General features: G+C 42.6%; 3 protein-coding genes across 3 annotated transcripts; 1 reads left to right on the top strand and 2 right to left on the bottom strand.

The window, feature by feature from the left end:
- Window positions 1-41,996: 41,996 nt before the first annotated feature.
- On the top strand, window positions 41,997-69,998 carry vgf (VGF nerve growth factor inducible). The gene is made up of 6 exons (XM_038995300.1): window positions 41,997-42,472; window positions 42,556-42,881; window positions 43,438-43,882; window positions 44,163-44,413; window positions 67,798-68,291; window positions 68,367-69,998. Exons 1-6 carry the CDS (start codon window positions 41,997-41,999, stop codon window positions 69,996-69,998), a joined length of 3,624 nt encoding a protein of 1,207 aa, XP_038851228.1.
- Window positions 69,999-82,809: 12,811 nt separating this feature from the next.
- ap1s1 (adaptor related protein complex 1 subunit sigma 1) lies at window positions 82,810-101,694 on the bottom strand. The gene is made up of 5 exons (XM_038995540.1): window positions 101,526-101,694; window positions 90,570-90,748; window positions 87,103-87,211; window positions 83,484-83,621; window positions 82,810-82,956 (listed from the first exon to the last, which is right to left on the bottom strand). The coding sequence occupies exons 1-5, from the start codon at window positions 101,526-101,528 to the stop codon at window positions 82,909-82,911; spliced, it is 477 nt and encodes a 158-aa protein (XP_038851468.1). The 5' UTR covers window positions 101,529-101,694; the 3' UTR covers window positions 82,810-82,908.
- A 701-nt stretch (window positions 101,695-102,395) lies between these two features.
- On the bottom strand, window positions 102,396-110,068 carry LOC120049289 (plasminogen activator inhibitor 1-like). Its single transcript, XM_038995539.1, has 8 exons — window positions 109,928-110,068; window positions 108,189-108,427; window positions 105,380-105,604; window positions 104,925-105,119; window positions 104,264-104,563; window positions 103,848-103,934; window positions 103,510-103,593; window positions 102,396-103,230 (listed from the first exon to the last, which is right to left on the bottom strand). The coding sequence occupies exons 2-8, from the start codon at window positions 108,424-108,426 to the stop codon at window positions 103,193-103,195; spliced, it is 1,167 nt and encodes a 388-aa protein (XP_038851467.1). The 5' UTR covers window position 108,427; window positions 109,928-110,068; the 3' UTR covers window positions 102,396-103,192.
- Between the last annotated feature and the right edge of the window lie 34,111 nt (window positions 110,069-144,179).

Genomic DNA, 144,179 nt, shown 5'->3' with positions numbered 1-144,179 from the left:
CATGAATCATTAATATCAAAGTTAACAAAATGCAAACAAGAAAACCAATACACCTTCAACAGGTAACTAATAATGTATGTGTACGTGTTTATGTTTATGTTCCACGTCTCTGTGATTGTGTTGAGGGGCCACTTGCCCATTTTTGGCCCAGTACCATCATGATGACTCACCTTGTCTTGCCCATATAATGCTTCATAGCATTTCCTCCTCTCCCTCTTTCCCTCTCTCTCTACCCTCCCCCCTCTCTTTCTCCCTCTCTCTTTCTCCCTCACTCTTTTTCTCTCTCTTTTTCTCTCTCACTCTATCTCTCTCTTTATCTCAATCTCTCTGTCTGTCTTACCCTCTCATTCGCATTCGCTTTCTCTCCCTCTCCCCTCCCCCTCTCCCCCCCCCCCCCCCGCTCCATCCATTTCAGATTGAAATTGGCTTAGCTGGAGCTATTGCAGTTGTTAGTGCATATCGTCAGCAAGACGTGGTCAAAGACATGTGGAAGGAAACAGTCTGTCCCGTCTGAAGACACACACTCACTCACTCCCAGTGTCAGTAGCAGAGACTGTTTCATCGTTTTTCTCCCAGCATCGTATTTTCTCTTTCGTTCAACATCACTCGTAGTCGTGCAAATCTTCCTCTGTCTCCGTCTGGACTGTTTCGCAGTCCAGTGAGCAAATCGGCGGACTGAAGTCATGAAACTTCACTGTGGGAAAAGAGCAAGAGAGAGGAAAGTGAGAGGGAGAGAGAGAGAGAAAAAAAGAGGGGGCGAAGGAAAGAGAGAGTGATATAGAAAAATACAGGGAAGAGCGTGTGGACGAGAGATGAGAAATCTGGACACACTTTCTTTGTCATGTCGTTTCTGGGAGTGGGAGGTAACGGCCCATTCCCAGAGGGTACGTCTGGATGTCATGCTCATGTGTTTGTTTGATAAAAAAATTCAGAAAAATCGAATAAAAACTTAAATACACAAAAAGGAAAGAGAAGAGAGAGAGGTTTAATGTGGGGATCTCTAGAGCCAGGTGAGGGAGTGGCCCTTTATAGCACTCAGTGAATGTGAGAAATAAAACGAGAGAAACATATATCTCTTGTGCTACACACACACGCCTACACACGCGCACACTCTCTCACTCTCCTTCTCTTTCCCTCTCGCTCTCTCTCTCTCTCTCTCTCGCTCTCTCTCTCTCTCTCTCTCTTTCTCTCTGGAAAGGAAACTGTTTAATAATCTGGGCTTCTCAGAGGACTGCTTACTGGTTGGTGAGCTACAATTAGAGGTTGACCGATTATGACTTTTCAACGCAGATACCGATACCGATTAATGGAGGACCAAAAAAAGGCCGATACTGATTGAATCAGCCGATTTTTTTCTGTATCTGTCTATGCATTTCAGAGTGGTTACATTTCTACAGCCCTATCCCTCAGTTTTTTACCGAAACCGGGCAGGCATACCCTTTGTTATTGTATCAACTGCTAAGTGCCCCTTTAATTTAATTTGATTCTATTCCAGACCAAACCCATCCCTGAACATTACCATCCCTGAACATTACGCTCGACAGACGATGCGGACCTCTTTCTCCAACTCCAACTCCTGATTGCGCCCCTCCTTCCACCTCTCTATCCCTCCATCCCATCTCTTCCACCTTTTCTCTAACTCCTGATTGCACCCCATCCCCTCTCCATCCCTCCGTCCGCCCCTCCCAACCCTGCCGCCCACACAGTGTGCAATGGGGGGTGAAGGTGCGTGGGAGAGACAGATGGGGACCAGAAGCTCCATCGGATCAAACAAAGCAGTAAATCACCTGCCTGCCGCAATAATAATGCCACTGCTCAAACATTAGCTGGATAGGTGAATTCAACCGGACACACAGCTGCGCATGAGTGTGCGCACACAGACAGCCAGACACACAGAGACAACACACACACATGGAGATACAGAGGGACGCAGGCGCTCACATAGACACAGTGTACACAAATGTATGCAAAGTGAGCAGCGAAAAGGAGAAGTACTCAAGGTCATTTTGATTTTGTTCACATTTAATAATCCATTTTCTATCTAAATATGTGTCTGGGAAGTCAATAGTGTGTTTGAGAGTGTGTGTGAATGTGTGAGTGCACGCTCTCTCTCTCTCTCTCTCTCTCTCTCTGAATGCATTTATCTCTTTTCTGAATTACACTTCACCTTTCATTCATCACTGCCACCACACTGGTCTCTCTCTCGCTCTCCCTGTCCTCTTTCTATCTCTCTCCTTTCCCTCCCTCTCTCTTCCCCTCCCCCCGTCACACCCTGATGAGCACTTTTCTAATACAATCTCTCTCCTTCCTCTCCCACATATCTGCAGTCACCTTTCCCTTTCCTTCCCATCCCTCCAATTGTGTGCGTGCGTATGTACGTGTGTGTTTACATTCACAAACCATACATCAGCCCTCCGATCAAGTGGAAAACGTGAAGCAAGATTTTTCTCAATGAAACTGAACATCGGTGATGCATGATAGAGGCAAGAGAGGGAGAAGAGAGAGAGAATGAAAGAGAGAGAGAAAGAGTGAGAGAGAAAGACAGGACATAGATAAATATATAGTATAGAGAAAAAAGAGAGAGGAAGAAAGAGAATGAAAGAGGGAAGAACGAGAAAGATAGTGTGCAGTGAGAGAGGAAGAAAGAGGGACAAGAGAAAAATGTATTACATGAGAGAGAAATTGAGATCTCGCACAACTGCAGTGTTCTGACCATTTTCCTCCTACTTAACCTGTGTTCCCATTCCTCTCCTTTTAACTGTACCAACACACACACACACACACACAACCACACACACTGGTTGGTTCTAATTCCTCTCATTTTAACTTTACCAACAGGAAGCAGCAAGGGGAACAACCTTATAAGGTCATACAGTCACTATGCGTCATCCACATCGGTCATCTCCATGGTTACTGGCCATCCATCAACCGTGACCATTCCATTTAGGATCTGGATGTAAACAGACAGAGGTCAACACCACTTTTACCCCCTCATCCGTTCACCTCTTCACCGCTCACCTCTTTCTTCTTTCTCCATCACTCCCTCTGCTATTGCAACCACCTCACTTGATCTCTCTTTGTCTTAAATAAGCAGTTAAGAGAAAAGGAAGAAAAGGTAAAGAAAGAAAATAAATTCTCCAAGAGAATCCAACGAGGATTTAGCTTTCCCAAAGAGAATCTTGGAAGCATTCCAAGTTCCAAAATAGAATCTTACAAAGATTCGGGAATTCCAAAAGAGAATCAGATGAGTTCCAAAATAGAGTCATTGCCTGAAGGACAAACCAGATAGTGCTGTCCAGATGGCAGCGAGAGGGAGAGATCAAGAGAGGGAGGGAGGGAGTGTAAGTTAATATGTATGTAGAGAGCTGCGTTAGCTCTAATAAAGAGAAAGACCCTTCAGGGTGTATTGGTGGCACTCTGCCCAGCACTGTTAGAGAAGCCTTATGTAAGACAGGAGAGGACGCGCACACACACACACACACACACACACACACACACACACACACACACACACACACACACACACACACACACACACACACACACACACACACACACACACACACACACACACACACACACACACACACACACACACACACACACACACACACACACACACACACACACACACGTTTCATTTTCTAACAACCTATTACTCTGGATGACACGTCAATAGATATCCTGTGTAAAGAGCTCTGGTGTGTTTCAGCTAATCACAAATATAATGGTTAGATGTAAACTCAGCAAGAAAAGGAACGTCCCTTTTTCAGGACCCTGTCTTTCAAAGATAATTCGTAAAAATCTAAATAACTTCACAGATCTTCATTGTAAAGGGTTTAAACACAGACACTAACAGCTTACAGACGGTAGGCAATTAAGGTCACAGTTATGAAAACTTAGGACACTAAAGAGGCCTTTCTACTGACTCTGAAAAACACCAAAAGAAATATGCCCAGTGTCCCTGCTCATCTGCGTGAACGTGCCTCAGGCATGCTGCAAGGAGGCATGAGGACTGCAGATGTGGCCAGGGCAATACATTGCAATGTCCGTACTGTGAGACGCCTAAGACAGCGCTACAGGGAGATAGGACGGACAGCTGATTGTCCTCGCAGTGGCAGACCACGTGTAACAACACCTGCACAGGATCGGTACATCTGAACATCATTCCTGCGGGACAGGTACAGGATGGCAACAACAACTGCCCGAGTTACACCAGGAATGCACAATCCCTCCATCAGTGCTCAGACTGTCCGTAATAGCTTGTAGGCCTGTTGTAAGGCAGGTCCTCACCAGACATCACCGGTCCCTACGTCGCCTATGGGCACAAACCCACCGTCGCTGGACCAGACAGGATTGGCAGAAAGTGCTCTTCACTGACGAGTCGCGGTTTTGTCTCACCAGGGGTGATGGTCGGATTCGCGTTTATTGTCGAAGGAATGAGCGTTACACCGAGGCCTGTACTCTGGAGCGGGATCGATTTGGAGGTGGAGGGTCCGTCATGGTCTGGGGCGGTGTGTCACAGCATCATTGGACTGAGCTTGTTGTCATTTCAGGCAATCTCAACGCTGCGCGTTACAGGGAAGACATCCTCCTCCCTCATGTGGTACCCTTCCTGTAGGCTCATCCTGACATGACCCTCCAGCATGACAATGCCACCAGCCATACTGCTCGTTCTGTGCGTGATTTCCTGCAAGACAGGAATGTCAGTGTTCTGCCAGGGCCAAGCGAAGAGCATGGATCTCAATCCCATTGAGCACGTCTGGGACCTGTTGGATCAGAGGGTGAGGGCCATTCCCCCCAGAAATGTCCAGGAACTCTTGGTGGAACAGTGGGGTAACATCTCACAGCAAGAACAGGCAAATCTGGTGTAGTCCATGAGGAGGAGATGCACTGCAGTACTTAATGCAGCTGGTAGCCACACCAGATACTGACTGTTACTTTTGATTTTGACCCCCCCCCCCCCCCCCCCCCCCCTTTGTTCAGGGACACATTATTCAATTTCTGTTAGTCACATGTCTGTGGAACTTGTTCAGTTTATGTCTCAGTTGTTGAATCTTGTCATGTTCATACAAATATTTACACAGTTTGCTGAAAATAAACGCAGTTGACAGTGAGAGGACGTTTCTTTTTTTGCTGAGTTTATGTATTTCAGACGCCTTTTAATGCTTTACAATATTAGCATTTGATTGTATAAGAGGCCAAGGTAGAGTTAACAAATACTAAGTGCACACTGCACTCTTTCAGTATTTTGATGGCATGGTCATATTCACTCAATTACCCCCTCTTCCCACTCTCTCATACACACGCAGACAAACAGACACACACAAAAATTCACACACACTTACCCCAGCCCTCAAACGTCTTCTCTCCCAAGCACCCCCCCCCCCCCCCCCCCCCCAAAACACCCACACCCACACACACGCAGCCCCCCCCCCCCACCCTCCAAAACACACATAGAAACACACTCTTCCTGTTGTAACCTTTCCGTGGATCAGCGGCTTGGCTCTGCGTTGATAAGGATGGATGCGTCCCAAAATGGTACCCTATTCCCTATGTAGCACACTACTTTTGACAAGGGCCCATAGTGTTCTAGTCAAAAGTAGTGCACTATGTAGGTACCAGTGTGTCATTTGGGACACACTCAGTATGACTCATGCCGGTACATTAAACACTCTGAGAGGCTTCCAAATGGCTCTGCTCCCCTGGGGGCTGCCTAAACACACACACGCACATGCACACGCACGCACACACACACATGCACACACACAAAAACATGTGCTCTCAGTCTCATGTCCATGTTTTTTTTTTAAATGGACATGTCGAACTCCAAATGTGTTTGGTTACTTCTCTGTATCATTCCAAGGTTAAGTTTAGGCGGTAACTCTAAATTATTCAGGCATTAACTCTGAATGGTTACATTAAGGGTTAAGGTTTGGGATAGGCTTAAAACAAAAATACACGATACAAAAGTATGTGGATTCGGCTATTTCAGCCACACCCATTGCTGACGGGTGTATAAAATCGAGCATACATCCATGCAATCTCCTTAGACAAACATTGGCAGTAGAATGGCCTTACTGAAGAGCTCAGTGACTTTCAACTTGGCACCGTTATAGGATGCCACCTTACCAACAAGTCAGTTCGTCCTGCTAGCGCTGTCCCGGTCAACTGTAAGTGCTGTTATTGTGAAGTGTAAACGTCTACGAGCAATGAGCCGCGACACAGAACGGGACCGCCAAGTGTTGAAGCATGTAGCGTGTAAAATCGTCTGTCCTTGGTTGCAACACTCACTACCGAGTTCCAAACTGCCTCTGTAAGCATTGTCAGAACAAGAAAATGTTCGTCGGGAGCTTCATGAAATGGGTTTCCATGGCCGAGCAGCCGCACACAAGCCTAAGATCACCATGCGCCATGCCAAGCGTCGGCTGGAGTGGTATAAAGCTTGCCGCCATTGGACTCTGGAGCAGTGGAAACGCGTTCTCTGGAGTGATGAATCATGCTTCGCCATCTGGGTTTGACGTATGCCAGGAGAACACTACCTGCCCCAATGCATAGTGCCAACGGTGACTTTTGGCGGAGAAGGAATAATGGTCTGGGGCTGTTTTTCATGGTTCGAGCTAGGCCCCTTAGTTCCAGTGAAGGGAAATCTTAACTCTACAGCATACAATGACATTCTAGGTGATTCTGTGCTTCCAAATTTGTGGCAACAATTTGGGGAAGGCCCTTTCCTGTTTCAGCATGACAATGCCCCCGTGCACAAAGTGAGGTCCATACAGAAATGGTTTGTCGAGATCGGTGTGGAAGAACTTTACTGGCCTGGAAACAGAGCCCTGACCTCAACCCCATCGAACACCTTTGGGATGAATTGGATAGCTGACTGCGAGCCAGGCCTAATTGCCCAACATCCGTGTCCGACCTCACTAATGCTCGAGGGTGAATGCAAGCAAGTCCCTGCAGCAATGTTCCAACATCTAGTGGAAAGCCTTCCCAGAACAGTGGAGGCTGTTATAGGGGGGAATGAACTCAATATTAATGCCCATGATTTTAGAATGAGATGTTCGACGAGCAGGTATCCACATTTTATATATATACTACATGACCAAAAGTATCTATCTACAACACCCAAGCAAAAGTTAATCCTACTTGAAGGTAACCGGTTTCCACGTCATCTCCCGACGTCCTCAGACATGGATGGACGTTGTATACTGACTTGTATAATGGGTGACCTGCCTGCGCGTGCGCGCACACACACACACACACACACACACACACACACACACACACACACACACACACACACACACACACACACACACACACACACACACACACAGGAAGGAAGGAAAGAAAGGGGCCTATTACTGTGGTTGATGTAGGCCTAATCATCAGTAGCAGGTTCATTAACACCCCAATCAGTCTAGAAAGCCCAGAAGCTAATTGATTATCATCCCTGCAATGTTGAATTAGTCACTCAGTTTAGAACAACCGGAATGTAACTGACTAGGCTACTCTGTTTTTAATTTGTCTACTGAGTAATTAAAGTTAAATCAAAGTTTGTCAGTTGTTTCCAGACAGCAAAAGTGGTCTAGAGGAGTCCACGTCCCAGGCCATTTGTTGAGTGGTTTCTGAAGATTTCTCTGAATAGGCGTCAATGAATAGGAATCATAGGCACTATCTACTTCCTCATTTTTACATGGTAAATATATCTTATCCTTTTCTCTTTGCCCCTGATATAAAGCACCCCCCTCGAGGAAGTGTGTACAGGCTACCTACATTCCCGTAATTAGAAAAATAACTTTCCCACAACGGAAAATAGAAAAATAGGCCTAACTTTCTGTAATTTAAAAATATATATATAAGGAGACCCTAGAATGTTGTTTTGGTTAAGGAGAATCATGTCCTGCTAGAATAAGGAAAGTTCTTAGGCTACTGTAACTTTAACTCCAGAACTTGTTGAAATGGCACGACTCTTGTTCTGTGTTGTTGTGGGGGAGGCGTAGGCTTAACTAAATAACCATTACTTCTTCAGGCTGAGTGAGGGAACCCGCAATCAACATCTAGAAGACAGTGTGCGTGGGTGGCAGCTCTGACTCTCCCCGTCATCTCATCTGAAAAACGATATCCCTCCCACAGGCTGTTGTCATACGGATGCACACTGCCCCGCGATTATAAATTGATTTATTTAAAACAGAGGCCGATAACCTCGCCTCGAGCGGGGCTCGGATGGGATGGCATTTGAAATGTCATTGTGCACGAGAGAGATGGATCAAGCCAGGAAGGGGACACCGGCTGCTCGAGCGAATCCCGCCTCATTAACTTTGCGAACCCATGCCTCCGCTTGACAATGCTTCGCTCCAAAAGACTGGCTGCTGTGTGGGTGTAGGCGTGAACCTATTCAAGTAAGTAAATACATTAAAAAATTATTATAATAATACAGATGTATTAGCTAGCTAACTGGCTACAGCAGGCCACTGTGTGTGAGCTGCTAGCTATCTAGCTAGCCAACTTTATATATATATTTCTAAGTTAAATATCATCAGCTAGCTAACTTCATATTAGCTTGTTATCTTGATGTAAGCCTATTTATAATTATAAATTAAAAACACATGCTCCAAATGCCTTTGTAGATAACAGCAATGGACGCACGTTGTCACATGCGCCAAATACAACAAGTGTAGACCTTACCGTGAAATGCTTACTTACAAGCCCTTAACCAACAGTGCAGTTCAAGAAGAGTTAAGAAAATATTTACAAAATAAACTTAAGTAAAAAATTATAAAAAGTAACACAATAACATAACAATAACAAATCAAATCAAATGTATTTATACAGCCCTTCTTACATCAGCTGATATCTCAAAGTGCTGTACAGAAACCCAGCCTAAAACCCAAAACAGCAAGCAATGCAGGTGTAGAAGCACGGTGGCTAGGAAAAACTCCCTAGAAAGGCCAAAACCTAAGAAGAAACCTAGAGAGGAACCAGGCTATGAGGGGTGGCCAGTCCTCTTCTGGCTGTGCCGGGTGGAGATTATAACAGAACATGGCCAAGATGTTCAAATGTTCATAAATGACCAGCGTGGTCAAATAATAATAATCCCAGTAGTTGTCGAGGGTGCAACAAGTCAGCACCTCAGGAGTAAATGTCAGTTGGCTTTTCATAGCCGATCATTAAGAGTATCTCTACTGCTCCTGCTGTCTCTAGAGAGTTGAAAACAGCGCAACAGCTTTTTCAAACATTTTAGAGAGGAATGGAAGATTCAATATAGGCCGATATTTTTATTTATTTTCTGGGTCAAGGTTTGGCTTTTTCAAGAGAGGCTTTATTACTGCCACTTTCAGTGAGTTTGGTACACATCCGGTGGATGTAACATAGGAGGGCTAAGCACAGGAAGCAGCTCTTTCAGTAGTTTAGTTGGAATAGGGTCCAGTATGCAGCTTGAAGGTTTAGAGGCCATGATTATTTTCATCATTGTGTCAAGAGATATAGTACTAAAACACTTGAGTGTCTCTCTTGAACCTAGGTCCTGGCAGAGTTGTGCAGACTCAGGACAACTGAGCTTTGGAGGAATACGCAGATTTAAAGAGGAGTCCGTAATTTGCTTTCTAATGATCATGATCTTTTCCTCAAAGAAGTTCATGAATTTATTACTGCTGAAGTGAAAGCCATCCTCTCTTGGGGAATGCTGCTTTTTAGTTAGCTTTGCGACAGTATCAAAAATACATTTCGGATTGTTCTTATTCTCGTCAATTAAGTTGGAAAAATAGGATGATCGAGCAGCAGTGAGGGTTCTTCGATACTGCACGGTACTGTCTTTCCAAGCTAGTTGGAAGACTTCCAGTTTGGTGTGGCGCCATTTCCATTCCAATTTTCTGGAAGCTTGCTTCGGAGCTCGGGTATTTTCTGTATACCAGGGAGCTAGTTTCTTATGACAAATGTTTTTAGGGGTGCAACTGCATCTAGGGTATTGCGCAAGGTTAAATTGAGTTCCTCAGTTAGGTGGTTAACTGATTTTTGTCCTCTGACGTCCTTGGGTAGGCAGAGGGAGTCTGGAAGGGCATCAAGGAATCTTTGGGTTGTCTGAGAATTTATAGCACAACTTTTGATGCTCCTTGGTTGGGGTCTGATCAGATTATTTAAACATAAACATTAAGATCCACAACATTTATTCTATGGGACAAAACTAGGTCCAGAGTATGACTGTGACAGTGAGTAGGTCCAGAGACATGTTGGACAAAACCCACTGAGTCGATGATGGCTCCGAAAGCCTTTTGGAGTGGGTCTGTGGAATTTTCCATGTGAATACTAAAATCACCAAAAATTTGAATATTATCTGCTATGACTACAAGGTCCGATAGGAATTCAGGGAACTCAGTGAGGAACGCTGTATATGGCCCAGGAGGCCTGTAAACAGTAGCTATAAAAAGTGATTGAGTAGGCTGCATAGACTTCATGACTAGAAGCTCAAAAGACGAAAACATATATTTTTTTTTTGTAAATTGAAATTTGCTATCGTAAATGTTAGCAACACCTCCGCCTTTGCGGGATGCACGGGGGATATGGTCACAAGTGTAACCAGGAGGTGAGGCCTCATTTAACCCAGTAAATTCATCAGGCTAAGCCATGTTTCAGTCAGGCCAATCACATCAAGATTATGATCAGTGATTAGTTCATTGACTATAACTGCCTTTGAAGTGAGGGATCTAACATTAAGTAGCCCTATTTTGAGATGTGAGGTATCACAATCTCTTTCAATAATGGCAGGAATGGAGGAGGTCTTTATTCTAGTGAGATTGCTAAGGCGAACACTGCCATGTTTAGTTTTGCCCAACCTAGGTCGAGGCACAGACACGGTCTCAATGGGGATAGCTGAGCTGACTACACTGACTGTGCTAGTGGCAGACTCCACTAACAGCCTGCTGCCTGGCCTGCACCCTATTTCATTGTGGAGCTAGAGGAGTTAGAGCCATGTCTATGTTGGTAGATAAGATGAGAGCACCCCTCCAGCTAGGATGGAGTCCGTCACTCCTCAACAGGCCAGGCTTGGTCCTGTTTGTGGGTGAGTCCCAGAAAGAGGGCCAATTATCTACAAATTCTATCTTTTGGGAGGGGCAGAAAACAGTTTTCAACCAGCGATTGAGTTGTGAGACTCTGCTGTAGAGCTCATCACTCCCCCTAACTGGGAGGGGGCCAGAGACAATTACTCGATGCCGACACATCTTTCTAGCTGATTTACAGACTGAAGCTATGTTGCGCTTGGTGACCTCTGACTGTTTCATTCTAACATCGTTGGTGCCGACGTGGAAAACAATATCTCTATACTCTCTACACTCGCCAGTTTTAGCTTTAGCCAGCACCATCTTCAGATTAGCCTTAATGTCGGTAGCCCTGCCCCCTGGTAAAAAGTGTATGATCGCTGGATGATTCGTTTTAAGTCTAATACTGCGGGTAATGGAGTCGCCAATGACTAGGGTTTTCAATTTGTAAGAGCTAATGGTGGGAGCCTTCGGCTCAGCCTCAGACCCCATAACGGGAGGAGTAGAGACCAGAGAAGGCTCGGCCTCAAACTCTGACTCGCTGCTTAATGGGGAGAACCGGTTGAAAGTTTCTGTCGGCTGAATGAGCGACACCGGTTGAGCATTCCTACAGCATTTCCCTCCAGAAGCCATGAGAAAGTTGTCCGGCTGCGGGGACTGTGCGAGGAGATTTATACTACTATCTGTACTTACTGGTGGCACAGACGCTGATTCATCCTTTCCTACACTGAAATTACCCTTGCTTAACGATTGCGTCTGAAGCTGGGCTTGCAGCACAGCTATCCTCGCCGTAAGGTGATCGTTCTCCTGTATATTATGAGTACATTTACTGCAATTAGAAGGCATCATGTTAATGTTACTACTTATCTTCGGCTGTTGGAAGTCCTGACGAACCATGTCCAGATAACGCGTCCGGAGTGAAAAAGTTGAATGAAAAAAAGTTGAGTGAGGGAAAAACTAAAAATATAAACGGTAATTAAAAAGTAAAAACCGTAAAGTTGTCAGGTATCAAAGTAAGGTTGGCAACAAAACGCACAGCAACACCTAAACAAATCTGCAAGTTGTGACCGGAAATGACGGACAAGGCTTTATGCAGGGGGTACCGGTACCAAGTCAGTGTGCAGGGGTACAGGTTAGATGTAATTTGTACATGTAGGTAGGGGTGAAGTGACTATGCATAGATAATAAACAGCGAGTAGCAGCAGTGTACAAAACAAATGGAGGGGAGGGGGCCAATGTAATAGTCCGTGGCCATTTGATTAATTGTTTAGCAGTCTTATGGCTTGGGTGTAGAAGCTGTTAAGGAGCCTTTTGGTCCTATACTTGGCGCTCCGGTACAGGGAAAACAGTCTATGACTTGGGTGACTGATGTCTCTGACAATTTTATGGGCTTTCCTCTGACACCGCCTATTATATAGGTCCTAGATTGCAGGAAGCTTGGCCCCAGTGATGTACTGGGAGAGAGAGGAAAACTATGAAGACAGAGAGATAATATCAACATAATAGTTAGGGCTGTCTAATTGTAATATAATGATGCCTGTTTCTTGGTGATGTTGTCTGTTCTCCAATATAGAGAGCTGTGAAAGCCTGTCTGCAAATGAAGAGGTCCCAATGAATGTCCCGAGAGACTGCTGGCACATCCGTGTATGCCATGGGTTGAATGTGTACTTATGTTCGCAAATGTATACAACAATATAGTTAAAAGTCACACACAATGTAGGCTACAAACCTATTACAACTGGAGCAGGACAACCCTGCTCCTGGAGGTATGCATGCTGGGTGTGCAGGCTTCTGTTCCAGCCCATCACTAATACGCCTGATTTAACCAAACTAATTGATAATAATGTGTATTATTGCTGGGCTGGAATAGAAGTCTGTTCACCCAGTAGATCAAGGAGTGGAGCAAGGTTGTCTAACTCTGATATGGACTTTTTTTTGTTCAACTGAAATTATGCTTTAGTAATAATAGCCAACTGACTAAGACGTCTAATATTTACAAACGAGCAAGCTTATTTGTACATTTAGAAAGTATATGTTGATTCGTTCAATGTTGATTCATTGAAGTGAAGCGTTTAAACATTTTCTTTGTTAACTTAAAACTATTATTCAAGATGAACTAGTGTCAATGTTTAAAAAAAATCACAGATCACAATTCTACAATAAAAAGGGGTGAAGGGGATCTGTCTCTAATTTGTCTGCTTTCTCAAATGAACGTTGCCCTTTTGTCCAGTTGTGGGCTCTCCAATCGGTTTTATTTCATTGTCACTCTGTCTTAGGATATCCATGTGAACCCATTTTGCAGTTTATCATAATGGCATGTATCACTAATGCAGCCATATACCTACAGTATGACTGGCCTTATGGGCATGTAAAATGTGCCACTTGTCATTGTTCATCAGAAGCAGAGAATAGCTCAATTTAAAATGATAACAGTAGAAAACTTATGAGGCTAACCCTAAGTCAAATATTCTACATGATTCTTCTGACTTATGAAACTGTTTACTGCAAATGCAAACCTTGTATTATAGGTACAGTACTGTACATTAAAATAAGGAGCTGACAATTTGTAGGCTAATTCAAATGTCAAAAAGGAAATAATGGGGTATGGGGAGTTTTGTAATTCTACCTCGTTTATTTGCCGAGAATGATTTTAGAATACAGAGACAAAATCAGGAGGTCAGGGGCATGGAGGAGGATTGCGGAGGTTGTTGGTGTTGATGGTAGGTGACGAGAGATTTTTACAACGAAACACAATTTATTTTACCCAAAGTACCCATTCATGTGCATTTTACATAGGTCTATGTATTTTACAGGGAATTCGCTATAATATAATAAAAGAGCCATAAGCTTTAATATATGGAAATCATAATGTTAAAACTTCTTGTCAATAGGGGGGCGCTGTTTTCACTTTGGAAAAAATCGTGCCCAATTTAAACGGCCTCGTACTCTGTTCTAGATCATACAATATGCATATTATTATTACTATTGGATAGAAAACACTCTGAAGTTTCTAAAACTGTTTGAATTATATCTGTGAGTAAAACAGAACTCATTTGGCAGCAAACTTCCATTCAGGAAGTGAAAAATCTGAAAACGAGGCTCTGTGTCAGGGCCTGCCTATTCAACTGGCTTTTATTTATCGATCTGTATGCACTTCATACGCCTTCCACTAGATGTCAACAGGCAGTGGAAGGTGGAATGGGGTGTCTAGCTTGATCTGAGGCCGAACAAGAGCTTTTGGAGTGACAGGTCCGGTATTTACTTTGTCTTCGACGGCGCGCGAGGGACCTCGACATTGTCTTCTGAAAAGCGTTCGGTATACACGGCGAATATCTCCGGCTCTGATTTTATTTGATACATATGATAATAACATCATAAAGTAGGTTTTTTCAACCGAGTTTTATCAGTTTATTCAATGTTTATTGGGACTTTTGGAGTTTTCCGTTCTTTGCGCCAAGAGAGGATGGAAATGTTAGCAACCTTGGCTAGCATTGTGGCGCAAATTCGACAGAAGAAATGGACATTCTAAAACCAAACAACGATTTATTCTGGAAATAGGACTCCTTGCACAACATTCTGATGGAAGCTCAGCAAAAGTAAGACACAATTTATGATGTTATTTCGTATTTCTGTGGAATATGTTCACTCCAACAGGGGGTAGAATATGTGAGCGCTGTCTCACAATAATGCTTTTTGTATGTTGTAGTAAAGTTATTTTAAAGTTATCTAACACAGCGGTTGCATTAAGAACCAGTGTATCTTTCATTTGCCATACAACAAGTATTTTTATGTAACGTTTATGATGAGTTCTTTGGTCAGATTAGGTGAGTGTCCAAAATATCTCCGGACATTCTGGGGAAATGTTGCTACGTATTCACAATGTATAACCACGATTTGCAGCTCTAAATATGCACATTTTCGAACAAAACATAAATGTATTGTATAACATGATGTTATAAGACTGTCATCTGATGAAGTTGTCCAAAGGTTAGTGATTCATTTTATATCTATTGCTGTTTTTTGCGAAAGCTACCTTTGCGGTGAATAAATGCGTTTGTGTGTTTGGCTATTGTGGTAAGCTAATATAATTCTATATTGTGTTTTCGCTGTAAAACACTTAAAAAAATTGAAATATTGGCTGGATTCACAAGATGTTTATCTTTCATTTGCTGTACACCATGTATTTTTCATAAATGTTTTATGATGAGTATTTATGTATTTCACGTTGCTCTCTGTAATTATTCTGGCTGCTTTGGTGCTATTTTTGATGGTGGCTGCAATGTAAAACTATGATTTATACCTCAAATATGCACATTTTTGAACAAAACATAAATGTATTGTATAACATGTTATAAGACTGTCATCTGATGAAGTTGTTTCTTGGTTAGTGACTAATTTTATCTCTATTTTGTCGGTTTTGTGAAAGCTACCTATGCGGTGGAAACATGGTGAAAATATGCGGTTGTGTGTTTGGCTATTGTGGTTAGCTAATAGAAATACATATTGTGTTTTCGCTGTAAAACATTTAAACGATTTTTAAACGCTGTAAAAAATCGGAAATGATGGCTGGATTCACAAGATGTTTATCTTTCATTTGCTGTATTGGACTTGTGATTTCATGAAAATTATATTATATGATATCCCTGTCCCGTTAGGCTAGGCTATGCTAGTCAGCTTTTTTGATGAGGAGGATCCCGGATCCGGGAGGGTGATGAAGTAGAGGTTTTAAGATATCATAATCCAATTGGTAGTGTAAAGGACAACACACTGCTTGTATCTCGAGTACCACTTCCTCACGATTTAGCCCATACCTGGGGCGAATTCGGGACCTCTGCCTTGCTAGCACACGTGACCTCCCTCCTGAAGTGTCTTACTAGTCTGTGCCACACGAAAAGCTAGCTATTCGCTGGCGCAAGTGGGGACACTTCAAGCTGAGGAGTAAGTTTCACACATTCCCATGTGCTACAGTAGCTTATTACATGGGACATTCATACTTAGTGTTTCATTTACAATGTTATAATGTCTATTACAAGTGAATTCTATCCTTTGGTGGGCAAATGTCACAATAATGTTGTCAACACATTCACAAATGGTGACTTTGAACACAGTTTTGAAGCTTAGGTTTAGGTTGATTTAGGTTCATACCGTAGCTAGCAGCACAAGCAAACATAGTTGTGCAAATCTCTCTTCCCCCACCATCAACACCAACAATCTCTTCAATACTCCTCCATGCCATTGACCTTCTGATTTTGTGTCTATATTCTAGCAAAGCAACCACATAAAAAGTTCCTTCAGAATGCATGGTGAAAACATTAATTACACTTTGCATGGTGTATCAGCTAACTCAGTTGCCGGAGAGGAAGGAAACCACTCAGGGATTTCACCATGAGGCCAATGGTGACTTTAAAACAGTTCCAGAGATTAATGGCTGTGATGGTAGTTACTCCACAATACTAACCTAAATGACAGAGTGAAAAGAAGTAGGCCTGTACAGAATAAAAAATATTCCAAAACATGCATCCTGTTTGCAATAAGGCACTAAAGTAAAACTGCCAAAAATGTGTCAAAGAAATTAACTTTATGTCCTGAATACAACCTGTTATGTTTCGGGCAAATCCAACACAACACATCACTGAGTACCACTTGTCATATTTTCAAGCATGATGGTGGCTGAATCATGTTATATGTATGCTTGTCATTGGCAAAGACTAGGGAGTTATTTTTTAGGATAAACCGACAAATCCTAGAGGAAAATCTTCTTTCCAACAGACACTGGGAGACAAATTCACCGTTCAGCAGGACAATAAGCTGAAAACACAAGGCCAAATATACACTGGAGTTGCTTACCAAGACAACATTGAATGTTCCTGTGTGGATTAGTTACAGTTTTGACTTAAATCGTCTTGAAAATCTATGGCAAGACTTGAAAATAGCTATCTAGCAATGATCAACAACCAACTTGACAGACCTTGAAGAACTCTAAAAAGAATAATGTGCAAATATTGCACAATCCAGGTGTGCAAAGCTTTTACAGACCCAGAAAGACTCACAGCTGTAATTGCTGCCAAAGGTGATTCTAATATGTATTGACTCAGGAGGTTGAACACTTATGTAATGTAGATATATTAGTGTTTTAATTTTCATAGATATTTTACCGATAAAAAATTATTCCACTTTCACCTCACAGAATATTTTGTATAGATCATTGAAAAAATAACAATTAATACATTTTATTCCCACCTTCTAACACAAGAAACTGTGAAACATTTATTTCTGAAGGCACTGTAAAACCAGACAGAGCGATAATTGGCTTTCCTCCATCTTTTGGGGTTTTGGTTGCCCGGAACAAATGACAGGTGGATCCATGTTTCACGAATGAAGAATTTCAAGCAAACATCTGCTCCTCACTTCATTGCTTAATCGGCAGCGGTGGCCGCATGACATTTGCATAAAGTTGAGCAGAGCTGAACTTTTCTCGTTGCTCACCTTCCCACAATCCCCTGCCAATTTCTCCACGTGCCCCCATTGAAAATGAATGGGGGCGGTACTCCTCCTGCCGAGGCGACGCTGCGCCTGGTGAACACAGCAATGATCCATCTCCACCTTCGCCCCCGGATGTGCAGAGCAATGGCAGCAGCAGCGTGAGCCTGGCTTTCGCTTTGTTAAATAGGCTACCTGCCGCATAGTATTCTCTGCTCTGCTAACTGCCGACCCACGCGCCATATATTAGGACCTCTGATATTAGAGAGCCGTTTGAAGTTCGAGGCTCGAGCAATCAAGCCAACACAAAGCACTGGCGCGAGGATGACAAATTTACTGTTCAGAGCAGAAAGGACGTGAACTGAACCCAAACCATTTAGAACAATATAAACTGACAACAAAATGCATACATAGGCCTACTGATGTCTCTGTGTTATCTATTATCCTAAAGAAATCAAATATTCAGCACCCTGGATAGTGACCACATGACACTGGACTTTAGGCCTAGTCCTACTTCTGTTTTCCAGACTGTTTAGTTCAGCCTGGCAGAAATGTTGAAAAAGGCAGTAGGCGGTTCCAGGTATCTAATTGGTTATATCGCAATCATATGGTACCACTACACACACGTCTCCCACACATGTACCTACTAGCTAGCTAACTGTGGGCAAATAGTTTTGACCCTCTACAATTATTTGCTAATGCAAACTAGCGCTGTAGCTAGTCACAGTTATGGCAAAACAAAGTTTACTCACACGCTTTGTAAAAAGCCATAGATGGAGGATGAAGACAACACCATCGGCCGAGCCCAATCTGGCAGAGTCAGCCCATGAGGAGGCTAGCATGTCATCCCATGAGGAGGTTAGCATGGCGACTGCTTCTACCTCTACAGCCCAGCTAGTTCCCCATCGCCCAGCCCCGCCTCGTGATGGTGAGGTCATCACAAGTCCACCTGTAGATTTGTCTGCAGTTGATGAACCACCCACACAACCAAAAATGTGAGTGTTCCCCACTACAGTGACCAATGAAAAATTGCTGTTTTTCTCAGGGAAGTGGTATGGACAGTTTTACAGGTTGGAATACAGTTTGAAAAGTTTTCTGTAAAATATGTAGACATAAGACATTTCTAGAGACCACTATGGAAGGATCATTTGTTAGAGACGGATATAAGGATTGGAAGCACCTTCGTGAAGCATGCTTCAAGCACCAGGCTAGCAAACCCCACTCTTTTTCACTGGATACATTTTAAGGCTACAGTGCAAGCCATCACAATCAAAGCCGGGGTAATGTTTTAAATAAACTTAACTGCAAATCCATGGACTATTCAATTATAGAGAGGAATCGTGATCACATCAAAGTGGCTCTGGAAATTGTTATGCTATGCGCTAAACAGGACATAGATGTCACATGTGCTCCCTCTCCGGCCTCTAGGTCACCAGGCTGCTCGTTATGGCGCACACCTGTCACCATCGTTACGCGCATCAGCGCATTATGACACACTGGACTCCTTGATTACCTGCCCTACATATGTCACTCCCTTTGGTTCCTTCCCTAGGCGTTATTGTTTCTGTTTCAGTTTCCTGTCTGTGCGTTGTTCGTGTTTCTTTTTTTGTATTATGTTTAATTTATTTATTAAAACACTCACTCCCTGAACTTGCTTCCCGACTCTCAGCGCACATCACTACAATAGCACTATGTGGACATCGGAAGAGAAAAGGCCATTAATAAGGGCAACTTATTGGTAATTTTTTTATTCATATCCAAGTATAATCCAAAAATTCAAAATCGTCTAGAGTAGCTGCCCAAAAACGCTAGACTCATGCACACCCGGTTCCAGGAGGATCAATATCGAATAATTAGAGCAGCAGCTGCCTGTCTGCCAGGGTCTAGTACTTTTGCACTGTCGTGTCTTTGACTATCATTAACGTGATTGACTGTTATTTTATAAAATAATTACATACCACGTTAAATTATTACGCGATTAAATTACTCATGTAACAATTAATTAACTTCTCTAGGGTAGGGGGCAGCATTCGGAATTTTGTATGAAATGCATGCCCAAATTAAACTGCCTGCTTCTCGGGCCCGGAAGATATGATCTGCATATAACTGGTAGATTTGGATAGAAAACACTCTAAAGTTTCCAAAACTGTTAAAATAGTGTCTGTGAGTATAACAGAACTGATTTGGCAGGCAAAAACCTGAGAAAAATACATTCAGGAAGTAGTTTTTTTTGTTGGTTTTGTAGTTTTCTATTCAATGCCATTACAGTATCCATTGACTTAGGACTCAAATTGCAGTTTCTATGCCTTCCACTAGATGTCAACAGTCTTTAGAAATTGTTTCAGGCTTGTATTCTGAAAAATGAGGAAGTAAGAGCAGTCTGAATGAGTGGACCCTAAAGTGTCACAGAGCTTTTTCATGCGCGAGACCGAGAGAGTGTGTTTCTTTTTTTTTTCTTTTTTTTTAAATAAATTTTATCCCATTTTCTCCCCAATTTTCGTGGTATCCAATCGCTAGTAATTACTACCTTGTCTCATCGCTACAACTCCCGTACGGGCTCGGGAGAGACGAAGGTCGAAAGCCATGCGTCCTCCGAAGCACAACCCAACCAGCCGTACTGCTTCTTAACACAGCGCGCCTCCAACCCGGAAGCCAGCCGCACCAATGTGTCGGAGGAAACACCGTGTACCTGGCCCCCTTGGTTGGCGCGCACTGCGCCCGGCCCGCCACAGGAGTCGCTGGAGCGCGATGAGACAAGGATATCCCTACCGGCCAAACCCTCCCTAACCCGGACGACGCTATGCCAATTGTGCGTCGCCCCACGGACCTCCCGGTCGCGGCCGGCTGCGACAGAGCCTGGGCGCGAACCCAGAGACTCTGGTGGCGCAGTTAGCACTGCGATGCAGTGCCCTAGACCACTGCGCCACCCGGGAGGCCCCCGAGAGAGTGTGTTTCTTGTTAACCTTTTAAATTGACGACGTTATTGTCCTGCTGAAATATTATCGATTATTTAGGCTAAAAACAACCTGAGGATTGAATATAAACATCGTTTGACATGTTTCTATGAACTTTACGGATACAATTTGTCTTCCTGTTTTGACTGCGTTTGAGCCTGTGGATTACTGAAGAAAACACGCGAACAAAACGGAGGTTTTTGGATATAAAGAGACTTTATCAAACAAAAGGAATATTTATTGAGTAAATGAATGTCTGCTGAGTGCAACCATATGAAGATCATCAAAGGTACCCGATTAATTTTATCTCTATTTCTGACTTGTGTAACTGTTCTACTTGGCTGGTTACTGTTTGTAATGATTTGTCTAGTGGGCTATGTTCTCAAATAATCGTAAGGTATGCTTTCGCCGTAAAGCATTTTTAAAATCTGACACTGTGGTTGGATTCACAAGAAGTTAATCTTTAAACCTATGTAAAATATGTTTTGTTTTCTGAATCTTTATGAGTATTTCTGTATTTGAATTTGGCGCCCAGCAGTTTCACTGGCTGTTGAAGAGGTGGGACGCTAACGTCTCACGTACCCAAGAGAGGTTTTAAGTAGTAATCTGGGGCACCACAGAAAAAGTTATTTAACGAGTTACTATCTCCTGACTAAACTCTAAAGATATAAACATCTCTTACATCAGTCACAGTCAATTCATTAATTCTTATTTACCTTCTATCAGTCTGCGATATACAATGAATCTGCGATATACAAATTGGCTTAATTATTTATTTACTAACTAACTAAATAAACACACAAACAGAATAGCTTACACATTGATTACTACATAATGCAATGAAAAGTCCCTAGTGGACTAAACCCGATATGACAGGTTGGTTGACAATGGAAAGGGGTTGGGACAGATAAAGAGTGGGAAAGACAGAATGGACCCACTACATACAGTACATACAGCTGAGAACTATGCTCATGGAAATGGCAATACTTTGCACATGAACAGCCGCTCATTCAAAAGAATTGCAATGTACATATTTACGTGTGTATATCTTTGTTGTCTCTCCATTGAAATCACTCGATCTGTGTGGGGAGTAATTCGACAGAAAGTCTCTGGTTTGTCCACCAGAGATCAAAGTATTTTGTAGTTGTAGCTGTTTAAGCTCTGTTATAATGGATACGTCAGATTTACTAATGGTCGCTTAATAGGGAAATGTTCTTTAGAATGGATCTTTCAGAGTACCACCCGGTGGTTCTCGGTCGCATTTACCAGACTAAAGTACTTAAACAGCTGCAGACTGAATGTTCCTGTGTAGTCTTCATCTTCTTTCAACTCACGCTGTCGGTCTCGCTGGCCTATAGAGATTTTCTTCTGGGTACAGCTAAGACCACCTTCCACACCAGTAGCAACCTGGCATGTTTCGGTCGAATAGATTTTAACCATTCGTGACGTCCGGTTCACACCGTCCTCCTGCTTGGTCTAATGTTAATTTCGTCACAAGTCCTATTTAAGCACTCTGAGAAAAAGGGCGTTCCCTCGTTTTGTCATAATGTATGTGCTGAGCGTGGGCATGGCCACCAACTTGGTTAAGACTTCATATGAAAAACAATTCTCTCATTTAAAAGGCTAACATCACATTACATCTTCTCACAAATAGTTTCATATTTAATCATATAAGTTCCCCAACATTTGGATGTGAATCTGATCACTGGTAAATATACACATTCAGAGATACAGTTATGTTGTTCTACTGTCCTTAGTTACATCACAAATTAGTAATGAATTCGACATGATTGTTCTTTAAGTACCCACGGACCCTTCCAACTGTTTGGAATACAGAAATATTGTTTCATTTTTCAACCTTTTGATGTTACCATACTGCAACGTCTCTCTCTGTGGTAACAAAGAGATGTAGCTTCCATTTCTGAAAGAGTGGGAGAGAGAGTTTGCCTGCAGGTATTTACAACCTTCATAAAACTGTGGTGGGAGAGAGCGAGAGCAAGAGAGGGGGGTTAATCTGGTGCATATGATCCTCACCCAAAAGGTCAAGTCATGAATGACAGCACTGAAAGAATCACTCCTTGCCCCATGTGTTCACTATATCTCTGCTAAATTAACCGTGTTTATTCAACAACTACATCAGAAAGTGGGGAGAGGTCAGGAATTTCCATCCCTTATTTAAGCTTTTGACGGCTGCAGCCCTGGCATTTTCCCTAACATCAATAGACGGGACCATCATCAGGGACCATCATCACCCTTCATCACCCACTAGGGACCATCATCACCCTTCCTATGACTTCATGTACTGTTAAGAGACTCTTCTCCACTACAGGCCTTATCAAAACATTGATCAAATCTTGCATGTTGACTGCACGTCTCAAAAATGTTGCCCTGTTGTCCTTTGAACGGGAACTCAAGGATGAAATAATCTCCATCTTCAACATCATGCCTAGGCATCTACGATGTGTGCTGTAAAATGTGAATCACACAAGAACGGTAAGCCTGAATACTGTTATTTATGATTTAACCTAATGTTTTCATGCCTGCCTTGATAGGCCAGGGCTGTATGTGTTTGATTCAAGTGAGCTACTGTATTCATACCCACCATGATATTGGGCTATGTACTCTATGAAGATTTTCTGTTTTCATGCCTGAATGCCTATACAGTAGCGTTTGCTTATTCAAAGTGAGCTAGTCATTTCATACCAGCCGTACAGGCCTAAAGTGTTTGTATTGTACGGTGTGTGGCTGTTAACATACAGTTGAATTCGGAAGTTTACATACACTTAGGTTGGAGTCATTAAAACTCGTTTTTTAACCAATCCACACATTTCTTGTTAACAAACTATTGTTTTGGCAAGTTGATTAGGACATCTACTTTGTACATGACACAAGTAATTTATCCAACAATTGTTTACAGACAGATTATTTCACTTATCATTCACTGTATCACAATTCCAGTGGGTCACAAGTTTACAGACACTAAGTTGACTGTGCCTATAAACGGCTTGGAAAATTCCAGAAAATGATGTCATGGCTTTAGAAGCTTCTGATAGGCTAATTGACATCATTTGAGTCAATTGGAGAAGTACTTGTGGATGTATTTCAAGGCCTACCTTCAAACTCAGTGCCTCTTTGCTTGACATCATGGGAAAATCTAAAGAAATAAGCCAAGACCTCAGAAAAACAATTGTAGACCTCCACAAGTCTGGTTCATCCTTGGGAGAAATTTCCAAATGCATGATGGTACCACATTCATCTGTACAAACAATAGTACGCAAGTATAAACACCATGGGACCACGCAGCCGTCATTCAGCTCAGGAAGGAGACGCGTTCTGTCTCCTAGAGATGAAAAGTGCAAATCAATCCCAGAACAACAGCAAAGGACCTTGTGAAGATGCTGGAGGAAACAAGTACAAAAGTATTTATATCCACAGTTAAACGAGTCCTATATCGACATAACCTGAAAGGCCGCTCAGCAAGGAAGAAGCCACTGCTCCAAAACCGCCATAACAAAGGCAGATTACGGTTTGCAACTGCACATGGGGACAAAGATCGTACTTTTTGGAGAAATGTCCTCTGGTCTGATGAAACAAAAATAGAACTGTTTGGCCATGATGACCATCGGTATGTTTGGAGGAAAAAGGGGGAGGCTTGCAAGCCAAAGAACACCATCCCAACCGTGAAGCACAAGGGTGGCAGCATCATGTTGTGGGGGTGCTTTGCTGCAGGAGGGGCTGGTGCACTTCACAAAATAGATGGCATCATGAGGGAAAGGAAAATTATGTGAATATATTGAAGCAACGTCTCAAGACATCAGTCAGGAAGTTAAAGCTTGGTCGCAAATGAGTCTTCCAAATGGACAATGACCCCAAGCATACTTCCAAAGTTGTGGCAAAATGGCTTAAGGACAACAAAGTCAAGGTATTGGAGTGGACATCACAAAGCCCTGACCTCAATCCTATAGAAAATTTGTGGGCAGAACTGGAAAAGCGTGTGCGAGCAAGGAGGCCTACAAACCTGATTCAGTAACACCAGCTCTGTCAGGAGGAATGGGCCAAAATTCACCCAACTTATTGTGGGAAGCTTGTGGAAGGCTACCCGAAACGTTTGACCCAAGTTAAACAATTTAAAGGCAATGCTACCAAATACTAATTGAGTGTATGTAAACTTCTGAACCACTGGGAATGTGATGAAAGAAATGAAAGCTGTAATAAATCATTCTCTCTACTATTATTCTGACATTTCACATTTTTTAAATAATGTGGTGATCCTAACTGACCTAAGACAGGGAATGTTTACTAGGATTAAATGTCAGGAATTGTGAAAAACTGAGCTTAAATGTATTTGGCTAAGGTGTATGTAAACTTCCGACTTCAACTGTAGATGTAAACCTGACAGCTGGGAAATGTGCACTTTAAGAGATACAGTTATGTGTGTTTCCTGTCCAACATAAGATCACCAAATGAACTCGTCATAACTGTCCCTTAAGTGTCCACGGACCCTTCCCACATTCTTAAAAGTAGAGATATTGTTTAATTCTCCCATTTAGGGGATTTAGGAGTTTGGCCAAGTGAAGTCCTTTGTTCTCTCTCTGCGCTCTCTCCCTCTCTTTCTGCATGACCAGGGGGAGAGAGTCTCTGCCAGGAATTTATGACCTGAGATAAAACCTGGGTTTAGGAGAGAGAGGGGGGGGGGGGGGGGGGGGGGGGGAGCCACGATCTACACCCAGAAAGGACCACGTCATGACAACAGCCTGGAAGTGTGTTGGGTTATTGTCCTGTTGAATAACAAATGCTAGTCCCACTAAGCGCAGCAAGATATTAACAAGCAATTTAGAGCAGACCGAAATGGCTTGTGTCAACTTGATCTAGCTAACTAGCTAGCAAACATTAGCCAGCTAGCTAGGTTAGCTAAGAATATATGCAGTAATTCAATGTTGGCTAGCAATAAAGATACTTATAAATTAGTCAAAGTACCTACCCAGCAGCTGCTGAAAATATTCTTCCACTTCAAAGCTGTTTCAGGAAGATATTTACTAAAATAGTCTCACCGGACATCATGAGGTTGGCGCCTGAAACGGATCATTTTTACAGGAGGCTTCCAATTACAGTTAACAGTATTTGTCATCATTTTACTCATAATGCAGTACAATCCACAGTATTAATGCTGTAAAACACATTTATGGTATTATACTGTGCATTCTAGAGTTTTTCTGTTGAAATTACAGAAAAGTCTTACAGTGTGAGTATACAGTACATACGCAATGCCCAGTGAAAAAAAGTGGGTATACAGCGTATACCTGTGTATAACCTCAACTACATCACTGACCAACATATTTAAGTCATTCACATTGTATAATTTAACACAGAACACAATATAAATGTGACCAGAAAACAACAAATTTCCCTTAACAAAAAAGCCAGTTATTATTGGCTAGTACGTAGGCAGCGCAAGTGCGCAACTACACAACCGCTTACAACAACACTGAAAAAACAGGCAGACTGTCCGAGTCAGACAGTAAACAAACATAATGAGAGCATTGGCCGGACACCAGCTCCAGCTCGGCACTGGATTGGAATATGCACAAACAGCTTGTTCCACTATTGCACAAAGAAGCAAGGAAGTTTGTTTTTACCAATGACCTGACACTGGCTTTAAACAAAGGCTGTGTGTCCTTGTATGCTGGTGATTCAACCATATACATGTCAGCAACTACAGCTAATGAAGTCACTGAAACCCTTAACAAGGAGTTGCATTCTGTTTTGGAATGGGTGGCCAGTAATAAACTGGTCCTGAACATCTCTAAAACTAAGAGCATTGTATTTGGTACAAATCATACCATAAGTTCTAGACCTCAGCTGAATATGGTAATGAATGGTGTGTCTGTTGAACCAGTTGAGGAGACTAAATTACTTGGTGTTACCTTAGATTGTAAACTGTCATGGTCAAAACATATAGAGTCAATGGTTGTAAAGATGGGGAGAGGTCTGTCCGTAATAAAGAGATGCTCTGCTTTTTTGACACCACACTCCACAAAGCAAGTCCTGCAGGCTTTAATTTTGTGTGATCTTGATTATTGTTCAGTCATATAGTCAAGTGCTGCAAAGAAAGACCTAGTTAAGCTGCAGCTGGCCCAGAACAGAGCGGCACGTGTTGCTCTTCATTGCAATCAGAGAGCTAATTTAAATACTATGCATGCCATTCTTTCTTGGCTAAGAGTTGAGGAGAGATTGACTGCATCACTTCTTGTTTTTATAAGACACATTAATGTGTTGGAAATTCCAAATTGTTTGCATAGTCAAGTTACACCCGGCTCTTACACATATACCCGCTAACATTACTAGAGATGCCACCAGCAGCCTTTTCACAGTCCCCAAATCCAGAACAAATTCAAGAAAGCGTACAGTATCATATAGAGCCATTATTGCATGGAACTCCCTTCCATCTCATATTGCTCAAATTAACATCAAACCTGGTTTAATTTTGTATTTATTTTTTATAAATCAACACCTCATGGCACAACGCCACTCCCCTATTTGACCTAGATATTGTGTGTCTGTATTGATATGTAGGCTATGTGTGCCGTTTTTAAATTTATGTAGTGCATTTATGTAGTATATATTATGTTTTTGTCTATTAATGTTCTGTATTATGTCATGTTTCATGTTTTGTGTGGTCTCCAGGAAGAGTAGCTGCTGCTTCACAACAGCTAATGGGGATCCTAATAAAATACTAAAAATACCAACATTCTCTGACTCCTAATATTCGCATTCACAATGAGAACTGTGCATTTAATCCCTTGTCTCATGAGTTCTAAAGTTTAGCCTCTTATTTTGCTTCTCAATAGAAGAGATTTAGGGACAGGCTATGAGGTGTAGGCCAGGGCCCTGACTCAATCTAGTAGCAGTCACGACATAGATGAAAAAGCCTTACAGAAATCATGTGGCAAAGACTACAGCCTAGAAAAGTTATTCAAGAATAGTAATATTAGGGTAGAAATATGTCAATCATGATGCATGGAATTGAATGTAACCTAGGCTTTTTTTTGTAACCCATAAATCTCTAGCAAAACGCACAATACAAAGATGAATCAGCAGCGACTAGCATTCGAGCCTTCAGCTGCTGTGAAATGTAGGAACTCCTCAAGTATCCGGTTCTCATGTAACGCACCACCACTGAAATCTGTGCTTATCTGGCGCCTTAGCCTAACATATCAGCCATAAGGGCTAGGCTTATTATTTCATTCTGGATATCATGGTGAATGTATTTCACATTGCCATGATTTTAGGTCATTTAGAATAGCCTACATCCGTTTCTCATAGAATTTCCATATACCAGAAAGGCCATTTGTGAAATTCTGGGCAAAATTAGAGTATACTCACTACTCCATGCACCACAACTACACCACTGATGTCACGCCCTGGCCTTAGTTATCTTTGTTTTCTTTATTATTTTAGTTAGGTCAGGGTGTGACATGGGGGATGTTTGTGTGTTTTTTGTCTAGTCTAGGGTGTTTGTATTGTATAGGGGGTTTTGTAGAGTTCATGGGGTTGTGTTCAGTGTAGGTGTTTATGTAAGTCTATGGTTGCCTGGATTGGTTCTCAATCAGAGACAGCTGTCTATCGTTGTCTCTGATTGGGAGCCATATTTAAGGCAGCAATAGGCATTAGGTAGGTTGTGGGTAATTGTCTATGTTTGACGTTAGTAGCTTGTGTCTGCACTTTCGTTTGTTAGCTTCACGGTTGTTTTGTTTAGTTTGTATTAGTTTCGTGTTCGTTTCATCTTCTCAAATAAAAGAAGATGTATCTATATCACGCTGCGCCTTGGTCCTCTCTTTCACCTAAAGACGATCGTGACAACTGATGTCTGGCTTTTTTTTGCTGTATTTTTAAGCTGGAAAATGTTGGCCCAGTCCCTTTTACTCAGCCCCTGCCACACTGCAATTTCTGCCTACACCTCTGGCATAAACAGTTGAATTGGCTACCTAATATTTAAATGCAATATAATTTGGGGAGACACCAGTGAACACTAACAAATGTGACTCCTGAACCAATTCCTGTTCGAACGGGGAAATAGAAAAGAGACAACAACAACAAAAAAAGACTACAGCAAACATAGACTACTAGACTAAATGATCGGCAAAGGGTTAATAGCAAGGTAAATTAAGACAGAGTGGAAAGATGTGAATGTTTAGCCCTAGTTCTACTCTTTAACGTGCCCATGGTCCGCTTGCTCGGATAAAGCCTGCAGAGGTTTTTGTGAATGGAATGCGACAGAGCATGCTGCATCCAAGAAAGGAACTCCCTGGCTGAATACAGAATGACAGAATGAGCTGGAGCTGTCTAGCCTCTGTCTGGTGCCAGAATGAATAGGCTACAGCTAGAGAGATGCACTGATCAAAGGCAACTGAGAAACTATACAGACCAAACCCATTTCCACATTCATACAAAATAGTCCGTGCTTGTAAAATAAATACCCTTCTATCAATTGATTGAAAATGAAAACGAGTTAGTGGACACGCTTTTAAGCACGCATGTACAATATAAATCAGTTGCCTAGGTCTATAGGCAAATTATTTATCCCCCAAGAACTTTTTGTTTAGAACAGGTACTGTAGGTTTCCATTAACTTCTACTTGGTACTCATCCCGGATCCGGGAGCACCCTCATCAGTAAAAAAGCTGACTAGCATAGCCTAGCATAGCGCCACAAGTAAATACTAGCATCTAAATATCATGAAATCACAAGTCCAAGACACCAGATGAAAGATACACATCTTGTGAATCCAGCCATCATTTCCGATTTTTAAAATGTTTTACAGGGAAAACACAATATGTATTTCTATTAGCTAACCACGATAGCAAAAGACCCAACCGCATATTTTCACCATTTTTTTACTGCATAGGTAGCTATCACAAATTCGACCAAATAAAGATATAAATAGTCACTAACCAAGAAACAACTTCATCAGATGACAGTCTTATAACAGATTTATTGTATAGCATATGTTTTGTTCGAAAAATGTGCATATTTCAGGTGTAAATCATAGTTTTACATTGCAGCCACCATCACAAGTCTCACCAAAGCAGCTAGAATAACTACAGAAACCAACGTGAAATACCTAAATACTCATCATAAAACATTTATGAAAAATACACGGTGTACAGCAAATGAAAGACAAACATCTTGTGAATCCAGCCAAAAATGTCTGATTTTTTAAGTGTTTTACAGCGAAAACACAATATAGCATTATATTAGCTTACTACAATAGCCTACCACACAACCGCATTCATTCAAGGCACGTTAGCGATAGCGAATAAACCAGCAAAAGATATACATTTTTTCACTAACCTTCTCAAACTTCATCAGATGACAGTCCTATAACATCATATTACACAATACATATATGGTTTGTTTGAAAATGTGCATATTTAGCGCAGGGGCGAAAATCTGATATCAACCTTGGAGGGGACAATTACATTACATTTTCTCAAGAGCAATTCCTGAGGGGGACACCAAAAGTAGTGCTGTAACACATAGCATACGTTGTTATATGTTAAATGTATATTGAGGAACCATAATTCCTACAACCGGATAATTGATAGGTACAGTAGTTAACTGAAGGGTTTTCCCAACTTGTTCAAATGTTTAAATCATTATAATTCTACTAATAATAATAGTTATAGCAGTGCTCCTTACCAGTCCAGTATGTATGCAGGTATTCGTACTTACAAAGAGAATCTATGTTCAGTTCTGGGTACTGATCTAGAGACTCATCCAACTCCCCCGTGAGAAGCGCTCTTTCCAACTTTTGCAGGACGTTTAGACTGTCCTGGTCAAAACGGTCACCAAACTGAACCTCAACACCATCCAACATTTTAAAAATTTCTGCCCTATAGTGATCCACTGCTTTGCCAGCAAATCGTCTTGAGTGCGTCTCAATGGATTCAATAGAGTCAATCAATGTTGTTGCTTTCTCATACAGTGCAAGGTAGCTTTCGTCATTTCTCTTGCCCCTAAGAGATGACCGCACACACTCGACTGCAGCCTGCATACCAGAGACAGTCTTAGTTTTCTTCTGTAGTGAAATGTTTAGACATTCAAGCTCTCCAAGAACAGCAGAGGCAAGTGTGAGGCCCAACACAGTCTTGCCTTTGCTGAAGTGCTCGAATAAGCCACTGGCAGTTGAAGCTGTCTTGGATGCAGATTTTGCCATCTCCTCTAGGCTGCTTAGTACCCGCTCATACTGCCCTAGCACAGCTCTAATAGCAGTATTCCACACAGTCCACCCTGACCAGGGTGGTCAGATTTGTATCTTTGGACGTGGCAATCGATTCAAACATGCTCTTAAACTTTCCTTACTGGCCATAGAGGACACCTAACTGATGGACCCAGGAAAGGGAATTCTGGATCAGTGGGGAGGCTGAGCAGCCAGCCTGTGTAATCAGATTTACACAGTGTGCTCCACAATGGACATAGAGGGCTAACGGCTGCTGCCTCCTCACAATTGCCTGTGCACCTGTGTATTTTCCTGCCATGTTTGAGGCACCATCGTAACTCTGCCCACGTAAGCCAGACATGGGCAAATTGAGCCTCAACAACACATCAGTTGCCACTTTCGCAATGCCCTCACCTGTTGTCTCCGACACCCTGTATAGCCCAATAAACTCCTTGTGAGGGACAAGGTCATGGTCAACATAACGCAGACAGACATTCTCCTGTTCAGCACCAGAGACATCTTGAGTACCATCAACAATTAATGAAAATTGTACAATCGGAAGAGACCTAATCTCAGCTGCAATGCCTCGAATGACTGTATTGGCCATGATGTTCAGAATTTCATTCTGTGCTTTGGGGCCTGTGTACATTGTGGTACGCTCTGTTAACCACTTCAGTAAAATGGGATCATCCTCTTCTGCCCTAAGTTTCAAAAGCTGGTATAAATTCCCACTGTCATCCGTGTGGCCTCTAAAGGCTTGTCCCTGTCTTACTACATGCCGCACCGAACTAACAATTTTCATCAAGCAATGCCTTGCGTCATCCTGCTGTTTACCCCACGCGCTGGATAACTGGACACTGATTGGATTTAGCTGGTGTGCTGTTACAATTACAAAGTGGCGGTGGGTTTGGCAGTTTTGATGTGCTGTGAATTTTTCAATGGCTTTTCTCCAGTTCCTAAATCCTGCACCAATGAAGGCAGCATCTGCTCTTTGGCCAAAAGATGGCTGGCTTGAAAACCCTTGGCTACAGTGAAAACACAACACTCCTTTTATTGATGGATTATAATGTAGCCAGGGGAAATCGCGAAACCATCTCTCTTGAAACGTCAACACTCTGTTGGCAAGAGTTTGCGGTTCTATAAATTGTGGGTGTGGCTGATATGGTTTTGTGCCATCACTGTGGTAACTGGACAATGCTGTGCCACTGTCCCCTATACTGGTGCTGCTGGCAACAAGGGTGACACCTGGTCCTGCAGTGGCTGTGACACTGTCCTCTGAAGTCTCTCTCCCTGGCTCTTTCCCTTTCACCACCCTCACTGACTCACAGTCTGTCTCCTAGAAAATAAATAAGGTGTTTGCCGTACTCCTAACTACCGGTACCCAAAACTACACAATTAATCACAACAGCAATACCATTGCCGTAAACAAATCTTAGTTTAGTCACCAGTTTAAGTTGAGAGTGGGGGTATCCATGGCATTTTCCAATTATGTCCCTATTTTACAAGTAAAAAAAATGGAGAACCTTTCATAATGTTGCCAAACAAAGACTCAAGAAACTTACCTGAGACTCCCTGTCTCTGCCAATCTGTCCCTGCATATCTGTCCCCAGCTCTGCTGTCTGTGTGCCATCTGTTGCCTGCTCTGCCTAATGACATCATTGTGAAACATTTCCATTAGCATTTCACTTCTTTCTTATGAACATTTTATCAACTAGTCTTTGAGATATTAGGCTACTAGAGTTCTTACTTTGCGTTTTGGTGTACTGAAAAATACTCTGATGTCCGTCTTTTTACTTTTTTCTGCCATTTTTCTACCTGGCTGGCTGGCTGGCCTAGCTGCACACACACACATTTACACAACACATTCTGCAACCTTTTGTAATTTTAATATAGTTTGTTTCATATTGGCTGGCTTCCAACAATAGCTGAATTTGTAAAGCTAGCGAGCACCAATTCTGTTTCTATGTGTTTGCTATAATCTTTGCTACCTGGTTAAATAAAGGTGAAATAAAATAAAATTAAAAAAAGTTCAGTAGCGACAATTTAGCTTTTGCAACGAGACCATTATATATATTTAAGACAATGGTATAAGAGAGTGTAGTTCTGTTCAGTTTGGACTTCAGTTTATCGCTAACCTTATCACAGGGACTTTGAAGCACTACAGCTGCATGCTGATCTTGGAATAAACTGACGATAGCAAAGATTCCATCTTTGACGACGCCACATAAATGGAATAGGGACTAGCTAGCTTGATAGTTAATGTTTGCTTTAGTTTGCGCGCTAGCTCTGCAAATTCAGCTAGTGTGTGAACCCTGCCAACATAAAAATAAATAACATTGCTATGGACGTGCTATGGATTGACTGGATTAACCTCACGTCAGTTACGTACATGTGCCGTTCGGACAGTAGATACGAACTCTCTATTACCTTGCCAGCTAAAGAACTGGCAGTGGATCAAACCATCGTGAGGCAAAGGGCGGGGGAGGTTGCAATCTTTTGAAACTTCAAAACACGCTATTAAGTGTGTATAATCAGCACAAATGCTTTCATTGCGTATTATTAATATTATTGAAATTACATAGTTATGTTTACAGTGATATATTGGGGGGGACAAATCATATTTTTCCCAAGATGGGGGGGTCGTGTCCCCCCCGTCCCCCCTGGGATTTCCGCCTATGATTTAGCGGTACAATTCATGGTTGAACAATGTGAATACGTAGCCAAACTGCACAAAATTATCCGGATATATTTCTGACACTCACATCATCTAATCAAATAACTAATCATAAACTTCACTAAAAAATACAGGTTGGACAGCAAATGAAAGATACACTAGTTCTTAATGCAACCGCTGTGTTAGATTTTTTTTAAATAACTTTAGTACGACATACAGCTTACGTTATAGCGAGACAGCGCCCGAAATCTGGGCGGAATATATGTCTAAACATTTTCGACAGAAATACGAAATAATATCATAAATGGTTCCTACTATTTGATGAGCTTCCATCAGAATCTTGTACAAGGTGTCCTTTTTCCAGAATAATCGTTGTTCGGTTGTAGAATGTCGTCTTCATCTGTCGATTTAGCTAACAAAGCTGGCCATGCGGCACAGAAGTGTCCAACTCACCAGAACGCATAACAAAGAAAATACCGAAAATCGCAATAAACTGATATAAACTGATATAAGTCGGTTTAATAGAACTAGTTTATGATGTTTTTAACACATATATCAAATAAAATCAGAGCCGGAGATATCTAACGTCGATAACGAAAGCTTTTCAGAACGCAATCCAGGTGACCCTTTCGCGCCATGCAGAATAAAGGAAAGAGTGGTCACGTCATTCCAACAGGTCTTGTTCGGCCTCAGATAGAGCTGTACACCCCATTCCAACTCTCACTGCCTACTGACATCTAGGGGAAGGCGTATGCAGTGCATGTAGACCCATAGATTCCATGCAAATTAATAGGCTGACCCTGGAACAGAGCCCCCGATTTCAGATTTCTCACTTCCTGACAGGAAGTTTGCTGCAAAATGAGTTCTGTTTTACTCACAGATATAATTCAAACGGTTTTAGAAACTAGAGAGTGTTTTCTATCCAATAGTAATAATAATATGCATATTGTACGAGCAAGAATTGAGTACGAGGCAGTTTAATTTGGGAACGATTTTTTTACAAAGTGAAAATGGCGCCCCCCTATTGAGAAAAGGTTTTAACCCAGGATTTTTTGACAACAACAATCTTTGCGACATGTGTAATTGAAACAGCGGATAGAGGAGACATTTTCTGTCGATCGACAACATTTTTATCCATTTGAAAGGGGTGGATTTCTCTTTTGTCAAACTTTCTTTATTACGACAAATTATAATGGAAACAGTGTTTTTATAATAAATCAAATCAAACTTTATTTGTCACATGCGCTGAATACAACAAGTGTAGACCTTACCGTGAAATGCTTACTTACAAGCCCTTGTCCATTTCAAGAAGAGTTAAGAAAATATATACAAAATAAACTAGTAAAAAATTATAAAAAGTAACACAATAAAATAACAATAAAAAGGCTATGTACAGGGGGTACCGGTTCCAAGTCAATGTGTGGGGGTACAGGTTAGTCAAGGTAATTTGTACATGTAGGTAGGGGTGAAGTGAATATGCGTAGATAATAAACAGTGAGTAGCAGCAGTGTACAAAACAAATGGGGGGGGTGTCAATGTAAATAGTGCAGTGGCCATTTCATTAATTGTTCAGCAGTCTTATAGCTTGGGGGTAGAAGCTGTTAAGGAGCCTTTTGGTCCTAGACTTGGCGCTACGGTACAGCTTTTCGTGCGGTAGCAGAGAAAACAGTCTATGACTTGGGTGACTGGAGTCTGTGACAATTTTTTGTGCTTTCCTCTGACACTGACTATTATATAGGTCCTGGATGGCAGGAAGCTTGGCCCCAGTGATGTACTGGGCCTACGCAGTACCCTCTGTAGCGCCTTACGGTCAGATGCCGAGCAGTTGCCATACCAAACAGTGATGCAACCGGTCAGGATGCTCTCGATGGTGCAGCTGTAGAACTTTTTGAGGATCTGGGGACCCATGCCAAATATTTTCAGTCTCCTGAGGAGGAAAAGGTGTTGTCGTGCCCTCTTCACTACTGTCTTGGTGTGTTTGGACCATGATAGTTCGTTGCTGATGTGGACACCAAGGAACTTGAAACTCTCGACCCATTCCACTACAGCCCCGTCAATGTTAATGGCCCGCCTTTTCCTGTAGTCCACGATCAGCTCCTTTGTCTTGCTCACATTGAGGGAGAGGCTGTTGTCCTGGCATCACACTGCCAGGTCTCTGACCTACCTATAGGCTGTCTCATCAGGAGTACAGGAGGAGACTAAGTACACACCCCTGAGGGGCCCCAGTGTTGAGGATCAGCATGGCAGACGTGTTGTTGCCTACCCTTACCACCTGGGGGCGGCCCGTCAGGAAGTCCAGGATCCAGTTGCAAAGGGAGGTGTTTAGTCCCAGGGTCCTTAGCTTAGTGATGAGCTTCATGGGCACTATGGTGTTGAATGCTCAGCTGTAATCAATGAACAGCATTCTCACAAAAGGTGTTCCTTTTGTCCAGGTGGGAAAAGCCGTGTGGAGTACGATCTGTGGATCTGTTGGGGAGGTATGCAAATTGGAGTGGGTCTAGGATATCTGGGAGGACGCTGTTGATGTGAGCCATGACCAGCCTTTCAAAGCACTTCATGGCTACCGACGTGAGTGCTATGGGCGGTAATCATTTAGGCAGGTTACCTTCGCTTCCTTAGGCACAGGGACTATGGTGGTCTGCTTTAAACATTCAGATATGACAGACTCGGTCAGGGAGAGGTTGAAAATGTCAGTGAAGACACTTGACAGTTGGTCCGCGCATGGTTTGAGTACACGTCCTGGTAATTTGTCTGGCCCCGCGGCTTGGTGTATGTTGACCTGTTTAAAGGTCTCGCTCACATCGGCTACCGAGTGCGTTATCACACAGTCGTCCAGAACAGTTGGTGCTCTTGTGCATGGTTCAGTGTTGCTTGCCTCAAAGCGAGCATAAAAGGCATTTAGCTCGTCTGGTAGGCTCGCGTCACTGGGAAGCTCGCGTTTGGGTTTCCCTTTGTAGTCCGTAATAGTTTTCAAGCCTTGCCACATCTGACGAGCGTCAGACCCGGTCTAGTAGGATTCAATCTTAATCCTGTTTTGACGCTATGCTTCTTTGATGGTTTGTCTGAGGGCATAGCGGAATTTCTTATAAGCGTCCGAATCCTTGAAAGCGGCAGCTTTAGCCTTTAGCTTGATGTGGATGTTGCCTGTAATCCATGGCTTCTGGTTGGGCTATGTATGTACGGTCACTATGTATGTACGGTCACGAAGACGTCGTCGATGCACTTATTGATGAAGCAGATGACTGAGGTGGTATACTCCTCAATGCCATTGGATGAATCCCAGAACATATTCCAGTCTGTGCTAGCAAAACATTCCTGTATCGTTGCAATCACGTCATCTGACCACTTCCGTATTGAGCGATTCACCTGCTTTAGTTTTTGCTTGTAAGCAGGAATCAGGAGGATGTAATTATTGTCAGATCTGCCAAATGGAGGGCAGGGGAGAGCTTTGTGTGCATCTCTGTGTGTGGAGTAAAGGTGGTCTAGAGTTTTTTCCCCCCTCTGGTTGCACATGTGACATGCTGGTAGAAATTAGGTAAAACAGATTTAAGTTTGCCTGCATTAAAGTCCCCGGCCACTAGGAGCGCAGCTTCTGGATAAGCATTTTGTTGTTTGCTTACGGCCTTATTGAGTTGGTTGAGTGCGGTCTTAGTTCCAGCATCGGTTTGTGGTGGTAAATAGACGGCTACGAATAATATAGATGAGAACTCTCTTGGTAGATAGTGTGGTCTATAGCTTATCATATGGTACTCTACCTCAGGCAAGCAATACCTCAAGACTTCTTTACATTTTTAGACAAATAGACACACACCCCCACCCCTCGTCTTACCAGGCGGAGCTTCTCTGTTCTGCCGGTGCATAGAAAATCCCGCCAGCTCTATATTATCTGTGTCGTCGTTCAGCTATGACTCGGTGAAACATAAGATATTACAGTTTTTAATGTCCCATTGGTAGGATAATCTTGATCGTAGGTCATCGATTTTATTTTCCAATGATTGCACGTTGGCCTATAGAATGATGGCTGTGGGAGTTTACTTACTCGCCTACGAATTCTCAGAAGGCAGCCCGACCTCCGCCCTGTTTTTCGGGCCTGTTCTCGGGAAAGCAGAGTATCCTTGTCGGACTCGTTAAAGGAAGAAGCTTCTTCCAGTTCGAGGTGAGTAATCGCTGTTCTGATGTCCAGAAATTATTTTCGGTCATAAGAGACGGTAGCAGCAACATTATGTACAAAATAAGTTACAAAATTAGTTACAAACAATGCAAAAAAACGAACAAAGGAGCACAGTTGGTTAGGAGTATGTAAAACATAAGCCATCCTCTCCGACGCGATTTTTCCAGTTTTGAAATGATGATTGCTGAATAATTTTGAAGTTATGTGGGACACGTGATGTCATCATTTATACTGCCTTCACAAAGTATTCATACCCCTTGACTTATTCCACATTTTGTATGTGTTACAGCTTGAATTCAAAATTGACCCCCAAAAAATCCTCGCCCATCTACACACAATACCCCATAATGATAAAGTGAAAATATATTTTTAGAAATGTTAGAAAATGTATTGATATTATATACAGAAAGATCCAATCTGGGTTAGTCTCTAAGAGTTTTTCACACCTGGATCGTGCAACATTTTCCCATTATTCTTTAAAAAAAATTCAAGCTCTGTCAAATTGGTTGTTGATCATTGTTAGACAACCATTTTCATGTCTTGCCATAGATTTCCAAGTAGATTTAAGTCAAAACTGTAACTCGGCAACTCCGAAACATTCACTGTCTTCTAGGTATGCCACTCCATTCTAGATTTAGCCTTATATGTTAGGTTACTGTCCTGCTGAAAGGTGAATTCATCTCCCAGTGTCTGGTGGAAAGCCAACAACCAGGTTTACCTGTAGGATTTTGCCTGTGCTTAGCTCCATTCTGTTTATTTTTTATCCTGGAAAAACTCCAGAGTCCTTAACGATTACAAGAATAACCATAACATGATGCAGCCACCACTATGCTTGAAAATATGGAGAGTGGTACTTAGTAATGTGTTGTATTGGATTTGCCCCAAACATAACACTTTGTATTCAGAACAAAAAGCTAATTGCTTTCCCACATTTTTTTCAGTATTACTTTAGTGCCTTGTTGCAAACAGGATGCATGTATTGGAATATTTTTATTCTGTACAGCCTTCCTTCTTTTCACTCTGTCAATTAGGTTAGTATTGTGGACTAATTACAATTGTGTTGATCCATCCTCAGTTTTCTCCTATCACAGCCATTAAACTCTATAACTGTTTTAAAGTCACCATTCGCCTCATGGTGAAATCCCTGAGCAGCTTCCTTCCTCTCCGGCAACTGAGTTAGGAAGGATGCCGGTCGCGTTGTAGTGATAGGCTGTATTGATACACCATCCAAAGTGTAATTAATAACTTCACCATCCTCAAAGTGATATTCAATGTCTGCTCATACCCCCCCCCCCCCCCCCCCTCCCCCATCTACCAATAGGTGCCCTTCTTTGCGAGGCATTGGAAAACCTTTGTGGTTGAATCTGTGTTTGAAATTCACTGTTCGACTGGGGGACCTTACACATAATTGTATGTGTGGGGTACAGAGATGAGGTAGTCATTCAAAAATAATGTTAAACACTATTATTGAGTCCATGCAACTTATTATGTGACTTGATAAGCACATGTTTACTCCTGAACTTATTTATTCTTGCCATAACAAAAGGGTTGAATACTTATTGACTCAAAATTTGACATACTGAAATTCTAAATACCTACTGCTTGCAAAATAATGTTTTTCAACTATGAATATTATGTTTATTTGCAGGACAAGGATTGTCCTGACTGTCTATGCCTGAATTGCTTCGCATTGCTTTTCTGGTTGGCTGGCAAGTTTCACAATCCAATAATTTCAGATCTACAGGAGTGCAAGTTACACCATGGCACAGACCTTGGCGATATGTTGGCACATGAGAAGTATTAGAATATGGCAAATATGGAAGGGGTAATCAACGAGGGGCTATGCCTTCTATGGAAAATAACGGACAACATGGAAGTTCCGTTCCACTCCACTGAGTAGAGCTGTCCTTGTTCTTCGAATGAGAAGCATTATTTTCCAGAGAACATATACAGTCCCAAGTTGATTATCCCTTTTATACCATGGCTTTAATTCAACACATTTCCCACTAGAAATGTGTTCATTTGCCAGCAGAAATGTGTTCAACACCCACTGATGTAACTAGCAAGTTTACTAAATAGTGGTTGCCGTGGTGACTAAACAGTCTTGCTAGTTTAGCTAACCAAACCATCAATCCTAGCTTGCTATTATGAAAATCGAATTCAACAATACCAATACTGTTTTCAATTTGACTTTTGCTTTCAAAAGCAGCTCAAACAAAATGCGGAGTGCCTGGATACAGCTATTAGCCATGGTATATTGGCCATATACCACAAACCCCAGAGGTGCCTTATTGCTATTATAAACTGGCTACAAACGCAAATAGAGTAAAAATAAATGTTTATAAGGTCTTATATACCACAGCATTCAGCCAATCAGCATTCAAGGCTCAAACCACCCAGTTTATCATAGTCAGTAATTGCATTTTATCCATGCAATGTGGGAGGGCATCTAGGCTGTCGCCAATTTATCAATGCCAAATGTGTCTATCAGTGTGACGTTATTGTGTCCAACTGTTTTTAATCGACACAAGATATTTAAAATGGAAACGCATCTTAGCAGGCAATTGTCGCATACATTTTCTACGCAAACGTTCTAAATGTCGACCAAAAAAAATCACTGGGCAAGTTAATGGACACATAGCTACTGACTTCACCCAAAATGCCAGCCAGACAGAAATGACAGAGTGATGCAACACTGGCAGTTGCAGTGTTTTGTTGTCTGCGGTCGTGACAGACAGACTCTACAGCACTCCTCCCCAGCCTCCCACATCTCCGCAGCCAAGCAGAGTAATGTCCCCCCGCCTCCCCAGGGCCCCTCACTGCCCGATTAGCTAATCAATGCGGACTAAGCCTGGAAGATCTATCCCAGTTCAGTGTTTGTGGGCTTCTCTCCAGCACCAACCGGATACAGATGGAGAATCCGTGGGTGCAGATTATGGCAGCATCTCTATATACTGATCCATGGAGCTGACAATGCAAAAAGTAAAGCTGAAATTGGTAGGCCTTAGTCAAAAGACTTCCAACAAAATATCATGATAATATAGCCTACATTTACTAGCTAAATAATAGGCTAATAATAATGCATATGCTCTTTGTAATTTATAGAGTGAGTATAGTGGACAAGAAGCTTGACATCATGTGCCTAACTGAACTCTACTCAGCCCTAAATGAGGCCTGCCCACCTGGTTACACATACATGGAAAAAGACTACAGCACTGGCCGTGGTGATGGCTTAGCCATCATACACCAAGCTGAACTGAAAATGTCCCCACTTGCCGTAAAATCCCAAACCCTCTTACTCCATGACCGTGGTTCTAGTTTATCGGCCTCCTAAACCTAACCCATCCTTCAAAACCTTACCCATCCTTTATCCCTAAAATCGCTGATCTGCTCACATCACTCTGCTCCACCTCAACCAACATTGTAATTCTAGGAGATTTCAATATCCCTGTTGACTCTCCTTCATGTCACTCTGCTGCTGTGTTTCTGAGTTTGATTGACTGTCTTGACCTGAATCAAGTTGTTGATGCCCCCACGCACACCCATGGGCACATACCTGACCTGGTCATCACTGACTCCACCCAATCAATGACCTTGGTGTGTCTGACCACAAGGTTGTCACACTGGACTTGACATTTCTTCCCCCTCTAACCAAGTCAAAGCATTGCATGTGTTTCCGGAACCAGCCAGTCAGAGAGGACATCTTGAACCCGTCTCCTCCAGCTTTTTTGTCAGTGGATGAAATTGTGGAGTTTTACAACCAATCCCTGAGCAGTGTGCTTGACCTCCATACCCCCATAAAACACGGGATGTCGCATTCACACGCTCAGCTCTCTTGGAAACATGAAATCCACTGGACTCAACCTGGAGCGGTGTCTCAGAAACTATTCAAAGGCCCTGAAAGAGGCATGGTCAACATTCTACTCAAACCTTGTCAATAAAAATCCTGTAAACTCAAAGCACCTGTTTTCCACCATAAACCATCTTTTGAAACCCCAATCCCAGTCCCCCATGGAGACAACGGAAGAGCAGTGTAACAGCTTCATTGACTTTTTAAAATTAAGGTAAGCAACTGTCACACCAGCCTTCGCTTTGGCTCCCCCTCCTGTCCAGCTCAGGCGTTCGGCGTCGCCGGCCTTCTAGCTGCTGCCGAACCTGCTGCTGGCAAACACCCTTCCCTCATCAACCCTGGACTTGTCTCGTCATCATTACACACACCTGGTTCCAATCCCCACTCTATCACTGTATATATACTCCCTCTGTCATTTATCTTTGTTGGTCATTGTCAATGTAGCTTGCTTTCCTGAGAGGAATCTCTCCTTCTCTTTCCTGAGTACTTTATTATTTTTTTTATTTTTTTCACTTTGGGTTTTGTCCCGCTTTTATGTATGGTGCTTTAATACATTCAGTAGTTCTAAACCTGCGACTGCCTCCTGCCTACTCCTCTCTACACTTGTGACAGTATGACCGACCCAAGAGAACAGGAAGCAGCAGGACATCCCAACCAGCGAGGCTCCTATACCACGACTCGTGCCTGGAGCACCTCAGGACTGCCATGGACGAAGTGTTCCAGACCATACGACAGAAGCAGGCTACACCACCACCTTCCCAGCTCCCCGCGGCGGTCGTTCCAGCCACCCCACCACCAACTACATCACCCGGTCCTGGCCCTCCTGGAGCGGTTTGACGGCACCCCAGCTCACTGTAGGGGGTTTCTCCTGCAGTGTGACCTCCACCTTGCCCGTCATGCCGGGACGGCATTGGTGATCTCGGTGCTGACAGGCCGGGCTCTGGAGTGGGCGCACGCCATCTGGGAGAGGGATGGTCCAGAAGTGCAGTCCTATGAGCGCTTCACCCAACTCTTCAGTGCAATTTTTGACCACCCTACAGAGGGCCGAGAGGGAGGTGAGCCAGGGGTCTACGCCAGGGGTCTAGGACAGTGTATGAGTACGCTCTGGATTTCCGGACGGTGGCTGCGTCCAATAGCTGGAACGACCGGGCCCTGTTGACGGTTTTCCACAGCGGGCAACAGGCAGACGTCCAGACCGAGCTGGCTTGTCGCAATGAGGACCTCACGTTGGACCTGCTCATAGCCATCCACCTGGATAATCTCCTGCATGCCCGTCGTCACCCATCCCGGGGGTTCGGGTCTCTCCCAGGAACCTCCAGCGAGACTGAGCCGGTGGAGGTGGGCACGACGCACCTTCCCCCAGTGGAATGTCAACGCCGTCGCCAACAGGGTCTCTGCTCCTACTGCGGGGAGTCAGACCCCCCCCTGGAACACCTGTCCCAGAAGGAGAACCAGGCGAGGAAGCGACAGGCCGAGGAGCGCTCTTGCACCTTCCCAGGTAGGCGTGGACGTGCCTTGCTCCTCTGTCCACCAAGCCCGTCCTCCTTCCTGTCACCTTCCCGGACTACCGGCCCCCCACCGAGTCCTGTCCTAGTGGACTCAGGTTCTGCAGGCAATTTCCTAGACCGGTCAGTGGTCTTATCATTACCTGTCACGCCCATGGCTCAAGCCTTACCTTTACAACCTCACGGTTGCTCACAACCACCATGAACGCATCGCTTTCCTCATCTTAGACTCTCCTGCACACCCCATAGTTTTAGGTTTCCCCTGGTTACAGTTGCATAACCACAGAATATTGTGGACAGAGAGGAGGTTGTTGGGTTGGTCGCAAGAGTGTCAGGTTAGGCGTCTCTCTGTGTTTCTGTGCCACCTCCGTGGAAAGTCCGACCAGGCCACCCACGTCCCTATCCCGGAGGAATACCGGGACCTACAGGTGGCTTTTTCGAAGACACGTGCCACGTGCCTTCCCCCTCAACGCCCATGGGACTGCACTATCGACCTACTGCCTGGTAACACCCTCCCATAGGGGCACATCTACCCTCTCGCACATGCAGAGACCGAAGCCATGGAGGCCAATGTCCAGGAGGCGCTGGCCCAAGGATTTCTCCGTCCGTCCACCTCTCCAGCCTCTTCCAGCTTCTTTTTCGTGAAGAAGGGCGGAGGTCTCCGCCCTTGTATTGATTACCGGGCACTGAATAAGGGAACTGTTCAAATCAGTTATCCCCTGCTTCTCATACCCACTGTGATCGAACAGATGCACGGTGCTCAGTACTTTATCAAATTGGATTTACGTAGTGCCTACAACCTGGTGCGCATCAGAGAGGGGGATGAATGGAAGACTGCCTTCAGCACCAGCACCGGGCACTACGAATACAGTGTAATGCCCTACGGCCTGACAAATGCACCCTCAGTGTTTCAATCCTTCATTAACAAGGTGTTTAGAGACATGTTGGATCACTTTGTAGTGGTGTACATAGACAACATCTTGGTGTACTACACGTGACTAACATGTCTCATGTCAGGTCTGTTTTGGAGAGGCTGATAGGGCATCACCTGCAAGCCAAGGTGGAGAAGTGCCTTTTCTTCTAACAGGCAGTCTCCTTCCTGGGCTATTGAATAGCCACCGCAGGAGTGGAGATGGAAGAGCAGAGGGTCAGTGCAGTACGCTCGTGGCCTCTTCCATCCAACATAAAGGCGGTGCAGCTCTTCCTAGGTTTTGCCTAGGTGCTTCATTAGGGGTTTCAGCACAGTGGTGGCCCCTCTCACCTCCCTCCTGAAGAGAGGAACTCGATAGCTGCGCTGGACTGAGGAGGCCAACGAAGCCTTCCGTGCACTCAAGGAACGTTTTACGAACGTACCTGTTCTGGCTCATCCTGACCCGTCTGCCCTTCATCGTTGAGGTGGACGCCTCCAAGGTTGGAGTAGGGGCTGTTCTCTCCCAACGCACTGGATCGCTGCCTAAACTCCATCCATGCACCTTCTACTCACAGAAGCTGTATCCCGCGGACCGGAATTACGACGTGGGGGATCGTGAGTTGCTAAAAACACAGGATGGAGGATTCTTCTTCAAACACAAAATGTCATTTTTTTCAGTTGATATTGGCAAATGAACACTTCTTTACATGCTGACCAAACCAGTCGCATTGCATGCACAGACGTTCCAAAATAAATGTACACATACATGTTATTCAATCATTTAATCCAACCTGTTCGAGAGCGTCAACGGGCGTCTGCATAGCCAGGCTCTAAAATAGAACTTGGTTCTATTGATGCGCTGCAATTTGCGCCTCCCCATCTACTCATTGGTTTTTACCAGTATGGTGTCAAATCCTATCCAAAAGTCGAACGAGCACTAGATGGCGCCCCCGCGAGCAAGATGACACATCATTGCGTGAGCAAACTCTTGAGTCAAGTGAGAAATGTGGTCGAGCGAGCAGAGGACGGGTTCTGTGAGCGCAGGCCAGCATGGTGCGTGCAAATTTAACTTGACAGCTTATGAGTGTGACTTTGAGCGAGCAGAACTGCATTTCCGCATGCAGTAGATTAATTCGAGAGCAGAGATTTTTGTTCGACTGAAGAGATACTTACTACATGTCAAGAAATTACTACACTCTCACAAATACTCTGCTTCCCCACACATCTTTTCTCCCGCCCAAACCAATTTTCCAGTTTGCTCTCCAAAATCAATTTTGCTCTCACAACTGCTTACTGTAATTTTATAACTGGGGGAAATTCTAGCCAATGAACATAAACTGTGTTTCTGCAGAACGCTACAGGCTGTCAGGTTTTTGGACCAATCACAGCTTGACTGCTCCCTAACCTGATTTTTGACCATGGAAATGAAAGGGGACGATGAAAATAAAGGTAAGTTCGATCGTTTTTTAGTGGAGAAACTAGCTAACCAACTAGCTAGTTAAACAACTATGATTTCAATATTGAAATTAAGGTAGGCAGTTATTTGGTCTTGTGTTATTAAAACAGGCTATTGATGAGGCAAGCTAGGTGAACGTCAGCTAGCTAGGAAGCTAACTAGCTAACGTTAGCTAGCTGTGTGGTTTAACCAAAGCTTCTGTCTTTTATTGGTTAGAAAGATGGTTCTATACTGAATGTATGTGATAGTCATTGCTAAACAATATGAGTAGTGTAGGTAAGAGATGAAGTGAACCTATAGGAGGATAGCTCTCCACGAGGTGGATTGGGCTTGAATTGATGGCAAGCTGTTCAATACTGAGGCATGCTGACTGACAAGTGCCGTGGATTGGTACAGGGCAATTCGCGGTATTGGAGTGATGCTGAGACTCAGATTTTTCACTTAAAAATGTGTGTCAAACAAATCAATGATTGCACATTGTTAAAAGTAGTCCTTGTGCATAGAGTTGTATGGTTTGTTTTACTTTGAAATCATTGGTTTTTGTTTGACACATTTTAAAGTGAAAAATCTGATCACTCTGTTATCGTGGAATTGCCCTACACCTGGGCTCAGTCCAGTCCTACATCTTGTTATCACTTATTTGGCAAAATAATCAACCATTTTGATACAGCAGTCTTAAAATGGACTTCCATCTTGAATGCAACATTAAGATGTTAAAACATTTAAACTCTGTCTGTGACATTTCCTGTCACAAATTGTGGACTTGTTTACGTGCTGCTGTGCGGTTTGTTGCTAATGTTATTTTGCTATCTGCCAACTTTACGGTTTTTACTTTTAATTATCATTTTATATATTTTTTTTTCCGTCGCTTGACTTTTTTCGTTCAATTTTGTCACCCCGGACGCTTTATCTGGAAATGGTTCTACACGACCTCCACCAGCCAAAGCTAAGTAGTAACATTAACATTAGGCCTTCTAATTTTACCTTTATTTATCGAGACAAGTCAGTTAAGAACAAAGTCATATTTTCACTGACGGTCTAAGAACAGTGGGTTAACTGCCTTGTTCAGGGACAGAACGATAGATTTTTACCTTGTCAGCTCGGGGATTCAAACGTGCAAACCTTTCGGTTACTAGTCCAACGCTCAAACCACTAGGCTACCTGACGCCCCAATTACAGTCGCTGTACTCATAATATACAGGAGAAGGATCGCCTTATGGTGAGGATAGCCGTGCTGCAAGCCCTGCTTCAGACGCAATCATTAGGCAAGGGTAATTTAAGTGTAGGAAAGGATGAAACAGCGTCTGTGCCACCAATAAGTACAGATAGTAGTATAAATCCCCTCGCACAGTCCCCGCAGCCGAACAATTTTCTCATGGCTTCTGTGAGGAAATGCTGTAGGAAACCTCAACTGGTTTTGCTGATTCAGCCGACAAAGTAGTCAGAGGCCGAGCCTCCTCTGGTCTATCCTCCACCCATTTCAGGGTCTGAGACACCAAAGCCTCCCACCATTAGCGCTGACAAATTGAAAACCCTAGTCATTTGCAACTCCAATACCCGCAGTATTAGACTTAAAAAGAATCATCCAGCGATCATACACTGTTTACCAGTGGGCAGAGCTACCGACGTTAAGGCTAATCTGAAGATGGTGCTGGCTAAGGCTAAAACTGGCGAGTGTAGAGAGTATAGGGATATTGTTATACACATCGGCACCAACGATGTTAGGATGAAACAGTCGAGGTCACCAAGCGCAACATAGCTTCAGCATGTAAATCAGCTAGAAAGATGTGTCGGCAACGAGTAATTGTCTCTGGCCCCCTCCCTGTTAGGGGGAGTGATGACCTCTACAGTCTCACAACTCAATCGCTGGTTGAAAACTGTTTTCTGCCCTTCCCAAAAGATATAATTTGTAGATAATTGGCCCTCTTTCTGGGACTCACCCACCAACAGGACCAAGCCTGGCCTGCTGAGGAGTGATGGACTCCATACTAGCTTGAGGGGTGCTCTCATCTATGAACATAGACAGGGCTCTAGCAATGAGATAAGGTGCAGGCTGTTAGCCAGCCTGCCAGTTTAGTGGAGTCTGACCACTAGCACAGTCAGTGTAGTCAGTTCAGCTATTGTCACGGCTCTTGTCGGAATGAGTGGACCAAAGCGCAGCGTGGTAAGTGTTCATGATAAATTTAATTCTCAAAACACTCGAACAAAATAACAAAGAGGGAAAACCGAAACAGTCCTGTCAGGTGCAGACACTAAACAGAAAACAACTACCCACAAAACCCAAACGAAAAAGGACAACTTATATATGATACCCAATCAGAGACAACGATAGACAGCTGCCTCTGATTGGGAACCACACCAACATAGAAATAAAAAAACTAGAATGCCCACCCTAGTCACACCCTGGCCTAACCAAAATAGAGAATAAAAACCTCTCTATGGCCAGGGCGTGACAGCTATCCCCATTGAGACTGTCTGTGCCTCGATCTAGGTTGGGCAAAACTAAACATGGCGGTGTTCGCTCTAGCAATCTCACTGGAATAAAGACCTCCTCCATTCCTGTCATTATTGAAAGAGATTGTGATATCTCTCATCTCAAAATATAGCTACTTAGTTTTAGATCCCTCACTTCCAAGGCAGTTATAGTCAATGAACTAATCACTGATCATAATCTTGATGTGATTGGCCTGACTGAAACATGGCTCAAGCCTGATGAATTTACTGTGTTAAATGAGGCCTCTCCTCCTGGTCACACTAGTGACCATATCCCCCGCGCATCCTGCAAAGGCGGATGTGTTGCTAACATTTACGATAGTGAAATTAATTTACAAAAAAAAAATACTGCATTTTTGTCTTTTGAGCTTCTAGTCATGAAATCTATGCAGCCTACTCAATCACTTTTTATAGCTATAGCGTTCCTCACTGAGTTCCCTGAATTCCTATTGGACCTTGTAGTCATGGCAGATAATTCACATTTTTGGTGACTTTAATATTCACATTGAAAAGCCCACAGACCCACTCCAAAAGGCTTTCGGAGCCATCATCGACTCAGTGGGTTTTGTCCAACATGTCTCCGGTCCTACTCAATGCCACAGTCAACACAGTCAACAGACAACACTGGACCAAGTGTTGTCCCGTGGAATAAATATTGTGGATCTTAATGTTTTTCCTCATAATCCTGGACTATTGGACCACCATTTTGTTACGTTTTGCAATCGCAACAAATAATCTGCTCAGACCCCAACCAAGGATCATCAAAAGCCGTGCTGTAAATTCTCGGACAACCCAAAGATTCCTAGATGCCCTTCCAGACTCCCTCCACCTACCCAAGGACGTCAGAGTACAAAAATCGGTTAACCACCTGAAGAACTAAATGTAACCTTGCGTAATACCCTAGATGCAGTCGCACCACTAAAAACTATAAACATTTGTCATAAGAAACTAGCTCCCTGGTATACAGAAAATACCCGAGCCCTGAAGCAAGCTTACAGAAAATTGGAATGGAAATCGCGCTACACCAAACTGGAAGTCCTCCAATTAGCTTGGAAAGACGGTACCGTGCAGTATCGAAGAGGCCTCACTGCTGCTCGATCATCCTATTTTTCCAACTTAATTGACGAGAATAAGAACAATCCAAAATGTATTTTTGATACTGTCGCAAAGCTAACTAAAAAGCAGCATTCCCCAAGAGAGGATGGCTTTCACTTCAGCAGTGATAAATTCTTGAACTTATTTGACGCATAGATCATGATCATTCGAAAGCAAATTACGGACTCCTCTTTAAATCTCCATATTTCTCCTGAGCTCAATTGTCCTGAGTCTGCACAACACTGCCAGGACCTAGGATCAAGGGAGACACTCAAGTTTTTTTATCTTATATCTCTTGACACATTCATGAGAATAGTCATGGCCTCTAAACCTTCAAGGTGCATACTGGACCCTATTCCAACTAAACTACTAAAAGAGCTGCTTCCTGTGCTTGGCCCTCATATGTTGAACATAATGAATGCCTCCCTATCCACCGGATGTGTGCCAAACTAACTAAAAGTGGTAGTAATAAAGCCTCTCTTGAAAAAGCCAAACCAGAATATATAAAAAACTATCGGCCTATATCGAATCTCCCATTCCTTTCAAAATGTTTTGAAAAAGCTGCACAGCAACTCACTACCTTCCTAAAGACAAACAATGGATATGAAATGCTTCAGCCTGGTTTTAGACCCCATCATAGCACTGAGACTGAACTTGTGAAGGTGATAAATTACCTTTTTAATGGCATCAGACCAAGGCTCTGCATCGGTCCTCACGCTCCTAAACCTTAGTGCTGCTTTTGATACCATTGATCAACACATTCTTTTGTAGAGATTGGAAACCCAAATTGGTCTACGCAGACAAGTTCTGGCCTGGTTTTGATCTTATCTGTCGGAAAGACATCAGTTTGTCTCTGTGGATGGTTTGTCCTCTGACAAATCAACTCTAAATGTCGGTGTTCCTCAAGGTTCCGTTTTAGGACCACTATTGTTTTCACTATATATTTTACCTTTTGGTGATGTCATTCGGAAACATAATGTTAACTTTCACTGCTATGCGGACGATACACAGCTGTACATTTCGATGAAACACGGTGAAGCCCCAAAAGGAAGCCTGTGTTTCAGACATAAGGAAGCGGACGGCGGCAAATGTTTTACTTTTTAACTCGGACAAAATAAATTTGCTAGTTCTAGGTCCCAAGAAACAAAGAGGTCTTCTGTTGGATCTGACAATTAATCTTGATGGTTGTACAGTTGTCTCATATAAAACTGTGAAGGACCACGGCATTACTCTGGACCCTGATCTCTCTTTTGACAAACTTCTCAAGACTGTTTCACGGACAGCCTTTTTCCATCTATGTAACATTGCAACAATCTGAAACTTTCTGTCCAAAAATGATCCAGAATAATGTATCCATGCTTTTGTCACTTCTAGATTAGAGTACTGCAGTGCTCTACTTTCCGGCTACCCGGATAAAGCACTAAATAAACTTCAGTTAGTGCTAAACACGGCTGCTAGAATCTTGACTAGAACCAATTTTTTTTTATCATATTACTCCAGTGCTAGCCTCTCTAGGCTGGCTTCCTGTTAAGGCTAGGGCTGATTTCAAGGTTTTACTGCTAACCTACAAAGCATTACATGGGCTTGTTTCTACGCATCTTTCCGATTTGGTCCTGCCGTACATACCTACATATACGCTACGGTCACAGACGCAGGCCTCCTTATTGTCCCTAGAATTTCTAATCAAAAAGCTGGAGGCAGGGCTTTCTCCTACAGAGCTCCATTTTTATGGAATGGTCTGCCTATCCATGTGAGAGACGCAGACTCGGTCTCGACCGTCAAGTCTTTATTGATGACTCACCTCTTCATTAGGTCTTATGATTGAGTGTAGTCTGGCCCAGAGGTGAACGGAAAGGCACTGGAGCGACTAACCGCTCTTACTGTCTCTGCCTGGCAGGTTCCTCTGTCTCCACTGGGGTTTTCTGCCTCTAACCCTATTACAGGGGCTGAGTCACTGGCTTACTGGTGCTCTTCCATGCCGTCCCTAGGAGGGGTGCGTCACTTGAGTGAGTGGAGTCACTTACATGAACTTCCTGTCTGGGTTGGCGCCCCCCTCGGGTTCGTGCTGTGGGGGAGATCTTCATGGGCTATACTCGGCCTTGTATAAAGGATAGTAAGTTGGTGGTTAGAAGATATCCCTCTAGTGGTGTTGGGGCTGTGCGGGTGGGGTTATATCCTGCCTGTTTGGCCCTGTCCGGGGGTATCGTCGGACAGGGCCACAGTGTCTCCCGACCCCTCCTGTCTCAGCCTCCAGTATTTATGCTGCAATAGTTTGTGTTGGGAGAGCTAGGATCAGTCTGTTATATCTGGAGTATTTCTCCTGTCTTATCCGGTGTCCTGTGTGAATTTAAGTATGCTCCCTCTAACTTTCCTCTCTTCTCTTGGAGGACCTGAGCCCTAGGACCATGCCTCAGGACTACCTGGCCTGATGACTCCTTGCTGTCCCCAGTCCACCTGCTGTCCCCAGTCCACCCCAGTCCACCTGCTGCTGCTCCAGTTTCAACTGTTCTGCCTGCGGCTATGGAACCCTGACATGTTCACCGGATGTGCTGTTTTCAACTCTCTCTCTCTACCGCACCTGCTGTCTCTAACTCTGAATGATCGGCTATTAAAAGCCAACTGACATTTACTCCTGAGGTGCTGACCTGTTGCACCCTCTACAATCACTGTGATTATTATTATTTGACCCTGCTGGTCATCTATGAACGTATGAACATCTTGGCCATGTACTGTTATAATCTCCACCCGGCACAGCCAGAAGAGGACTGGCCACCCCTCAGAGCCTGGTTCCTCTCTAGGTTTCTTCCTAGGTTCCTGCCTTCCTAGGGAGTTTTTCCTAGCCACTGTGCTTCTACATCTGCATTGCTTGCTGTTTGGGGTTTTAGGCTGGGTTTCTGTATAGCACTTTGTGGCATCGGCTGATGTAAAAAGGGCTTTATAAATACATTTGATTGAATTTTTATTTTATTTTCCTCTCTCTTTCCAAACAGTTCTCAGGAGACAGGTTAGTGTGTGTAGAGAGAACACATTTGACTTGGTGGAGTCAGGCTTCTACTTCATTGCCCTGGCCCACTACACCAATGAGGCAAAGGACCTCAAGTTTGGACCAGTGAGTCGCCAACTCGTATTATACCTTACACAACTAGGCACATATTTATCCGTCCACCTTCCTCAAACTCCAGTGCCATACTTTTGTTTGCCTTTTTACCATTGTCTGTGGATTGTACAAGGATTTTAATCTGGGATTTCAACTCCATACAAAATTTTATTCCATCCACTGTATTGATCTGCCCTCTCTTATATATGCATAATTCTGCTTATTTGTTTACATTCTAGTAATTTATCAGAGGCTCTTATCCAGAGCGACTTAAAGGAGCAATTAGGGTAAAGTGCCCCACTCAAGCGAACGTCGACACATTTTTCACAGTAGGCTCGGGATTCAAACCAGCATCCTTTCGGTTACTAGTCCAACACTCTTAACCACTAGGCTACCTGACATTTATAGTGTTCATAGTGTATATACTACAGTGCCGTTGGAAAGTATTCAGACTCCTTAGCTTTTTAAAAACATTTTGTTACCTTACAGCCTTATTCTAAAATGGATTAAAATGTTTTTTCCCCCCTCATCAATCTACACACAAGTGGATTGTGGCCTGTGTGGCCTGTGCACTCGCGGGACCGGTCCTCTGCTTGCTCAACCATTTTCTTCTCTCGCAACTCAGTGTTTGCTCGCTCAATGAGGTTTCATCTTGCTGGCATGCGCCATATAGTGCTCATTCGACTTTTGGATCAGATTGATACCATACACGAGCATATACCCACTTGGGTGACTGAAAGATGAACGAGGTCCACACTCCAGTCCAGTTGGTGGTGGTAAAGCACCTTAAAGATGGTTGCCAACAACTATATAAAATCCACAGAAGAAGAATAACGATGAATGAGGAGAGATTAATCAAAGAAAACAAAACATTAACTAGGGTTTTGTATGATGCAAAATGGGTCAAAATTCTATAAAGATACAGCAAAGAAGGACCATATGCATTCCAGGTAAAATAACAACCCAATGTTTATCTCACAGGACCAATTAGCTAGCAACAGAAAGGCACCAAGCTGTTGCAAGCTAATTTGTCCTGTGAGATAAACATTGGGTTGTTATTTTACCTGAAATGCATATGGTCCTTTTCTTTGCTGTATCTTTGTGTGTTTCGACCTGTCCCCAAATTAATATAGTTGGTTCACAGTTGGTTTTGTTATTTTTAATCCTCTGTCATGAGCGTGTCTGGTGGGGATAGACAAAATCAACATTCGCACGATGGCGCACGCAGATGCATGCATGGAGCCGGTTTGGTCAACATGTCATTGTAAAGGATAATAAATGAGAGAGTACAGTGCATTCAGAAAGTATTCAGACCCCTTGACATTTTCCACATTTTGTTACGTTACAGCCTTATTCTAAAATGTATTAAATAAAAAAGTAATCATCAATCTACACACAGTACCCCATTATAACAAAGAGAAAAAACATTTTTAGACATCTTTGCAAATGTATAAAGATTTTAAAACAGAAATACCTTATTTACATAAGTATTCAGATCCTTTGCTTTGAGCCTCGAAATTGAGCTCAAGTGTATCCTGTTTCCATTGATCATCCGCCACCTGTGGTAAATTCAACTGATTGGACATGATTTGGAAAGGCACACACCTGTCTATATAAGGTCCCACAGTTGACAGTGCATGTCAGAGCAAAAACCAAGCCATGAGGTCGAAGGAATTGTCCATAGAGCTCCGAGACAGGATTGTGTCGAGGCGCAGATCTGGGGAAGGGTACCAAAAGATGTCTGCGGCATTGACGGTCCCCAAGAACACATTGGCCTCCATCATTATTAAATGCAAGAAGTTTGGAACCACCAAGACTCTTCCTAGAGCTGGCCGCCTAGTGAAACTGAGCAATCGGGGGAGAAGGGCCTTGGTCAGGACGGTGACCAAGTACAGCCCGCTTGGAGTTTGCCAAAAGACACCTAAAGGACTCTGACCATAAGAAACAAGATTTTCTGGTCTGAGGAAACCAAGATTGAACTCTTTGGCTTGAATGTCAAGCGTCACGACTGGAGGAAACCTGGGGATGGAAATCACTGTGGGGATGTTTTTCATTGGCAGGGACTGGGAGACTAGTCAGGATTGAGGCAAAGATGAATGGAACAAAGTACAGAGAGATCCTTGATGAAAACCTGTTCCATAGCGCTCAGGACCTCAGACTGTTGCAAAGGTTCACCTTCCAACAGGACAACAACCCTAAGCACACAGCCAAGACAAAGCAGGAGTGGCTTTGGGACAAGTCTCTGAATGTCTTTGAGTAGCCCAGCCAGAGCCTGGACTTGAACACGATCAAACATCTCTGGAGACACCTGAAAATAGCTGTGCAGCGACGCTCTGATTAAACAGCATTATCGTTACACAGGTGCAACTTGTGCCGGGGACAATAAAAGGCCACTCTAAAATGTGCAGTTTTGTCACAACACAATGCTACAGATGTCTCAAGTTTTGAGGGAGCGTGCAATTGGCATGCTGACTGCAGGAATGTCCACTAGAGCTGTCGCCAGAGAATTGAATGTTAATTTCTCTACCATAAGCCGTCTCCAACCTCGTTTTAGAGAATTTTGTCAATACGTCCAACTGGCCTCACAACTGCAGACCACCTGTATGGCGTTGTGTGGGCGAGCAGTTTGCTGATGTCAACATTGTGAAAAGAATGCCCCATGGTGGGGTTATGGTATGGGCAGGCATAAGCTACAGACAACGGACACAATTGCATTTTATCGATGGCAATTTGAATGCACAGAAATTCCATGACGAGATCCTGAGGCCCATTGTGAGGCTCATTTTTTTAAAGGTATCTGTGACCAACAGATGCATATCTGTATTCCCAGTCATGTGAAATCCATAGATTAGGGCCTATTGAACACATTTCCGTTGACTGATTTCCTCATTCGAACTGTAACTCAGTAAAATCTTTGGAATTGTTCCATGTTGCATTTATATTTTTGTTCAGTATATTTACCAAGAGAGTTTTCATCTCTATTTACCACCACAAACAGATGCTGGCACTAAGATTGCAAACAAGCAAACAAGAAAATGCTCATCCAGAGGCGGCGCTCCTAGTGGCCGGTAATTTTAATGCAGGAAAACAGATCCGTTTGACCTCATTTCTACCAGGGTGTCACCTGTGCAACTAGTTGAGTTGAGTTGAGTTTATTTTATTTTTACAGGGACAGTGCACATTAATCAACGTTTCAGTAAAAGTGCCGGTTTTAGCCAGCCGGCTAATTTTCAACCGCAGTCCCTGGGCAGGTTATTAAAAACAATTACAATATAGACAATAGCAGCATGGAACAAGACGTAGCATACAGACAGAGCAACATAGAACAAAAAGCAGCAAAACAAAATTCATAAAAGCAACAAAGTGTTTCCACACCTCACAAGTTACAGACAACAGACATGGAAAGCGGCAACACACAGCTAGGGACCATGTTCACAAATCTGATTGACCTTTAGCCATGTCTTCAAGCATTTTGTGAAAGTGTGATATGTGGTGCAGTTATGTGTGTCTGATGGCAGTGTATTCCAGACATGGGAAGCTCTCACAGAGAAAGCGGATTTACTAAAGGTGCTTTTCCTTAGGGGAACTATACAGTCACCTCTCATGGCAGACCTTGTAGATCTGCTGCCATATGTTTGGGTTTTCTGTTTAACAAAAATACTGAGTGGAGGGGGAGCCAAGCCATTTAGGATCTTGAATACAAGACATGCGTCGGTGTATTGCACAAGATTTTCCCAACTCAGGAGCTCATGCTTTCTGAGGATGTGACAGTGATGATGGCTATTGGGCTTCCTATCAAGCACTTTGAGAGCCTGTTTGTAGACAGACTGAATAGGTCTTACTGTTGTACAGCAAGCTTGGGCCCAACTAGTCAAGCAGTATGTTAAGTGAGGGAGTATCATAGATTTGAAGTACAGTTTTGCTACCTCTGTAGTCAAACAATTTCGTATAAATCGGAAATTAGCTAGGTTGAATTTGGTTATTTGAATTACCTTTTTCACATGCTTTTTAAAAGAGAGGTTGGAATCAAGTATGATGCCAAGGTACTTAAAATCAGATACCACCTGGAGCTTCTCCCCTGACACATAGACATCTGGCTCAGTAGCATCTGTTGCCCTCTTTGTGAAGAACATGCAAACAGTTTTTTTCACATTGAGATGCAAACACGAGTCACTGAGCCACTTTGTAACCTGGACCATTACAGTAGTGAGTTCTTGTGCAGCTTGTTGTTTGCTCTTTGCATGCACATATATCACTGTATCATCTGCATACATTTGAACTTCAGACCCAGTACAGACAGAAGGCAGATCATTAATGTACAGGCTGAACAGGAGGGGCCCCAGTATTGACCCTTGGGGCACACCCACATCATAGCTAAGAGTGGGCGACAGCTCATTGCTCACTCTGACACACTGAGTTCTGCCTTCAAGGTATGATTTCATCCATCTCAAGGCATCGGGGGAAAAGTTGAACTTGGACAATTTTGTGATGAGAATCTCATGGTTAACAGTATCAAAAGCCTTCCTTAGGTCCAGAAACACAGCCCCAACAACGCCCCCTTTGTCCATCTTGGACTTCACATTTTCCAGAAGAAAGCAGTTGGCCGTTTCTGTGGAGTGTTTCGCTCTGAAGCCAAACTGCATGGAATGTAATGTGAAGGGGCTGTTGTTGAGGTGGGCAATCAGTTGTTCTGCTACACACTTTTCAACAACCTTTGACACCACAGGTAGTATACTAATGGGCCTGTAGTTACTCACGTCAGCAGGGTCGCCTGATTTAAAGATGGCCGTTATTATGGCCGACTTCCATACCCTTGGAAACACCCCGAGACCAATAGATGTGTTGGTGACCTTAGTAATGGGGCCAATGAGTGACTCTTTGTAGTTTTTAAGAAAGGTAGAGTCCATCCCAAACACATCTTTGGCTTTAGAGTTCTTTAGTGAGCTAATCACCTTGTCCACCTTTGACTCAGAAACCTCCCTTATGATGAAGACAGGTTGAGTATCATTTACTAGCACTGAGCCCAAGAAACCAGTGGAGGGGTTCTGTGTCAGTACCCTGACAGAGTCACTAAAGTAGGAATTGAAGGCTATTGCTATTTCGACTGCATCCTGTGTTAGATTGTTATTCACCATGATTTCTAGTCTTTTTGCAGTGTTACTATGGTCTTTCCCTGTTAACTTTTTTAGATTCTCCCAGATCAGTTTAGAATTTCCCTTTGCTTCACCAATTATGTTAATAAAAAAGTTTGCCTTGGCCTGTCTGATTTCTTTCATCACCTTATTTCTCAACATGGTAAACCTACGTCTGTCATGCTCTAATTTGGATCTTAGGGCTATTTTTAGATAATAATCTCGTTCTTTCATCAATTTCCAGATTTCTCCATTTAGCCAAGGAAGAGTGCTCTTTTGGCCAGGTTTGGATTTGATTTTCTTTAGGAAACCATTTAATGTAGTCTGGATTGTGGATAGAAAAACTTGACTATCAGCTTCCACGTCTGCATAGGACAAGAGATCATTCCAGTTAATTCCCTTAATTGCGTTTTCAAAATAGCTTAATTCACTCTTAGGTATTCTTAGTTGATCAGGCTTTCTAACAGTAGAGAGGTTAAACCTGCTCTTAGACAGCTTTCTGGCTATAAGTGTCAGATTATGATCAGATAGCCCAGTAACCATATTGAATGATTTAGTCACTCTCTCTGGTTTATTACTGAACACCAAATCAATCTGTGTTTTAGAGCAACAAGTCACCCTGGTTGGCCCTTTAACTAGCTGTGTAAGGTCAAAGGTATTAGTGATCCGTTTGAGAGTTTTCCTACAACACTTGTCTTCATAATTAATGTTAAAATCTCCCATTAAGATGACCTCTTTCCCAAAATCACATTCCCTAAGCATGTTATTAAACTGATCAAAAAACACACTTTTGGTGGAAGGTGGCCTATACATTCCAATGAGGGTAAAAGACATTTGGGGAGACAGTGTAATGTTCAGGCCAATACATTCTAGTTCATTATCACATGACCACTCAATTTGTTTACATCGGATATGTTCTTTAATGTAAATCATCACACCCCCTCCTCTTCCTTCAGTCCTGTCTCTCCTGAAAACATTGTAGCCAGGCACAATCAAAGCAGCAGATGGAGAGTTTTTATGGAGCCATGTCTCTGAGAGGCAGAGAAAGTCAAGGTTGGAGTCTGTGAGTAGATGTTGAATTTGATCACTTTTTGGAATGACACTACGAATGTTCAAGTGCCCCCCTAGTAGTCCCTTGGGCTTAGCTCGTGGGTCCCAGATGACTCGAGAGTGATTGACACATTGAAAAAAGTTACATTTTCTGTGTTTTCTGACGGCTGGGTTTAGGCCGTTTTGTTTCGTTTTGATTAGGGGCAGTTCGGTAGCGCAATTAACAATCCCTCCCGCCTGCACTGGATGCGGGGAACTAATTAAAACAGCTTGCGTACCAGAAGCAGAGTCAGGGATCGCATATAGCGACTTTGGTATGTTTGAAGAGTCAAAATCTATCCTGGAGCCGGGTGAGTCGAGAGAAACCATAGGACCATAGCACTCACCCACTTCCACAGCGGCGACGATCAGTGGACGAGGCCATCCACCGCTTTCCACTCCGGTGCGTATCGCTGGCTCGGTGATGTTGGGCCCAGGATTGAGTTGCACATCCCCGGAGAGCAGGAGGGTAGTGAACAGGTAGTTTAACAGTTTCCGATAAATGTTGGACTTGTGTTTGTTGCGCCTAAGCGGTTCAGTAGAATAAGGAGCGAGGTAGACTTGGCCATTATTCAGAACATTATGGTATGCTGTGTACTGTCCGCTCCCGTGGAACGGTGAACCAATGTGTTTGGTGTTAATATTCTCCGGTAGTAGATTGATTGTGTCATCCCAGCAAGGACGCACTGAGATTATCAGTAGAGCAGCTACATAACTGACAATCATGGCAGAGTACTGGAGATAAAACACATAATTGCGCTTTAACTCTTTGCATGAGTTACTTAGCTGGGGTCGGCGTACACCTGATGGTTTAGATAAAATTACAGCATTCGAATGAGAAGCGGCACCTGCCGCACCACCCTGTCTTCCGTCCGCCATTTTGCCTGGTTCCTTGGTGACATTGTTGAAGAGAGGTGATAAAACTGTAGATCACCTTTACTCCACACACAGAGACGCATATAAAGCTCTCCTCCGCCCTACATTTGGCAAATCGTATCATAACTCTATCCTCCTGATTCCTGCTTACAAGCAAAAACTCAAATCAGGAAGCAATCAATACGGAATTGGTCCGATGAAGCGGAAGCTAAACTAGAGCACAGATTGGAATATGTTCCGGGATTCATCCGATGCCATTGAGGAGTTTACAATGTCAGTCACCAGCTTCATTAATAAGTGCATCGATTACATTGTCCCCACAGTGACCATACGTAACATATCCCAACCAGAAGCCATGGATTACAACACCCGCACTGAGGTAAAGGCTAGAACTGCCACTTTCAAGGCGCAAGACACAAATCCGTACGCTTATAAGAATTTCCGCTATGCCCTCCAACAAACCATCAAACCGGCAAAGCATCTTTACAGGACTAAGATCAAATCCTACTACACCAGATGTGGCAAACTATCACGTATTACAAAGGGAAACCCAGCCGAGAGCTGCCCAGTGACGCGAGCCTACCAGATGAGTTAAATACCTCCTATGCTCGCTTCGAGCAAAGCGAACCATGCGTAAGAGCACCAGCTGTTCTTTCCGTAGCCGATGTGAGTAAGACCTTTAAACAGGTTAACATTCACAGACGGGTTACCAGGGCGTGTACGCAGAGCATGCGCTGACCAGCTGACAAGTGTCTTCACTGACATTTTCAACCTCTCTCTGACCTAGTCTGTAATACCTACGTGTTTCAAGCAAACCACCATAGTCCCTGTGCCTAAGAACGCCAAGGTAACCTGTCTAAATGACTACCGCCCCGTAGCACTCCCGTCTGTAGCCATGAAATGCTATGAAAGGCTAGCCATGGCTCACATCGAAACCATCACCCAGAAACCCTGGACCCACTCCAATTCGCATACTGCATACTATCTCTGTTGTAATCCACACTGCCCTTTCCCACCTGGACAAAAGGAACACCTACGTGAGAATGCTGTTCATTGACTACAGCTCAGCGTTCAACACCATAGTGCCCTCCAAGCTCATCATTAAGCTAAGAAACCTGGGACTGAACACCTCCCTCTGCAACTGGATCCTGGACTTCCTGATGGGGTCACCCAGGTGTTGAGGGTAGGCAACAACACATCCACCAAGCTGACCCTCAACACGGGGGCCCCTCATGGATGCATGCTCAGTCCCCGCCTGTACCTCCTGTTCATCCATGACTGCATGGCCACGCACGACTCCAACACCATCATTAAGTTTGCCGACAACACGACGGTGGAACGCCTGATCACAGACAATGATGAGACATTCACATCGACAGGGCTGTAGTGGAGTAGGTCGAGAGCTTCATGTTCCTCTGTGTCCATTTCACTAAGGACCTATCAAGGTCCAAACACAACAACACAGTCGTGAAGAGGGTATGATATCACCTCTTCCCCCTCAGGAGGCTGAGATGATTTGGCATGGGAACTCAGATCCTCAAAAAGTTATACAGCTGCACCATTGAGAGTTTCTTGACTGGCTGCATCACCGCTTGGTATGGCAACTGCTCGGCATTCAACTGCATGGCACTACAGAAGGTAATGCGTACGGCCCAGTACATCACTAGGGCCGAGCTCCCTGCCATCCAGGACCTCTATACCAAGCAGTGTCAGTGTCTATATCCAATACAAAGCTTAAGTTTCCCACTTTGCTATGTGTCCCACTACTCACCTCGTGTATATATATATATATATTTTTTGTTCAGATTTTATTTATCTTAGGCTATCAGAGTTGGCATGCCTATAGCCATAGGTCTAGCTCAACTAGTTAGATAATTGAATATTAGTTTTGACCTCACTTTCATACATATATCAAACCCACGTCCCAAAGGGGCCATGTGGGCAGCATTAGAGAAGGTGAGTCACTGCGGGGAAACGAGGAAGCTGCAAAACAACAAACCCGCGCACCGCTCTAACATTGAGTGGCAGACGGTAAAATTAAACTGTTATAGGAGAATCTGCCCCCTTGGCACCCGATTACCTGTGTCATCTATCTCTGCTGGAAACACACACAGATCTACACAAACGCATATACATGCACACGCACTTCCTCTCTATTTCTCTCTGTCTCTCTTGCTAGGTTTACACAGGCAGCCCAATTCTGATCTTTTTTCACAAATTGGTCTTTTGACCAGTCTGAAAAAGATCTGATGTGGAAAGATCTGATGTGATTGGTCAAAATACCAATTAGTGGACAAAATATCAGAATTGGGCTGCCTGTGTGTTGCACATAAACACTTCCATGTCCAATCACTGTAAGAGTCAGACAGGCACTGCTCATTGCAGCCTGCCCCACCATCAGATTACATTATCCTTTAATTTGATTGGACTGTACTCTCCATACAGCAGTGTACGCCTTGACATTTGCTGGAGAAAATGCATAATGTTTCCAAATGAAGAAAGGGCCGAGAAGGCATAAGATAGTAAATTAGTCTAACGTTGATAATCTATGATATAAACGAATGGATACAAGCTTAATTGACATAATAGGCTCATTAATGCATTTCACAGGACAAAACATTCCAAGCATTCCAACATAGGTAAGCAGGGGGGTGTTACAGGTGCCCCAAAGGGACAAAGTAGAATATCAATACACAACAACAATCAGTTTTTGTGCAGTATTAATTTACTACCCTAAGAAACCACTTAATGTACGTTACTGTATTGTACATAGGCTGGTCATCTAGGTTTGTACCTGTAGACTTTCCATCACCATGAAGAAAAACAATGCACGATACAGTAATTGAGTACATTGAGATATTAAGTGGTGTGTTATGATTTGATGATGTGGCTCAGTTGGTAGAGCATGGTGCTTGCAATGCAAGGGTTATGGGTTCAATTCCCACGGGGAACCAGTATGAAAATGTATGCACTCACTACTGTAAATTGCTCAGGATAAGTGCATCTACTAAAATGGAAAATGTTAGACCAGAATAGATCAGATTATCAGATTAACTATTTTGTACAGATCATTATCATACTTAAGTTACAAATGCTGGTAAAGACTCAAATATATTTAGTTGTTTTTTGAATCACAAAAGTAGTGTACTGGCCCTTTAATAGTTGGCGATTATAGTGTATTCAGTGCAGGCAACAACAACAAAAAAGCTGCACTCCCCCTCATGTCTGGAAACAAATCGCAGCACCCACCCCAAAACTAGTTCACCTATCTCCCTCTCCTGTGGTGTGTTTTTGGCTATGCTCCCCCCCTGGAGAAATACTATTTAATTCACCCCGTTTCCGTTCATTCATCAGGCTACTGCAGTGTGGCAGAGCCAGAACGCTCGTGGTTCATTCGAGCGAAGCGAAAATTCTTATCAATGAAAGCTTGGTTCCGTCACTAGGGGAAAACTCTGACGTCGAGTCACGTAGGCAGGGAGGGGGGGACGTATAAAGAAGCGGTGCTGTGGGTGATAACTCACTGAAACAGAAGCACAGCGAATGAGGCAACAGTAAAGAAACCTGCTGTGCTGTCCGTGATAATACTCACTGAAACAGACTCACAGCGAATGAGGCAACAGTAGGGAAACCAAAAGGGAGAAATAACTTTCTACTTTATATACACTTCCAAACAACACCGAGCTTTATTTGTGTTAAGTAGACATTGGTGTGTTGAGTTAGAGTAACACGTTAAATTAGAGAGATTTGAGGAGTGACAAGGAGGGGAAAGTAGCCTATCTGGTTTCACCACACGACACCAGGTAAGTCTTAACTACTTTAATATATCTTATTTAAAAAGTGATCAAACTGATTGATCCTATGGCATGAACGATTGAAAACTAAAGCTATGGTAATGTCTTTGAGAGTTTGTATGGGCTTCCACCTTGCATTTTGTTAGACAGACTGTAGATGAAAGAAATCGTAACAAAAGTGTTTTAATAATAAAGGAAAATATATTGAATGTGTTTACTCCAGTTAGGGGAGAGGTGGTAGTGTAAGGGGGGAAACAATTTAGGAAAAAAAAAATATATATAAATATAAGTGCATTCAGAAAGTGATCAGACCCCTACACTTTTTCCACATTTTGTTACATTACAGCCTTATTCTAAAATTGATTTAAATGTTTTTTTCCCCTCATAAATCGACACACAATACCCCACAATGACAAAGAAAAAGCAGGTTTAGACATTTTAGCAAAAAAAAAAAAAGAACGGAAATAACATTTACATAAGTATTCAGACCCTTTACTCAGTAATTTGTTCAAGCACCTCGAGTGTGACGCTACAAGCTTGGCACACCTGTATTTTGGGAGTTTCTCTTATTCTCCTCTGCAGATCTCCAGGTTGGATGGTGAGTGTCGCTGCACAGCTATTTTCAGGTCTCTCCAGAGATTTTTGATCTGGTTCAAGTCCGGGCTCTGGCTGGGCCACTCAAGGACATTCAGAGACTTGTCCCGAAGCCACTCCTGCATTATCTTGGCTGTGTGCTTAGGGTTGTTGTCCTGTTGGGAGGTGAAATGTCGCCCCAGTTTGAGGTCCTGGGCACTCTTGAGCAGGTTTTCATCAAGGATCTCTGTATTTTGCTCCATTCATCTTTGCCTCGATCCTGACTAGTCTCCCAGTCCTTGCCGCTGAAAAACATCCCCAAAGCATGATGCTGCCACCACCATGCTTTGCCGTAGGGATGGTGCTAGGTTTCCTAGAGACGTGACGCTTGGTATTCAGGCCAAAGAGTTCAGTCTTGGTTTCATCAGACCAGAGAATCTTGTTTGTCATGGTCTGAGAGTCTTTAGGTGCCTTTTGGCAAGCTCCAAGCGGGCTGGCATGTGCCGTTTACTGAGGAGTGGCTTCCGTCTGGCCACTCTACCATAAAGGCATGATTGGTGGAGTGATGCAGAGGTGGTTGTCCATCTGGAAGGTTCTCCCATCTCCACAGAGCAATTCTGGAGCTCTGTCAGAGTGACCATCGGGTTCTTGGTCACATCCCTGACCAAGGCCCTTCTCCCCCGATTGCTAAGTTTCGCTGGGCGGCCAGCTCTAGGAAAAGTCTTGGTGCTTCCAATCTTCAATTCCTTTGACCTCATGGCTTGGTTTTTGCTCGGACATGCACTGTCAACTGTGGGACCTTATATAGACAGGTGTGTGCCTTTTCCAAATCATGTCCAATCAATTGAATTTACGACAGGTGGACTGCAATCAACTTGTAGAAACATCTCAAGGATGCTTAATGGAAACAGGATGCACCTGAGCTCAATTTCGAGTCTCATAGAAAAGGGACTGAATAATTACGTAATAAATAAATAAAATATTTAAAATGTATACATTTGCTAAAAAAAATAAAATGTTTTGTCCTTGGTGTATTGTGTGTAGATTGTTGAGCAAAATAAATAATTCATTGATTTTTAGAATAAAGCTAACAAAATTTGGAAAAGGTCAAGGGGTCGGAATACTTTCCGAAGGCATATATATATATATCATTTTTTATTGAACCTTTTATTTAACTAGACAAGTCAGTTAAGAACAAATTCTTATTTTCAATGACAGCCTCGGAACAGTGGGTTAACTGCCCTGTTCATGGGCAGAACGACAGATTTTTAACTTGTCAGCTCAGGGATTTGATCTAGCAACCTTGCGGTTACTGGTCCAACGCTCTAACCACTAGGCTACCTGCCACCCGAAAACACACATATATATACATTGATAGAAGCCACAATCTATCTGCAATATTAAAGATGATCTACACCCTAAAATAAATAAATAAATATAACACAAGTGTTTTAAAAGATCAACATAAAGGAATGTATTTTCACAAGTTAACATTTTTCAATACTAATCTTTGTAAATTGTAAGAGATTACTATCTCTCAGTATGAATAGCCTACAAGAAAATGGGTGTGGATTATGAGAAGAGAAATAATCGAATGATAGAATGACTGAGGTTGGCTAATGATTGTGGCAATCATATTGACAGGGATTACCGGAGATCATGATAATTGTCATATCATCATCATAGCCATCATCATCATAGCCACGCCTCTTCCCAGTCTTCCATCATCTTTGCCATCACCATGGCGTCACCAACTGCCAAAAATAAACCCAGGAAGACCAAATAAAGACAAAGGGTGAAAAGGACACTTTAAACAGCTGCATCTGGCTGCGTAAAAAAATTGGTTTTGCATGTCAAACCAATTTTAATGCTACTTTTTAATAGTTGAGACATGTATGTACATGCATTAATTATGTATATAAGTGCTCTGCTTTCTTCTATACTTTCATGCATACTAGAGTTCCTATGGTGATACAGTTCTTGCACTTTTAATCTTGAGGCAACAGAGTCGGGTGGCATTTCTACTGAGCAGACTATGGCTAGATAGGGCTTCTTAAAAGCAGATGAATAATGTGCTTTGGTGGAGAGACTGCACCCTACGTATATTGCCCTCATGGATGGGCATTTGCGGATAGAATTATGAGAACGGGAGAGACAGACATTTGCGGATACAGAAGCTTTTTAATACCTGTACCACACAAGGTACAACGTTTACCAAACATTATACAGCTAAAGAAATAAGTATGAAAAAGTGGGACCAATAAAGCCAACAAAAGAGATGGAATAATTGTAAGGTGATATAGATTGTTGCTATTCGGTTTGCCTACGCATGACTTGGGCATGTTAGGAAAGATCACTCTATTGGGAGAGAGTGAGATTTGTGGTGTATGATCCACACACACACACACACACACACACACACATGGGTGCATCATCCACACACACACACACACATGGGTGCATCATCCACACACACACACATGGGTGCATCATCCACACACACACACAGACACATGGGTGCATCATCCACACACACACACATGGGTGCATCATCCACACACACAAACACACATGGGTGCATCATCCACACACACACACACACACACACACACACACACACACACACACACACACACACACACACACACACACACACACATGGGTGCATCATCCACACACACACACATGGGTGCATCATCCACACACACACACACACACACACACGGGTGCATCATCCAGGCCAGGTAGGTTGTCTCCTAATCTCTCACTCTGTAGATTACACTGATCCATCTGTGTTATGATTATCCAGGGGTCAAACCTATATCATGCATCCCAAATGGCTTCTTATTCCTTATTAACTGTTGGCCTACTATTTTGACCAGGACCCATAGGACTCTGGTCAAAAGTAGTGCACTGTGTTGGGTAGGGAATAGCCTGCCAATTGGGATGCAGCCTCAATGCGGTATTATGATCTTTTAATCTCATGTCCATTTTCAATCTCATCTACATTCTGGGATGATATCTGCAATGAATACAGACCCGTGTCAATGGTTAAATCCAATGGGTTTATGTTTGATATTGTTGTGGAGTTAGTTACGATTAGTTATTTTACTGTAGCGATCAATGTGAAATTGGTTGTTGCCATGGCCACAGATATAGATGACCTTACAAATAACACCTACTTCTTCTCTGTAGCACGCACATTCGAACGCTTTCTTGCCAGTTGCCACCCGCCCTGTTACCACGCGCCTGGAGAGCTCACATGCGAAGGGAGCATTACACATGCAGGGAGCACTAACTCGAGACACTGAGACAATTAACCTTTTGTTAGATCAGCTCAGTGGAGGCGCGAGAAAATACTAAATACTGTATAGCATGTGCCTAATTCAACGGTTTAACACAAATCGACGCACAAGAGTTTCATTTATCTTGACACCTTGCAGTAAATAGCCTACAGGTATTCTAGTTTAGCCTGTGGAGCAGAAAAGTTCAATTGAGGAAAAGTCCAAATTGGACAAACTGGATTTAAAGGCATTGTTGTGAAAGCAATTAATATGAGCCATGGAAATGACCGAAAAGCTAGCAAGTCGTTGAGAAACCATTTCAAACTGTTGGCCTAATACTGGTCAGCCATTTTGTGTGGGTCCCTATGCTCAACTGATGTTATTTGTGACCTGCACAGAGGTGCAGGATCTACATTGATTAAGGTGAATGAATATAGTATTTTATCTATGTATGTTATATTTATGGGGGAAACTGATAGTGTGTACTGAGAAAAGTATATCTGTTGTAAAAGCAACCTACTCTAGTGTTTCATCATGATTCAAGGTTGAGAATTGTTTTCACATGCAGATGAGTGATGACATCATCTACTCCATTTGTGCTTATTTTTTGGTTCCTATCCCTCATTCCTTTACAGGCTGACTCACGTCCATTAATTCATTTCACTTTAATAATGCTATGAGCTAATGGTTTTCTTGGCAGTGATACCACATACTTTAACTGAACTGTATATGCTGCTCCCGAGCGGCGCAGCGGTCTAAGGCACTGCATCTCAGTGCTTGAGGCGTCACTACAGACACCCTTGTTCGAATCCAGGCTGTATCACAACCGGCCGTGATTGGGAGTACCATAGGGCAGCGCACAATTGGCCCAGCATCGTCCGGGTTTGGCCGGTGTAGGCCGTCATTGTAAATAAGAATAATAATAATAAAAATAATATATATATGCTCATTAAACAATTTGTACCATCCTGTAAAACTTTTCATTATAGGTATATAAAAAGAAAATGCTTTCTATTGTATTGGAGGGTTCCATAGAATAAAAATTCTATGTGGGTTCACCCATTTTTCTTATTTTATCTAACAAATCTATATTTTTTGTCTCTCTTTCACCAGGAGCATCACCTTCCCTCGCCCCCTCTTGTCCTTTCTGTGTGGTCATGATGTGGTCCCGCTTCGCCACAAGTGCCCTTATCCTACTGGTTGTCCTGTTGAGACTCACCCTAACCCTCCCACTCACCGCCTCCGTGGCGACCGAGACACACAGCCCCAGCGACAGCCGTGCTCCTTCCCCTCTTGGACTTAGGCCAGCCGAGGGAGAGAATGAAGGGAGGAAGGGCGGACTTCCACAGAGAGAGAGAGCAGAAGAGGAGGATGAGCTTTTTGGAGACATGGACCCCAAAACGTTAGCAGCCGTTCTGCTGGAGGCGATGAATAAGCCGCACGGGGAAATGAGGAACGGTGTGGAGGATGGGAGCAAGGAAAAGGAGAGAGGAAAGGAGGAGAATGAGAGAGAGAGGCAGGAGGAGGAGAAGGGAGAGGAGGTGAGAGCAGCATTGGATGAGGAGGGAGCAGACCGAGACAGGGACGGTCGCGAGGAGCTTGAGCTGGTGATGGCAGCCGCTGCGGCGCAGGGCAAGGAGGAGCGAGAGAGGGATGAGGAGGAGGAGGATGAGAGGAAGAGAGCACAGGAGGAGGAGGAAAGACTAACAGAGAAAGTGACTAGCCACACCACCAGCCAGACGATTCCTGGAAAGGAGAAACGACCTCCGGCAGAAGGAGAAAGAGGTGAGGAGGTGGGAGTGAAGGAAGTGGGGGCCAGAGAGGATGCGCAACAGGGACCTCCCACCTCACAGGAGACTCAGCAAGAGGAGGAAGAGGAGCAACTAAGTCCAGATGAAGTGCAGAACCTCCAGAGCATGTTGGAGGAACTACAGAACTACAACACAGCTAACAAGAGAGAGAGGGAGGCCCAGGAGCAGAGAGGGAGAGAGAGCAGGGGCTACAGCCAAGACGACACAGACCAAGCCCTGATCCACAACCAGATAAAACTCAAAGCTAAAGGATACCCCCGAGCCATGTCGAAGAAGCTCAAATGGCAAGAGGAGATGCAGAAAGCCCTGAACATGCCCACTTATAGAGGAGGCAACTTCATGGACGACTTTGACAATCTGGCTCGCCCGGCGGCTGAGGATGATGATGAGGAAATGCTGAGCCCTGAGGAGGAAGAGAGGAGGGCGAAGGAGGAGCAGGAGGAGGTCAGGAGGCAGGCGATGGAGGCGCAGAGGGCCAAAGCCGAGGAGGAGAAGTTGGCGGACATAGCCTCGGACATGCTCCTGCAGTACATGGTCAAACAGGACAAAGGAAAGTACCAGAACAAGAAGACCCTGCTGTCCAACGCAGCGGAGGACAAGCGCTCTGACGAGGAGGTTGTCAGCGAGGACGATGATATTGATCCTCAGACCATTGATAAGCTCATCGAGATCTCCAGTAAGCTCCACCTCCCCGCGGACGACGTCATTGACATCATCAGCGACGTTGAGAAGAAGAAGAAGAAAGACGCTCCTGAGACATTGCCCTGGCAACGACCCCAGCAAAGACCCCTGGTTTACCCAGCAGCCAAAGCTGTCGATGCCCAGCCTTCACACCCCCGATACCCCACCCTGAAGCAGCCTCTCCCGGCCATCAATCCCCTCAAGGCGTGGTTCAAGGACAAATCCTCCATCAAACCCTCAAAGCAAGACCTCTGGATCAAACCTCAACAGAAGTCCTTTCGGACTTCCTCCAACTATCCTACCTATCCCTTCTACCAACAGAAGCCCTATCGAGGCTACTACCCAATGTACTTCCCCCCTCCCAAGCCCAAGCCCCGCTTCTATGCCAAGCCTTCCTTCATGCTCAACGACCTCCTGTCGAATTCTCTGGACTACGACTTTGATTTCCCCCCCAAGAGGAGGTACCGTCCCTGGGTACAGCCCCGCCCGAGGAAGCCCCCCGCGGCACTCCGGCGGAACCTCTACTACCCAAATTACTCCAACTACCCCAACTACCTCCTCCCCCCACAACCCAGGACATACAACCCCCTACCCGTCCCCATGCCTAAACCTCGCTCGTCCCCACCCAGGGGTCAGGTTCAGCCTCGCCATCGGCATGGTTACTATTACCAAGCGCCCTCAGCACCTTTGTTGACCCGGGACCAAGATTACTATGGGATGCAGGGGATAGGGATGGGGCCGCAGCAGCAAGATAGCAATGAAGACCTGGAGAACTACATTCAACAGGTCTTTATGAAACCCAGGCCTAGGATGTTTCAGTGAAAAGAGAGGAAAGAGAGAGAGGGGGCGGGAAGGAGGGAGGGAGGGGAAAAAGGGAGGAAGAGAGAACAATGGATTTTTTTTTCTTTCTTTTCAGCACTTACTTTTGATTTCAGGTTTTGTCTTGGTTTTGTCTCTTTAATGTACTGTTAGATTTTTGTCAAAGAGCAACACAAATTACATGTAGCTTTTTTTTGTATAGAGTAAAAATGAACTTGCAGATAGGAAAGTGAGGGAGTCAGGACGACCCACATCCATTCATTCCTCTTGCTCTTTTCTTTGGAAGATGAAACTGAAGCTGGTCCAAAATGACTGAAAGAGGGGCACTAAACCAATCACATAAAGAACTATAGAACACACAGAACTATAGAACACTGACTCTATAGACTCATCTCATCATCCTGGAATTCTGGAAAATATGAGGGAGCGTCGGCATCGTTCCGAAGACCAACATTGAGGGGAAATTGCAAATGGCACCCTATTCCCTATGTTGCGCAATACTTTTTACCAGGGTCCATGGACCCTGGTCAAAAGTAGTGCACTACATATATGGGATAGGGTACCATTTGGGACTCAGCCTGACCTATCATGTTGCCTGTAATCCAAAACTCCTACAAGAGACTTACAGGTGTTAACAAATACACAGATGTCAATGTTTGGAACCAAAATGCACAGTCTAGTGTGTTTATATTCCAAAAGACTAGCCATCGTTATTGGAGAACAGGCCCAATGGATATAAAGCCTTACCAATGTGTATCTGTTATGTTTTATTGTTATCAGTGGTTACATTGTTACCATGTCAGTTATATGTCATTGATTGTTTACAGAAAATGAAGCTTGCAAAAAATATAGAATTTGACCTTTTCAAGAACTCATAGATACAAACAGTTATTATCAAGGACAGAGAAAGTCATTGTTATTGTATTGATACCCTTGATGATGCGGTGCCATACTGTGCGCAAATGCAGTCACTATTTATTAATCAAATATATTGTTTGTTTTTTATTATTTGTTACTTGTCTGTTTTTATCACTTCTGTTGTTCTTTTCTGTCGTTATCACAGTGAGTTTGTTTTTAAAAAACGGTTACATTTTTATGTCAATTGCCCACACTTTTTGATTATTTTATGAATATATTATTTCATTTATTTGATGTACTTGTAATGTACTTGTGTTTTTTTCTACAAAGCAGTGCTAAGATTTACACATTCATACATTCCAAATATTTGTAAGACAAAGTGATTTTAAAGGACAGAAACTGAAAATACTGAAATACAGTTTTATATTGCCTTATGATTTCCCCCTCATCTTGCTAAGACTGTTGACTTTGTAAAGGGGGTAGAATTGAGTTAAACCCTCGTAGAGAAATGGGGTTGTGATCACGATTCCATTAAATCTCATTCGATTCACAAATTGAAAAATGTTTTGGCAATTTTTCAATGAAACTTGACTTGATTTGAAATGGAATCGTCCCTCACATACTCCCCGATGAATGAGTGAAATGAGAATAGGGAAAAGAAACTGAAAAGGGGCAAGGATTTTCACTCTGTGCTACTGTAGAGAAACCAATATGTCTCTGTGTTTATGCCTTTAGATGCTGGAAAGGACTGTGATTCAATATCTCACCACAAAAAAAAAGGATTGTGTTATTGGAAATCAATATCTAATCACCTACAAATCCTTACTCGCTCAATATTTCCTTGTAAACGAAACCCCAACAAAAATCGTTTTTTTTTGTCACCATCATGTCTTTAAATAACCGTGTGGCAATCTCGTAGCCGAGACAGGGCTTGTGTCCCAAATTGTAACCTATTCCCTTTAATAGTGCACTACTTTTGAACAGAGCCCTATGTGCACCATATAGGGAAAAGGGTGCCATTTGGTATGCACCCATTGGCTTGGCTAGCATCAAAGCTCAATCAAACACAGCAGAGACAATCTCAAAGTGAAACCATTTTCAATGTGACTGACGCCACAGACACCAGTGAAAAATCCATTATTTTAGAGAAGCGATGAGGGGAGAAACACTGGGAAAACATTGGGTGTGGTGTTTGATTTGATGTGTGTGTTCTGCTTAACTGCGATTTAGACTTAGACCATAGGGCTCTGGTCAAAAGGAGCTCACTATATCGGGAATCGGTGCCATTCGGGACGTACCTTTAGGACTGTTTCAGTTCACTCAACTGAACTCATTGCATTTTGGCATTTGAGTGGGTCCACTAGAAACACTGATCGAAGGGGACAGAATTGGCCTTTCAAACCTCCTACTCAATACTGAAGTGTAAGATATCTGCTGTAGGAGAGAGAGACAGAGAGATTATATGGAAGGTCGTGAAAGTGGGGAGGGTATACCTAAACATTACTTCCACTTTGAAACAGATTTGTTTCTTTTATAAAAAAGAGAGGGAGGGAAAGAGAACATTTACAGGGATGAAAAAGAAAGACAAGATAGCAGACAGTGTCTGCTGCACGTTTCTGTGTGCCTGCATCTAAAATGTGTTGCTTCTTTTTTGATGAACTTGACGAGCATTAAATAAAAGTATAAAAAAATCTCAAAGCATAACTAAAAGATGACTTTATAGACGTAACGAAGTACCAGAAAAAAAAACCTGTTGAAGTCTTGTATGAGGATGTTCTGATCTATGTGCTCTATTTCTAGATGTACCTTGTACCTATGTCGTAATAAACATGCGTATTGCTGATTGTAAATAACCGCATGTATCCATGATAGTTTTGCTACACAGAGAGAAATAAATAAAATCAACTATTTTTTACAACATCTTTTTGTGGATTTCTATTGGCTCTTGGCTTTGACTCCTTTTCTCACCTATCACACGCAGCAACAATGGGGCAAACCATCATGAAAACAGCACACTATGTTTGATAGGGATTTCTTGCTTATTCCCTTCTGATTCCGGGAATCTTCCAACAAGGATTTCTGAAACATTTTCGGAAAAGTTTTTGGGAAAGTTACCAGAATTTTGCAACCGTAGACAAAACTGATACTGCTACTTGCTACAATGTATTCCTTTATAATACAGTGATTAGCGCACAACCTGCATGAGACTTACAGCCAATCGATGCCAACACACCACCTATTGTCCCCTACAATGAAATCAGATGGGAACTATGGATCTGTCTCCGTCCGTTCGTACGTACTTTAGTCACAAGTGATATTTCAGACACCACTTGGGTGAATGATGCATCTTGCAATAAAGATCCAGCATTTACAAAATTACACTGATTGGCCCAAGGGGGGCGCTATAGTAATCAACTGAAATCCAAACTTTGAACAAGCATATGTCCTGTCCCGTTTGTCTCCAGTCATGACGTTTTCAACATACAGTGGGGTCGGGAATTATTGACACCATTGACAAAGATTAGCCAAAATTACTGCATAAAATAAATAATTCAAATACTGAGCTACACGGAGTATACCAAACATTAGGAACACCTTCCTAATATTGAGTTACACTACCACCTTTTTTGCCCTCAGAAGAGCCTCAATTCCTTCGGGGCATGGACTCTACAAGGTGTCCAAAGCGTTCCACAGGGATGCTGGATGTCCTTTGGCTGGTGGACCATTTTTGATACACACGGGAAACTGTTGAGCCTAAACAAATCCAGCAGCATTGCAGTTCTTAACCCAAACCGGTGCGCCTGGCACTTACTACCATACCCTGTTCAAAAAGTACTTACATTTTTTGTCTTGCCCATTCACCCTCTGAATGGCCCACGAACACAATCCATGTCTCAATTGTCTCAAGGCTTAAAAATCCTTATTTAACCTGTCTCCTCCCCTTCATCTACGCTGACTGAAGTGGATTTAAAAAGTCAATAAGGGATCATGGATTCACCTGGTCAGTCTGTCATGGAAAGAGCAGGTGTTCTTAATGCTCCCAAAAATTGGGAAATTATATTATTTTACACTAATACAATTGCTCAGAGAAATAGATTTCGTTTAACAAGTCTCAAAAAGGTTATTATTGACACCCCTGTTTTCAAAACCTCACCTCGCCTTTTTCTAAATTGTTTCATATGAGTTGGAGAACACATTGGGAGGGATCATAGACCATTCCTCCATACAGAATCCTTCCAGGTCCTTGATATCCTTTGTTTGCGCTTATGTACTCCCCTCTTCAATTCAAACCACGTCGCCTTGTTAATTCTGTACTGACTGAAGAGATGAGGGAAGGAGAGGAGGATGAGGAAGGGAAGAGGTGGAGTGGAGCAGAAGAGGGAAGTGAGGGATGAGGGGATGTGAGGGAGTGGGAAAGAAGAGGGGGGTGAGAGAGGAAGCAGAAGAGGGATACAGGGCAGAAGAATGGTTGTGTTGGTTTGATAATACATGCACCTAGGGGGAGAGGAGGGAGAAGAGGGGAGAAAGGGGGAGAAAGCAGATGAGGGAAGGAAGGGGTAAGAGGGGAGAAGAAAGGTTGGAGTGTGTGTATGTGTGTGTGTGTTCAGGGAGCTGTTTGAGGTTTAATGGGTGATCAGAGGAGAGGTTGATTTCTGCTCACTGGAGGGATGGATATACACACACAATCACACACACTACCCATCCATTCACCCCATGTATGCAGCAACGGAACAGGAGGAGAAGAGAGGGAAGGAAGGGAGAGAAGGAAGAGGGGGAACGAGAGAAGAGAGGAAAGGAAGTCATGTCAGACTATATGTACCAGCAAAGTCCCATGGTGCTGCTGTGTCAGGGACCTACCACTGCTACTGGGGAGATTCAAACATGCATCACTGTCACGCTGAGATCCAGAGCACAAGGGGTCAGCCAGAAGCTTTGATCTCAGTAAGGAGTGCCTGTTTCCCCCTTGTCGAACAGGTGGGCTGCCCCCTCTGGAGCCCGCTGGCGATGACAGAGATCTAATGGAGACTCACACTGTCAAAGGTTATTCAATCATATGGCTAGGGAAGCATGGGGTAAATTGATGGGTGAAGTGTGAGTGGAGTGAGTATTTATACAATCATTTATGTTAGTTAGTTAGCTAGTTCATTATTATTATTATTGTTATTCTCTCTCACTCACTCACTCAGAGTCTAAATAAAGAGATAGATTGCAAATAAATGAGAGGAATAGAAAATAGGTTGGTGAGTGGGAGGGATGGAGGAGAGGAGGAGGAGTGAAGGGAGCGAGTGATGGAGGGAGGAGATATGGAGAAAAGAGAGGAGAGGAGAGAGGGAAGGAAGATGGAGGGAGGGATGGGATAAGGAGAGAAGAAGACAAGAAGGAGAAGAGGAGAAGAACGGATGGGATGAGGAGAAAGGAGGAGAGGAGAGGTTGATGAGTGTAGCTCAGCCAGCCCACGGAGGGGTAGCAGCAGTGACTCATTGGTCATGTGACTCCCCCCTTCCCTCCCTCCTCTGCTGGGTGAGTCATCCTTCGCGCCACCATCTCCATGCAGAGCCACTGCAGAACCCCTAGGCAGTCAACCCAGCCTTCTCACACACACACACACACACACACACGCACACACACACACACACACACACACACACACACACACACACACACACACACAAAGAAGTGCACACACCATGCGCACAGTCAGGCACACACACTCAGGACCTACTGCAGAGAGGGCCTACTACACACTCATGCACATACTGACAACATATGCAGAGATAGATGTACATGTAACTGCCAACATAAAGGCAACACCAACATGAAGTGTCTTAATAGGGTGTTGGGCTGCCATGAGTCAGAACAGCTTCAATGTGCCTTGTCATAGATTCCACAACTATCTGGATATCTATTAGAGGCATGCGACACCATTCTTCCAAAATAAACATGATTTTGTGTTTTGTTGATGGTGGTGGAAAACGATGTCTCAGGCGCCACTCCAGAACACTCCCACAAGTGTTCAATTGGGTTGAGATCTGGTGACTGAGGCAGCCATGGCATATGGTTTACATCTATTTCATGCTAATGAAACCATTCAGTGACCACTCATATTATGTGGATGCAGGCATTGCCATCGCCTGGGGGCATATCCAATGTAGCCAAATGAATGGCCTGTTCAGCAGTTTTATGACCCTAAGCCTGATGTGATGTTAATTTCTTAATTAACTCAGGAATCACACCTGTATGGAAGCACCTGCTTTCAATATACTTTGTATCCCTCATGTTCCCATTATTTTGGCAGTTACGTGTATAAACGTGTACATTCACTTAAACACCCACAGTTACTGCATCACCTCTGTCAAATCAACTCACATCATGTTTGTAGCCTATGCACACAGACAACCAGCTATTACCACACACACACACACACACACACACACGCCATATCAGGAAATGGAATACACTCCCACATAATCAAAAACAGACCCCTCTCCCTATTTCTTTCTCTTTCAGTCTCTCTCTCTCACTCTCACACACACTCTCACACACACACACACACACACACGGTGTACACCTACGACCTGTATCATTATTTGTAATATGTTCCCAGTAATTTTCCATCTGAGTACTGATAAAGTATTGATGCAGTGCATCCCAAATGGCACCCGATTCCCTATATAGTGCACTACTTTTGACCAGGGCTCCATAGGTAAAAGTAGTGCAGTATATAGGGAATAGGATGCCATTTGGGATATATGCAGATGGAAAACATAATGGAGCAGCATTCTAACATTCTAAGTGCACTTTATTCCACAGTATCAAACATTATTGATCGTGGCTGATGCGTGACTACAAAAAAACTATATCACAGGAAAGAGTGAAATGACAAACAACGGTAAACAGATGCACATACAAGCACACGCCCATGCCCGCCCGCCCACACACACACACACACACACTAGGGCCCAATACCGTCACCAAATATAGTAGCGTTCTCAGAGAAGGTATGGGCCAATCACTGCAATTTATAAGGCAAGGATGAAAGGAGGGAGGGACAGAAGAGGAGAAAGAGAAAGTGAGGGCAGGACGGTTGTTCTTTCATAACAGCAAGAACAACCGTCTGTTTGTGATGCAGAGGGTTAGATAGAGGTCTCTGGCAGTAGGGGAGACAAGTAGGACCATGTGATGGGAAGAGGGCAACGGAGGGTAGGAGGGGACAGGCAAGGGAATAGCATAAAGCCTTTAAGGTATATCTAGTGTTGTAGGACGTATGCATCTAGTATGCAGGGGAAGTGTGTTCATTTAAGTATGCTTGAAAGACCAAAGTTGATATCTACAGGGGATGTTGTGAGGGAGCCGGATAGGCCATGTGAGGGGAGGAGGGTCCAGCAGAGGATACTGTTGGCATAAACCATGGCCATGTTCAAGTTGACAAACGTTGCAGATAGAAATGCCATGAATAGAGCCGTCATGATTCCTTGTTTTACATGTCAGAGAGGCATGTTTGTTGAACAATACATATTTGTATCTGAAAGTTCCAGAATGTTGTGTCTTGCTGAACGCGCCCCATATCTCCATCCGATAGCTTGGCGGTGGCCGCTGCTACTGCTGTATCCCAATGGGAGCTCTGGGCCAGCCAACATGGCGCCCGCCCTGAATGCCCAGTTCATCTCACCTACTTTGTGCACATCTGAAAATATTGAATAGTTTGTAGTAGATTATTCATTGCCTGAATAATCCTTCTCTCCACCTTGTCACGACCATTTTTGTCTGCACTTATTTACAGAGCTCTCCTTTATCTCATCCCTCCATCGCTCCCTCGTTTCTCTCTCTCTCTGCGCTGTATGGCAAGGCCACGCATCACTGCAACACTGTCACAAAGGAACGGTGACTCATACACTTAAATGCTCCATCTTGCTTCTCTTCTCTTTTTTTCCCTTTCCCTCGCTCCTCCCTCCCCTATCTTACACAAACAGCCTTGGCTTTAGGATTCTCTCTGAATTTCAAACAGTAGCTACATCAACAGGTTTGTATTTACACCTATAGACCGACATTTCCCACTAAAACATGCATCCACTTTTGAACACAACAAACGTCAACAAATTATAAGGTGCTGGTAAGACACAGTTAAAGGGGCAATCTGCAGTTCAAACAACAACCAGGCAGTCACCTGCCACTGTTTTGGTAAATCAAATTATAGTTTTAAACCATGTTTTGAGGCTATACAGTGTTTGGTTAGAATGATATTGTTTACAAACAATTGCGTAAGAATATTATTTTGGGTTCTGATGGGGTATGACAGTTGAACTAAGCTCAAGAGGCATTTATAAAGTGATGTTCTTATACTGTCAATGGGTATTGAGTACACTCACCACTTCTACATAAATGTGGATTCTACCATATTGTGGATAATCATAAATGAATCGTGAATAATGAGTGAGAAAGTTAGAGGCACAAAGGTCATACCCCCGCTAAAAAAATACACGCAACGTGTTTGTAGTCACAAGCCAAGCTTGATGTACTCAGTGCGTGCTAAGAATATGGAACCAAATGCTAAACTTTTGACTACTTTAATACACTAAGTGAATTTGTCAAAATACTTGACACACAGTGTTTTCATTTCTAAACAGTAAAAAAGATAGGTATGAAAATACCCTCATATAAAATTGGACATTCTGTACTGTCACCTCATATGAAACATTTGATCTCAAATCCAAAATGCTGGAGTAAAAGACCATTTCAAAATGTTAGCTTCACTGTCCAAATACATATGGAGGGGAGTGTATATCATTCACTTAAAAGTCAAAAAAATGGATATGCCAATCACAGACTGCCTCTTTAATGCAACAAATGTTCGTAAACAAAAGACAACACACAACCTTCTCTCTGACAAACAGCTTCCTACACTGAGGCTTTGGATTCTCTCGGAATTAAAAACAGTAGCTACATCAACTGGTAGCTGTGCATTACACTACATGACCAAAAGTATGTGGACATCCGCTCGTCGAACATCTCATTCCAAATTTGTGGGCATTACTATGGAGTTGTCCCCCCTTTGCTGCTATAACATACTCCAATCTTCTGGGAAGGCTTTCCACTAGATGTTGGAACATTGCTGCTTCCATTCAGCCAGTTAGAGCCAGTTTGCGCTGTTCTGTGAAGGAAGTAGTACACAGCGTTGTACGAGCTCTTTAGTTTCTTGGCAATTTCTCACATGGAATAGCATTCATTTGGTTGCTGATACTGGTCCTCTGTACGCCTATGTCGATATTCCATAAAGAAATCTGCCGTTTCCAGCTACAATAGTCATTTACAACATTAACAATGTCTACACTATTTCTGATCAATGTTGTTATTTTAAAAATGGGCAAAAAAAAACCTGCTTTTCTTTCAAAAACAAGGACATTTCTAAGTGACCCCATACTTTTGAACAGTAGTGTGTATATCACACACACACACTAACAGTCAAAAGTTGACACATCCACTCATTCCAGTGCTTTTCTTAATTTTTTACTATTTTCTACATTGTAGAATAATAGTGAAGGCATCAACTATGAAATAACACATATGGAATCATGTAGTAACCAAAAATAGTGTTCATCTAATCAAAATATATTTTATTTTTGAGATTCTTCAAAGTAGCCATCCTTTGCCTTGACAGCTTTGCACACACTTGGCATTCTCTCAACCAGCTTCATGAGGTCGTCACCTGGAATGCATTTCAATTAACAAGTGTGCCTTGTAAAAGGTTAATTTGTGGAATTTCTTTCCTTCTTAATGCATTTGAGCCAATCAGTTGTGTTGTAGGGGTGGTATACAGAAGATAGCCCTATTTGGTAAAAGTCCATATTAGAACAGCTCAAATAAGCAAAGAGAAATGACAGTCCATCATTACTTTTTTTCTCTTTTTTTTTTACCCCCTTTTCTCCCCAATTTTCGTGGTATCCAATCGCTAGTAATTACTATCTTGTCTCATCGCTACAACTCCCGTACGGGCTCGGGAGAGACGAAGGTTGAAAGCCATGCGTCCTCCGAAGCACAACCCAACCAAGCCGCACTGCTTCTTAACACAGCGCGCCTCCAACCCGGAAGCCAGCCGCACCAATGTGTCGGAGGAAACACCGTGCACCTGGCCCCCTCGGTTAGCGCGCACTGCGCCCGGCCCGCCACAGGAGTCGCTGGAGCGCGATGAGACAAGGATATCCCTACCGGCCAAACCCTCCCTAACCCGGACGACGCTAGGCCAATTGTGCTGCGACAGAGCCTGGGCGCGAACCCAGAGAGAGCCCAGAGTCCATCATTACTTAAGACATGAAGGTTAGTCAATCTGGAAAATGTCAATAACTTTGAAAGTTTCTTCAAGTGCAGTCGCAAAATCCATCAAGCGCTATGATGAAACTGGCTCTCATGAGGACCGCCACAGGAAAGGAAGACTCTGCTGCAGAGCATAAGTTCATTAGAGTTACCAGCCTCTAATATAGACTTTGAAGAATCTCAAATATAAATTATATTTTGATTTGTTTAACACTTTTTTGGTTAATACAAGAGTCCATATGTGTTATTTCATAGTTTTGATGTCTTCACTATTATTCTACAATGTAGAAAATCGCAAAAATAAAGAAAAACCCTGGAATGAGTTGGTGTGTCCAAACTATTGTCTATAGACTGACATTTCCTACTATGGAAATCCACAGGTTGAAACATGCATGGGCATTCATAGTTAACACAACAAACATACCTTTTTAAACAATAACTTGCTACATTTACATTTTCAAGAGCTAGACGCTCTTATCCAGACCAAGTGCATTCAACCAAGGTAAAAACGACAATAAGCAAACCAGAAGGCACAAGTACACAAGTCCTTTCTAATGGCATTTTATTTTCATTATAAAATTACATTCACACGATTCCCTTTGATAATATGTCTGCGTCCCAAATGGTACCCTTCTCTCTTTATGGTGCACTACTTTTGACCAGAACCCTGGTCAAAGCCAAGATTGCACACTATAAAAGGAATAGGGTGCCATGACTGGACCGTAGTTCAATAGTCATTTATCACATGCCACCCACCCCTCATGCTGGATCCCAAATGAATAAAACCCTACACACACACACCTTTTGGAGTCCCTGAAAAAACGTGAATCAAAATATCTCCTAATTTCTTATTCGGCGCCGCTCCAATAATCCACACTAGCGCACTACTAATAATGAAGCAATAGTGCTGTCCCATTGACCATACTAGTATACCACTTTGAATGGAGCAATATATTGGGCATGCATCCAAAGGCTTCATCCCAAATGGCACCCTGTTCCATATTTAGGGCCTCTGGTCAAAAGAACTGCACTAAATAGGGTGCCATTTGGGACACCAGCTAAGTGGTATGATAGTGTGGATATTGGAATGTAGCCTATGTATTGATACTAATTGGAGTGAAGCAATCTATTGGGAATGCACACTAGCAAGTAGTACACTAGTATAAATGTTGGAACGCATCTTATTTAAATCAAAAAGCTAAAGTCAGGTAATAAGAATGCATGTCTACAGTCTGAAGCCAAACTCTCTTCTAGTTGCACTTTATTCCTATTGGTCTATTCCCTCTTGTTGCAGACACAAACATTATTACTCTTTGGAAAGTGGGTATTTTATCGGTGTAAAATGTACTACATTTAATGTGTGCGATGTTATAGGAATGGTAGCTAGGTCCATGATTTCTCTAAAAAGTCACGTGTATGTCAAAGTCGTTTGCCTTTTGTTGTACGTTGCTGCTCAAAAACAACACTCTCCCTCTCTGCCTATATTTTTGTGCCCTGGGTTAGTCTCATTTGAATCATCACTACATTGCATACTATGACATTGAGCCCTTTCCACATAAACACATTCATGCTAGGACAGCCACACACAGGCTAAAAGATCACATCAAACTTCCCCATAGGTTACTTGCTCGATACGCGAGAGAGAGCGTGGGGGTTGAGAGATGGAGGAAATCGAGAGAGAAAAACAGTTGCGGAATAGAACGCAGAAATAGAATTTTAAATTCTATGGAATTCTGGATGGAACCGGAATTTGGGAAGAATCATTCTTCAGATTGATTGTTTGTACCCTTACAACATATCCTACTATGGGTTCAACAGAACTCACCAATGCAGACAATCAATGTGGTCCCTTAAAAACAGCAAACGTATTATATTATTCTCATAAAGCGTGGTACATATACAAAATATTGGACAACCATTAATTTAAAAGCAAATCCTTGTCCCCTTCAAATTGCACCCTATTCCCTACATAAGGCTCTAGTGAAAGTTAACACACTATGGGCCCTGGTCAAAAGTAGTGCACTATATAGGGAATAGGGTGCAATTTGGGACATACTCTAATCTGATAAAACGTAATCTGTTGGGGAAAATGTTTTGATTTCATCACCTGCTAAAAAAAAAGAAAGACGCATTCTGACCTGCCTCTCGATGGAGAGTTACAAGGTCAAATCAGACCGGGGATCAAATACTATTTCAAATACTTCAAACTGAGCTTGATTGAGCGCCCTGGCAGAACGGAACCAATAGAATGGCCTCCGTGCAGGCTAAAGCAAAACACTAGAAGTACTTGAACAATTTCAGATAGTATTTGAACCCAAGTCTGGGTCATACAACAGTAGTAGTAGCTAAATCTTTTGGCCAAAAGTGGCACCATTTTCACAAAACTAATATAAATAGGGCGTGGATCATCATCATGATAATAATATACAACAATGTCAGCAATGTCTGGAATTCACTACCCGAACGTCAACGTGTGAATTTCAATTGACTTTTTAAATGTATTTTTACTTAAAAAAGGTGCACTTCTTTTGGCCAGAGCCCTAGAGTACTATGTAGGGAATAGGGTGCCACTTGAGGCACACCTTAGATAACAGCTTCCACCCCAGCCCTTAACCCCTCCCCCAAACCCCCTCCACATCAAACCCCATTTCCTCCACCCTGTTGCACATGGAACCCAAAGTCCTCGGTCTCTTCGCCTGTCTGTTGCCTGATTAAAAAGTGCTGCGATCAGAGTACCCTGCTGTCACTACGCCAGGCCCATCTCCTCTAGAACACTTCTCGGAGACTCGTCCTCCTGTAAGGGGGAGACGGGGATCAGATGGCTCAGAATACATGGTGACAAATGAAACTACATTAATAGTGAGGTTAGGTAGTCATAAGGCCCGATTCAGACTTTTATATAACAGACTCAACATAGACTTAAGTCAATAAAATATGGACTTAAGTTTAAAAAAAATGGTTTTACTTAAGTCCGTGTTAAATACATTTATCTCAAGCCTGAATAGGGCCCATAGTGAGGTAGAGATACCCGATGGAGGTCGCCAGACCGAAACATTGGTAGTAAATAGATCCATCAAATTATTGAAAGTATCAAGAACACCGGTGTGCTGGAGTTTTTCCTTTTTAATGAGAGAGATCACTCCTATCATGTACATGTAGCCTAATTTTGACATATATATATATATATATTTTTTTTTAACTTATCCAGTATATATCCTTTGCCATCCATTTTTAAATGTGATTTTGTCTGTATGTATTGTGTTTGCTGCTAGATGAATTGCCTCACAGAGGACATTAACGTTTTTTCAATCGGAATCCTACCTCCTGTAGTAGGTCGGCCTGTTCGATGGCCTTGAGTACACTCTTCTTGGACGTGTCTTGGATCTCCCCCCCCATCAGAAACTCATCCAGTATAAAGTAGGCCTTCTCAAAGTTAAAGATGATATCCAGCTCACATACCTGCCAGGGCACCCACACACACACAGGGAGCAATCAGAATCACCTTTATTCGCCAAATACATTTACATATATCAGGAATTTGACTTGGTGAAATGGTGCCAACAGCAATAGACAAAATAGACAGAGGAATTGACAAAGTCTATGTACAGTATATACAGGATACCTACACCAATTACACGATAGAAGAGTATAAGCACATTTATAGTTGAGGATGTACAAGGAGAGAAGCTTGAGCGAGAGGAGAGCAGTGTTTTCCACAAGTACATGGAGGAGCCAGCCAAATAGAAAAAGGAGCCAGCCAAGTTCCCCTGGGCCGGGGGGGGGGGGGGGGGGGGGGGGGTTCTCCCGGGTTAAGACATTTTTGCTGAACAAGCCCTATTTTGTCGACCTCTGATACATTCTAACGATAGATTATATTTTCAACCAGCACCACTCAGGTAATAACACTGATGTCATTTTATTCACACTTTTACAGTGTTAGTTTCATCAGCTGTTGTACAATATGATGTAAAACATAGGAGAACAACATTTTGACTGCACTTTAAAGAACCCTGTAAGAGCTGACATTCACAGACTTTAAGCTTCCTTTTAAGAGGCATTTTCTCAGCTATCTGCAATACAGGTATTGTTGTTTTAGGTAGTCTTGCGAAAGCCAGCATGATAAAATCCAATAATTGACTAATATTTTCCATATTCTAATAATTCTCATGTGCCAACGTATCGCCAAGGTCTGTGCATTGGTGAAACTTGCACTCCTGTAGATCTGAAATAATTGGATGGTGAAAATTGCCAGCCAACCAGAAAAGCAAGGTGAAGAAATTCAGACATTCAGGACAATCCTTGTCCTGCAAAGATTTTTTTTATCCCTGCAAAAATATTTTACAAGCAGTAGGCATTTAGAATGAAATGTGGAGTGGAGCTGGATAGTTATACTTGACTTGAGTGGGTCGAGTCACTGACTTGATCTTCCAGTGCGGTTTTGCACCCCCTCTGGCTCATGCGGTGGGGGAGATCTTAGTGGGATATACACCGCCTTGTCTCAGGGTAGTAAGTTGGTAGTCTGTTCATATCCCTCTGGTGGTGTGGGGGCTGTGCTTTGGCAAAGTGGGTGGGGTTATATCCAGTCCGGGGGTATCGTCGAACGGGGCCACAGTGTCCCCGACATCAGTCTCCAGTATCTACGCTCTAATAGTCTATGTGTGGGGCTCTAGGGCCAGTCTGTCTTATCTTCAAATCAAATAAAATAAAATGTTATTTGTCACATACACATGGTTAGCAGATGTTAATGCGAGTGTAGCGAAATGCTTGTGCTTCTAGTTCCGACAATGCAGTAATAACCAACAAGTAATCTAACCTAACAATTCCACAACTACTACCTTTTACACACAAGTGTCTGGTGTAATTCTCCTGTCTTATCTGGTGTAATACTCCTGTCTTATCTGGTGTACTGTGTGATCTTAAGTATGCTCCCTCTAATTCTCCCATCTCTCTCACCCTCTCGGAGGACCTGAGCCCTAGGACCATGCCTCAGGACTACCTGACCTGTTGTCTCCTGGCTGTCCCCAGTCCACCTGGTCGTGCTGCTGTTCTCCCTGCTGCTATGGAACCCTGATCTGTTCACAGGACGTGCTACCTTATCCCGGACCTGCTGTTTCGACCCTCTCTCTCCCCCTCTCTACTGCACCTGCTGTCTCGACCTATGAACACTCGGCTATGAAAAGCCAACTGATATTTACTCCTGAGGTGCTGACCTGTTGCACCATCTATAACCACTGTGATTATTATTTGACCCTGCTGGTCATCCCTACTGAACAAAAATATAAAATGCAACAATTTCAACGATTTGACTGAGTTACAGTTCATATAAGGAAATCAGTCAATTGAAATAAATTCATTAGGCCCTAATCTATGGATTCCACATGATTGGGCAGGGGCCCAACCATGGGTGCGCCTGGGAGGGCATAGGGCCCCCCCACTGGGGAGCCCAGGAGGTCCTGGGCTGGTGTGGTTACACGTGGTCTGCGGTTGTGAGGCCGGTTGGATGGCTCTAAAACAATGTTGGAGGTGGCTTACGGTAGAGAAATGAACATTCAATTATCTGGCAACAGTTTTGGTGGACATTCCTGCAGACAGCATGTCAACTGCACGCACCCTCAACTTGAGACATCTGTGGCATTGTGTTGTGTGACAGAACTGCACATTTGAATGGCCTTTTATTGTCCCAAGCACAACGTGCACCTGTGTAATGATCATCCTGTTTAATCAGCTTACTGATATGCCACACCTAGAGAAATATTCACAAAAAGGGATAAACAACTTTGTGAACAAAATTAGAGAAATAAGCTTTTTGTGCATATGGAACATTTCTGGGATCTTTTATTTCAGCTCATGAAACATGAGATCAACACTTTACATGTTGCGTTTATATTTTTGTTCATTAAAATGAACGTTTGAACATCAAGAAGAATGGTCTGTCCTTAATGGCCATGTACTCTTATAATCTCCACCCGGCACAGCCTGAAGAGGACTGGCCACCCTTCAGAGCCTGGTTCCTCTAGGTTTCTTCCTGGTTCCTGCCTTTCTAGGGAGTTTTCCCTAGCCACCGTGCTTCTACATCTGCATTGCTTGCTCTTTGGGATTTTAGGCTGGGTTTCTGTATAAGTACTTTGAGGCATCTGCTGATGTAAAAATGGTTTTATAAATACATGTGATTAACTTGATTGGTTAATGTCGGGCCCTGCAGGCGAAAAAAATGTATGTGCCAGAAGAAAATAGGCTAAGTGGATTTTGAGTCATCGTTACAACATTATTATGGGACGTGCAAATTCATGTGCTCTCCCTCCGTGTAAATACATTTGACTGCAACCACAACGCACACAACACACACACACACAATTACCGAGATGCAGGACAGACAGCAGACTGTCAAACCAGCAGTGTTTCCCTGTCATTGCTCACTGTGACTGACAGGAGCCTGTCCTATCAATAGATGGCTAGAAGATGCATGTCGTTCATTCTAAATGGGAGAGGGCTCGGCAGTCTTTTTCTGACTAACGAATTGAAAAGTAGCCTAGTTCAATTTAAGTGGAAAAAGTAGCCGGCTGAAAATGTGTCTAAAAATTGTCTACATAGCCGGCAGACAGCACTAGTGGAAAATACTGGGGGAGGGAGAGAAGAGTATGGAGAGTTCAATAGAGGGACAGTGAGCGAGAATAAACAGCATATGATGCGGGTCATCGACTTACATGAAAATCCTTCGATTGTCCGGTAGTAAAATAGAAGAGAGGCAGGGAGGATGAAATGGAAGAGAGGCAGGGAGGATGAAATGGAAAATATATGATAAGCAAACGAGTGGAGGTGAGAAATAAGCAGTTGGAGAGAGAGAATGCAGTTGGCTAAAGAAGAGATAATGAAAGAGTTGGCTGGAGAAGTCAGAATGAGAGAGAATGAGAGAGAGAGAGAGAGAGAGAGAGAAACTCACGCTGCCGAAGTACTTATCCAGCAGCTCCACGAAGCGGTGGATGACCTCTAGAGTGATGAGTTCGTTGTCCTGCTCCTCCACCGCACAGCAAAAATACAAACTGGCATACCTATAGAGAGCGCGCGCGCGCACACACACACACACACACACACACACACACACACACACACACACACACACACACACACACACACACACACACACACACACACACACACACACACACACACACTATTAGTGCAAACAGCATGCAGAGGCGGAATGGAAGGAAGGAACCCAGAAAACCCCCACACTGTCTTTGGGTTATTACGGTTCAACACACCTTCTTCATTAAGCTTCAGCTCAGAACTAAAGGGGGGAATCCATGGAGCTCCTGCCAGTCAGTAACCCAGGGCCATGTTCTGTAGCCAAACGTAGACAGAATGCCACGAATAGGGCGCATGCTTCTTCTACAAAGCATATTTCTATCTGAACGTTCCAAACCGTTGCGTCCTGCTGAACGCGCCCTTAGACAACTAATAACTACTGAACGATAAGCTTGTTATGCTGCTGTTAATGATGACAGTCACAAAAGTGTGCTTGACAACTCAAGGGTTGTGATGTTCAAAACGGCATGCGTCTATAGACCTATGCACTATACCATGTGTAAGGTTGTGTGTGTTGTTTCCCAACTGTGGCCCTGGACAAGCACACCTGATTCTACTTGTCAACTAATCATCAAGCCCTTGACAAGTTGAATCAGGTGTTTTTTGTCTGGGGCTACAACAAAAATGTATGCTGTTGATGGTACTTGAGGACCAGAGTTGGGAAACACTGTATTAGAGCATTAGCGAAGTCAGCTCTTTGGCTCACTCACCTGGCCAGAAACAGGTACTGCACTACACCGCAGAGAGCACTGTTGAGTTTCCATCAGATTCAACTCAGTTCTTCCTATTTCCATCTACATTGCCTTCAGAAAGTATTCATAGCCCTGGACTTAATGCACATTTTCTTGTGTTACAGCCTGAATTCAAAATGGATTCAATTGTTTTTCCTCACCCATCTACACTCAATACCCCGTAATGACAAATTGAAAACACGTTTAGACATTTTAACAAATACATGGAACATAAAATAGATATATATCTAATTTACATATGTATTCACAATCCTGAGTCAATACATGTTAGATCACCTTTTAGCAGCGCTCACTGCTGTGAGTCTTTCTGTGTAAGTCTAAGTGCTTTGCACACCTGGTGTCTGGTGGAAAGCAGACTGAACCAACACTAGGATTTTGCCTGTGCTTGGATTTGCCCAAAAACATAATTTGCATTCAGGACAAATAGTTAATTGCTGACACATTTTTTGCAAACATGCTCTGACTTGGGGCCAAGGCCAAGCCACTGGTATTTTTCAGCTTGCATTTACATAAGAATGGCTAACTGTGAACTTTAAAACCTTCTCACAAAGCAACTTGATGCAGAGGTTGTTGATTCGGCACACCCAAAGTCTTTAGTGTCACACTCCTGTTGGAAACAATTACACTAGAGCAAAACATTAACACTAGGCTTGGGCGGTATCCATATTGTCATACAGACCTTGTGCCATAATCGGGATATTCTGTAATACCGACACAGAACACCAGGGGCACTATTTTCTAACCGCACCGCCTCTGTAATACGAAGGTTAGCAATGCTAACAAGTACATGTAAAAACCCATAGAGAATGCTAACATTTTATACAGTCTCTGACCTAAACCATTTTCAGGACGGACATCCCAGATCACAAAGTAACTTTAAAAAATGCTACTCACAAAACAAAATGTTAGACAGCAAGGATCTTTATCCAGGAAGGGATTCTCTGCTGTCACAAAGCGAAGCTTGACTTTGGAAGAAGGTAATCACTTAGCTAGGTAGCTAACTAGCTACTAAGTTAGCAAACCAAATGCGCAACAGCAGAGCCTTTAGCAGATTTTAGACAGTTAAATTATATCTAGCTGGCAAACATTTCGTTGTGAATTCCATACTGTAACTAGATCACCTGGCACATGCTGCACAGTAGTGAGTGACTCACAAGTCTCGGTTCTCTTGTTGTGTGCTTGTAAACAAATACAACATGACTAGGGACTACCAGTAAGCGTCATAATGGAAAATTGCACAGCTGAAATGAAGAACGCGATCTCCTTTATCTCAATCTTTAGTTGACTGCAAGTATTTACTTTAAAAGAACCCAAAAAATATTCACATTAAAACTTCAAATAAATAGTTTCAACGGTATTAAAAACCATCCCGTGGCTATTTCCAAATACCCCGGTATACAGCCCAAGCCTAATTAACATAAGAACACTGGCGACAAACAGGTGTGGGGTAAGTGTTAGGTGGAAGTGCAGCATATGATAAGCTTGTACAGAATCACTGTGGTGTAGGTTACTGTAGGATCCTATGGGCAACTTCTACACCGAGTGCAGTGTGTGGATGGCTTCTGTATGAGATGTGGGAGGTGGAATGAGTGTTCAAATGGTGAGTCACTGAGCATCAGTTGGAATGGAACTGTCAAAAGTCAAATCTGTGCTTTGGGGAAACAATACCAAACACCCCTCAAAGACAGCCTGGGTGATAATGCCAGGAGACAGGTCGGGACACACAGTAATATCAAGTGTGTGTGTGACAGGTCTGTCTCTTTTAATGCCCACCTGGAACCACTTTTGAAGAACAATTATTACCAGTAGAGGGAAAGGGGGATACCTAGTCAGAGGGGGGGGGGGGATCTTAACATTTAGTGTAGTTGCCTGGTTTGGTTCCCTCACATGGGCAAGTCTGAATACCCTTGTGAGAGTTGGACAGGTCTGTGGTAAGATTGAATGGAGAAAGCAAAATGCTCTCCGAGACATTTACAAAAAGCGCAAACATAAGGGGCAAATAAATCAGTTTGGATCTTACACATCCACTGAAGAGTCAGTACTGCCATTAGGGAACAGACTCAGGACCTCTTAAAACCAAGAGAGCCTCTAACAGCTTTGTACCGGCATCAGTATGGCTTTTAAATTAAAACAGTTGTGCGGTTTACGTGCATCTTGTATAGCACGGCTCGTCGTGAAATAGATTGTCACTTACGTGTATCTTGTATAGGCCTAAACCTTGTTAACATTGGTAATGTCATGTGTGAACGTTGCCGTTTATATGTCTACTCTACATCTTTATCTTATTCGACTTGCCACAATTGAAGTTCCTTCTGAAAAAACTAAGTAATTCAGTTATTGTGTGAGTGAGAGAGAGTGGGAGAGAGAGTATGTGTGTGTGACTACAATTCCAGACACTTTATGTGAAGCACGCAGTAGCCTTTGTTGCACATTTTCAAGTGTGTGTTTGTGTGAACAGAGCGTGTAGCAGCTACATGCTGTCTCACACAACCAGGAAAAAACACTTAGGCGGCCCGCCCAAGGATTTCAATGGCAGAAAAATCCCTGGTGTGTGCGTGTATTCCAGTACCTCTTGTAGACGATCTTGAGGTCCCTCCACTCCAGGAAGCTGCACATCTTGGGCTTGCGGGCCAGCACCACCTGCATGAGCTCCCTCACCATCTTCTTCTTGTCCCTCTCGGCCGTGGCCGTGTACCACTTCTGGAGACGCAGCTTCCCCTGCCGACTGAACAGCAACATGAAACGCATCTAGAGGAGGGAGACCAGGGAGAGTTAATGTCAGTTTACAGGGGGAGGAAACAGGAGGGGAGAAAGACAGGATCAGAGACAGGATCAATAGCATACAGAAAGGTAACCAGGGGACATTAGTACCAGATAACTTCAGGATGAACTAGTGTGTACAACAGACAGAACATAGAGGGTAAAACAAAGACTGAAATTACAGATATGCATAAAGAGGGAGGACTTCTGGAGACACAGCTTCCCCTGTTGACTGAACAGCAACATGAAACGCATCTAGAGAGGAGGAGGTGGGACAGCAGACAGGGCAGAGAGGTAGTGATATGTAGGCCTACACATATTAGGCAGACACAGGCTAACAGAGAATAAGCAGTAAGACCTAATTCTGGACACACAACACGCGGTTAAGCTTTCGCGCGGGCGCAGCAAGTCTCATATGTTAGCAACCTGGACTGGGTCACAAAACAGGAAAAGGGGTATTCTAAGTATGATGGGGACAGAGATATTGTTCCATGTACAAAGACAAAAAAATGAACAACAGATCTGCATAAAGAGAGAGAGATTATGAGCGAGAGAAAGAGAGTCCGTGGGAGAGAGAGAGGGGTGGACGGACAGACCTTACTTTTTATACAATCTATCATGTCACAAGTTAGTAGGGCCTAATGAGCTGCCTCTGCCTATAAAAACAACGTCCTCTCTGGACATCTTTAAAAATAAAGTTAAAATATGTCTTCTGTGCCCATATGAATAACCCCTATGATGTAACGAATGATGAGATAGATGTTCTTCTTCTATGTTTTTGTTCTATTATTTCACTGCCATACTGTGTTCGATCTTGTCTAGCCATCTTGTCTCAAGAGGACCACAACGAAAATAAGTCCCAGACTTTTTTATTCATGTGCATGTATGGCTTTTTTAAGTTTTATGTGTGCTTATTTTTTTTAAATGGTCGAATTTATAAACTAAACGTGTGTCTAGATGTCTACTCTACATCTTTATCTTATTCGACTTGCCACAATTGAAGTTCCTTCTGAAAAAACAAAGTAATTCAGTTATTGTGTGAGGGAGAGAGAGTGGGAGAGAGAGTATGTGTGTGTGACTACAATTCCAGACACTTGTGTGAAGCACGCAGTAGCCTTTGTTGCACATTTTCAAGTGTGTGTTTGTGTGAACTAGAGTTGAATTAGAATTAGATTAGAGTTGGATAAATGTAGATAAGCTCTTTTGGAAAAAAAACGATAGTTTATACAGGATACTAACCTCAACCTCACATCAAATCCTTCAATCCAAATCGACATGTCAACCTTGTTAATATTGACAAGGTGGAAAAAGTACAGTAACAGACTACATCTCCCACCGGACTTGTCCTGGTTATCAGACTCTCCCTGGACCACAATCTCCAATCTCTGCTTTTAAACTCCCTGGCACCACGTGGTGTGGTGGAGCTCAATCTCCTAGAGACTGCCTGGCCACGAATGTAGCACACACACTCATGTAACCTAGACTACTAACATCAGCACCCCCCTTGCAAAATCATCTGTGAAAGTCACCTTTTGAAAGGACTATCATTCTACTTGCATTCAGTGTGTGTGTTCTCAAAAACACTCCAGAGAGCGAGAGAGGGTAGTGGGGTCATGGGCTCCTGAGTTCATCTGAAAAAATATATAGAATTAGAGTTGGATAAATGTAGATAAGCGCTTTTGAAAATAAATGACAGTTTATACAGGATACTAACCTCAACATCAAATCCTTCAATCCAAATTCCATACCTAAAACATTGATTTTGGACAAAATTACCTGAATGGACTATTACTACCAAGGACTATCAAGAAAAAAACTTCTAACAAACCAAAACCTGCAGAAGAAGCACAGCACAACCTAAAAAATGCAATCCAACACAAAACCGAGTGAGTAATGTTCAGTCTTAACCTACTTCTGAAGCCAAAAAGTTAAAAAGACAATCTCTAGGTAATTTTGTTATACAAAGCTTAATAAATAAGGCTACCAAGCTGCTAGGACAGAACTGACCTGGCTGCAACTTCAATTTATATTTTAAGTGTGAAATGAGAGGTGTGGAAACTCTTGAGCCTAACAATGGCAGGAGAGTTTCACAGCAACCCCTACCCAAATGCAGAGGCCTTTGAAGCCCCATGGCTTATCCCTGTGCAGAGGTCATTACAATACAGTACCCCATGGATATAAAAAATAACACTGCATGGAATAAGTACAACAAAAAGCTCCTCAAAGACAATCCAGAGATACTATTTGATGACTGCTACAAAGAGGGGAACGTAAGCAACTTACTATTCCACACAGACCATCCCCTGGCACGGCACAGGGCTATATGAGCACACTACCCCTATGTCAAGTGAGGGTATCGGCCCAGGATGGAAACTAGACATTGAGGAAATTGAAACAACCTCTGTCGATGTGTACAAGTTTGGGACATTAATGGTCCAGGGCATCCTCAAGCAGTTCCAGCTGGACTTTTACAGGATCAAAGAGAGACCACAGCAGAAAAAGCTCTCCCTCTGTGACGACTCCCCCATCCTCAGTGAGTCTGATCACACCTCTTCAAAACGAGGATAGTCACCCCCCCAGGACTGAATACACACAGATCCCACAACTGCACTGATCCTCCATAATTGACAGGGATACATTCACAGAGCTGGAGAGAGACATGGTGGAGCTCAGAGAGTTAGTCCACACAATCCAGATGGAACAAACCCACAAAACAGATCAGCACTGTTGTCAGAGGACAGACTAGGTTCCCCCAGCCACATCATAATTCACAGGCACAAATGACCTGAGGGCCCAGCAGGAAAGGGTGGCCACAGCACTCAAGGGAGGGATTGAAAGTGGTTATAATGAGGCATCAAAGCCAAAGGAACTGAATAATATTAAGAAATGCTATAGATGGAAGGAAAGTAGTGTGGAAATCTACCAAAAATGATTAATAACACATTCAATCCCTTCTAGACAATTTCCTGGACAAAATGTTTCACTGTAATAGTGAAGGCAGCAGAAAACCTAAACAGTATTATTTGATCTCTCAGCTTCCCTATCAAATCTAAAACTGTCAAGCAGAAAACCTAAGAAAATGAACAACAATGACAAATGGTTTGATAAAGAAGGCAAAAACATAAGAAAAATGTACAAACCTATCCAACCAAAAACAGAGACCTGGAATACCTGAGCCTACATCTTCACTATGGTGAATCACTAAACACAGAAATACACTACGGAAAAAGAAGGAACAGCACATGAGAAATCAGCTCTGAAGAATCCACAGAATCTAGCCACTTCTGGGAAAATTGGAAAACTCTAAAACAAACACGAAGAGTTATCTAAAATGGAGATGTATGGATACACCACTTCTACAATCCTTTTGGCTCTATAACAAAGAACAGCAAAAACACATATGTGATCAAAACCTAGAATCAACTATTAAAGACTACCAGAACCCACTATAATCTCCAATTACATTGAAGGAACTACAGGACAAAATACAAACCCTCCAACCCAAAAAGGCCTGTTGGGGGTTGATGGTGTATTAAATGATAAAATACACAGACCACAAATTCCAATTGGCTAAACTTAAACTCTTTAACATCATCCTCAGCTCTGGCATATACCCCAATATTTGGAACCAGGGACTGAACACCCCAATCCACAAAAGTGGAGACCAATTTGACCCCAATATCTACCGTGGGATATGCGTCAACAGCAACCTTGGGAAAATCCTCTACATTATCATTAACAGCAGACTTCTACATTTCCTCAGCGAAAACAATGTACTGAGCAAATGTCAAATTGGCTTTTTACCAATTTACCATACGACAGACCACAGTCTCCCTGCACACCCGAATTGACAAACAAACAAACCAAAACAAAGGCAAAGTATTCTCATGCTTTGTTGATTTCAAAAAAGCTTTCTACTCAATTTGGCATGAGAGCCTGCTATACAAATTGATGGAAAGTGGTGTTGGGGGAAAAAACATAAAATCCATGTACAAACAACAAGTGAGCGGTTAAAATTGTCAAAAAACGCACACATTTCTTTCCACAGGGCCGGGGTGAGACGGTGATGCAGCTTAAGCCCCACCCTCTTCAACATATATAACAACAAATTGGCAAGGGCACTAGAACAGTCTGCAGCACATGGCCTCACCCTACTAGAATCTGAAGTCAAATGTCTACTGATGATCTTGTTCTTCTGTCCCCAACCAAGATCTTCTGCACAGATTCCGTCAGACCTGGGCTCTGACAGTAAATCTCAGTGAGACAAAAATAACTGTTCAAAAAAGGTGCAGTTGCCAGGACAACAAATACAAATTCCATCTTGACATCATTGCCCTAGAGCACACAAAAAACTATACATACCTTGGCATAAACATCAGCGCCACAGATAACTTCCACAAAGCTGTGAACGATCTGAGAGACAAGGCAAGAAGGGCCTTCTATGCCATCAAAAGGAACATAAAATTCAACATACCAATTAGGATCTGGGTAAAAATACTTGAATCAGTTATAGAACCCTTTGCCCTTTATGGTTGAGGTCCGCTCACCAACCAAGAATTTACAAAATTGGACAATCAACAAATTGAGACTGCATGCAGAATTATGCAAAAATATCAGTGTGCAATGTAAAACACCAAATAATGCATGCAGAGCAGAATTAGGCTGATACCCGCTAATTATCAAAATCCAGAAAAGAGACATCAAATTTTACAACCACCTAAAAGGAAGTGATTCCCAAACATTCCATAACAAAGCCTTCACCTACAGAGAAATTAACCTGGAGAAGAGCCCCCTAAGAAAGCTGGTCCTGGAGCTCTTCACAAACACAAACAGATCCCACAGAGCCCCAGGACAGCAACACAATTAGACCCAGCCAAATCATGAGAAAACTAAATTCTAATTCCTTGACACATTGGAAAGAATTTACAAAAAAAAAAGACCAAACTAGAACGCTATTTGGCCCTAAACAGAGAGTACACAGTGGCAGAATACCTGACCACTGACTAGGGTTGCACATTTTGGGGAATATTCAGAGGTGGAAACTTTCCGTGGAATTAACAGGAAAATATGCAAATGAATATTAATAGCATTTAAAATGTAGATGTGTTTTGCATTGGATATATTTACCATATCATATGGAGACATAACTGCAAATGATTAAATCCTTCCAAAAGAAATGTAAAAAAACAATTAAGTTACAAATTAAACTTTAATTAAATGAGTTGACTCTTCACATGGGATGATTTCACGGAACACAAGGGAATATTGAATGATCCCCAATGATCCATTGCATCTCCCAAAAATGTTTTCAACATACATCTGTACAATGATAACCAAAGCTTTAGTTTCTAGACTTTCTTCCTCTCAGGCTTCCATTGTCTTTTCCCTGGACCTCCTCAATGTCCACCTCTTGAACATCCGACTCTGAAGCCTCATCTTCACTGTCACTTTCCAACCTTCTTGAGGATGGCTCGTTGTCAGGCTCAAAAAGTCTCAAATTTGCCCGGATGCCACAAATTTGTCAACCCTTCCTTGTATTGGTCAGCCTGTTACGTGCTTTGGTGAATGCGTTCTCAAACAAGGACAAGTTGCACTCGGAGGCAGCTGATGTTGGTGGGATTTGGAGGATGATGGAGGCAACAAGGGAAAGAACCTCAGATCCACAAAGTCCCTTCCACCAGGTTGCTGATGAGATATGTTGGCACGACTGCCATATTGCATCTCCATCCCAAAGCCCTTGCTTGGAAGTGTACTTCGCCAGACTGGTAAGAACCTTGCCTTCCTCCAGGCCAAGGTGGCGATATACGGTAGTGATGACACTATAGGCCATTTTGATCTCTGCACCAGACAGGATGCTCTTACCAGCATACTTGGGGTTCAACATGTACGCTGCGGTGTGTATGGGCTTCAGGCAGAAGTCTTCACGCTTATTGATGTATTTCAGAACTGCAGTTTCCTCTGCTTGGAGCAGTGAAGTGGGCAGAGCAGTACGGATTTCTTCTCTTACATCTGCAAGCATAGTCTGAACATCAGACAGGATGGCATTGTCTCCCTCAACCCGTGCAATGACTACTGCTCTAGGTTTCAGGAGTTTCATGCTGCATAGTAGTCTGCCAAAATAAATCATCCAGGAGGATCCCCATGATGGGGATGTCCATATCGGCAGACTGTGATATGGCCATTTCTTGGAGAGACTCCTTCCCCTCCAGGAGACTGTCAAACATGACAACACCACCCCAACGGGTGCTGCTGGGCAGCTTCAATGTGGTGCTCTTATTCTTCTCACTTTGCTTGGTGAGGCAGATTGCTGCTATAACTTGATGACCCTTCACTTACCTAACCATTTCCTTGGCTCTCTTGTAGAGTGTATTGATTGTTTTCAATGCCATGATGTCCTTGAAGAGCAGATTCAATGCATGAGCAGCACAGCCAAAGGGTGTGGAAGCGACTGCCTTCAGCTCATCTGCAATGAAGAGACGGTGTGTCTGTTGTCCCATTGTGTCTGTGCTCTTGTAGAATACTGGTTATGGGGTGGAGATGATGTGGTTTAATTATTCCTTGCCCACGAACATTCGCCCACCCATCAGAGATGATTGCAATACAGTCTGCTTTCTTTATGATTTGCTTGACTTTCACTTGAACTCTGTTGAACTCTGCATCCAGCAAATTAGTAGATAAAGCATGTCTGATTGGAGGGGTGTATGCTGGGCAAAGAACATCCAGAATTCTCTTCCAATACACATTGCCTGTGAGCATCAGCGGTGAACCAGTTGCATACACAGCTTAAGCAAGACATTCATCTGCATTTCTCTGACTACATTCCTTCACTGAGTGAAAAAAACTTCTGATTCCAGGAGGACCATGAGCTGTTGCTATCGATAAGGCGTCCGATTCCTAATTTTCCCCTCGAATAGAAGTAGAGGGACTTTTGTCAGATGTTGCTTGTTGTGAGCTCTGAGGGAACTTTATGCACTTGGCCAGATGATTCTGCATCTTTGCTGCACTCTTCACATATGATTTAGCACAGTATTTGCAAATGTACACCACTTTTCCTTCTACATTAGGTGCAGTGAAATGTCTCCACACATCAGCTAGTGCCTGTGAAATTTTCCTGAAAAGGAGTAGGAAAAAATGAGTAAAAAAAATACAATTCCATGTACAGATAAATAGTTAAGCAGTTAGATTAAACAACTCCTTTGTAAGATAAATGTTTTAAAAAGAAACGTATGGAAACAGGTGAATTAACACTCCACAGTTAGCAGGCTCAAGCAAGCTAAACCCCACATGGTAGCAAAAACTAACTAGCAGAAATTGTTAACAAGTTAGAAATTATTTAAACACACTTTGCTGTAGGCTACCATTTACTAGTTAACAAAAAATCATGTAAGTCATATAAAATATATTCACCCCACACAGTATTGTAATCAAAACTTACCAGAAAGCATGTAGTCCTTAGCTCAGACAGTGTAGTAGCATGGGCTCAATAGCATCTCATTAGTGTGCAAGATCTTGAGAATCAGCTGTACGTGTGATGGAAGAATGCGCTGTGCATGCAGAGGGTTGCAATTCCATTGGGGATAGTTTAACCAAAATATGCCACAAGACCTAGAAATGCCTTGTGTATCCCACAAAAAAAAGTTCACTGTTATAAGCTAACTTTTTTGATGAATTTAAGCAGAATTCCCAAAATATCCAGGCTTAACTTCCCATGGAAAATTACCGGAAAGTTTCCGACCCTATGCAACCCTAACTGTGACTGTACAAAATGAAGGACATCTTTGACTATGTACAGACTCAGTGAGCATAGCCTTGCTATTGAGAAAGGCCGCCGAAGGCAGACCTGGCTCTCAAAAGGAGATAGCCTATGCGCACACTGAACACAAAATGAGGTGGAAACTGAGCTGCACTTCCTACCCCCCTGTCAAATGTATGACCATTTTAGAGGCACATATTTCCCTCAGATTACACAGACCCACAAAGAATTTGAAAACAAAGCAAATTTTGATAAAGTCACATATCTATTGGGTGAAATACTATAGTGTGCAATCACAGCAGCAATATTTGTGACCTGTTGCCACAAAAAAAGGGCAACCAGTGAAGAACAAAGACCACTGTAAATACAACCTATATTTATGTTTATTTGCACATCATTACAACACTGTATATATACATAATTACAATTTTAAATGTCTTTTGGAACTTCTGTAAGTGTAATGTTTACTGTAAATTTTGTATTGTTTATTATCTATTTCACTTGATTCGGCAATGTAAACATGTGTTTCCTATGCCAATAAAGCCCCTTTGAATTGGAATTGAGAGAAGAGAGGAGAAGGGGACATGTGACAAGGGAGTGTGAAGTAAAGAAGGCCATGATGTGCATAAGAATAGACTAGCTTCCTTTTGGGAGATTATGCTTAAGCTCATCTGTGTCAGATCCCACAATGTGATGTGATTTAGCAGCAGCAGTCCTACTTAGTTATAAAGCAGTCAAAGGACCAACCATATTCTAGCCTGTGCCCAGAGCCGTTTGTGCAGTCTTGCCAACTCCTATGGTCAAAGGACCCACCGTATTCTAGCCTGGGCCAAGATCTGTTTGTGCTGTCTTGCCAACTACTATGGTCATTGTCACACCGCACAAACAGATCTGAGACCAGGCTAACCCTATTCAACTTAGCCAACACAGTATACAGGAATATATACAGTATATCTAAAACACAAATATTAGTACAAACCATCCCTCTTCAAGAAGCAATGGCCAGCCAACCACAAATATTAGTATAGTACCGGTAATCAAATATGAATGACAGCAAGTGGGGGTCTGTTTGTGTAATCATGACAACTCCTTGTCATGCCAAACAAGGAGTTGACATGATAGTACAAACAGATTGTCACTCCGGCTAGTTATCTGGTGACCACGAAACATAGATGCAAAGATGAGCTACACATGATTTTAGGTTAAAAACACAGAACTGGACAGACCGTACAAACTCTACTGACACCAATCAATTCACAGTCAACTGCTTCGCTAGTTCCACTTTACTTACAGTCGAACCCGCTCAGTGCTTTCTCTCTAGTGTTAATCTGACAGAGAGAAGGAGAAGACATGGAGCTCTGTAGTAGGACACTGGTGAGGACAGCAATTCCCTATATTGGAGAGTACTGGTGAAGGAAGAGAGTGTAGGTAGTATTTACCAAGTTGCAGGTTGTCCCACACATTGTCCAGAGTGAAAAGTGATTTGGTGATGACATTTCAGATCCTTATGTTCTAAAATACATTTTACCAAGACAAATATGAGGATTCATGTTCTGAATTGTTCAGTGGGGTCTCTCTCTAACATATCATTAACACTATATGCAAAAAGTTGGATTTCGTAACTTAATATATCTGATAATTAGCACCGAGCTAACCTAACATAGCGGTCAGGTTTCTTGTAACAACTTCTGAGGATTTTACATTCTTCCAAGTTGTTACCGCGGGTCAAAAAAACTAAAAAAAACATTCGCATGACAAACTGAATTAAACGTAATGGGCTAAGAAAATAAAAAGCTTGGTATACGCTCAGTGCTTCGTTGACATTTCACAAGAGATACGCTTGTTTTTGTGAGAAATTTTGAAAAAGAGGAATTTCGTATATTAAAATGAAAATCATATGCAAAAATATGAAAAAACTGCATGTCCTATCAAAATCGATATCCATCTTAACTCTGCGGATTCGAGAAGAAAGATGAGTTCAATGGTAAAGTTAGCCTGTCGGGTAACCAGTAGCCTTAATTCTTGGCCAGAATCCAGCCCAGCTGACTCGATGCAATTTTCCAGATATTTGAACACTTTTTTTTCTCTGGCCTCCATTGATTTAGTCACCCTAATTCCGACCCTTGTAGGACAGCAAAAACTCCAATCAATAGCTTTTTAACAGATTGTGATAGAGACATGAGGTTTGGACCATTGGTTTTCTTAAAAGATTATCCACACACTTAAAATATTATTTTACCCATTGGTCAAACTATGCGTTTTGATTGGACACCCTTCAAGTTGACAAAGGTGACATTTGTCTAATAGTCAACAGTTTATCATTTTGTCCACAGTAAAGGTGCAGTAAACAGGCAGCAATACAAGAGGCAGCCTAACTAACTGACTGACAACCAGATCAGCAAAATAAAAAGGGGTGTCTGAATAGTTTAACACCATTTTATCAATACACATCGATCATTGTATCAATGTAGTTAGTGCAGGGTCAGTGTTGAGGGTCACAGAGTATCTGCAACGTGTAGGCAGTCAACAGCCAACTTTTCAGCTGTTAACACCAACTATGTACACACACTAACAATGACAGTAACCTGAGGAACATGTCAAACTACCTAGTTCAAGTGTACATTTCGTTGTAAGCAAACAAACCAGCTAGCAAGCCAGCTATTTGGCTAATCACGACATCTGGCTAGCTAAGCAAATGTCAAAAGGCTTAGTTAACAAGTTATCTTCGAAGGTAACCTTACCTAACTAGTGAGTTCACCATACATCTTCCTAGCGAAGTTAGAATTTAGACTAGGCAAAACTCTAATGTGCGGCCTGTCCACTAGCAAACAAGTTGGCTACTGTACCTGTAGCTATGTTAGCGTTAGCCACTTTACCTTGCTAGCAAACACAGGTGGCCAACCAGCTTGCTTCACTCTGCTTCCTGAAACAATACACCTTGCTTGCAGCTAAGGTAATGAGCTAGCCGGCTGGTTTTAGCTATTCGGCTCTTTTTATGGCGAAATGACTTACCATTTTATCAGGTTCACAACGCAAATATTAACTTGGATCTTCGTATATGAATTACTTGATTTTCCTTTTCGTTTTAAACACAGCAAACGTCAACATTCCATGTCTGTTTCAGAATACTACGGCTCGAGAGAGCAACCCATTCAACCAACTAGCTAGCTAGTAGGAGCGATTCCGGTGACAGACGTCAGCTGTTCCCATCCTCAGTGAACATGCGCATTGCGAATTTTGAGGCAACCGGTAAAGTCAGTTTCGTAACCAAGCCAACCGAGGCGAACTCGTTAGATCTACTACGTCTATTTCAAACAATTTCATAACTAAAACTAAACATATATGTAAGCACAACGCTGTTTCGTTTGAGTTTAGGAGTTGATTATATTAAATTAGAAATCTGATTTGTGGTGCTCTAAGATTCTTGGAGGATGGGGGGCATGTGTCTCTTGCACCAGTACAGTATGTTCGGATGTTGTTGCCATGACAAGACGGTCGATGTGGTTTCCATGGAAACTGAGTTCTTACGAGGTGATGGCCAAAAAGTGTGAGTTCAGTCAGCAAGATAGAGATTTTTATAGATTTCTACACAATTTAGCATGCCAGTTTAATCATAGACTCTACACATAATTGCTTGACTTATTACATTTAGGCCTACTCTGTTCCCTAAAGTGACTGCAACCACAACAGGTAGGTTACAGACAGCTTATGTCACCTAGTGGGGCATATTTTATTGTATATTTATCTGAATTAAAACCTATATTTCTGGATCCAACTAGTCCAACCACTAAATTATTGCTTTTCTAGGTCACTATTCATGTTATGAACACCAGAGGTCAAAACTAATAAATTGTAGTCCACAACATGTACGTTTTTTTTTAAAGTTTTCATTTTAATAAATATATAAATACTGCAAAAATACGACTTGTCAGAACAAGCAGAGCATTACAGACAATAAAATTCAACAGCAAAATAAAAATACATCTTACCCATTCAATAATTTTCCCTTCATATCAATATCAGGCATGAACAACCATACCCATTGCTCACAAATAAAAAAACATATCCCATCAGCGCAAATAATAGATATATAAACTTTCACTTATCAAAATATATGCATTTTGCCAATTTGGTAATATACAGATTAAGGATAATTTACAGTTATTGTCCAGGTCATAGATTTAACTATTCATGGTCAGTTTCAGTAGCAAATTGATTGACAGGTGTCCCTGTCAATGGAATGAAAGGAATGTTCATGGTTGTTGTATATCAGCACAGGTTATCCATTATATTGACCAGATACTCAAGTAAATCTCTTCAAAAATGGAAGGCAGTCGGGAGGAGGCAAGATCAGGTGGGACCATTCTAGCTAGCCAATGGGAGGGCAGATATGCGTGTGAAAAACAGTCACAACTCCGATATAAAGTGTTTTTTTCTCAAAGTTGCCGGGATGTTGTCTGTCATATTTATATCAATACACTCGTAACAACCTAAGCATTAAGAAACATGTATTAGATAAAATAAGCCACATGTAGAAAATAAGCCATTCATTTTTTGTCCAAATTTGACAACTCTCATTGACCTCCATACAAAAACTCCTCGCTGGAGAAAACAGATTTTGGGCCATTATTCCTCTCGCTTCGCTTCTTCCTCTCTGGTATATTGGTCTGTTAGTGTTGCTAGGGTTGGTTGACTTGACCCATGAACAGTACAGCACCTGGGAGGGGAAAACAAACATATTTTATATTAGAGGACGAACAAGGTAGGAAGTATGTCAAAGTGTCTGAGGGACAAAGATAATTCCATACAAGATCATACAGTATATGCAGGGACAAAATAGCGGGACTTCCCCTGAACCTACTTGAAAGTGTACGCACTTATATAAAAAGGGCACAGCTAGCTAGACTTGTGGTGATTTGAGACATTGGATAACCAAGGCTAACATGATGTTGTTTTTAACATAGATGGTGGTGTAGGCACATTAGAGGAAACTCACCTGTGGACTTGTGTTGGATGAGGAAAAGGAAGGGCCTGTCCAGGGTGATCTCCTCGACAGCCATACGAGAGAACATAATGGCAGCTGTAAGGTGCAAAGAGAGGAGACAATACAGTCAAAACACAACTCTGTACAGTAACATCACTTTAACATCAGTTAATTATTGTTATGTACATCCGTATAACAAGCACTGTCAAAACACAACTCTGCATCCTATACTATCATCAATTCATCATAAATGTATTGTCTTTATGTACATCTGTATAAAAGATAAGTCAAAACACTTCTTTATACTATTGGTTTAATCATCAGGAATAAGTATTGGTGTTGTAATGTACCTGTGGCAGCTGATCCCTTGGTTCCCTTCTCGTTCACCTCAATCTTGACTTTCTGCAGAACCTTGGACACACACAGCCTTTCCTCAGCTGGCAGAGAAATAAAGAGAGGGAGTTTAGATTAGCTGTCTAAAAAGAATGAGAAACATGCAGTATTCTGCATGTGCTAAACACAGGACCAAGTCTGTCACTTTCCAATGTCCATACTTTCATACCACAGAACGTATGCCCAATACATTCCTTCATTCTAAAGTGAAATGCTAGTAGTGTGGATATTGCAACAGAACCAATCTTATTCCCTATATAGTGCCCTACATTTGACCAGAGGCCTGGGCCCTGGTCAAAGGTAGTGCACTATATAAAGAATAGGGTGCCACTTCAGACACCAATTACTAAGTGATGAATGGTAGGGTACTCACTGGTGATGCGAGTGAAGTCTGCTTTGGCCAGGTTGAACATGTCCCCCAACCCCATACTGGTAAGTGTAGACTTCAGATCCACCTCAGTGTCCAGGGTAAACTTGGGCAGAGCCAGTTGACGCTTGACGCTCCTCAGCTCCTCTCTCCACTGCTGCAGGCGTCTGGTGGTCAGCTCGCTACTGAGCACGCTTACTGGCCTCTCGGACTCGAAGGGGGTGACCAGCAGCATGCTCAGGGACTCGCCCTCATACGGAACCTCGATGACATCATAGTCCACACCGTCGGGGGTCACGAACTCACCTGTAGAGGAGAAGAGAGGAGAGGTTGGATTAGTTTCAGTTTGATTGGTGGAGGTAGTACTTGTAGTCATGACTGTTTTAAACACTGGCTGCTGGGCTGTGGCGGACTCGTTTGAATCACTTTTGAAGAATGCATGCCTTAAGGGCCAAGTCCTAACTAAATGGGTGTAAATAATATCGATGGAAGACATGAAAACTTGAGTTACATTTACAGATCTCATGTTAGGATTCTGCCCAAAATGAGGTATTCTAAGTTAACTTCTAAAGTATTTAAAAAGAAGAGAGGATGTATTCATGTCAAGGGGATGTAAAAATGTCTCATGGGAAAATTCTACACTTGAAAAACATCCTGAGGTACCCACCGTAGTTGAAGCGGTGTGTGAGCCTCATCATAGGTACGGGCACAGAGCTGCCGTTGGCACAATGGAACAGCCTCTCCTCCGTCATCTTGGGGTCAAAGGGCACCTTCCATAACCCCTGGAAGTTCAGAGCGTTCAGTAGGACCATGCGAGTCTCGTCGGTCAGAGCACCGGACGACAGGAATGAAGGGATGGTACCTGGAGCAGAGAGGAGAGATGAAAGAGAGTGTTAGGGAGGTTGGTTTTGATTATAAATCTGTCTCATCCCACAAAGAATTAGATTTTCTGGAGAAAACAAGCAACTTGTATCCTCTCTGTCTGTCACTGGTTGTGTTGTATGCATTGTTGTTGCTATATCTACTACAACTTCATCTATTTTAACAAATTGCACACTTGCAATATGTGATGATGGGCATGACATTGAAGGTATGAGCCAATACTATACTACTGTATCTCACCTGCGGTGTGGTCAGAGACCCAGGCATTGATGAATTCCAGGGCCTGGTCTGGCCTGGAGAAGTCCAATTGGTGAGGGGAGGTCTGGAAGGCTTTCCCCAGCCCCCTCCTGAAGCCTTTCTCCAGAGCCATCTTCTTCTCTACCATGATGCCACTGGCCAGCTCCACTCCCTCCTCACTGGAGAGGTTCTGCTGTAGCAGACGCTGCTGACGTGACATCCCTCGCTCTGGAGGAGAGGAATCATTGATTTTAATTTATGATTAAAAGTACAAAAAAGGCTGGAGAGGAAGAGAAGGAGGAGAAGTGGAATGGAAAGAATGAGAGAATGAATGAGTAACAATTGCATATAGAGATGGTGAGAAAGTGTGGATGTTGCTAGTCGCTGGCTAGGATGGCTCTTTTTGTTTTGACTATGTCAGCCTGGAGTTATGTTATTGTCAAGGCCTCAATGTTAAGACAAAGCCAAGTCTACCATCTGTCTCACTTTGCAAAACTCATGCAACTACCCTATGTAGTTGCATGAGATGACACGGATGCTACACTAAAGGACTGTTCTGCTAGCACAGACTGGAATATGTTCCGGGATTCATCCATTGTCATTGAGGCGTATACCACCTCAGTCATCGGCTTCATCAATAAGTGCATCGACGACGTCGTCCCCACAGTGACCGTACGTACATATCCCAACCAGAAGCCATGGATTACAGGCAATATCCACATTGAGCTAAAGGCTAGAGCTGACACTTTCAAGGAGTGGGACACTAATCCTATAAGAAATCCCGCTATGCCCTCAGACGAACCATCAAACAAGCAGAGCATCAATACAGGATTAAGATTGACTCCTACTACACCGGCTCTGATGCTCGTCGGATGTGGCAGGGCTTGAAAACTATTATGGATTACAAAGGGAAACCCAGATGCGAGCTGCCCAGTGACGCGAGTCTACCAGACGAGCTGAATGCCTTTTATGCTCTCTTCAAGGCAAGCAACACTGAAGCATGCATGAGAGCACCAGCTGTTCTGGATGACTATGTGATAACGTTCTCGGTAGCCAACGTGACTAATCCTTTAAACAGGTCAACATTCACAAAGCCGCTGGGCCAGATGGATTACCAGGACGTGTACTCAAAGCATGCGCGGACCAACTGTCAAGTGTCTTCACTGACATTTTCAACCTCTCCCTGACCGAGTCTGTAATACTTACATGTTTCAAGCAGACCACCATAGTCCCTCTGCCCAAGGAAGCGAAGGTAACCTGCCTAAATGATTACCGCCCCATGGCACTCATGTCGGTAGCCATGAAGTGCTTTGAAAGGCTGGTCATGGCTCACATCAACAGCATTTTCCCACATACCCTAGACCCACTCCAATTTGCATACCGCCCCAACAGATCCACAGATGATGCAATCTCAATCGCACTCCACACCGCCCTTTCTCATCTGGACAAAAGGAACACCTATGTGAGAATGCTGTTCATCGACTACAGCTCAGCGTTCAACACCATAGTGCCTACGAAGCTCATCACTAAGCTAAAGACTCTGGGACTAAACACCTCCCTCTGCAACTGGATCCTGGACTTCCTGACGGGCCGCCCCCAGGTGGTAAGGGTAGGCAACAACACGTCTGCCACGCTGATCCTTAACACTGGGGCCCCTCAGGGGTGTGTACTTAGTCCCCTCTTGTATTCCCTGTTCACCCATGACTGCGTGGTCAAACACGACTCCAACACCATCATTAAGTTTGCTGACGACACAACAGTGGTAGGCCTGATCACCAACAACGATAGGGAGGAGGTCAGAGAACTGGCAGTGTGGTGCCAGGACAACAACCTCTTCCTCAATGTGAGCAAGACAAAGGAGCTGATCGTGGACTACAGGAAAAGGCGGGCCGAACAGGCCCCCATTAACATTGATGGGGCTGTAGTGGAGCGGGTCGAGAGTTTCAAGTTCCTTGGTGTCCACATCACCAACGAACTATCATGGTCCAAACATACCAAGACAGTCGTGAAGAGGGCACGACAAAACCTTTTCCCCCTCAGGAGACTGAAAAGATTTGGCATGATCCCCCAGATCCTCAAAAGGTTCTACAGCTGCACCATCGAGAGCATCCTGACTGGTTGCATTACCGCCTGGTATGGCAACTTTTTGGCATCTGACCGTAAGGTGCTACAGAGGGTAGTGCGAATGTCCCAGTACATCACTGCGGCCAAGCTTCTTGCCATCCAGGACCTATATAATAGGCGGTGTCAGAGGAAAGCCCATAAAATTGTCAGAGACTCCAGTCACCCAGGTGATAAGACTGTTTTCTCTGCCACCACACAGTAAGCGGTACCAGAGCGCCAAGTCTAGGACCAAAAGGCTCCTCAACAGCTTCTACCCCCAAGCCATTAGACTGCTGAATAATTCATAAAATTCGCCACTGGACAATTTACATTGACAACCCCCCTCCCCCTCTTGTACACTGCTGCTTCTCGCTGTTTGTTTGTTACCTATGCATAGTCACTTCTTCCCCACCTACATGTACTAGCCTGTACCCCTGCACACTCATTCGGTACCGGTGCACCCTGTATATATCCTCGTTATTGTTATTCTTATTGTGTTACTTTTTATTATTACATTTTATATAGCCTACTTGGTAAATATTTTCTTCTTCTTGAACTGCACTGTTGGTTAAGGGCTTGTAAGTAAGCATTTCCACAGTAAAGTCTACACTTGTTGTTTTTGGCGCATGTGGCAAATTAAGCTTGATTTGATTTGATGTCATTATACATAACAGCTGTGGTAAGAGTCTAGAAAACAGTCCACCCTTACCTTGTAGAGAGAAGCCCAATTTGGTGTTGAGTGTCTTCAGGGTGTTGCCCCCAGCGCCCAGCTGAGCCATGCCCAGGATGGTGGCCACGCCATAGGGTGAGAAGGCCAAGTTAGAGCCCCTGGAGGTCTGGGCCACATGGGAGAAGACCCGCATCCCAAAGTCTGTCTGTTTCTCCTGGAGGTTAGAGAGGGCCGCTCCAGCGAGGCTGAGGAAGAAGCACACGTACAGGCACAGCATCCTGGGGAGAGGAAGGAGGGATGAGTGGAATGGTAGACAGCTCTAACAACATTATCTAACGACAAAGCATCCTGGGCAAAGAAGGAGGAGAGAGGGTTAAAGGAATCTAACAACATTATATACAGGTTAAGCATTGTAGGGAGATGGGGAAGATTGAACAAGAACAAAGATAAAGAATCCTAGGAGAGAGGGAAGCGAGGAGAGAGAGATTTGTGAAATTATAGAGATTCAACAATATTGCGTATAGGGAAATTGGGAGAGGACAGGGGAGAAAGATGGGTCAAATGATAGAAGGATCAAAGAAAGACAGATCAAAGATGAACAGATCCGTCAGATGCATTGCTGCGGTACGTACAAGAGTGTTACCTGAGGGGTTACTTAAAACCATAGTTGTTAAAATCGTATGTTCTCTACAAATACACAGGTCCGTTTCGGTCTCAGTTGCATAAACTATTTGGCACAGTTTCTGCTTACTAGCCATTAGAATTTAGAACCATTTTAAAAAGCATTCCACTGTGTGCTTATAGCTAAATCTGTTTCTTGTTGGGCAACCTTCAAAGATATTTTCTATTCCACCGGACCAGTACAGACATCACAGACAGAGGTATGTAACCACACTTCTGGATGAAGGATAGTAAATCAAAATAGTTTATATGGTCATATTCACCAGGCAGCAAATGGTAGAAAACTGACTCAAACAGGGAGGGACTAGGCAGCAAATTGACCAATAAGAAACATCTTTGTTTTCTGTAGCAAAACATTTTGCTACGGTGTCTACTAATGAATACGACCCTGGTTCTCAATGGAAAACAGACCATGGCACAGTGACCCTGGCATTGGTTTACTGTGGTACAGACATGGGTGAGACAAAACAAGAGACAAGACCCAGGTGCCAACCTTGGACATGTTGGCGTGACACACACACACACACACACAGAGAGAGAGAGAGACAGAAAGAGATGAAGAGAGAGAGAGCGACAGACAGACAGACAGACAGAAAGTGAGTGTGTGGGAGAGAAAGAGAAACAGAATTGAACAAGTGTTTATTGGGGTGCAACTTTGCATGCTATTGTCATTTGTTTGTTGTCCTATATTTGTTTTCATACATGTAAAAAATATGCTTCTTAATCAGACTGTTTAATTGTATACTTGGACCATAATGCTTCATAATAAAACATATTTGAAACAGAATGGTTTATTTTGCCCTCAAGGCTTTTAGTGCAGCGGTGGTCATTTGAGTTCTTTAAACACACATTTCTGTTGTAGAATTTGAAAATATACAGTGTTTTTTTCCCCCAGAAGTTCAGGGTTCAGATATTGACTCATACAACATGTTGTCTGTATGCAACTTGCAGTGCAATTGTTACGTTTGTTTAGTGACGCACACAGACAATATATGTATCCATTTGGTGATTTGTTTCATAATAATAAGTTTGCCTTATGGGAATATTTCCAACTTTAACATTTGATCTAAAGAATATAATCATAAACTCACTCTTACCTTGAAGTTGAAGTGTTGAAAGATGTAGACGAACTTGATGACGATTAGCTTGATGTAGCTCTTGAGTTGCTTGAGAGTTGCTGGAATAGTAATAGCTCAGTCTTTCAGTCTTTTCCCTGTGAGTTGTTAGAGAAGCATCATTTGAGTGTGAGTGTGTGTGTGTGTGAGAGTGCTACTGCTTTATATAGCGTAGTCTAGCGGCATGGCTCCCTAGGCCCCTCCCTCTTCCCTCTAGGCCCCGTTCCTGTAGACATGTGCAGAGAGGAAGTTACTTGTGACTATGAGGTCGACATCCCTTACTGCCTGGACAGGCTTCTACTCCCTAGCGAGGCTGTTACACACACACACACGCACACGCACACACACACACACACATGCTTTCTCTCTCTTTCTCACTCTGGCACACACACACTCACATCTGTCCTCTTTATCACTCTCTATCTCACACAGAGACTCAGGCACATTTTTCACTTTGTTTCTTTTTGCTCTTGGGGAGAGAGAGCGGGAGAGAGGGGGGGGGGGGGGGTAGGTTCAGTCATGCTGTTTACTCAGGGGAGTTTGGAGCTCCCATTGTCTGGCAAAGGTCAGGTGGGTCCAATTCTACCTGTCTCTACTGTGTCTACTCGTCCATCCCCACTCTTCCCATGTAGTTCTCTCTCTCTTCCTCTTTCTCTCCCTTCCTCTCTCCCCTCTCTCTCTCTCTCCTGTCAGAGAGGGGTGACACATAAACACAGATCTGACACATCAGAATTACACATTTGGTTCTGTAGCTGCCAGCATTCCATGTCCTCGTATTCACAAAATATTCACACACACACACACACACACCATTGCCCCATCGCACCTGCTGTCCATAGTCCTTGTGCTTACATTATTTACCTTCAGAGGTGAATGTATCAAACCCGTTGCCGTGATAAAAGTTTGTTGTTGTTGTGCACTCTCCTCAAACAATAGCATGGTATTTCTTCACTGTAATAGCTACTGTAAATTGGACAGTGCAGTTAGATTAACACAAATTTAAGCTTTCTGCCCATATGAGACATGTCTATGTCCTGGAATGTTTGCTGTTACTTAAAACTGTCATGCTAATCACATTAGTGCACGTTAGCTCAACCGTCCCGGTATAGGGACACCCATCCTGTAGAGGTTGGTGTGTGCATGCATGTGTGCGTATTCTTTGACATTTTGCTGAGAGGCACTGTATATATTTCCTTTTCTCCAACAGCTATGTGTGTTTAAGAGGTGTGAAAACTGAAATGACCCGCCACTGCAGTAGAAGCCTTTGAGGCCAAAACATAACGGAAAACTGGTTTGGTCAAACTGGATGGCCTCCCAGAATTCTTGTTCCTTTCCACTCTCCCTCAAGCGTCTTACTGTAACTCCATGGTTTCCACGGTAACTGAGAAGGAGGGGGGTTGAACTGGAGGCAACATGGTAGTAAATTTGGGATCCCTTTGACTCTGTGATGTCATAGGCTGTTAACGTTTTATTGTTGTTTTTTAACCTACATGTGTTATAGTTGCTGTTGCTGCTTGTTCACATGAGCTTAACTGCCTAGTTACACACAGCATGTTGATAGTGTATTGTAGATTTATACCATGGCATTTTTGAATACTCCTTTCTGATTGTCTTGAAGGGCATTCTAGAGCGTGCATTACTTCCCCATAAGGCACGATATATTTGCACTGTAAAATTCCATGGCTATAGTTTATTTTTAGAAATTTTCTTTGAGCTGCTTTTGAAAACAGAAGTCGAATTGAAAACAGTATTGCAATTGTTGAATTCGATTTTCATAATAGCAAGCTAGGACTGATGGTTCGGTTAGCTAAACAAGCAAATATGTTTGTTTGGTTACCATAGCAACTACTGTAGCTATCTTGTAAACTTGCTATCTACTTCAGTGGATGTTGAAAACTGCAAATGAACACATTTCTGGTGGCAAATGGAACTGACAGCGTTTTAACTACTTTTCAGATGTGAAACAAACAGACAATCATAATATCAGTCAAAAATATCACATTCCCAGTTTATGCTACAAAACCAACTTTATAAGAGGTTTTAAAATTAGGTTCTATTTGACTCAACGTTCCATGACGTACACTAATGGATTGTTGGCAGAATAGATGGTTGCAGTTCAATGCATGATTAATATATTTCACCAATACATTCCTATTGCTATCAGGTTGTAAATCACATCTGACCTGGTACATTGTTTGATGCCTCCATTCGGGATGCACTGTTTCAGTTTCAATGAGTCAATATTTTTGACAAAAACAGACAAATGTAAATAAGGCTGGGAATGTCAATACAATCAAACTAGCAAGAGCAACGATCACAAGTCAGTCATAACGTGGCTAATAGGCTAGCGCATCTATTTATGTGGTAAGCTAAAAACACGGAGCCTAACTTTAGCTAGATAGCTAGGTAGCTGCTAGTAGGCTGACGTCATTGGACGAGGTGAATGATTTACTTTTTCCCCCTCATTCATTTTTCGGTTGGCAATACACAGCTAGAGATGCGGGTGTCACTTGGTTAGCTAGCAAGAACTTGAACGACTGTTATCCAGTTAGCATATCTCTGGCGTTCGCAAATGTATCTCTGGCTATCTTCTCCGATTTCAGAGCACTCTCTCTGAGTGTGACAGAGCGCAGAATAACTGATGAATTTACAAACGCGCATCACCCGCTGAATATGACCGTGTCAGTAAACATAGGCAAAAAATAAATAGTTAGTCACGAACACTCTAGATAACATGTAAACAACCTAACCAACTTTCCTAAGCGAGTTAAATAGTCAGAGTGAGGTGTTTGTGTCTGGAAGTAGCTAGTTAGCAAGTTGGCCAACTTTAGCCAGTTAGCTTGGATGCTGGGTTTGGACAAGCATTCATTGCCAAGGAAGCTGAAGAAGGACGAGTAGGCTACAATTCCCCATCGTTTATCAGTGAAATTTTGACAGCCAACTAGCTGAAAAAGTTTGAGAGGGTTTATCTAATGTTCCTTCGTTAGATTTTAGTTCTTCTTGCTCTGGCTAGCATTAGTTGTTAATCTTGTTGTTGTGCATAACTGAGGGAGAGAGATTCTACCTTTTCATGGTTGTTTGATCAATAATACTTCAAAATTCCAAACTGTAAGATAACTTCAGTGGTATTTACATATTTGCAGAAATCCATTTTGTGGCTTTTGTTGAATGCGTTCTAATGATCTGAAGTCGCATGGTTGCAACTGCCTGTAAACACACAGTGTCACGTTCCTGACCTTATTTTCCCTTATTTTGTATTTATTTACTATGGTCAGGGCGTGAGTGGGGGTGGGTTGTCTATGTGTGTTTTCTATGTTGGGTTTTTTGTGTTCGGCCTGGTATGATTCTCAATCAGAGGCAGCTGTCAATCATTGTCCCTGATTGAGAATCATACTTAGGCAGCCGGGGTTTCACGTGTGTTTTGTGGGTGTTTGTATTTCGTGTCAGTGTTCGTGCCACACGGGATTGTTATTTTGATTAGTGTAGTGTTCAGTTTATTTCTTAATAAAACATGGACACTTTCCACTCTGCGTTTTGGTCCGATCCCTACACCTCCTCTTCAGACGAAGAGGAGGGAATCTGCCTTAACACACAGTCTAGTTCAAAGTGAACGATGGCAGGCCCATGTGGCAAATGGCTTGTTTGTATAAAGGCCTACTGTAGCTTTGATTGGCTCTGTTGCACCGGTATGTGTAGACTCCAGTCCTGGACAAGACAGAGTTTTTTTTTATTAGGTTTTATTTACTGCAGTGTCTATTAATTGTCCAAACGCAAGGTCGCTTTCCCACTATTGCTATAGAATTTTCACAAATGCCTTAGTATACGTAATTCCCAAACATTCTAAGAATTTATGAAAATGACCATATCTAAGTGTTCGCTTGTCCGATTTTTTTTCTTTTAAGTGTGATATTCTTCCTGGGGGTGTATATGAACAGATTTTAATACGATTTCATGTTGCTAAAATTATATTAGTTCCCATTTAACAGAGTTTGAGGGTTCTCATTCTAACTGTAACCTTAAAATGTACAGAACTAGGGACATGGGTGAGTGTCACGTTCGTCATATGAAGGAGACAAAGGTGCAGCGTGGTATGCGTACATTCTTTTTTTAATTAAAGAACACTGAACAAACCGTGAAGCTATATGAATAGTGCAGACAGGCAACTAAACATAGAATAAGAACCCACAAACACCAAAGGGGAAATGGCTACCTAAATATGATCCCCAATCAGAGACAACGATAAACAGCTGCCTCTGATTGGGAACCATATCAGGCCACCATAAACATACAAATACCTAGACATACAAAAACCCTAGACAATACAAAACCCCTAGACAATCCAAAAACTAGCGTAATCCACCCTAGTCACACCCTGACCTAACCAAAATATAAAGAAAACAGAGATATCTCAGGTCAGGGCGTGACAGTGAGAGCGTTTGTTATGGTCATTATGCCATGTGTCTTAAGCAGGATTTCATAACCAAGGGTTCCAGTTATATTTTATTCATTTATTTTTTGATTATAGCCATGGTATGAAAGGGATAATAAACTCGGGGCTCTATGCATTGTCTGGAAAATAATGCAACTCCGTGGAAGGTCAGGAATGAGCACTGTGCTCAACAATGCCTGCTATGGTGGGTTAAAATAACCAATCGTTAAATACATAAAACAATGTCAAACATTAAGACACTACCACTGAAAAGTATTAATCAGAACTACTTACAACTTATAATTGAAGGTTAATACTTTAAGTAGCAGGGAACCTACATTTACCCTACATATTCAAGTAACTTAAATCGTTATAGTTCAGAATTCACTACCATTCAAAAGTTTGGGTAGACAGCTGCCTCTGATTGAGAACCACACCCGGCCAAACACAAAGAAATAGAAAACATAGAAATAAAGAAACTAGAATGCCCACCCTAGTCACAATCTGGAGCATCAGCATTTGTGGGTTTGATTACAGTCTCAAAATGGCCAGAAACAAATAACTTTCTTCTGAAAATCGTCTGTCTATTCTTGTTCTGAGAAATTAAGGATATTCCATGCAAGAAATTGCCAAGAAACTGAAAATCTCGTACAACGCTGTGTACTACTCCCTTCACAGAACAGCGCAAACTGTCTCTAACTAGAATAGAAAGAGGAGTGGGAGGCCCCGGTGTACAACTGAGCAAGAGGACAAGTACATTAGAGTGTCTAGTTTGAGAAACAGATGCCTTACAAGTCCTCAACTGGCAGCTTCATTAAATAGTACCCGCAGAACACCAGTCTCAACGTCAACAGTGAAGAGGCGACTCCGGGATGCTGGCCTTCTAGGCAGCGTTGCAAAGAAAAAGCCATATCTCAGACTGGCCAATAAAAATAAAAGATTAAGATGGGCAAAAGAACACAGACACTGGACAGAGGAACTAGAAGGCCAGCATCCCGGAGTCGGGACATAATGATTGATGCTTGATTGATGCTATTATCCCTAATAACTTCATCATGTAGATTAGCCTACCTGCACTGTCGGCTATCTGGGAGCTATTGGCTAGATCACCCATGCCGAGACCAGAGTAGGCGCATTTACTATTTAACGCAACAGTTTTTGTGACAAAAGTTGAAAATGCGATGGAAACACATAGATCATTATTCCATACATGAAAACGGAAGCGAAAAAGTAGCCTACATTTTGTGTGCACTATGTCATCACACACTTATTTTGATTCGCAACAAGTCCCTTTGGTGGAAACTCACCACTGGTGGGAAAATTTGCATTTTCTTCATGCGGATTTCAGAGTATTTGCACGAAAATCTGTTGGCAATTGGATGGAAACCTAGCTACGGTCATGTTTGTTTGTATAATGACGCTAAGTGGCGGCAGGTTGCCTAGTGTTTAAGAGTGTTGGGCCAGTAACTGAAAGCTTGCTGGTTCAAATCCCCAAGCCGTCTAGATTAAAAGTCTGTCGATGTGCCCTTGAGCAAAGCACTTAACCCTAATTGCTCCTATAAGTGCTGGATAAGTGCATCTGCTAAATGAACAAAATGTAAACATCAAAAAAATCTAAAAATATATTCCCACCCACAACCCCCAAGACCCCTTAATTTGGTACATTCCTTATTAGTTTGTCAATGGAAATCTGGTTTGACCGCCCACTCCATTTTCTCTGAGGTGGGATAAAATGAGCATGGGAATGGGAACTCACTGTTCTGTTACTACGGGAAACAGACTAGGGGTATTCTGGAAAAGGAATTGACCCAAAATACATTTTGGATGAAAGACAAACAGCTTTTATGCAACATTAAAACTTCCCTTCCAACCACTTTCTCAGACAAATTAATTCAACATTGGTTTCATTTCTACTCAGGCCTAAAGTGAAACCAAAAAGATGCAGTTTGAAGGAACATTTTTAGTCATAGAGTTATGTTGTAAGAAAATTAATCTAAAACTGTCCTACATTTGAAATATGCATTGAGAAAGAATCTGTGAAAATGTGTTTTGTTTCTACTATACCACAGAGAAAGAGAAACTGCTAAGCTTCTGCGGTTTTAAGGAAAAGTTTTAGGGATAGTAGTAATGTGGAAAGAGAAAAAAAAGCTGTCATACGTATGATATACTGTATATTGCATAGAAAAATCATTAAGCGTCAGTACAAAATACACATTATGTGTAGATGGTTCACATTTCAACATGACAATGACTCAAAGCAACCGTACAGTGGCTGAAGGACAAGAAGGTAAATGTCCTTGAGTGGCCTAGTCAGAGCCCCGACCTAAATCCCATCCAGAATCTGTGAAATGACTTGAAGAGTGCAGTCCATGAGCGGTTACCATGCAATTTGACTGAGCTTCAACAATTCTGCAAGGAAGAATGGGCAAGTATTGCACAGTCTAGGTGTGCAAAGTTAGTAGAGACGTATTCAAAGAGAGCAAAAGTGGGTCCACCAAGCAAAAGTGGGTCCACCAAGTATTAACTCAGGGGGGTGTTCACTTATTTTACTGTTTTAATTTTCAGAGTTTTTAGATGTATTTTTTCCCTTGGATATTGTGGGTTGCTGTGTGTAAATAAAGCTGGAAAAAGTCTGATTTTATGTGTTTTCATTTCAGGCTGTAAGGCAGCAAAAGGTGAACATTTTGAAAGGGGGTGGTGACTTTCTATACCCACTGTAAGTCTACAGGTATATATCGTTTGATCATCATATGATGTGGTACACACTCACTTACACTTAGACTACACACACACACATTTCAACACACCTTAGGAAACATCATCTGCTGTGGAATTATTTTGCCCGTAATTTTGCGTGACAGGGGTCTCATATACAACCTGAATCAGCTGGAGAGTAATAACTGCAATCCATCTGTTGTCACTTTAAAATTCCATATGTATGCTGTGTATAACAACTCCTAGACATTTAGAAAGAATGACAAACTGTTTAATGCAACATTAAAACTTAGCTCTCTTACTTTCCCAGACAAATTAATTCAGCTGAATTGCCTGAATCAGGTCGAGACCAAATATTTTCTACGTAGAATCAGCTGGCTAGTAAATTGCAGCAATCCATTTGTCGTCACTATCAAATTCCATAAGTACATTGTACTGTATAACAACTCATAGACATCTGCTATGGTTGCTTGTCAGGCATATCATTGTGTTTAAGGCAACGGCTACTATTCTTAAGAACTATGCTCAACCTCTTCCAATCAATCCACTTGACTTTACTACCACAATGGAACCGCTATTAAATGTATTTCAATAAATCAGCTTCTGAACTCTAACAATAGGATCTCTTAAATAAGTAAAGAAGGATAAATTAAGCGATGACAGTGGTATGAGAAAAACACAATGACTCAAGAACGAAGAGAACAGCTTGGGCAAGGCCAAAAAGATTATTGTGCAACGGGCCAACCTATTCTGAATGAAAATTGAAAAAAGTTCTTTATTTATTTGTTCTTCTATCATAATTCACTGTTAAATCACTTTTTTGAACTCTTACTTTTCTGAACTCTTACTTTATGGGTGTGGTACACTCTTAGAAAAAAGGTGCTATCTAGAACCTTAAAGGGTTCTTCGGCTGTCCCCATAGGAGACCCTTTGAATAACCATTTTTGGTTGCAGGTAGAACCCTTTCTACAGATGGTTTTACCTGGAACCAAAAAGGGTTCGCCTATGGGGACAGCCGTAGAACCCTTTTAGAACCCTTTTTTCTAAAAGTGTAGTAGAAAATGACAATGACTAGACAATAGCTCATCCAAATAAAGACTAAAATAGACTTATCTATTGGTCTGTGCTTATTTTGGCTAGTTGTGAAGATTGCACATAAAGTAGCCTTCACTGTTATGTAACCAAGAGGAAATCTGGATATTATTATTGTTGTGGTCGTGATGGCAAATAAATAAACAACTGAGAAAAGAAGCGAGGAAGAGAGAGATCGTGGGCATAGGTCTAAGGACAGATGGTCTGGGAGCGAGGGATGGGGGAAGGGGAAATGGAGGGATGTGATGTGTGGGGGAGGAATGACTAGATGAACAATGAAAGGAGGGGAAGTTACAGGAAAGGGTGATTAGAGGGAGACACATGACGAATAGGAGGAATGGGTATTCCCTCGAAAAGGCCAATCCTGTCAGAAATGCTGACCCCGTCTCCCTGACTCCTACTCATCCTCTGACTCTCGTTGAGTAACAGATATCCATAAGCAGCGAAGATGTGACAGAAAGTTGCAGTAGTAGTAGTCAGTAATATCATAGTATTCACTAATAATGTTCAAGCAGGCATACTTAGAAATAAAGATGACAATGAATTACCCAATGAAAATGAATTACCCAATGAAAAATTACAAAATTGAAAGTGACTAAACGTTAGCTACTAAGTATGTTACAAATTATTGTGGAAAACAGAACTTTTCAATGAAAGTTGTGAAATTGCTGTTTGAACAAAAAAACTCTTGCTACAGTAATTCTGCTTTGTAATAATGACAGTGCCGATGACCCTTACAGGAATATTCACGTTTTTCTGATGTTAGTCTTCATTTTTGTCTGATAACGGTGGTTGCATGCCCAGCGAACCAGACTCAACAACAGGAAGTGAATAAGGAGGTGAAATTGTCATGGGGGAAAATAACATTTCCTGAACCCTCCCCAGAGAGAGAATAGCTATGGTATTAATGGTTAGTAATAAGGACATGCATGCACACACACACAAGGAAGAGCATTAAAAGGCAATGCACACACGTCCCCACACATTTCTAGATAGCTAGAAATTAGTGGAATTCTACTGGAGGGTCAACAAAGTATGAGTGGTCAAATTCTCCAATTGGACACCATTGTCTGTTGAAGATTCCAAGAAATGACGTGTCAGCACTACTGGAAGGGAAGGTGCTTGGGGTTTGAATGGAAAATTGTAAGAGTTTCTGATCAATGGCTGCATCCCAAATGGGACCCTGTTCCCTATATAGTGCTCTACTTTTGACCAGTGCCCTATATAGGGAATAGGGTGCCATTTGGGACACAAACAATGGTGATACAGAGGAGGGAAGACATTGTTTTGACACTGATAAGTGCAGCTGGCGACAGAGCCTAATGTGTAAAGAATTTGGCTAGACGAGTCCGACATACTCACTCACTCTTAAAGAAAGTGCCAGGCCAATGACTGGAGTCATTTCAACCTGGTCTATGTGCAATAGTACAATTGTGGAGTAATAGTAGCTTGAGCCCTGAGTTTTTCCACTCCAGGGAAAAAGGTTATAACTATTTTAGTTTATATTACAGGCTGTAAGTAGGGCCCTGAGTTTTTCCTGGTCATATCGCCACTTCAAGTGTAGGTACAGTCAAAATGGATGAACAATTGAAGAGAGTGGAGACACAGCTCTAACTGGTAGAGTCAACATTTATTGTAACTTCCTTTGTCATATTTGGCCTCTAGCCAACAATACTGCTGGGTTACCAGTTCTACAAACACAAACCAGCATCAATGTTAACCTCATGCTTCTGTTTCCACTTCTGGAGACTGTGTGAAAAGAACATCCCCGTGGGGTGTGTCTTTGGTAGTCGACCACAACTGGCAACAATTCAGGTTTTTATTTAGTGAAAGAAAATGTTTTATTTGGTGTCTGCCTGGCTAGTATGAGCCTGCATGTTGGTGTGGTTCTGGTAAGTTATTGGGAGAGGTTGTGGTGGTTATAACCACAATATGTACAGACGGGGGACTGATACTGTATCTTAAACGCACAGCGCACAGTTCACACACAGCACGGGCTCGCATTAACGCACACACGCTTGTATAAACACACAAACCGAAACACACACAAACTCACACACAGGACGGAACAGACCCAGACTTTTACATAACCTGTCTAAGTCAAATCGGACCTGACACATCAGAGGGGTACACAGTACTACAAAGCAGGATCAATGAGATAGCCAGCTATCTTTGATAAGCAACCCGAAATAACTGTTGATTTTATGGTTCATTAACCCAAGCCGGTGTGATTTAGGACTTCTAACCCCTTTTAAACATTGTGTGTTTTAGCGTGATTAGAGGGGGCCCGAGATTTAGCGGTGCCTGTGAGATAAGGGCGGATCTGGAAGGGGACCGGGTCCGGGTATTTTTATTTTAAAAAACGCCTGTTTTGCTCTATGACACTCACAAGCTACACAAGAGCCGTCTACATAGAAGATCATAGGAAATCCCAGGACATAGTGTCTATAATATTGTAATACGCTCAAAAAGTTGCTGTCACAAACGCCAATCGCAACAGAGTTGTCACTGACTAGTTGGACATTAATTTCCCACTGAGCAAACATTTTCAGTACTTACATCGTTCATATAAATATTATTGAAATATTGAAATAGCATGGGCGACAGAGAAAAACGAATTGGTACAATTTAAGGCCATGTGACAAAAAAATGATGTTGCAACTAGGGATGGGGGTACATTATGAGCATGTCTGGGCAGATGAGATGTAGTCGTTGTTTGTGTACGTCTGTAAGTTGATGTTTGTATGTGTATGTTTGTATCTGGTGTAATAAAAAAATTGAATATTATTTTTTTTAAAGGCATTCATATAAATTCATTTTTTATCTGGCTTTTGCTTTGGCAAACCTTCTTTTATTGACATTTGTCAATTAACACTCATGCAAGCAACTGTTTATGCCAATTTGTTTTGTGTTGTACTTGTAGCCCTGGTTGTCCTGAAAAGAACATGCTAAAACACTTCATTGTGCGGCTTAATATAAGGGCTGGTCATGCAGATAAATTAAGTGAAAAGTCGATTTTTGCTTGGGCCTCGGGACTGATATGGATAAAAAAGCTTGCATATGTCTTTTCATTTGTTAAATCAATTAGGCCATGCCTATTTCAAGCTTATCCTTCTACAAAATAAAAAGGCAAGTTAGCTATCTAACTCCATGATCCTGCTTTGTACTGTATTATAAACTGGGTGGTTCGAGCCCTGAATGCTGTTTGGCTGACAGCTTTGGTATATCAGACCGTATACCACGGGTATGACAATACATTTATTTTTACTTCTCTATCATGGCCGTAACTACATAATGAGGACTCCGAGGTCCGGATATACAGTATATATACAGTACCAGTCAAAAGTTTGGACACACCTACTCATTCAAGGGTTTTCCTTATTTTTCACTATTTTCTACACTGTAGAATAAGACATCAAAACAATGAAATAACACATGTGTAATCATGTAGTAACCAAAAAAAGTGTTAAAATAATCAAAATATGTTTTATATTTGAGATTCTTCAAAGTAGCCACCCTTTGCCTTGATGACAGCTTTACACACTCTTGGCATTCTCTCAACCAGCTTCATGAAGTAGTCACCTGGAATGCATTTCAATTAACAGGTGTGCCTTGTTAAAAGTTAATTTGTGTAATTTCTTTCCTTCTTTATGTAATTGATCCAATCAGTTGTGTTGTGACAAGGTAGGGGTTGTATACAGAAGATAGCCCTATTTGGTAAAATATTGCCATATTATTTGGTCAATATTTGGTCAAATATTGCCATATTATGGCAAGAACAGCTCAAATAAGCAAAGAGAAACAACAGTCCAGCATTACTTTAATACATGAAGGTCAGTCAATCTGGAAAATGTCAAGAACTTTGAACGTTTCTTCAAGTGCAGTCGCAAAAACCATCAAGCGCTATGATGAAACTGGCACTCATGAGGACCGCCACGGGAAAGGAGACCCAGAGTTACCTCTGCTGCAGAGAATATTCATTAGAGTTATCAGCCTCAGATTGCAGCCCAAATAAATGCTTCGCAGAGTTACATTTTACATTTTAGTCATTTAGCAGACGCTCTTATCCAGAGCGACTTGAGTTTGAGTTTGAGTTTATTTTATTTTTACAGGGACAGTGCACATTAATCAACGTTTCAGTAAAAGTGCCGGTTTTAGCCAGCCGGCTAATTTTCAACCGCAGTCCCTGGGCAGGTTATTAAAAACAATTACAATATGGACAATAGCAACATAGAACAAGACATAGCATACAGACATAGCAACATAGGACAAGCAAGACGTAGCATACAGACAGAGCAACATAGAACAAAAAGCAGCAAGACAAAATTCATAAAAGCAACAAAGTGTTTCCACACCTCACAAGTTAGACAACAGACATGGAAAGCGGCAACACACAGCTAGGGACCATGTTCACAAATCTGATTGACCTTAAGCCATGTCTTCAAGCATTTTGTGAAAGTGTGATATGTGGTGCAGTTATGTGTGTCTGATGGCAGTGTATTCCAGACATGGGAAGCTCTCACAGAAAAAGCGGATTTACTAAAGGTGCTTTTCCTTAGGGGAACTACACAGTCACCTCTCATGGCAGACCTTGTGGATCTGCTGCCATATGTTTGGGTTTTCTGTTTAACAAAAATACTGAGTGGAGGGGGAGCCAAGCCATTTAGGATCTTGAATACAAGACATGCATCAGTGTATTGCACAAGATTTTCCCAACTCAGGAGCTCATGCTTTCTGAGGATGTGACAGTGATGATGGCTATTGGGCTTCCTATCAAGCACTTTGAGAGCCTGTTTGTAGACAGACTGAATAGGTCTTACTGTTGTACAGCAAGCTTGGGCCCAACTAGTCAAGCAGTATGTTAAGTGGGGGAGTATCATAGATTTGAAGTACAGTTTTGCTACCTCTGTAGTCAAACAATTTCGAATATATCGGAAATTAGCTAGGTTGAATTTGGTTATTTGAATTACCTTTTTCACGTGCTTTTTAAAAGAGAGGTTGGAATCAAGTATGATGCCAAGGTACTTAAAATCAGATACCACCTGGAGCTTCTCCCCTGACACATAGACATCTGGCTCAGTAGCATCTGTTGCCCTCTTTGTGAAGAACATGCAAACAGTTTTTTTCACATTGAGATGCAAACACGAGTCACTGAGCCACTTTGTAACCTGGACCATTACAGTAGTGAGTTCTTGTGCAGCTTGTTGTTTGCTCTTTGCATGCACATATATCACTGTATCATCTGCATACATTTGAACTTCAGACCCAGTACAGACAGAAGGCAGATCATTAATGTACAGGCTGAACAGGAGGGGCCCCAGTATTGACCCTTGGGGCACGCCCACATCATAGCTAAGAGTGGGCGACAGCTCATTGCTCACTCTGACACACTGAGTTCTGCCTTCAAGGTATGATTTCATCCATCTCAAGGCATCAGGGGAAAAGTTAAACTTGGACAATTTTGTGATGAGAATCTCATGGTTAACAGTATCAAAAGCCTTCCTTAGGTCCAGAAACACAGCCCCAACAACGCCCCCTTTGTCCATCTTGGACTTCACATTTTCCAGAAGAAAGCAGTTGGCCGTTTCTGTGGAGTGTTTCGCTCTGAAGCCAAACTGCATGGAATGTAATGTGAAGGGGCTGTTGTTGAGGTGGGCAATCAGTTGTTCTGCTACACACTTTTCAACAACCTTTGACACCACAGGTAATATACTAATGGGCCTGTAGTTACTCACGTCAGCAGGGTCGCCTGATTTAAAGATGGCTGTTATTATGGCCGACTTCCATACCCTTGGAAACACCCCGAGACCAATAGATGTGTTGGTGACCTTAGTAATGGGGCCAATGAGTGACTCTTTGTAGTTTTTAAGAAAGGTAGAGTCCATCCCAAACACATCTTTGGCTTTAGAGTTCTTTAGTGAGCTAATCACCTTGTCCACCTTTGACTCAGAAACCTCCCTTATGATGAAGACAGGTTGAGCATCATTTACTAGCACTGAGCCCAAGAAACCAGTGGAGGGGTTCTGTGTCAGTACCCTGACAGAGTCAATAAAGTAGGAATTGAAGGCTATTGCTATTTCAACTGCATCCTGTGTTAGATTGTTATTCACCATGATTTCTAGTCTTTTTGCAGTGTTACTATGGTCTTTCCCTGTTAACTTTTTTAGATTCTCCCAGATCAGTTTAGAATTTCCCTTTGCTTCACCAATTATGTTAATAAAAAAGTTTGCCTTGGCCTGTCTGATTTCTTTCATCACCTTATTTCTCAACATGGTAAACCTACGTCTGTCATGCTCTAATTTGGATCTTAGGGCTATTTTTAGATAATAATCTCGTTCTTTCATCAATTTCCAGATTTCTCCATTTAGCCAAGGAAGAGTGCTCTTTTGGCCAGGTTTGGATTTGATTTTCTTTAGGAAACCATTTAATGTAGTCTGGATTGTGGATAGAAAAACTTGACTATCAGCTTCCACGTCTGCATAGGACAAGAGATCATTCCAGTTAATTCCCTTAATTGCATTTTCAAAATAGCTTAATTCACTCTTAGGTATTCTTAGTTGATCAGGCTTTCTAACAGTAGAGAGGTTAAACCTGCTCTTAGACAGCTTTCTGGCTATAAGTGTCAGATTATGATCAGATAGCCCAGTAACCATATTGAATGATTTAGTCACTCTCTCTGGTTTATTACTGAACACCAAATCAATCTGTGTTTTAGAGCAACAAGTCACCCTGGTTGGCCCTTTAACTAGCTGTGTAAGGTCAAAGGTATTAATGATCCGTTTGAGGGTTTTCCTACAACACTTGTCTTCATAATTAATGTTAAAATCTCCCATTAAGATGACCTCTTTCCCAAAATCACATTCCCTAAGCATGTTTTTAAACTGATCAAAAAACACACTTTTGGTGGAAGGTGGCCTATACATTCCAATGAGGGTAAAAGACATTTGGGGAGACAGTGTAATGTTCAGGCCAATACATTCTAGTTCATTATCACATGACCACTCAATTTGTTTACATCGGATATGTTCTTTAATGTAAATCATCACACCCCCTCCTCTTCCTTCAGTCCTGTCTCTCCTGAAAACATTGTAGCCAGGCACAATCAAAGCAGCAGATGGAGAGTTTTTATGGAGCCATGTCTCCGAGAGGCAGAGAAAGTCAAGGTTGGAGTCTGTGAGTAGATGTTGAATTTGATCACTTTTTGGAATGACACTACGAATGTTCAAGTGCCCCCCTAGTAGTCCCTTGGGCTTAGCTCGTGGGTCCCAGATGACTCGAGAGTGATTGACACATTGAAAAAAGTTAAATTTTCTGTGTTTTCTGACGGCTGGGTTTAGGCCGTTTTGTTTCGTTTTGATTAGGGGCAGTTCGGTAGCGCAATTAACAATCCCTCCCGCCTGCACTGGATGCGGGGAACTAATTAAAACAGCTTGCGTACCAGAAGCAGAGTCAGGGATCGCATATAGCGACTTTGGTATGTTTGAAGAGTCAAAATCTATCCTGGAGCCGGGTGAGTCGAGAGAAACCATAGGACCATAGCACTCACCCACTTCCACAGCGGCGACGATCAGTGGACGAGGCCATCCACCGCTTTCCACTCCGGTGCGTATCGCTGGCTCGGTGATGTTGGGCCCAGGATTGAGTTGCACATCCCCGGAGAGCAGGAGGGTAGTGAACAGGTAGTTTAACAGTTTCCGATAAATGTTGGACTTGTGTTTGTTGCGCCTAAGCGGTTCAGTAGAATAAGGAGCGAGGTAGACTTGGCCATTATTCAGAACATTATGGTATGCTGTGTACTGTCCGCTCCCGTGGAACGGTGAACCAATGTGTTTGGTGTTAATATTCTCCGGTAGTAGACTGATTGTGTCATCCCAGCAAGGACGCACTGAGATTATCAGTAGAGCAGCTACATAACTGACAATCATGGCAGAGTACTGGAGATAAAACACATAATTGCGCTTTAACTCTTTGCATGAGTTACTTAGCTGGGGTCGGCGTACACCTGATGGTTTAGATAAAATTACAGCATTCGAATGCGAAGCGGCACCTGCCGCACCACCCTGTCTTCCGTCCGCCATTTTGTCCGCCAGGTTGTTACCTCAATTGGGAGGGATCTTGTCCATGTAATTGCTTTCAACAACAGTAGAGTGCATACATTTTATTACATTTTACATACTGAGACAAGGATATCCCTACCGGCCAAACCCTCCCTAACCCGGACGACGCTATGCCAATTGTGCGTCGCCCCACGGACCTCCCGGTTGCGGCCGGCTGCGACAGAGCCTGGGCACGAACCCAGCCCAGCCTGGGCGCGAACCCAGAGACTCTGGTGGCGCAGCTAGCACTGCGATGCAGTGCCCTAGACCACTGCGCCACCCGGGAGGCCATATGTTCAAGTAACAGACATCTCAACATCAACTGTTCAGAGGAGACTGCGTGAATGAGGCCTTCATGGTCGAATTGCTGCAAAGAAACCACTACTAAAGGACACCAATAATAAGAAGAGACTTGCTTGGGCCAAGAAACACAAGCAATGTACATTAGACAGGTGGAAATCTGGCCTTTGGTCTGATGAGTGGAAATTTGAGATTTTTGCTTCAAACTGTCTTTCTGAGACGCAGAGTAGGTAAACGGATGATCTCCGCATGTGTGGTTCCCACCATGAAGCTTGGAGGAGGAGGTGTGATGGTATGGGGTGCTTTGCTGGTGACACGGTCTGTGATTTATTTAAAATTCAAGGCACACTTAACCAGCATGGCTACCACAGCATTTTGCAGCGATACGCCATCCCATCTGGTTTGCGCTTGGGACTATAATTTGATTTTCAACAGGACAATGACCCAACACACCTCCAGGCTGTGTAAGGGCTATTTGACCAAGAAGGAGAGTGATGGAGTGCTGCATCAGATGACCTGGCCTCCACAATCACCCAACCTCACCCCAATTGAGATGGTTTTGGATGAGTTGGACCGCAGAGTGAAAGAAAAGCAGCCAACAAGTGCTCAGCATATGTGGGAACTCCTGCAAAAATGTTGGAAAAGCATTCCAGGCAAAGCTGGTTGAGAGAATGCCAAGAGTGTGCACAGCTGTCATCAAGGCAAAGGGTCGCTACTTTGAAGAATCTCAATATCTAAAAATATATATTTTTTGATTTGTTTAACATTTTTTTTGGTTACCACATGATTCCATATGTGTTATTTCATAGTTTTGACGTCTTCACTATTATTCTACAATGTAAAAAATAGTAAACATAAAGAAAAACCCTTGAATGAGTAAATGTGTCCAAACCTTTGACTGGTGCTGTATTTACACCACCTTTCAAAAGTTTGGGTTCACTTAGAAATGTCATCAATTTTATGTTATTTTAATGGACAAAAAAATAAGCTTTTCTTTCAAAAACAAGGAAATTACTATCTGACCCCAAACTTTTGAACGGTAGTGTATAAATGTATACAATAAAGGAAAAAAACGTTGAGGGTCAACATCTAAATATTGCTCCCAGCTTTGATCAAAGCTCAGAATGCTTATATTCTTGATCTGACTGAGTTCTAAATACGCCTGCCTCTTTGCAAAGGAATGGAATAATGAATAGTGGTTTGTTCGCTATGTTCGCCTGCGTTCCCCGGATTTGCTTCCCCGGATTTTCCTTTTTAGCAGCACATTCACCACTCTCTCAAACGACTAACTCCTCCATCTCGACATGAAACAAACTACCCCAGCTCGCAGTCGGCAACTAGTCTAGACACGCTGCTGACGGTGTGTTTGCGAGATGCTGGACAAAAGGCAATGTTTTAAGATATGTTTCAATATGCAATCAAAATGCAATCAATACTGTTCTAAAAACGTCAGATGTTTTTGTTTCGTCGCTGATGCTACATTCAGTCGGAATCATTTCTCGTATTTTTACCCCCCTTTCAGGGGTAGCCTACAACGAGCAGCCATGGTGATAATGGCTGGGGTCATATAGCACACTAACATCAGGATGGTCTCCTGACATTTCTAGTACACAGAACAAATGTTTTTCCCCGACAAAAGCGAGAAACTCTTATGGGTCTTCCAAAATGAAAGTGATAGTCTAGTGAAGAACTAAAATTAAAGGACCGTTGTGTGCCTCAGAGTTGTCCGACTGAGTGAAAACCTCAACCGTTTTTAAAACATGTACTAACTTATAACCTCATTCATATCTTTTTCTCCTTGGATTTCCCTTCAAATCCGCTCTCTCTCTCTGTCTCTCTCACTCCCCTCTCTCTCTGACCCAGTAGTGTGTTTTGTGGGTACTGCAGGTGTGTGTCATTGCCCCTCTGGCATTGCACGACCCATTGAACTGCTGAGTCACAGTGTGTGTGTGTGTGTGTGTGTGTGTGTTTGTATGTCACCCCAAACTTGTGTTTATACGATTTTCTGTATGTTTTGTCTGTACCACCCCTCTCATCTGTCAGCACTTAGATAAGGGTTTTATCAGACCTCAACATAAGGCCCAGATGCAGACAGTTCGAATCACAGATGTTTATTAACAAAACAGGGGGCAGGCAGACGACAGGTCAAGGGCAGCCAGAGGTCGGTAATCCAGATCAGAGTCAGAAAGGTACAGAACAACAGGGTCAGGGCAGGCAGAGGTCGGTAATCCAGGTCAGAGTCAGAAAGGTACAGAACAACAGGCAGACGACAGGTCAAGGGCAGCCAGAGGTTGGTAATCCAGATCAGAGTCAGAAAGGTACAGAACAGCAGGCAGACGACAGGTCAAGGGCAGGCAGAGGTCGGTAATCCAGGTCAGAGTCAGAAAGGTACAGAACAGCAGGCAGACGACAGGTCAAGGGCAGGCAGAGGTCGGTAATCCAGGTCAGAGTCAGAAAGGTACAGAACAACAGGCAGGCTCCGGGTCAGGGCAGGCAGAGGTCGGTAATTCAGGGCAGTGTCAGACAAGTACAGATCGGCAAGTAGGCTCAGGGTCAGGGCAGGGAGAGTGGGTAAAACTGGCTAAACTTGAAAAACAAGGGCTAGAGAGAATCAGGAATACGGGGAAAACACGCTGGTAGGCTTGACGAGACAAGACGAACTGGCAACAGTTAAACAGAAAACACAGGTATAAATGCACAGGGGATATTTGGGAAATATCTCCACCAACCTGGAGGTGGTTGGAGACAAGCACAAGACAGGTGAAACAGATCAGGGTGTGACAGGTTTGGCGAATCTCATGTCTGTATAGATTTTTTTTTTCACCTTTATTTAACCAGGTAGGCCAGTTGAGAACAAGTTCTCATTTACAACTGGGACCTGGCCAAGATAAAGCAAAGCAGTGCGACAAAAACAACAACACAGAGTTACACATGGGATAAACAAACGTACAGTCAATAACACAATAGAAAAATCTGTATACAGTGTGTGCAAATTAAGTAAGGAGGTAAGGCAATAAATAGGCCACAGTGCCGAAGTAATTACAATTTAACAATTAACACTGGAGTGATAGATGTGCAGATGAGGATGTGCAAGTGGAAATACTGGTGTGCAAAAGAGCAGAAAAACCAAAACAAATATGGGGATGAGGTAGGTAGTAGGTTGGATGGGCTATTTACAGATGGGCTGTGTACAGCTGCAGCGATCGGTAAGCTGCTCTGACAGCCGATGCTTGAAGTTAGTGAGGGAGATATAAGTCTCCAACTTCAGTGATTTTTGCAATTCGTTCCAGTCATTGGCAGCAGAGAAATGGAAGGAAAGGCAGCCAAAGGAGGAATTGGCTTTGGGGGTGACTAGTGAGATATACCTGCTGGAGCGCGTGTTACGGGTGGGTGTTGCTATGGTGACCAGTGAGCTGAGATAAGTCGGAGCTTTATCTAGCAAAGACTTATAGATGACCTGGAGCCAGTGGGTTTGGTGGCGAATATGTAGCGAGGACCAGCCAACAAGAGCATACAGGTTGCAATTGTGGGTAGTATATGGGGCTTTGGTGACAAAACGGATGGCACTGTGATAAACTGCATCCAATTTGCTGAGTAGAGTGTTGGAAGCTATTTTGTAAATGACCTCGCCGAAGTCAAGGATCGGCAGGAAAGTCAGTTTTACGAGGGTATGTTTAGCAGCATGAGTGAAGGAGGCTTTGTTGCGAAATAGGAAGCCACTTCTAGATTTAATTTTGGATTGGAGATGCCTAATAGAAGTCTGGAAGGAGAGTTTACGGTCTAGCCAGACATCTAGGTATTTATAGTTGTCCACATGTTCTAAGTCAGAACCGTCCAGAGTAGTGATGCTAGGCGGGCGGGTGCGGGAAGCAATCGATTGAAGAGCATGTGTCATGGGTGTGTGTACTGGTGGCGAAGTCAGGTGCAGGAGAGCAGAGAGTTGTGAACAGGCACACACTTTATTCAGGCTGGAGTGAACAAACAGACGGACGCAAACTGCGTCAAAACCTCCAGCAAAAAGGCAAAAGTGCAAAGCGCGAAAAAACACTCACCAAAGCTAATGTACCAAATAAACATACAACGTGCACAAACACGGAACATGGAAACATAGCCTGGCGCGTCACAATAACAACATAACAACAAACAATTTCACACAAAGACATGGAGGGGAACAGAGGAATAAATACATGCAGTGTGATTAGGGAATGAAAACCAGGTGTGCAGGGAACAAGACAAAACAAATGGAACAATGAAAAATGGAGCGGCGATGGCTAGAAAGCCGGTGACATCGACCGCCGAACGCCGCCCGAACAAGGAGAGGAGCTCGTGACAGCATGCATTTAGTTTTACTAACGTTTAAGAGCAGTTGGAGGCCACGGAAGGAGTGTTGTATGTCATCGAAGCTTGTTTGGAGGTTTGTTAACACAGTGTCCAAAGAAGGGCCAGATGTACACAGAATGGTGTTGTCTGCGTAGTGTTGGATCAAAGAATCACCCGCAGCAAGAGCGACATGATTGATATATACAGAGAAAAGAGTCGGCCCGAGAATTGAACCCTGTGGCACCCCCATAGAGACTGCAAGAGGTCCGGACAACAGGCCCTCCGATTTGACACACTGAACTCTATCTGAGAAGTAGTTAGTGAACCAGGCGAGGCAGTCATTAGAGAAACCAAGGCTGTTGAGAATACTGTGATTGACAGAGTCGAAAGTCGTGGCCAGGTCGATGAAGATGCACAGTACTGTTTTTTATCGATGGTGGTTGTGATATAGTTTAGGACCTTGAGCGTGGCTGAGGTACACCTGTGACCAGCTCGGAAACTGGATTGCATAGCGGAGAAGGTACGGTGGGATTCGAGATGGTCGGTGATCTGTTTGTTCACTTGGCTTTCGAAGACTTTTGAAGGTCTGTAACAGTTTGGGTCTAGAGTGTCTCCCCCTTTGAAGAGGGGGATGACCGCGACTAGTAATAGGGGTTGTGACAATGGCGGCGGATAATTTTAGGAAGAGACGGTCCAGATTGTCAAGCCCAGCTGATTTGTAGGGATCCAGATTCTGTAGCTCTTTCAGGACATCAGCTGTCTGGATTTGGGTGAAGGAGAAGCGAGGGGGGGGGGGGGGGGGCTAGGTCCAGTTGCTGCAGGGTTTGGGTAGCCAGGTGGAAAGCGTGGCCAGCCGTAGAGAAATGCTTATTGAAATTCTCGATTATCGTGGATTTATCGGTGGTGACAGTGTTTCCTAGCCTCAGTGCAGTGGGCAGCTGAGAGGAGGTGCTCTTGTTCACCATGGACTTTACAGTGTCCCAAAACTTTTTGGAATTAGTGCTGCAGGATGCAAATTTCTGTTTGAAAAAGCTAGTCTTTGCTTTCCTAACTGACTGTGTATATTGGTTCCTGACTTCCCTGAAAAGTTGCATATCGCGGGGACTATTCGAAGCTAGTGCAGTGTGCCACAGGATGTTTTTGTGCTGGTCAAGGGCAGTCAAGTCTGGAGTGAACTAAGGGCTATATCTGTTCTTAGTTCTGAATTTTTTGAAAGGGGCGTGCTTATTTAAGATGGTGAGGAAGGCACTTTTGAAGAACAACCAGGCATCCTCTACTGACGGGATGAGGTCAATATCCTTCCAGGATACCCGGTCCAGGTCAATTAGAAAGGCCTGCTTGCAGAAGTGCTTTAGGGAGCGTTTGATAGTGATGAGGGGTGGTCGTTTGACCGCGAACCCATAACAGACGCAGGCAATGAGGCAGTGATCGGTGAGATCCTGGTTGAAAACAGCAGAGGTGTATTTAGAGGGCAAGTTGGTCCGGATGATATCTATGAGGGTGCCCATGTTTACGGATTTGGGGTTGTACTTGGTAGGTTCCTTGATAATTTGTGAGAGATTGAGGGCATCTAGGTTAGATGGGTGTTAAGCATATCCCAGTTTAGGTCACTTTATGTCTGTAGGAAAACAACAGTCTTCCCTGACCAATACAAAGACTTTTCTGAACACTGGCAGACAAAAACACAAACATCATCCAACCAATGACCCCTCCCAGCATTCCATTATCCTTTGACTTAACCAAAGCATCCAACGGCAAGCAGCCAAATTAAACATCATGTTTGAGACTGGAAGGCTACCTGCCAGTAATATGGGCTGTGAAAACAATTGTCCTCTTAAATGTTGGTCTGTCTCTTTGCCTGCCTATATCTACCTATCTATCTATCTATCTATCTATCTATCTATCTATCTATCTATCTATCTATCTATCTATCTATCTATCTATCTATCTATCTATCTATCTATCTATCTATCTATCTATCTATCTATCTATCTATCTATCTATCTATCTATCTATCTATCTATCTATCTATCTATCTATCTATCTATCTATCTATCTATCTATCTATCTATCTATCTATCTATCTATCTATCTATCTATCTATCTATCTATCTATCTATCTATCTATCTATCTATCTATCTATCTATCTATCTATCTATCTATCTATCTATCTATCTATCTATCTATCTATCTATCTATCTATCTATCTATCTATCTATCTATCTATCTATCTATCTATCTATCTATCTATCTATCTATCTATCTATCTATCTATCTATCTATCTATCTATCTATCTATCTATCTATCTATCTATCTATCTATCTATCTATCTATCTATCTATCTATCTATCTATCTATCTATCTATCTATCTATCTATCTATCTATCTATCTATCTATCTATCTATCTATCTATCTATCTATCTATCTATCAGCCCTGACTGATAAACCCTAACCCCCTTTCCAACCCATAGGCAACCCATTCCTAAAAACACCATCATACATCCCGGTGACTCATTTCTCGCGCCTCTACGCAAACGGTCGACCTGTTGAAATGTTTCCTCTCACTTGTTTTACGTGCTGCTGCAAAAAGCTTTCATTCAATTACAGTGAAGTACATGGACTAACAAGAAAATATGTTATTCCTTCTTTTATTAAGACCTTTCCATAGCACTTGTTTTACTTGCTGCTACAACTTGATCCCAAAACTCATATTCCATAACAGTTTCAGGAAGCACATGACAGAAACTAACAAGAAGAAATGCCCCAGCTTCAGACAATACCATGCATCTTCTTTTACAGTCTATCCACATTGCAAGCGGGTAATTGTGTCATGACTATAGCACGCTGACCCACCAGACCCACTCGAATAAACTGATGTGACAGAGCATACTTTTTCTATTAGACCAGTCAGAAAAAGCGTGTGGTGATACAGACATTGGTGACTCCACGCCAGCGTAGCCCGGAAATATTTGTGGTATCTCAGATGGTTCTGGCAATTCTCACATAGTAACTTCATTGGAATGAAGGGTTTGACATGCTTTTTACATTGGTATCACAAACAATTTTTTTGAAAATCATGAAAGTGGCCATTTTAGGCCCTTTTTAGACCTATACATGCCTCCTATGAGACTGATCTGATCTGATCTATGAACCGTACATGATACTGTCACGCCCTGACCGTAGATTGCTTTGTATGTTTCTATTTTTAGTTTGGTCAGGGTGTGATGTGGGTGGGTATTCTATGTCTGGGTATTCTATGTTGTAGGTCTAGGTTTTCTGTTTCTGTGTGTTTGGCCTGGTGTGGTTCCCAATCAGAGGCAGCTGTCTATCGTTGTCTCTGATTGGGAGCCATATTTAGGTAGCCTGTTTTCCCACTTTTGTTTGTGGGTGGTTGTTTCCTGTGTTAGTGTTTGTTTCACATTTCAGGACTGTTTCGGTTTTCGCTATCATTCACTTTGTTATTTTTGTATTTTGTCGTGTTCAGTTTATTAAAATATCATGGACACTTACCACGCTGCGTATTCGTCCGATCCTTCATACTCCTCGTCTGAAGAAGAGGAAAATCGTTACAGATACAGACAACATATTGGTGTCATTATACTCCTTTGTTCTCACAAATATGGAGTATGTCTAGATTCTGAAATACAAAATCTTCACATTAATTTATTCAACATTAATAATATAAATATAATCTCAAAAGGAACCTTTTTGATTTTGCTTATTTTTATATTGCATATTTGTAACAATATGTTCTTCAAACATGTAAAATTTCCAGAGTGGGCGCTCTGGTACTTTTAATGATATTACCAATTTTATACATAGAAATTGATGTTATAGGTCATTAACCAATCACAGCACTCCTTTAGGATTGCACATTCAGCAAATCACCAGCAGAAGGAGTTCCCTTTGAATCCATTTTCCCATTCACTCTGTTGGTGGTTCTCCTTAAATGTATAATATTTTACAAATTACCAGAGAGCCCACTCTGGAAATGTGACATACTTGTAGAGTATATTGTTCCAAACAATGTTTAAAAATGAACAAAATCAAAAAGGGTACATTTTTTAAAACATATATTAATATGTTAAATTTCGAATAAATGAATGTGAAAATTGTATTTCAGAATCGGGACATACATCATATTTTAGAGAGCACTATAAGGAGTATAATGACACCAAGATGTTGTCTGTATCATATAGGTTCACAGATCATAAGGTCTTACAGGAGGCATGTATAGGGCTAAAAAGGGCCTAAAATTGCCACATTAGTCATGATTTTCTCAAAAATGGTTTGTGATACAAATTAAGTTTTTATGTCAGAATTGCCAGAGCAATCTGAGATACGAAAAATATTTTCGGCCTACACTGGCATGGAATTGCCCAGAGGCTGTGGTTTTAGAAGAGAGGAGACCTCAATTGCTCATTCACACTAGAGTGCTGCATCGTTTTTTCCCATCTCTCCCCTCTCTCCTTTGGGTGCTCCCCGAGGATGACGTTAACTGGGGCCCATGATTCAGTGTTTGTGTGTGTGTGTGTGTGTGTGTGTGTGTGTGTGTGTGTGTGTGTGTGTGTGTGTGTGTGTGTGTGTGTGTGTGTGTGTGTGTGTGTGTGTGTGTGTGTGTGTGGGTCCATGATTCAGAGCGGTGTGGGTTGGGGTGTGTCAGAACAGGGACAGGGAGTCACTTAGTATCCCTGTGAGACCTTTAGCCACAGAGTCCTTCAGCCTGACTCAAACTCTCACTGGAGACCTCAGTGTTGATCTCTCTTTCGCTCACACACTTTCTCTCTCTCACTGGAGGCTCTCAGACTGTGTGGCTCTCTATCCTCTCAATATCTCTCTTCCTCTCTTTCTCTTATTTCTCTTTCTTAATATTTCTTACTGGGTATTACTCTCTATATTGCTCTTTCTCTCCTCTGACACTATCACTCTCTGGCTCGATCTGTCTCCTAGCGTCTCTCTCTGTCTCTCTCTCTCTCTCTCTCGTTCCCTGTCTATTGCTGTTTCGTTCTCTCTTTCCTTCTCTCCATTCTTGCCATTTCGATATCTCTCTCCTTTTTCTCTGTCCTGTCTCTCTCTCCCCATCTCTCTCTATTTCCTTCTCTGTTTCTGAAAGCCCTAGTACATCAGCTCTTCTCTGAGTCAGCAATAAACACATGACTGTGTGTTCTTTACCTACCCTCTCTCTCCACTCCCTAACTCCTCCTCTGTCTGTTGCATAATCAAGTGAGTGTTCTGACTGTGTGTACAGTAGTGGTAACTGTGTGCATGTGTGTGTGTATGCGTGTGTGTGTGTGTGGGTGCATGTGCGCGCGCGTGTGTGTGTGTGTGTGTGTGTAACTATGGTCTGCTAAATGCAGCTTTCCTTCCACTTGATTATGTAAAGCACTGCTCTTAGTTACACATCATGCGTTTGGATTGGTTCACCACCTCAGCGTATTTAGGTTTAGTGTACTACTGCCTATGGTTAAGAAAGTGGACATGGAAATCTGTTTTGCTACATGGAGCTGGGAAAGTGCAACAGTCTTGATAAGGGTGTAAATTGTAGGCTTTTCTAAATCCTGTTTGTGTGTGTGTGCGTGTGTGTGTGCGTGTGTGTGTGCGTGTGTGCGTGCGTGTGTGCGTGTGTGTGTGTGTGTGTGTGTGTGTGTGTGTGTGTGTGTGTGTGTGTGTGTGTGTGTGTGTGTGTGTGTGTGTGTGTGTGTGTGTGTGTGTGTGTGTGTGTGTGCGTGTGTGTATCTGTGTGTGCGTGTGTGTATCTGTGTGTGTGTGTGTGTGCGTGTGCGTGTGCGTGTGTGTGTGTTTGTGTTTGGGGGATTGGAGGGCAAGGGTTTAAATTGTGCAGTATTGTGAAATCCTAATAAAAGTCTGGGTGCAGCAGTTGTGATGGGTGTGTAGCATGAATGTGTGTGTGTGTGTGTGTGCGACATACTGCCCATTCATATGGTTGCGTCAAGACTTAAATGGAAAGAGCTATTTAAAACGCCTGCAATGACTCACACGAGGTGCAATTACTTGGTGATTTTCTCACTCTCTTTCTATTTCTCTCACTATCCCCCCCTCTCACCCTCTCCCTCTCTCCCACTCTTTATTCTCTCTCTCCCCATCTCTCTCCATCTACCTCAGCCCCCCCCCCCCCCCCCCCCCCCTCTGTCTTTGTAAAGCTTGTAAATGGATTGTCAGAGCCCCTTTCTGATAAAATGCATAATTTCATCGGGTTGGACAGTATGACATTCGTTTGTGAGTTAAGAAAGTAGACATGGTAAATCTGTTTTGCTACACGGAGCTGGGATAATGTAACAGTCTTGATTAAAGTGTAAGTTGTAGGCTTTTCTAAATCCTGTTAGTGTGTGTGTGTGTGTATGTGTGTGTGTTTCAAGTTTTATTAGTTGTATGTACGGGATACACATGGTATACACCGTCCAACGAAATGCAGAAATTACTGGCAGGTTCCTTCTCGACAATACAATAACAATAAGAAATAAGAAAAGAATACGAACATAAAGTAAATGGTTCAGTAGAATATAATAAACATGTTAGCGTGAGTATAACACAGGAAGGCACCATTTATAGTCCAATATTTACACATGTTTTGGAGAAAGGGGGGATTGGAGGGCAAGTGTTTAATTGTGCACTATTTCACAATCATAATAAGAGTCTGGTAGCAGCAGTTGTTATATGTGTATAGCATGAATGAGTGTGTGTGTGTGTGTGTGTGTGTGTGTGTGTGTGTGTGTGTGTGTGTGTGTGTGTGTGTGTGTGTGTGTGTGTGTGTGTGTGTGTGTGTGTGTGTGTGTGTGTGTGTTGGGTGTACAGTATGACGTTCTTCTGTAAGTTAAAGTCTTATTCCGATGTCCTTTTTGAATAAGTAATATGATTGTTTTTTTTTGGTCCGAAGTCTCTCTCTCTCACACACTCACACATGTTGATTTGGCTCCCTCCCAAAGCTAGGTATGATTGGGGTCACAAAGTGAAATCCTGCTTGCCATTTTATCTTAATGGATATTAACACAACAGACCGAGATGTCTGTGTCCCAAATGGCAATGGTGCAATATGTCTTGAATAAAAGTAGTGCAATATGTAGTGAATAGGGTGCCAGTTGGGACGCAACCCATCAACGCGTGAATAGTCTCTCTTATTGTTAATGGTCTGTCATTGTTGCATATGAGAACAAGTGGAGTGTGAGAGTGTTCACACTGAGAAAATGGATGCAGCATTTCAAGCCAATATTTCCGGGAAATGCAATATAGTTTAAAACCTTAAATCTTCTGAATATGGTATTTTGTCAAAGAGAGAGATATGAGGGGAGAGAGACAGTGAGAGAGAGCGAGAGAGAGTGAGAGAGCAAGAGAGAGAGCGAGAGAGAGTGTGTGTGAGAGAGAGCGAGAGCGAGTGTGAGAAAGAGAGAGAGAGAGGGAGCGAGAGAGAGTGTGTGTGAGAGAGAGAGAGAGAGAGAGAGAGAGAGACATACATGTCAGACTTACTGTAAGATGGGACTTGTAAAGGGAAATTCCACGCCAGCGGGAGCAGAAATATTTTTGGTATCTCAGATTGTTCTGGCCATTCTCACATAGAAACTTCAGGATATTTGAAATGCTTTTTACATTTGTATCACAAAAACATTTTTGAAAATCAGGATGAAAGTGGACATTTTACCTTTTTTTTATACCGGTGAACCGTGTATGACACAGACAACATTTTGGTGTCATTACACTCCTTGTGCTCTAAAATACGGAATGTCTTGATTCTGAAATAGAAATGTTGACATAAATGTATATCTCAACTACCCTTTTGGATTTTGTTCATTGTAAGACAGTGTTTTGAACAATATACTCTACAAGCACATCACATTTACAGAGTGGGCTCCCTGCTAATTCGGATGTGTGATACATTTTATGAGCACCACCAACACAGCGAATGGGAAAATGGATTCAAAGGGAACTTTGAATGTGCAATCCTAAAGGAGGGCTGTGATTTGTTATTGATGACCTATGGGTCATATTATTAAAAGTACCATAGAACCCATTCTGGACATTTGATGTGTTTGTGGATTATATTGTTTCAAATAAAATGTCAAAAAATAAGCTAAATCAAAAAGGGTTGTATTTCTATATTTATATTTTTTATGTTGAATAAATGAACATGAACATTTGTATTTCAGAATCTAGACATACTCTATATTTGAGAGAACACTACAGTATAAGGAGTATAATGACACTAACATGTTGTCTGTATCATGTACATGTACGATTATAGGGTCTTACAGGAGGTATGTATAGGTCTAAAAAGGGCCTAAAATTGCAAATTTCATCAAGTTTTTTTCAACAAATGTAAAAAACATGCTAAACATTCTTCCTCCCAATGAAGTTATTTGGGAGGAAGAGTTGAGAGTTGCCAGAACAATCTGAGATTCCCGAAATATTTGTCCAATTAAGCATAATCATATTTATTTTTCAGGCAGCATTTCCAGTAAATGCAAGATAAATGTCTAAGATACAGTTGAAGTCGGAAGTTTACATACACCTTAGCAAAATACATTTAAACACAGGTTTTCACAATTCCTAACATTTAATCCTTGTAAAAATTCCCTGTCTTAGGTCAGTTAGGATCACCACTTTATTTTAAGAATGTGAAATTTCAGAATAATACTAAATAGAATGATTTATTTCAGCTTGTATTTCTTTCATCACATTCTCAGTGGGTAAGAAGTTTATATACACTCAATTAGTATTTGGTAGCACTGCCTTTAAATTGTTTAGCTTGGGTCAAATGGTTCAGGTAGCCTTCCACAAGCTTCCCACAATAAGTTGGGTGAATTTTGACCCATTCCTCCTGACAGAGCTGGTGTAACTGAGTCAGGTTTGTAGGCCTCCTTCCTCGCACACGCTTTTTCAGTTCTACCCACAAACTTTCTATGGGATTGAGGTCAGGGCTTTGTGATGGCCACTCCAATACTTTGACTTTGTTGTCCTTAAGCCATTTTGCCGCAACATTGGAAGTACGCTTGTGGTCATTGTCCATTTGGAAGACCCATTTGCGACCAAGCTTTAACTTCCTGACTGATGTCTTGAGATGTTGCTTCAATATATCCACCTAATTTTCCTCCCTCATGATGCCATCTATTTTGTGAAGCGCACCTGTCCCTCCTGCAGCAAAGCACCCCCACAACATGATGCTGCCACCCCCGTGCTTCACGGTTGGGATGGTGTTCTTCGGCTTGCAAGCCTCCCCCTTTTCCCTCCAAACATAACGATGGTCATTATGGCCAAACAGTTCTATTTTTGTTTCATCAGACCAGAGGACATTTCTCCAAAAAGTATGATCTTTGTCCCCATGTGCAGTTGCAAACTGTTGTGTGGCTTTTTTATGGCGGTTTTGGAGCGGTGGCTTCTTCCTTGCTGAGCTGCCTTTCAGGTTATGTTGATATAGGACTCGTTTTACTGTGGATAAAGATACTTTTGTACCTGTTTCCTCCAGCATCTTCACAAGGTCCTTTGCTGTTGTTCTGGGATTGATTTGCACATTTCGCACCAAAGTACGTTCATCTCTTGGAAACAGAACACGTCTCCTTCCTGAGCGGTATGACGGCTGCGTGGTCCCATGGTGTTTATACTTGCGTACTATTATTTGTACAGATGAATGTGTTACCTTCAGGCGTTTGGAAATTTCTCCCAAGGATGAACCAGACTTGTGGAGGTCTACAATTTTTTTCTGAGGTCTTGGCTTATTTCTTTAGATTTTCCCATGATGTCAAGCAAAGAGGCACTGAGTTTGAAGGTAGGCCTTGAAATACATCCACAGGTACACATCCAATTGACTCAAACTATGTCAATTAACCTCTCAGAAGCCTCTAAAGCCATGACATCATTTTCTGGAATTTTCCAGGCTGTTTAAAGGCACAGTCAACTTAGTGTATGTAAACTTCTGACCCACTGGAATTGTGATACATTGAATTATAAGTGAAATAATCTGTCTGTAAACAATTGTTGGAAAAATGCACAAAGTAGATGTCCTAACCGACTTAGAAGAAATTTGTGGAGTGGATGAAAAACAAGTTTTAATGACTCCAACCTAAGTGTATGTAAACTTCCGACTTCAACTGTAGGTCACAGTAGCAAGTAAATCATGTCTTCATAGGGTACAGCTATGGTGGTCACATTTGTGGCCTGCTGGAGGTCATTTTGCAGGGCTCTGGCAGTGCTCCTCCTGCTCAAAGGCGAAGGTAGCGGTCCTGCTGCTGGGTTGTTGCCCTCCTACGGCCTCCTCCACGTCTCCTGATGTACTGGCCTGTCTCCTGGTAGCGCCTCCATGCTCTGGACACTACGCTGACAGACACAGCAAACCTTCTTGCCACAGCTCGCATTGATGTGCCATCCTGGATGAGCTGCACTACCTGAGCCACTTGTGTGGGTTGTAGACTCCGTCTCATGCTACCACTAGAGTGAGAGCACCGCCAGCATTCAAAAGTGACCAAAACATCAGCCAGGAAGCATAGGAACTGAGAAGTGGTCTGTGGTCACCACCTGCAGAATCACTCCTTTATTGGGGGTGTCTTGCTAATTGCCTATAATTTCCACCTTTTGTCTATTCCATTTGCACAACAGCATGTGAAATTTATTGTCAATCAGTGTTGCCTCCTAAGTGGACAGTTTGATTTCACAGAAGTGTGATTGACTTGGAGTTACATTGTGTTGTTTAAGTGTTCCCTTTATTTTTGTTGAGCAGTGTATATATATATATATATAGAGAGAGAGAGAGAGAGAGAGAGAGAGAGACTAGAGAGGAGAAATTAGAGAAAAGAAAATGAAATGAAAAATATAATTTGCTGTAGTGGAAACCGGCCAAGGGTCATTCAGGTAGAACGAGTCTGCGCGACGATTAATGCCTTACCCATGGCTACACGTTCGATGAATAATGGTTCCCAGGGTCTAATTCGTTAATTTTATGACTCATATCGTCTCTATATAGCCCAAGAGAAAACCGGGCGGTGTGCCAAATAGCATTGTATTATATTTGGCACACACACACACACACACACACACACACACACACACACACACACACACACACACACACACACACACACACACACACACACACACACACACACACACAAACATAGAAGCATAGACATAGACACGTGTGTCATGATATCTTTGGCATTCTGGGGTCAACATGACGACTAACACAGGAAATGGGAAGAGCATCATGCACATGACAAATTAGAGATGCATGTCCCGACATAAGACGAAAAGTATGTACACAATATAATTATTCTAAAGAATGCCCAAAACGAATAGTATTACTGTTATTTTATATGGAAAGTAGGCTACCCAATTCTTTCATAATTACAAAATCCTTTAGAACATCAACAACAAAATTAATTGGGTACATGACCAATGTGAGTGTATCACAAACAAACAGTTCGCTGCAGTTATAGTTATTTAAAATCATGTTTTTTCCCCCAGAACATACGGGCCTGTGGGACCAACAAATATGACAACATAATGAGGCTTCTGGGATTGTGGTAAAATAAAAAATACATTTCCCAGCAAAATAGAAAGTACAACAATTCTGTCATCGTTATCAGAACTGTTGGAACAGAACAACACCATAATAGATGTCTTATGTGTGTCACATAAATAATATTTTTTCCCCCCAGAACATGGGACCAGTAAATAACGTAATGGTCAAGGTCTGTCCTAAAATCACACAGAGCATTGCAAGATTTTTTATCCAGCTAGGCACCACACCTGACAACTATGCTAATTGATCAGCTCAGTGATTACCTAAATTCAACACACCTGGTCTCTCAGATGCAAATACAACAAACACACTAGCCCTATTTCTCTGAGCTTCATACAACACATTCTGCTATTTATCTGATTCTATTCAGGGTGAAATAAGATTAGGAATGGTGATGACGGTTCATGATGATGAGGATGATAAGTATGAAGATGATGATGATCATCATCATCTGGTTTAAAATGTCTGCTAAATGTTATAAGTATGAACATAGTGGAAATTCCTGAATGACTCTTGCTACAGTAGTCTACAGTGAGTGTTAGTGGTTAGAGTTAGGCAAGGGGAAATTGGGGTTAGGCTTGTGGTCTCTGATCTGGATTAGTAAGAGACCTCCAGGGGAAAGTAAGAGAGAGTTTCTTATTGGGAAATAATTGATTAACTGCCACACAGTGGCATGAGGCATGGTTGGTGGTTTTCAAAAAGGATTTCAGGGTATGTGTGTGCGTGTCGGGGTGAGAAAGAGAGAGCGAGAGAGAGATAATAGTTGAATCCAACCACAGCAGTACTACAAGGTTTGAAAGTTTCATTGACTACATTGCCCCCATCTGGAACAAAAGTGATATTACATGAAACGGGGCGATACATCTTATCTACATGTTATTCGTTGGCTGATTGTTCCCAACTCATAGGAATCCCCACCCAGTTGACTACTTTAAAATGGTCAAAGCCCTCAATGCCAATGTCCATGCTAAAATCGGTTATACCCATGATGGGTCCTCTATCTATTTGGCAACAACAATATATATTTTTCAAAGTTGCCAATATTCTCATATATCAGTCCATTCCTAACAACCTAACCGTTATGACATTTCCGTTAGATCAAATAAGCCTCACTTAGTAAATTAGCAATTACATTTTTTTGTTGACCAATTTGGACACTCTCATTGACCTCAATACAACAAATTCCTCACTTTGTGGACTTATTTTTGTGGACAGCTGTTGGGCGGAGTAAAACCTCTCGCTTCGCCTCTTCCTCTCTGTAAATCTCGAGGCGGGCGTGCAGACAACTGTAAAAAAACATCTTCAGAAAATTATGTAATTTCGGTCCACTGCAGCTGTTTTGATCACAATATCAAATCATTTCTGGGAAACAATTAAGTACCATACTGTGATTGTGTTCAATTGAAATAGTAAAAAAAATAGTAAACAGGGAATTTTTACTAGGATTAAATGTCAGGAATTGTGAAAAACTGAGTTTAAATGTATTTGGCTAAGCTGTATGTAAACTTCTGACTTCAACTGTATGAGATGAGTAATGCAAAATATGTAAACATTATTCAGAAGTTTGGACACACCTACTCTTTCAAGGGATTTTCTTTATTTGTACTATTTTCTACATTGTAGAATAATAGTGAAGACATCAAAACTATGAAATAACACATATGGAATCATGTAGTCACCAAAAAAAGTGTTCAACTAATCTAAATATATTCTATATTTGAGATTCTTCAAAGTAGCCACCCTTTGCCTTGATAA

This window comes from Salvelinus namaycush, chromosome 6, assembly GCF_016432855.1.
Source record: "Salvelinus namaycush isolate Seneca chromosome 6, SaNama_1.0, whole genome shotgun sequence".
Classification (NCBI taxonomy): Eukaryota; Metazoa; Chordata; class Actinopteri; order Salmoniformes; family Salmonidae; genus Salvelinus; species Salvelinus namaycush.
Note: the sequence above shows the minus strand (reverse complement) of the source record. Positions and strands in the feature narration are given on the sequence as shown.

What these genes read in the sequence shown, in the direction of transcription:
- vgf (XM_038995300.1), top strand. Translation starts at nt 41,997, where the DNA reads ATGACCGACCCAAGAGAACAGGAAGCAGCAGGACATCCCAACCAGCGA. An exon ending in GAATTACGACGTGGGGGATC is followed by an intron (nt 44,414 to 67,797) that starts GTGAGTTGCTAA and finishes CTCTTTCACCAG; the next exon opens with GAGCATCACCTTCCCTCGCC. An exon ending in GTCGCGAGGAGCTTGAGCTG is followed by an intron (nt 68,292 to 68,366) that starts GTGATGGCAGCC and finishes GAGAGGAAGAGA; the next exon opens with GCACAGGAGGAGGAGGAAAG.
- ap1s1 (XM_038995540.1), bottom strand. An exon ending in CTCAAGATCGTCTACAAGAG is followed by an intron (nt 87,212 to 90,569) that starts GTACTGGAATAC and finishes CGCTCTCTATAG; the next exon opens with GTATGCCAGTTTGTATTTTT. An exon ending in AGGCCGACCTACTACAGGAG is followed by an intron (nt 82,957 to 83,483) that starts GTAGGATTCCGA and finishes TCCCCCTTACAG; the next exon opens with GAGGACGAGTCTCCGAGAAG.
- LOC120049289 (XM_038995539.1), bottom strand. Translation starts at nt 108,426, where the DNA reads ATGCTGTGCCTGTACGTGTGCTTCTTCCTCAGCCTCGCTGGAGCGGCC. An exon ending in ATTGGGCTTCTCTCTACAAG is followed by an intron (nt 105,605 to 108,188) that starts GTAAGGGTGGAC and finishes CCTCTCCTCCAG; the next exon opens with AGCGAGGGATGTCACGTCAG. An exon ending in AGACTTCACTCGCATCACCA is followed by an intron (nt 103,935 to 104,263) that starts GTGAGTACCCTA and finishes TTTCTCTGCCAG; the next exon opens with CTGAGGAAAGGCTGTGTGTG.